The sequence below is a fragment of the Phyllostomus discolor genome, chromosome 2 (assembly GCF_004126475.2).
Source record: "Phyllostomus discolor isolate MPI-MPIP mPhyDis1 chromosome 2, mPhyDis1.pri.v3, whole genome shotgun sequence".
Classification (NCBI taxonomy): domain Eukaryota; kingdom Metazoa; phylum Chordata; class Mammalia; order Chiroptera; family Phyllostomidae; genus Phyllostomus; species Phyllostomus discolor.
In genome coordinates this window covers 132,991,386-133,135,564 of record NC_040904.2, presented here as the reverse complement: position 1 = coordinate 133,135,564, position 144,179 = coordinate 132,991,386, and the positions used below count along the sequence as shown (strand labels likewise).

The following is a 144,179-nucleotide window of genomic DNA, read 5'->3' as shown; positions in this document are numbered from 1 at the left end:
CAGATGTAGTTCAAAGAACTGGTGATCAGGATGCTCACAGAATTGGTCGAATTTGGTCACAAATTAGATGAAAAAATGAAGGCTACACTAAGTGAAATGAAGGAAAATGTACAGGGAACCAATAGTGATGGGAAGAAAACTGGGACTCAAATCAATGGAGTGGACCAGAAGGAAGAAAGAAACAACCAAACAGAAAAGAATGAAGAAATAAGAATTCAGAAAAATAAGGAGAGGCTTAGGAACCTCCGGAACATCTTTAAACATTTCAACATCCAAATTATAGGGGTACCAGAAGGAGAAAAGGAAGAGCAACAAGTGGAAAAGTTTTTTGAACAAATAACAAAGGAGAACTTCCCCTATCTGACAAAGGAAATTGACTTTCAGGAAGTCCAGGAAGCTCAGAGAGTCCCAAAGAAGTTGGACCCAAGGAGGAACACACCAAGGCACATCATAATTACATTAGCCAAGATAAAAATGGAGAGAATCCTAGAAGCAGCAAGAAGAGATAAAGAGACAGTAACCTACAAAGGAGTTCCCATCAGAGTGTCAGCTGATCTCTCAAAAGAGACCTTACAGGCAAGAAGGGGCTGGAAAGAAGCATCCAAGTCATGTAAGACAAGGACCTACATCCCAGATTGCTCTACCCAGCAAAGCCCTCACTTAGAATGGAAAGGCAGATCAAGTGCTCCTCAGATAAGGTCAAGTGACAGGAGCTCATCATCACCAAGCCCTTATTCTATGAAATGTTAAAGGACTTATGTAAGAAAAAGAAGATAAAAAACATGTATAGTAAAATGACATCAAAATCACAGTTATTAACAACCACACCTAAGACAAAAATAAAAACAAACTAAGTGAACAACTAGAACAGGAACAGAACCACAGAAATGGAGATCACATGGAGGGTTAGCAACAGAGCAATCAGAGGAGGAGAGAGGGGGAAAAGGTACAGAGAATAAGTACCATAGATGGTAGGTAGAAAATAGATAGGGGGAGGGCAAGAATAGTATGGGAAATGTAGAAGCTAAAGAACTTATGACACATGGTCATGAACTAAAGGGGGGGAATGTGGGTGGGAGAGGGTGTGCAGGGTGGAGGGGAATGAGGGGGAGGAATGGGACAGCTGTAATAGCATAATCAATAAAATATAATAAAGAAAAAAGAACACCAAGATTTTGTCAGTTGCATTACTATCTGACTAAAAGATTGCATTTTCCAATCTACTTTGTAGCTAGATATAGTTTTTATGTGATGTTTGGGCTGTAAGATACAAGTGAAAATTATATTACATTGTCAGTATGTATGCTTCAATAAAAATGGTTCACTTACCTTTTCCATTTAGTCAAGTTTCCTGGAATACAAATGTAATGACTAGAACTCCACCAGCTTTCTTGGCTATGGAGTGAATTTTTTTTGTTTGTTGTTGGTTTAGATTTTATTTATTTATTTCCAGAGAGAGGATAAGGGAGGGAGGAGGAGAGAGAGAGAAACATTGATGTGTGGTTGCCTTGTGTGCACTCCCAACTAGGGAGCTAGCCAGCAACCCAGGCATGTGCCCAGGTGTTTGACTGGGAATCAAACTGGCAATCCTTTGGTTCACAGGCAGCATTCAATCTACTAAGCCATACCAGCCAGGGCTGTGGACTGAGTTTTAACAAGTCACAAGATAGAAAGAGCCTGGCTCTATAACAATGTGAATCCTTCGTGTTTCCCTGGAAAGCCTACCCATGAATTTATTTTATAGGAATGAGAAACGCCTTCTGGATATGGGGCATGGATCCATGCATTTCAGCCAGTCTTCCCAAAATGATACTCTGAGTTGTGGACAACTTTGCCAGCTCACCCACAATCAACACAGCACTGGTCAGCAGCCTGTAAAGATCAGTGGAGTTGTGAAGGATTGCCAGACTCACTCAAAGGCAGCTGGAGGAATGATTTTTATGAACTCACCAAAGATCCATAAGCTCCATGAACTTCAAAATCACTGACACATGCATGTATTCTGGTACTCATTTATTTAATGCAAGTTCATACTGATCCACTTCGAATAAAACATTGTTGTTTTGTAGCACTCCTAATCATCAGCTGTTGTAGAATTCTGTGGTTAGAAGGGGATTAGAATTTATAGAGTTCAACAACTGGATTTTACATTTAAGGAAAATAAGTCTCAGAGAGCAAAAATGACTAATCAAGAGCCACCCACCTAAGCTCAGGTTAGATCTGAGAGCTCCTGGCTCTCAATCCATCATATTTTTTCTAAACTAAGCTTTTCCGAAAGGTCATATTATACACCCTTCCTCTACATGAACTTAATCCTAACACCAGAGCATCTATGCACTTAGCATGTAGCTGAGATCTTTTAGGCTGAATCCAAGTTTTGCATTTATTTTAGTCTTATCTCAATACCTCTGCATCATTTATAAAAAAAGGTGATCCTTTTCCTTTCTTGATATTTTTCTCCTGAATTCCTAAAGCAAGTGGCTTCATCAGTTATTTCCTTTTGTGTGTGTATCTATATGCTTTCCTGACCAGTACTCCCCTCCTGCTTATAAATATAGTAGGCCTTTCTTATCTTTAAGTAATTTACACCTTTTAATGTTTTAAATGGAATTTATTGGGCCACCTGAGGTTTCAAATTCTTCATTGTCTGGGCAGCTTTTTTTTCACAGATGTTTATTCCAGATCTTTATCACTTCATTACTTTCTCTTTATTTACATTATTTTTGTCATTCAACTCTCCCCTTGCCTCCTTATCCCATTTTCCTGTTGTTGATCTGACATATCCCTGAATCTCCAGTGACTGGCATAGTGTCTAACATATATGAAATAGTCTGTAAGATTTCTGATTAAAGAAATGAATAGAATAGTCAATAAGTGAATGGTTAAAAAAATAATAATAACCACTAGGAAATCTGACTGCTCATTAACTATCCTTAAATTGGAACCAGATTGTCAGTACAAACACACAAGTTAAAATGCCTACAAAGGAAGAGTTCAATTGCTTTTTATGCACTGACCATGACTCAGCCTCTGTTCTAAACACTGTACATGGTATTGCCTCATTTAATAATAATAATAATAATAAATACAGATAGTGCTCAGGATTTACCCTTTAATGTATTTTAATTTATTTATCCTTATAAAAATTCTATGAGATAGTCACTTTATTATCCTAACAAGACAGAAAAAATAGCTTCTGCATTCAAACAGCAGTTGAGTAGCAGAGTGTGAACTTGAACTTACATGTTCTGATTCCAGAGTCTATACTCATAGCTCTTCACACTACACTGCTTACCACCAAAGATTTCACAAGCGAAGTTGATGCCCCATACAGAAATGTACTCTATATTGTTACCCAAAACACAGTTCCAAAAACATCTTACCAGCTTGCATGGTAAGTAACTAAAATTCTTATTATTTGGTCATAATCTTTACAGAAGCCACCTTTGAAGAAATCTTAAAAAAAACCACAAATGTGTCTTATGGGATAAATGACATAAAGCTCAACCAACCATGAATACTTTTACTAAAATAGTGTATCAGGTAAACATAATTGAGACTTGACAGACTCTTGAGGAAACAGAACATGAGACAAGTTGAGCTTTAAGATGGTGGAGAGGATAGAGAGACATGCAATGTCAAAAGACTAGGAAAGAAAGACCAAGCAGCATGGTTACACTAAAGGCTCTTTGAGGAAAATGGGGAAAAGCAGGCTGGAAGTTTGGACAAATAAAAAGTTTGCATTTGCTCCCACCAAAGTATTTTATCTGCTTGACCATTTTCATCTCACCCAATAGTGCCCAGTTGGAATATAATTATTTTATTTTATATTCTATATCTCACCTTGAATCATATCATTGCAACTAAAAATTTCTCTAGCTCTGGCTGCATATTTTAAGAGGAATTATTCATAAATGTAATTTAGATAGCCTTCTCTTACCTGGAAGAATAATCTCTAATTTGTAGTATAAGTCTAATGCAAAACTGAATCTCATATACAGAATCTTGCATTAGCCATTGTTTTTATTAGCATCAAAGTTTCTGCAAATACTGAGGTGCTCCTGGAGGATCAGTGTGTTGCTTCAAGGTACAGCCTTTGAGCTAGGTATTTTGTGTGAAAGCTAACCTCTACTTTCATTTCTTATCTGCCAACCCTGTGCCATTTAAGCTTTTAATAAAGCATAATTAGTTTAAGCAATACTTTTAGTAATCCCGCATGTGCAGAACCTCATGCTACATGTTTTGTAAAGATATATGGCACTTTTGTTATCAATTTGATCTTATGAGCCCATTAATCAATAACTCCCTTTTTGTTTTCTCTGTCCAATGAGATTTCAATGTGCATTAGGCATGAATTATCTACTTTTGTTAGTAGTTCACTGGTTCTGAAAATTATAAATCTGGATGAAGAACTACTGAAAACATAAGCCTTCTTAATCTTGATGACATGTACACTGAAAAAGGAAAACTCTTAAGTGAATAATAGCTAATCCCATGTATTCAGAAGAGCAATGTTATCAAGAATTTCTCTAATCCATGGGATTTTAAAGCAATTCAAAGTTTTACAAGAGTTTACTTAGTTAAATTCAGACAGCAGAACTCTCTCAAGAAACCTCATTCAGGAAATAGTCTTGTGTTTCCTTTACTTTTAATAAAACTAATGGTAAGATTAGGCACTAGATGAATAGTTTATAAATGTGCACCCCTAGAGATGCTGGCAGTTACATTGATTTCAGATGAACTTTGACTTTCATTTTGCAAAGCACTATCAAAGGAATGGAGCTTTTGGAGAAGTGTAACAGGATATCAAAACATGGCTCTCCCTGTCTGGGAATTTAGGCCAAGGCCCCAAAGCTGAGAATAACAAATGCAAAGTACTCCCATGGTTAAAGATAGATAGACCTTTTATAAATGAAGTGGCAAAAAACAGTTCTATCAAAGAATAATTCAATAAGCAGTAGGTGATGGGAGAATAGGGGCTATTTAAAAAGAGAGCTGCTCATTCCTTGGCTTGAGTAAGCCTTCCCAAGAGAGGCAGACTTCAAGAGGGCCACTAAAGTGCTTGGCCTATGAGATCTGAAATCAGGAAAAGATAGAGACTAGAACCTGGCTTATCTCTGAAAAAGTTAAATAACTTGAATTCTGCAAAAGCCAAGGGAAGAGAGAAAATGTGAGATGGGGCAAGCATTGAAACAAAGGCATGTCTCTTCAATGAACCAGGGGTGGCCCATGTAGGTTGGTGGCTATGAGCCCACTTGACAAGTTTTCCCACTACAAAACCACCTGGAGTGCTAACTGCCAGCACAAAAGAATGAATTTTCAGAGGCCAGAGGCCTTCAAGCAATTCTCTCATTAACCAAGGAACAGCAATCAGACATCCCAGCAAGACAAACTCTAAGGGAACCACAGAACTATCCTATGAAAGAACCAGCTGGTCATCTGACACCTGGGAGGCACCAATACCTGATATGATCAAACAAATATAATAACTCGTCTACCCTTGGTGTCTTTTCCCTACCCACTTTCTAACCTGGGAGGGTCTGGAGTTAGGAGAAAGAATTGGAAGAGCAAAGTAGGGAAATATTGAAGAAGCTATAATTGTCCTCTCTGCATCCTGAGGTAAGACTGTGCAGGAAAAGGGATAAGCCTTACAATAGAAAACAATGAGAAATTTAAGTTTCAATGGTAGGTTGGACTCGACTTTTAATTGTGGGTTGGTAAAATAAGATAATGTTTTCACACCTGGTAGTGTCTTGAAGCTATGACATCTACTGGAGGTTTTATGCAGGAATGAAGATGAATGAGCCAACAGAAAAAGGTTAATAGAGGATGTTGGGAAACAATAAATTTGCCTTCAACTTGAACCCTACTTAGTATAACTCAATAAACTAGTTATAATCATAGAGATTTAAAGGGAAGAGAACTGGAAATGCTGTGGTTGTAAACAAAAATCAGTTTCTAAAACATTGCAATATTCCTTATCACTAAGATCCTCAAGATAAAATGAAGAAAATAAACATCAACTTATTTGAGTTTTAAAGCTCAAATAAACTATTCAGCCAGAACATTAGAGCTGAAAAGGGCCAGTAGAGATTGGGGAGATGATGTTATAAAGGATATTAACTATAAAAATAATTCATATCAAATAATAGTTCTCACTTTTTTATTTTTATTTTTTATCGTTGTTCAAGTATAGTTGTCTCCATTTTCACCTCACCACAACCCCCCACCCCACCCATCCCCACCTCCCACCCTCGAACCTACCTTCTTTGGCTTTGTCCACATCTCCTTCATACCTGTCCCTTCCTTGATGGCCCTTCCCCTATTTTACGTCATTAGCCCTCTCCCTGCTCCTTTTTTGGTTACTGTCAGTTCTTTTTTCAATGTCTCTGGTTGTATTTTCCTTGCTTGTTTGTTTTTTTGATTAGGTTCCACTTATAAGTGAGATCTTATGATATTTGTCTTTTACTTACCTGGCTTATTTCACTCAGCATAATGCTCTCCAGTTCCATCCATGCTGTTGCAAAGGATAGTTCTTTCTTTCTGCTATGTAGCATTCTGTTGTGTAAATTCACCATAGTTTTTTGATCCACTCGTTTGCTGATGGGCACTTAGGTTGCTTCCAGCACTTGGCTATTGTAAATTGTGCCGTTATGAACATTGGGGTGCATAGGTTCTTTTGAATTGGAGTTTCAGGATTCTTAGGGTATAATCCCAGCAGTGGAATTGCTGGGTCAAAAGGCAGTTCCATTTTTAGTTTTCTGAGGAAATTCCATACTGTTTTCCACAGTGTCTGTACCAGTCTGCATTCCCACCAACATTAAATATTTCGTGGAAACAGTCAAGAATGAAACTGAAAACATAGGTAATAGATTGTGTGCATTAGAATTTGTATTAGTGTCCTATCATGGCCATAATAAATTCAGTGGCTTAAGCAATACAAATTTGTTATCTCACAGTGGGTCAGACATCTGACAGGCTCATTCGATTCCTCTGCTCCAGTTTCACAAATCCAAAATCAAGGCGTTGGCAGAGTTGGTTTCCCCACTGGATGTTCTAGGAAGGAATTCAGTTCTTATTGTTATAAGACTGATTTATTTGCTTTCTTTCTGGCTGTTAGTGAGGGACATTCCCAGCTTCAAGAGGATGCCTCATTCCTTGGCTGGCCCTCTTCCTCTGTCTTCAAAATGAGAAATGGAAGGGCAAGTCCTTCTCATGCTTCAGACTCCTCCTGCATCTTCTATTGTCCTCTCTCTCACTACAGCCAGGAAAGGTTCTCTGCATTTAAGGAGTCAAGTGATTTGATTGGGCCTGAAGTAGTACAATCTCTTTATCTCAAGGTCTGTATTCTTACTTACATCTGCCCTCTTTTGGCAGATAAGGTAACATACTTGAAGTTTATAGGAATGAGAGCATGGGCACCTTTGCAGGGCTTTATACTACCACAGTGTTAATGTCTGGCAGCCTCTATTTTCAGGGTAAAGCTCTAGATTAGGTCATTAGTTGAGAGTGAGGTAGGCAGTGGCATCATTGAACTGAAGGAAGAAATAAGATTCAGAATAGCTATAGTGAGGAATAAGAATAAGAGTAAATTGGGAATTATTAAAAAGAAAACAAAACAAGACCTTGTGGTGGGATTAAGGGATTAAGGGAGGGTCAGACACCATTTGGCAGCAAGCCATGTATAACTAGGAGTCATGTAATTAATTATGCACTTGTTGGTCTGAGAAAGCATTGTTAATTTAAAATTGTATATACTTGTTTTTCTTAAGGAGCTCACCCATGTTTAAATAATTTGCCTCATGAATTCTTAACTTTTTTGATGCAGAGTGCAAACAAGACTGTATATGGCCTTGGCAGAGCAGCATCTGACTTAATAAGAAAGTGGCAGGATTAGACATCATGGATCCTAAGTAGCCAGACCCATTTGGATGTTCCTTGTTGATGTCATCCCATCACTTTTTGTTTCTCCAGCAGTTTTAATGGCAGGAGCTAGAACATCAGTGATAACATGGAAACGATGTCAGCGTTTCAGCATTGACATGGCACTGGTGGAAAGCTCATCTGAGAAAATCAAATAAATACATTTCTGATATAAAACTGCCAGAATTACAACAGTATGATTTATACTTTAATAGAGGTTTTAATGAATTAATACTCTTTATCTAAAAATCTTGGAACTAACCTAATTTCAGGATGAGAACCTGTATCTTCCAATGGTGATGGGATATTTTTCCTTTTTCTGATCTCATTATGGTATCCAAACAAATGAATTAATCTTTTAAAAAACTATAACTCTCATACTCATTGTTTTATTAATCTATAGCAAGCATGCTGAAGAACAGAAGCCATTTTATTTTTTCATCTGATAGAATATTAGTTTTCAGCAGGAGGAACAGCAGTGAGGGTTGAAGAGAATGTAAGGTGGGGTAGAAGTCTCTGAATCTCCAGGAGGCTTATGATGTTAGAAGAATTATATTTAATCTATAGCTCAGTTTTCTGTTTTGGAAAAGGGAAATTGCTTATAAATTTTATTACATGAAATATAGACTGAGAAAAAATCGAGCTACTTAAATTTATCCAAAAAGGGGTTTTTAAAATATTGAAGAACACTAGTTTAGAGTAGACCATCTAGCTTTCTTTAAATTTTATTTGGTCGGAAATAAGTGGGTCTCTGTGTTCAGTCTGGATCATCAGCCTGCATTCACCCTTTCCTAAAGTGATACGTGTGTGTGAGTGTTTTTTATTGCTTTTACTTTTTATTTTTTAAATTTCCCAAGGTCATAATCTTTATTCTGCCACAGGTCATAGTCAGGCCTGATTTATGATTGCCTTTGTTCACTTGTACAGCTTTCCCTAAATTCAGGTTGGCACAGTATACAGCTAAAACTGGAAGTTTCTTTGATCCTTTGGTCGGATGCAGTGATTGTGGTTTGGCCAACAGTGGCTGACCCTGGAATGGTGAACTGAAAGGGCTACAAAGTGAAAGCTCAAACACTGCAGTGGAGCACCTGAGCATGGTGCGTTTTCAGGTGCACCACCGAAAACTGGGCAGGGACTCGAGCCATGGGGCCTTATTTATGGCAACAGGAGAGTGAAAATGGTAGAGTTGTCTAAAACAGCAGTCCCACATGGTAGCCATAAGTAACAGCTTTATCAGACATTTGCTCTTATTATTCTCTATTAATATAAAAATAAAAGTTGTAAATGTGTTGAGAGCTAAAAAACATTACATTGCAATCATGGTAACAGAGTATAGACTCTGAGGTTACCCAAACACCCCTCATTTCCCAGATCAGTATTGGAAGAAAAGATTAAAATGATCAACTTTCAGTTTATTAGTCTTATCTCAGTATTATTCATTGAATTTGTGGTAATGTTTTTATCTTTAATGGAGAACTAAGCTCTCCTTCCTCTTTACTTCTCCTCCCCATTTCTCCCTTCTTGAAAAGTTCAGCTCTAAGGCTGTAAAATGGGGTCAATCAAGGTAGATGTCTGTGCCAGGGTGAGGGGAGCCGCAGTGTCCCAATATTGCTGAGTGCAAGCAGTTGAGGCGAGTTTCCTCAGAGAGGCTCAGCCTGATGCAAGGGGCCCCCATGGGATGAGGAGAGCATCACACAAGAGAGCAGCCCAGAGCATGAACAATTTGAGGAGGTGTCCCCATGGGGAGTGCTAGAGTGTGGAATGCCAGAGCCTAAGTGGGAGTATCAGACATGGTGCCAGTGGTCAGAGGCCAGGTGTGTTAGGAAAGGCATCCATGTGGTGGGACAACTCAACATAGGGGTGTCCACATATGGAGGCGACCTGGTACAGGTCATGGAGTCAGTTTTGAGTATGAAGGGTGCCTATATGCAGGGTGTGAGGGGCAGGCTGACCTGAGGTGTCAGGGCCCAAGCAGGGGGAGGGAGTGTCCTTGCAGGAAAATGTCCCATCCCAACAAGGTGAGTGGGGCCAGGTGAGGAAGCTGGGTGTCAGCACCCAGGCAGGTGAGTGGAGTATCCATACAGGGATACTCCACTCAAGATTCTCCACTCAAGATTCTTCACTTAATTATATTCACAAAGACCCTTTTTCCAAATGGAGTCACAGTCATGGATATCTTTTAAAGGTTCACTGTCCAAACCACTACAAACACTAAAGTATTTGGGAGTGATTAGGGCGTCACGCTGGCAACTTGTTCTCAAATGATTTAGAAAAAATGTGTTGTACTTCCAATTTTTAAAAATAAATTGCAGTTGTTTCAAAGTTAGAGTAGTTAGAAATAAAGTAAAGGAATAGTTCTGCTGGATTAGTTTAGTAGTAAATAGGACAGACTAGAGAGGTTGTCTCAGTTTGAGACCTACTACTTACCTTATTGTGTGAATTTGGTTAGTTCCCATTTCAACCTCAGTTTCTTTATCTATGAAATGAGCATAGTAGTACTCATTTCATAGATTTATGAGGATTAAATGAAGCAATGGCTGTAAGGAGTTTAGCAAAATGCTTACTACTTACTAAACAGTTAATGAAAGTTAATATTATTGTATTATCATCACTAACATCACCAATGTCATTAAAATGATCTAATTTTTACTCTTACACAACAACTGAAGGTCAGAGATATGCTTGTAGTCTGATGAAAAATTCCAGAATTTAACAGGCCAGTGCAACTTGTTCTTCCTACCCTAGTTTACCAAACCACATGTTCTTGCTTTCTTCTTGTAATTGCAATCATTTTGTCATACTTTTAAGCATTGAATTTGTAAGGTTTTGACTTTTAAATGACTTAATCTAGGAAGTCAGAGATCCGTAGATTCTCAGAGGACAGCTTACTATTATGGTTAGGCAAGTGTCTATTTTGGTTATGGTATCATTTAGGAATATATTCAGTGATACGAAACATAAAGCAAAACTAGAGTGGCTGAAACAAGTAGAGGTTCATTTGTCTCACACAAGAAGTCAAGTCAAGAAATAGGCAGTCCAAACTTGGTGAGGCAGTTCACTGATGTCAGCAAGGACCATCCTTGGCATGTTAACTTCTGTTCTCTATTGCCTATAGTCACAAGGTGGTTATGTTACACTGAAATTGTGTATCTACTCTACAGGCATGACAAGAGGTGCACAGACAACAGAGCCAGTCTGAGTCTGTCTTTTAATTTTTTTTTTTTAACCAAGAGAACCAAATTTCCCAGAAGCTTCTCTCCACCAGACCTTCTTTAAACCACCTTGGTCAGAACTTGATTTCCCATAGATGAATCATTGAGGGGTTGGAAAGAGGGAAAGAGGGCTAGCATTACTGCAGTTAATTTAGATGGTTTATGATTTATTGTCCAGAACTGGGATGGTGATCAACTTTCCCAATAGGACCATTCCTGGCATATTTCCCGAACATTTTGTTAGTAGGGAAGAATAGGAGTGGGATGCAAGTGTGTAGGCAATGGATGGTTTCTGTCATAATTAGCCATGACCATTTGCCAATCTTCAGAGGTGCAATCCCACCCTTTTAAAATGTAATATTTCCATTTATCACCAAATTCTTTTGGAAAAAAAAATCAACCTAAGATATGCTAGTAAATTGTGTTTCTAACTTTTTTACCAATTAAGCAATTGAGAAATGTAGGTTTTTCTCATTGTTAGTATATTTTTCAGATATGAATATAACATAGGAAAGCATTGAATCCTTTCTAATCAAAGATAGGATAAAACCTATTAAATTAGTCCCAGTTTGGGATTAAAAACTCTCAATGTTAGAAAGAAGGGAAAGTTTTCATTGTGGGAAGGAGATGAAATCCAATCTAAAGTCCTTAAGGAGAGGAGGAGACAATGTTTCTGTCTTCACAATCTGGAAAAAAATGGAAATAAACATAATATAAATCCAAAAACTATTCTTCAACATGACCTCAGAGAGATCATCTAGTCCTGCTTTGTCTTTGCAGATATGAAAGAAATGAGGCCCAGAGAGAGAAGATTAGGCAGGTCACCAACAGCTGTAAAATTGTTAGGGGAGGTTATCTGTAGCCCTCTAAGGCTGAAGTGGTCCAACAAGTGGGAGAAAGGGATTTGCAGTGAGTTGTCTTGATTCCTGTTGAGAAGAGGCAAGAAGCTAGGGAAATTTTTTAGAGTCCAACCTCTGGCTCAGAAAGGACCAGTGCTGAAGGAATCTTATAATAATGAACAGGGAGAGAAATAATATGGATACCAATGTTTGGTTTTACATAGCAAGCAAGCCTATCAAAATCCTAAACTTGTTTTCTTTCCCCTTCCTCACCCCATCTTCCCTCTCCCTTTCTAACATATATTTATTGAGCATCTCTTTTCTCTGTGACACAATAGGATATAAAGTGAAATCTTACCTTCTGTACAAACTAGGTTTTAAAATATGCTTCTAAATTGTACATATGATCACAAAGAATCAAAATTATAGTTGACAGTTTATTGATAATATCACCATAGTCCAAGGCAGCTTGTTTTTCCTCCAAAACTCAAATGGACATCTGGCTTCTCCGATGAGCACTACATGAAGCAGTTGGCTTTGGTTTAGGAGCCATGATTGTTAACAAATACTATTTTTGCACACTCAAAATCACACTCATTATTGTGAGACACTTGTACAGTGGGGCAGATAAAAATTGAGGCAGATATTCAGAGTTAAACAGCAGCATCCAATCTCCATTCTCAAATTTAGCCTGAGGCCTGTGTTTGTTGAGTAGAATGGAGAGCACAGTTAGCTACTCACACCTTTGAAATTTGCTATATTTTAGTCTTTTTTTAAAATTCTCTTAACTAAAATATACATTACTTAAATATGTATACATGCCACATTGCTAAAGATAAACTAGTGTGTATATGACTATGTAAATATAGAATTATAACTCAGTAACTTATACTTCACTCAAAGTAAATATCACTTTAGATCTGGAGCAGGAAAGGATAATAAGCAATTTGCAAACAAAGAATTGCTTGAAGTTCAGTGGTAAGAGATGATCATTCATTAGGAAAAGAGAATTAACTAGTGGGGAAAATCTCTTCCCCACCAAATATTTTACATATCTTTTGTTAAGCCCCATAAGAGTGACATGAAGTAAATTTTATTATCCCTAGTTAATGAAAACAAAACCAATTCAAGAACTTCTCCAAGATCATACAGTTGGTAAAAGGCAGAGCCAAGATTTGAACCCAGTTTTGTATGACTCTGAAATTTGTGTGCTTGAGGTAATAGCATCCTATTCCCCAACAAGACAGTACAATTCAAGATCCAATGCATGAAATTTGCTTCTTTATGTAGAGGCATGGGGGAAATCCCCTACCTGGTCTCCAACCAGGAGTCACTTAGTAAGGGCCTCCTGGGCAAATGGTATCTTTTAACTTGAGGGCACTCTGAGCATATCATTTTTTTTAATTTTTATTTTTTAACATGGTAACACACATCAGTGGTCTTCATTTTTATTTTTTACTGTCGATATTTTATATTAGTTTCAGGTGTACAACATAGTGGTTAGACAATCAAATACTTTACAAAATCTTCCCCCCAATATTTTCAGTACCCACATGGCACCATGTGTAGCAATATTTTAACTATATTACCTATGCTATAGTTTGCATAGCTGTGATTATTTTGCAACTACTAATTTGTACCCCTTAATCTCTTTACCTCTTTCAACCATTCAGTGAACCCTACTCCCCTATGGCAACCACAAGTTTGCTCTGTCTGTGAGTCTGTTTCAATTTTGTTTGTTTGTTTATTTTGTTCTTTTAGTTTCCATTTATAAGTAAAATCATATGGTATTTTATTTCTCTAACTTTCTTACTTTACTGAGTATAATACCCTTGAGGTCCATCTATACTGTTGCAAATGGTAAGATTTCTTTCTTCTTATGGTTGAATAATATTCCATTGCATATATGAGCATATCTTCTTATTCTAGCATTCCTCTTGTGATGCTTAGAGTCAGATTTGTAGCACATCTCTAACAAGGCTGAGAATCGGCTCTATTAAGTTTTGGTTCAAATCTTACTTTGCTTTCATGTTAACTTTTCTTCTGTGCTTTCTCCAAGTTTTGCATGAAAGTATTTTTTGTTAGGGTGTTTCCTTCCATTGTTATGAAGTCATTGTTTTAAGTTCTGCCTAGTACAAGGCATGATCTAAATAATGAAATAAAGATCCAAATATAAGATCATTCAGTCAAAACATGACTTTGAGAATGAAGGATTAACCTAAAAATAATAAACTCATAAATTATAGAACTATATATAACAACATAGTTATACTTACTATATTCTTCATTATTGTTGATAATAACCAAAGCACTTGCCTAGTTATTTGTAAGGAATGAGAGAACTACAAAGGAAGCCTCAGTCTGTTTTAGGAATACATATTCACTCCTTTTTCCACAACCAGTTATATGTGCTATGTGCTAGACATTATGCATCTTTTATGCAAAAAGATGAATAAGACATACTCTCTACCTTTAGTTACAGATAACTACCATAAAGATTAATTAGTGCTGCAACACACAGTTGTTGAAGACCTTCTGAAATTAATGCAGTAAAATGACTGAATGCTTAGCCTTTAAAGTCAGAGAGACCTAGATTTAAGATAGCTCTTTGGTATGTTATTTGCCTAGGGCAAATTACCATAACTGAGTGGCTTAAAAATTCATGTGTATTTTTCACAGATCTGGAGTCCAGAAATCTGAAATCAAACTGTCAACTGAGTTGGTTCACTTTGGAGGTTCTGAGGGAGAATCTACTTCATACCTCTCTCCTAGTTCCTGATGGCTCTGGCTATCTTTGATATTCCTTGGCTTGTAAACAATGTTTTACTCTGGTTTCTTCCTCTATTGTCATATGACTTTCTTCCCTGTATAGCTTTGTGTCTTCACATGACCTTCTTCCTTGGATATAGGACCCACCCTAAAATTATTTCTGCAGAAATCCTATTTACAACTAAGGGCATATTCTGAGATTCTGAGTGGACATGAAACATGGGAGAACACTATTCAACCCAGTATATTCACCTATTAGTTATATGAGTTTAAACAAAAAGTTAACTTCACTATTCCTCATCTGTAAAATGGAGATAATAATGGTAGACATAACCTAAATTGTTAGGATATTTAAATAAGACATCATACTATCTGGCACAAAATAATTGCTGAACAAAATGCCAGCTAGTAGTACTTTTGAGAACTCTTGAGTCCAGCTTTACCTTGTAGTGATAATATTTTGTCAACTAGACTTTGAGAAGTTACAGTTTTGCTTTCCAGATGATACCCATCTACCTTAGACAGTTCCTAAAACTTTTCCATGGACAACTGTTTGTGCATTAGCAAGAACTCTCTGAGGAGTAAGAGTGTGCCAAATATTGCACAGTCATACGGATCAGATATCTCAGAGTAATCTATCAAAAATGTTTGCATTGGGAAATAGGTCACTTAAATTTGATCTTTAGAAAGTGTACAACTATTTTCAGCTTTTCTAATGGACTTTCCTTAAGTAATAACTTTATCAGTAGGCATAGTAAGGTTAGAATGTCCTTCTAATCTCCAACATAAAATTTCTTATTAAATAAAAAATATATCCTTAATATTTTAGTCTGCTTTTTTGGTATTTTTAATAGCCTTTATTTTTATAGCAGATTAGGTTTTCAGCAATGTTGAGCAGAAAGTGCAGAGATTTCATATATATTCACTGCCCCCATATATGCAATATTCTTCATTATAAACATCCCCTACCAGAGTAGTACATTTGTTACAACTGAGGAACCAACATCAACATACCATTATCATCCAAATGCCATAGTTTACATTAGGGTTCACTCTTGGTGTTTTACATTCTGTGTGTTTAGACAGAATTATAATGATATATGTATGTAATTATAGCATCATACAGAGTGGCTGCATTGCCTTAAAAGTCTGTGCTTTGCCTAATCATCACTTTCTTCCTACTCATGGCAACCACTGGTCTTTTTACCATCTCCATAGTTTTTCCTTTTCTATAATATCATTTAGTTACAATCATGCAATACATAGCCTTTTAAGATTGGCTTCTTTCACTTAGTAATACATTTTTAACTCTTCTCCACAACTTTGCCTGTCTTGATAGCTTATGTTTTTAGTGCTGAATAATATTCTATCATCTGGATGTACCACAGTTTATCCATTCATCTACTGAGGTACATCTTGGTTGTTTCTAAAATTTGACAATTATGAATAAGCTTCTATAAATATCTATGTGTACGTTTTCATGTAGACATGCATTTTTAACCCCTTTGGATAGCTACCAAGGGGTGTGATTGCTATTATCCTATGGTAAAAGTTGTAAGAAACTGCCAAAATGTCTTCCAAGGTAGACGTACCATTTTGCATTCCCACCAGCAATGAATGAGAGTTCTTATTGCCTCACATTCTTTCAAGCATTTGGTATTGTTAGTGTTCTGAATGTTGGTCATTCTAATAGGTATTTAGTGCTGTCTCATTATAGTCTCTAATTTTCATTTACCAGGTGACAATGATTGGGATATCTTTCCATGTGTCTATTTGCCACCTAAACGTATTCCTTGGTGAAGTATCTCTTAATGTCTTGGCCCATTTTTATTGCATTGTCCCAAATTTCTGTTTAGTTTTTTTCCAAAATAAAAGACACATTTTTCACTTTTACCAAAAACTTAATTGATTTGGATATTTTGAGTATATTGGCCATCTCCTGCTGTTAGCTTCTAGTGGGTAGAGGCTGGGATGCTGCTAAACATGCTCCAATGCATAAGACAGCCCCACAGCAAGGAATTGTTTGGCCAAAATGTCAGTAGCACTAAGAAACTTTGCAAACCACTTTTGACATGTTTGATCAGTGACAGCATTTCTCCATACACTGCAGAAATCTTTTTTGCATTTTAGTTGCATTTTTACCTTTCTTGAAATAACAAAGCATAATATGCTGAAAAATATGTATTTTCTTCCACCTTCAGTATTAAAATGGCTGCACAAAAATTCACCAATTTTGGTAATTTTTCTTTTTTTGCAGGATGACATGACAGCTGTCACAATACAATCTAACAAAATTGTTTTGAATGCAGTTAAAGACAACTAAAGTCATACAGAATAAAAGTATCAGACTTTTTGGCTAAACCAATAAACCTTCATTTCTGAATTGTTGAATTTTAAGAGGTCTTTGTATATTTTGAATAATGGGCCTTTATCAGATGTGTCTTTTACACATATTTTCTCCAAGTCTGTGGATTGTCTTTTTGTTCTCTTGACATTGTCTTTCACATATCAGAAATTTTTAATTTTAACACTTTTTAAAAAGATTTTCATTTTTATTTATTTTTAGACAGAGAGTAAGGGGGGGACAAAGAAAGGAGGGAAACATCAGCGTGTGGTTGCCTCTCATACACCCTCAACCAAGGCTGAGCCTGCAACCCAGGCCTGTGCCCTGAATGAGAATCGAACCATTGACCCTTTGGTTCCAAGGCTGGTGGTGCTCAATCTGCTGAGCTACACCAGCCAAGGCTGATTTTAATAAATTTGATGTTATTAATTATTTTGTTCATGGATCATGTTTTTGGTATTGTATTTTAAAAATTATTGCAATATCCAAGATCACCTAGGTTAATATATGTCATCTTCTATGAATTTTTGAGTTTTGCATTTTATGTTTAGATCTGTGGTCCATTCTGAATTAACTTTTGTGGAGGGTGTAAGATCTACAAGGTTTGTCCAGAAAAAGTTCAGCCATTGTTAATATAATGAGAAAAGTTTGCATGATAGCAATGTAACTTGGCATCTAAGGTGAGTGGAGTAGAATGCGCATGTGTGAACAATGATGACATGACTGTACTAGTCAGTGATGGTGGGTAGATGCCATTGAGTGAACATGTGTATTGTGTGGCTATAACATTCAAAATGACTGAGTAGAGTGATGAATCTGTATCAAATTTTGCATTAAGCTTGAACATTCCTCCACAAAAACTATTCATATGATTCAGAAGGCCTCAACTGTGGCAGCGTCATCACAAGACACCCACTCATGCATCACATCTCATGCTGAGACTTTTAGCAAAACATCAAATCACCCACATGACTCAGTCCTGCTGCTGCCCAGATTTGGACCCCTGTGACTTCTGGCTTTTGCCAAATCTAAAATCACCTTTGAGAGAAAAGAATCTCACTGATGAGATTCAGGAAAATATAGTGGAGGAGATTATGGGAGTTGGGAGAACTATGTGAGGTCTCAAAGTGCCTACTTTGAAGGGGACTGAGGCATCATTGTCTTATGTTCAATAAATGTCTCTATTTTTCAAATTATGTGGCTGGATACCCTCTGTCTAGATTCATTTCTAGTATGTGAATGTTGAGTTGCTCTAGCACCATTTGTTATAAAACTATCTTTGGTCCATTGTATTGTGTTTGCTTCTCTGTCAAAGATCAATTAATTATATTTATTCAGGTCTATTTCTGGGTTTTTCATTCTGTTCTGTTTATCTATTTTTGTATACTTTCATTGATATCACATTATCTTTATTACTATATCTATATCAAGCCTCAAAGTCAGACACTGTCAGTGCTCCCACTTCATTGTTCTTCAAGTTGACTAATCTGGGTCTTTTATCTATTCATATAAACTTTATAATCAGTTTATCAATGTCTACAAAATTATTTTGGGGGATTTTGCTTGGGACTGCATTGAATCTATAGATATAGTTTGGAAGAACTGTCATATTGACAATATTGAGTCTCCCTGTGTCTGAACGTGGAATGTCTCTCCATTTACTTCTTTTATTTCTTTCTTCAGAATTTTCTAGTATTTCTTCATATAGATCTTGTGCATTTTTGATAGATTTATACCTAAATATTTAATTTGGGGGGGCACTAATGTAAATGTTACTGTGTTTTTATTGGTTTTTTAAAGATATTTTTTAAGGTTTTATTTATTTATATTTATAGAGAGGAGAAGGGAGGGAGAAAGAGAGGGAGAGAAACATCAATGTGTGGTTGCCTCACACAAGCCCCCTACTGGGGACCTGACCCACAACCCAGGCTTGTGCCTTGACTGGGAATTGAACTGGCGACCCCTTTGTTTCACAGCCTGCATTCAATCTACTGAGCTACACCTGCCAGGGCACTGTGTTTTTATTGTTTAACTCCACTTTTTCACTGCTGGTATATAGAAATGTGGTTGATTTATGTACAGTAACCTTGTGCTATAGACTGAATGTTTGTGTCCCTCAAAATTCCTATGTTGAAAGCTAACTCCCAATGTGATGGAATTAGAGGCATGGCCTTAGGGAGATGATTAGGTCATGAGGGCAGAGCTCTCATTTGTAAGATTAGTGTCCCTATAAAAGAAACCTCAGACAGCTCCCTTGCTCCTTTTGAGGATGAAAGGAGAAGACAGCCATCTATAAACCAGAAAGTGGGCCTTACCAGATGGTCAATCTGCTGGTGCTTTGTTCCTCGACTGCCCAGTCTCCAGAACTATGAGAAATAAATTTCTGTTGTACAATATATAAGCTGCTTAGTTTATGATATAAGCCCTAACAGACTAAAGTACCTGGTATCCTATAATTTTGCTATAATTATTAGTTCTAGAATATTAATTTTATTTTGTAAATCAATCTGATCTACCTAGGCCAATTAAAAAAAGAATCATAAATTAGAGCTAATGGTTACTACTGAGTGTCTGCTAAATGTATAGTGTTGTTCTAGGCACTAGCGAATAGATCAATAAAAATAGACAAATTCTCTACCCTCATGGTGTTTACCTTCTGCTGGAGACAATAGGTACATATAAATAAATCTATAATGTCTGGTAGTGAAAAGCATTATGAGAGGTAAAAAGAAGGAGAGGGAGGGAGTGAGGAATTGGGTATGCTCCTTTAGACAGGTTGATAAGGCTTTATGGAAAAAACATGACATTTCAGGAGAATCACAATTGATGTGAGGAAGCTGGACATCTAAGGAACTTCGAAAGAGCATTCCAGGAGAAGGGAAGAACAATATCAGATAGTCTGAGAGGGGATGGTATTTTCAGTATTCTAGAAACAGCAAGGGCTCCATTAATTGTCCTCAGTGAGATAGGAAATTCTTTTACTTATCCTTAGTCACTTATACATTCCTTTTAGTAACAGTTAAAACAAGTAACTAACCCCTCCCCCCCCAAAAAATCACCAGAAACTTCATGGTTCTTCTTAAGCTCCTGATTCACAAAAAGTGATAACCTAGTTTTTATGAAACTTACATTTGTATATTTTACAAAAACACCCTCATTTTCACTATTTATTCTTTCTTTCAATAATTTTCTCCCTTCTGTATCAACTAAAGTTTTTTTGGATAGCATGACACAAATGGATTCTCCTGGGGAGAAAATGAAATTTATTAGGAGGATAATGTGAGATCATAGTATCAAAGAGCCTGGAGACGTGGATTTGGAAATTTGTAGGAACCAAGGAAGCCACAGAAGAAGTTATAAACGTCTCTTTGATGATAAAAACAGCTTGGTGTTCCAAGCCTGGGATGAATCCAGTTGTTTCCTTGTCATTCAGCCCACTATTAGACCTTCAGGAAGACAGCATCCAAGCCACTTAGACTGGATTACAGAAACTGCCTCTTGGCTAAGTAGAAGCAGTGCTTCCAAATACACACCCATCAGACTCTAACCAATGGAGAAGCAGTACTTCCCCAGAGGGAGTTAGGGTGGTGTGAAGAAGGGAAAATTGATGGCATGGAATCAAGACACAACAAGACTCCACCGTATTTTCTGTCTCTGAGGAAGAATTGGCTCTACTTTTTTCTAATTCTTCCATGGGGTTCTTTATTCAGTCCCTTGTAGGATACTCCTAATCATGGGCCTTTTGTTTGCCAGCCCCCATAGAAAACTATTATACATGCCTTCAAATTATAGACCTCAGAGTCCTCTTTGTCTCTGTCCTCTTATTTACCACCACCACCTCATCATTAATTAATTTTGAAGTTTTATTGATATTATCTGAAAAACACCTCTCCAATTAAGTTTATTTCTCTTCACCTCACTTCAAACTGTGTTGCTGTCATGGACTATTACAATAACATATTAGATTAAATGTTTTTCTACAAATGTTTCTAACCTAGTCTTGATATTGTTTCTAGAATTGTTTTTCTAAAGTTGTCAAAATAGCAAAGGAAAAAAACAATAATCTTATCATGACACTTTCTTGCTTTCAAAAACTTCAGTGGATTTCTAGCAGCACCTTGATAAAGTCTAATTCTTGTTGTTTTGCAGGCTCCCAACTCCTCTGGCCTCAATATGCCCTTTCTAGCAGCAACCCCCTTCATTTTGCTTTAGCATCCTCTAAGGCTACATGCTGATCATCACAATATTTTAGTTTATACCTTCTATTTACTATGGATATTATCATGGTTTCCACAATAATTCTTTCACTCATTGGATAGTAATCATGGATTTGGAGGGGAAATAGCCCCACCCTCTAGATCCAAGGCTGGCCCTGGATATTTTTATTCAAACATGATAAAGCATTTCCACTTGCCACTGTGATTGATTCATATAAAACAGGCTTAAATCAATAGGTCTATGACCTATTCATGGCCAAAATAACTGATTTAAGAAAAGACTTGCAATATACATATAAAAAAAGGGTGCCCACTCCTTTGAGAATTGTCTCCTTTCCTCTAGATACTATAGTGTGAGAGTTTGAATCATGAAAACCCATACAGCTGCTTTGCTCTGATGATGGAAGCCAGCCTGAGAACAAGACCATGCCAGAGAGGAGGGACCATAGAGAGAACACCAGAGCAATGGGATGAAGACCATTGTGAGACCTGCCTGACTCAGGCAGGACCCCTGGTTATGTGAGTCAATGTGTCTTGTCATTGACTAAATCATTCTGGGTCAGATTTTCTATTACTAGATGTTCAAAGCATCCTGATACACTATTCTCCCTGATTACGATATCTACTTTTCTTTTAAAGACAGGCTAAATTGCACAGCCTTTATGAAGCTTTCTTTATCCCATTAACAACAATTGGGCAGGTTTTTATTCTTCCATTGCACTTTGTTTTCACTTCTAGGAATTATTCATTTTATATATATAAAAATATAAAATTAATTATATATAATTCACTATATATGTGTGTGTGTGTGTGTGTGTGTGTGTGTGTATATATACACATATATATATATATACAGAGAGAGAGAGCATTTCGTGTGTACCAGATTCTGTACTGGTAACAGAGAAATAAGCAAGTTAACAAAAGTCTCAGCCCTCACAGAGCTTAAATTCTATGGGGAAAGACAGAAACTCATCACCAACAAAATGGTAACATGTGGAAGAGTATAAAGTATTATAGAGATAAATAAATCTTGGAAAAGAATGTAGGAAGTGCTAGGGAGAGACTGAAATATATAATGGGGTGGTCAGGGAAAGTCTCACTAAAAAAGGAGAATTTGAGCAAAGACTTTTAAAAAATCTTTTTTAAAAAGTAGAGGGATATTTGAGGTGGGGCAGTAAGGCAGGAGAGTACATATGAGGTTCAATGTTAGCATATGAGGTCTGTCCAGAAATTATCCAGCCATGTACTATGAAAAACAGAGACATTTATTGAATAAGATACAAGATATAGGAAACATTGTACATAGGACAATGATGCCTCAGTCCCCTTCAAAGTAGGCCCCTTGGGGCCTTACACAGTTCTCCTAACCTTTCTTTCATTGTTCAAAACACTCTGTAAAATCCTTTGTTGGAATTGCTATCAACTGTTCCATCACATTTTCCTGAATCTCATCAATGGTCTCAATCTCTTCCCTTTTAAAGGTGATTTTAATTTTGGGAAAGGCCAGAAGGTACAGAGCACCAAATCTGGACTGTAGTGGGACTGAGCCACCTGGGTGATTTGATGTTTTACCAAATCTCTGCATGAGATGTGATGCATGAATGAGCATCTTGTCGTGATAAAGCTGCCAATTACCAGTTGTCCATAGCTGTGGTCTTCTGAATCATCTGAATAGTTTCTGTGGGGGAATATTCAAGTTTAGAGCAAAATTTGACATAGATTCATTGCTCCATTTGCTTAGTCATTTTGAATGTGACAAAGACACAGTGCACATGCTTACTCAATGGCATCTACTGCCCCCACTGACTAGTACAGTGAAGTTGTCCTTGTTCCCACATGCACATTCCAGTCCACAGTCCTTGGCTATCAGGATACATCACTGTCATGCAGACTACCCTCATTATATTAATAATGGCTGGACTTTTTCTGGACCAACTCATATAATTGAAGAACAAGTACTCCAGTGTCATAGGACAAAAGTGAAAGAGGGTGAGAGTAGTAGATTAGGAAGTAAAATTAAAGACTGGGGCCAGACCATTCAAGACCTTGAAAGCTATTGAATAAAGCTATGTGTATAAAGAATTGGGCAGAGAACTGATAGAATATGACTACTCTTCTTAAAGTTTCATTCTGGTTACTGGATTTCGAATAGACTTTAGGAAAACTTCTACCATATTATATGATTACTAGTTTTTTCACTTATCTCTGGCTTCTGTTTCTCCTTTGATTGCAAAAGCTACAACTTGTTTTTCTTAATATGTCTGTGTCGTAGAGGTATTTGAGAAGCTGAATGGACAATGGTATATTTTCTGAGGCAGTTCTATTTCTGTTTTCAGGTATAAGAGAAATGCACATGTCAAAAGACCCTGAGAAAATTACAATAAGCCTAATTTTCTAGAATAGAAACACTGAATTGATAACAGCAGTAGAATATAGAAAGGGAAAAAGAGAAAAAGTTAAACAAAATTACACATAGCTAATAAATATAGGGTACAGTTTTAAAATAAAGAAAAAGTTGTTCCTAGGTTTTTACGCAAATTAAGATCCAAGAGAGTACAAAATTCTAACTTAATCAAGTATATTAATTAAAATCTAAAATGACACCAACTATACTGTAATGCTGTATATCTCCATTAAAATTAAGGTGTTACTGAAGTATTGGAAAGTAAGTAATTTCCCAAATGGCTGTGTAACTGTAGTGTAGACAAATCATCAGACAAGTATCTTGAGTTAGATAAACTTGTCCCCTGAGTCTAAATCAAATTGTGTGTTTGAGGCATGTGTTACTTCAAAACACAAATTCACAGCTTCATTGAATTTTCAGACAACTCATAGGTTTCACTGAGCTTATTCTTTGCACCATCATTTGTCTGGCGTTTGAAAAGCTGTATTCACAAGTTTAGCTAGAAAATATTTACAAGCTCCATGGTGCCAGCCATTGGCAAATGTCCTCCCCTGACATGTTCTGAAGGAAACAAGCCACACAACTGCTCCACTCCCACATAATCCCTCTGGCTGATTGAAATTGGATGACCTTCCTGGGAACTCTTTACTGTGGCCTCTGTGGGTGCCAGAAGCCCAAGAATTCTTGCTGGGTTGTTCTCATTCAAATACTGAGCTTTCTGGGTTCTTATTCAGCCATCTTTAGACACACTTCCTTCTTGCTCAGTGAAACTGCTAATTGGCACAGGAAATATCACAGCTTTGTCCATTTTCTATAGAAGTTGAAAATGCTTCTTATCTGACTGTGCTGACAGAATTATATTTTCAATAGTATGAATGCCCCAGACCTTTCAATAATAACTTTGGGAATATAATAATACACATAATGCAGCTGGTGAGTCTTAAACAGCCTCATGCCACAGGATAAATGGTTACAAGCCTGAATCCCCTCAAATTGGGGGTTAAAAAATGGGTGCTTGAACTATAGTGATTTAAATTTGATAAAAGCTGTACATAGTGCCTTTCTATTTTTATGCTCTTTAATTTAATTGGTCCATTTGTACTATTATACATTTAATCTGTTTGCTACTAGTTATAAATAAGAGAAAATGTTGTGGTTGGTTTCCAAGGAATATTTTTCCATCAGCACAAGAAAGCATGTGACATTTGCCAAGAATGGAGAAAATTGTCTTCGTTTTTGTCATTGGCAAAGAGCCCAAGTTTTCCATATGTATGAAGGAAAAGAAAAACCTTTCTAGTTTTTATTTTTAGGTCTTGCCTGCTTCTAATGGACGTGTGTAGCATGACAGGCAAAGAGCACTTGGGCTGAGTGATGTAATTACTGAAACCTTTTAAAGCCAGTCTTAACATTTTGAAAATTTATGTCCAATTGCCAAAAGCTACCCTAAAATCTTCACATGTGTATGTGCATATGTGTCTTTTTTGAACAAAGTAGATGCATAAATGTTTTGTAAGTCTTGAGGGGATAATAAAATGCACTAGCTATGATGTTTCATGCATTACCTGGGATTATTCATATCAAATATATTGATATGAGCAGAGTCCCCTCAAAAATATTGTTATAAAAAATAAGAGATCATTAATATTTTGATTTGTGTTTCTAATTGCATATTGTGAGGTTTGAGACTATTCACTGAGAGCGAGATAGCAATTCGTGACATCACTGTCCTTGTGTTTAAAAGATCAGGACAGATAACTGACTAGGTTGCTGGTTGTATACAGAACATCCAGTCATTACTAGTCTTTACTGTACTTCATGTATAAGTTCATTCATGCTGCCCTGTTTCCAGTGTTAGAAGATATCTGAGTCACTAAAATTCTATGTGGCCACAGTCCGTCTGGAATTGTGACACATCATTGAATGGAGAAAGAAAAAGTCTCCTGGAGAACTTTTGTTTAGGTCCTCCTTGAATTGTGATTTCTAATTATTGTCAAGTTGTTTTGTTTGAAGTAAGTTTTAAATGATAGATTCAAAAGGTAGTATTTCATGCCTCCTTAAATTAAAGATCCATTAGTTTGTGAAACAAAACTAAGAACAATTTTCAAGATCACAGGAAGTGAAAAGTTTGGTACTTAAAAAGAAATAAAATGACAGACAAAGCAGAATGACAGTTGTAGAAATACAGCCAAAACACACATGGGCATTTGGTGTGTGGCAAAGCTGTTATTTCAAAGCAGTGGGGAAAGATAAATTATTTAATAGGCAGTGTTGAGACAACAGCTAGCCAATTGAATGATGATCAAGCTATATTTCTATCTTAGAGCACTAACAATTTTTTTGTAAAATAGTGATTAATAATAATAATAATAATAACAGCAGTAGACCTGGCTGGTGTGGCTCAGTGGATTGAGCACTGGCCTGCAAACCAAAGGGTTGCTGGTTCAATTCCCAGTCAGGGTACATGCCTGGGTTGTGGGCCAGATCCCTAGAAGGGAACATGCGAGAGGCAAACACACATTGGTGTTTCTCTCCCTCTCTTCCTCCCTGCCTTCCCCTCTGTCTAAAAATAAATAAATAAAATCTTAAAAATAATAATAATATAAGAGTTACCCTAATATATTAGAACAAATTTTGGATACACTTTTTCTTTATTTAGGGTCATAAAGTTGGCAAAGTCTGTGTAAACAAAATATTATTTATAGGCTATAAAGGAAAGGAAATGGCAGAACAACTACATAAAAGTTTAAACTATCTATGCAGCAAAAAGTAATATAAAAATGTCAAATGAAGAAAAATAAACTGGGAAAAATATGTGTTGAACATAAAGTGAGCAAAATGCTAATTTCCTAGATATGCAAGAAACATTCACAAACCAAATAAAGATAACATCTGAAAGGAAAATTGGCAAATATATAAACAGTTTAGAGAAAAGGAAAGATAAATGACCAATAATCATTTATGCCACAAATGTATGCTAAAAAAATATACATATGCCAGAATTATTTGAGGTACTTGGAATAAATCAGAGAACAAAATTGACAATTGGCCTGGGCTGGTATAGCTCAGTGGATTGAGCATGGACCTGCAAACCAAAGGGTTGCCAGTTCAATTCCCAGGCAGGGTACATGCCTGGGTTATAGGCCAGGTCCATGGTGGAAGGCTCATGGGAGGCAACCACACACTGATACTTCTCTCCCTCTCTCCCTCTTTCCCTTCCCCTTTCTAAAAATAAATAAATAAATAAATTCTTAAAAAAAAACTGACACAATTTCTGTGCCTGAGTACATTCTATCATGAGGGATGATGATGAAGAAGATAATAAATAGTATACCTAATTAATAATTATGTAATATGTTAGAGCTCTGTTTTCCAAACTATGTGTCAAGGCATCCTGAGATTCTGTAGCAAGATTATAGGAATGATATAATACTAGTTATCTAAACTTTCAAAGGAAACACAGCAATATCTATTAGACAATGTACAGATTACTAGCTGAGGTAGCTCCAAATTTCAACATTAGATCATGCTAAACTTTGATGACATCATACATTTTCAAAGCCAGCTTTTTGGTGGTTGCTATGTTCACAAGAAAATACTGTAAAAGTCAATATGCATCAGGAAATAAAGGTAGTGTTGTCCATTATAAGTCCCAGTGTTGACAAGCCATTCAAGGTCCAACAGGCAACACATCCCATTAGTAAGTAATTATGATTAAGAATGAAATATAAACGTTACTTTCCTTCACCTTACACGTATTGGTTTTTCAAATGGTTATTAAGTTGCTAGGACATAAATACAGCATGGGACAAAAGTAGGTTTACAATTGTGAGTATGCAAAACAGAATTTATTCTTGGTTATTATTTATTAATTATTGTATTATTTTTCATAAGAACAAAGGTAAACCTGCTTTTGTCCCACCCTGTACTTATTAGACTGTTAGGTCCTAATTATTTAATAAAGGGAAATGTTAGATTTTTCTTTTGGCCAGAGGTGCTGTGAAAATGTTACTGAGAGACTGAGACCACCATGAACTAAGTTTAAGAACTTTTGTGTTAGAGGGTGATAAGTACTATAAAAAGAATGCAAAACACACTAAACTGATCTAAGTGCTAGAGATAGAAGGGAGTGGGTTGTTATTTTCAATATTATGGATAGGATAGGCTTGGCTTCACTGAGGAAGTGGCATTTGAGCAAAGCCTTAACAAGGTGAGGGAGTGAGCCACATGGATGGGTACCTGCAGCATGAATGTTCCAAGCAGAGGGCACAGCCAGTGCAAAAGCTCAAGATGGGCATACATTTGGTCATCCAAGGAGTGCAATGCAACTAGGGCAGAGTGAGCCAAAAGGAAAGTTGTAGGGAGGTAAGGTCAAGTGAGGGTCAAGAAGATGAGTCCCAGAAGCCATTAAAGAAATTTGGCTTTTGCTTTGAGAGAAATACAGAGTCCTTGCATTTTAAAATAAGCTTTTGAACATATTTACATTACAAAATGAATGGTTTAACTTAAAAATTTAACTCTTCTGATATTTCAGTAAACTCTACATCAGGTAGAGTTGGGATATCTAAAGTTTGAACTATTATTATATATGTCTCAAAATGCATGTGTTTTTAAACATTTCTGTATCTACTTGTCTAAGAAAGCAACTTTCTATCTTTGAAGTGAATCATTTAATGACATATCGCTTAGAATGTACTGTTATCCTTCAAAGTATTGCAGGCTACATACAAACGCTTCATTCCCCACCCCATGTTCTCTCATAAAAGAAACCCTTCAGTAGTTATGGAGGGCAATGCTCACACTTAAAAACAAAGCAAAACAAAACAAAACAAAACAAAACAAAACAGAAAAACACAATTGTGCATGAAGAATAAAGAAAGATAATTTATTTCACAGTAATTTCTACTATCAACCATCCAAAGAATGACAAATAATGACTTCTTTTTAAGGTTACATTATTTTCTGAAAGTTTTTAGAGGGACTGTATATAAATACATTAAAATATTTAAATAAAAATATTTTACATTATATCAATATTATATGAATATGTTCAATTACATAATTTCCCTTTGTGTAAGATTAAAATCTTAGAATCTTTATGATCCTACATAAATATCGTACTTGAATGAATTTATTTTAGAATGGGAATTAAGGTATTTACAGACAAATAGGTATTAAAATCACTGTTTCTATAGAGAGAAAAGCAACATACTTTTGCATATACTGAACTCATAGCCAAAATATTATTTGTGTAAAATTTATGCTGTTGAAGAAATGATTTTTAAGTAGAACAAGCTTCAATTATTAGAAATATAAACCTAGGACATGATTTTTAATATGTTCAAGACTTCATTTTGATAATAGCAACAAAGAACTCCTTGTAAAAACATTGTTAAGTAGGGGTTTGTGCTTATGTTTTGTTTTGATTTTTTTTCTTTTCAATAAGATCAGAAGTTCAGTTTTGGATGTTAACTTTGAGATTACACTCAGATATACAAGAGGAGAGGGATTGGAGCCAGATTAATTATTTGGGTGTGTTTACTATATTTGTTTCATTTAAAGGAAGTACACTAAATGAGGTCACCAAGAAATGAGTGTATTTTATAAGAAGAGGGCCAACCACTGAGATGTGGAACACTCCAATATCAATCAGTCAGGAAAAAATGAGGAAGAAGGAGAATGAGAAGAAGCAACTAGTAAAGGAGACAAAAAAAGATGGAAGTGGAGAGCATTATGCTAAGTGAAATAAACCAGGTAGTGAAAGACAGATACCATATGATCTCATTTATAAGAGGAATATAATAAAAAAATAAACTAATGAGCAAAAGAGAACCAGAGACATTGAAATAAAGAACAAACTGACAGTAACCAGAGGGGAGGGAGGGAGGGCGATGATGGAGGAAAGAAGGGGAAGGGTCATCAAGGAACATGTATAAAGGACCCATGGACAAACCCAAAGCGGGGAAGGATTGAGGGTTAGAGGTGGGGGTGGGTGGGACAGGGTAAAGTGGTGGTGGGAAAATGGAGACAACTGTACTTGAACAAGAATAAAAGAATTGCAAAAAAAAAAAAAGATTGAAGTGTAGCACTGAATGTATAGCCAATGAGGATTCTGAATTGACTATTGGAATTCACTACATAAAAATCTTTAAAAGAGCAGTTTTGCTGGAATGATAGAAATTAAAACCTATTGGGTTTAACAAGGACTGCAAGAGGGAGAGGATTTCCACTCTAGTAAAGCCACAGGTAAACTAGATCAACTCTCCATATAAGGAAAACAAACTAAACAAAAGGATAAAAAAGAAAAAAAATTCTGGGGACACCTGTAATAGTGTAAATACTAAAGATACAGTTAAAAAATTCCAAGGTACTCTAAAACTAACAAAAAAACCCTCAGAGAAACATGAAAGGCATATCCCTTTTTCTTAGGAAATACCTGCTAATAATAAAACTGTCAGCTAAAGGTTAAGAAGCTGACTTGAACTTTCAATAAACTCTCAGGGCTGGTGAGTAAACAATGACCTCAGTGCTTGCCAAGGAGTTGATCCCTGGTTAAAAAAAATCCCAAGCATTAAGTTGGAACCCTGCAATTGAATAAAAAGAATGGACCCTCCCAGGGACCCAAATTTTATTTCAAGAAATCTCAATTCCGGATTAGATTAAGGCCATCAATGGGGAGGGGCTAATATTGCCCATCAGAGGATAGTTAGCCATATTTGAGACATTTTCTGTTATACTGAGGAAGGGGCTGCTGCTGCTATTTAGTGGGTGGAGAGAGACCAAGGATGCTGTTAAATAGCATCCTAAAATGCCTAGGGCAAACTCTACAACAGAAAATTGTTCATTTAGCAACGTCAGTAGTGCCAAAGTCCAGAAACCCTGGTTTAGGGTGTTTTAGAATTGTTAGGAGCCCCAAATGTCCCCAAAGGTAATAGAATGTTCTTAAAATAAAAATAATGCTATTCTTGATCCCCCACCATTCTCTGAGCCACGGCCAGTGCACTGTGTGTCCTACGCATCCATCCTCTCCATGCTGTTACAGGGTGCAGCCAAGAGGAGGGCCCCAAATAGGGATTTGAAATGGGGTCCAGAACTCAAGGAAATATTAGGATGTCCTCACCCCCCCCACACACAGGTGTGGGTTGGGGGAAGGGACAAATGGAGCAGGGCCATTGAAAGATGTTTTGCCACAGCTTTGCAGCTAATATCTGGCATGGTTATTTAACATATCTATAACCTTTAACTGGTTACATAGATATGCTAAATAGCTGTGGCCATGCTCTAAGCCAGAGGATGGAAGTAACTTCCCCACCAAGATGTAACTGGGGGGCAGGTCCCTCGAATTACAGCACCTGTGTGGGAGCTTGGAGGAGATTGGCTCCATGACATGGGGCCACTCCTGCCCAGACTGATGATGGCAGCCCAGTAAAGATAGAAGGACATGAGAGTGCTGGCAAGTGTAGCCAATTGTGGGAGGAGTCAGAAATGGGGCTGCAGAGGAAGACTGGAGCAGGAATTAAAACCCAGATGCAATAGCCATTGGAGGGAGAACCATGTGACTTTGCTAGACTGGGGACTCCTGCGGCCAGAGAGGACCTGTATAGAGAGGACCACTCAGCTGTGGCCATAGAAAGGAGAGCCACGCAGCTCTGGACATGTAAGAGAGCCGTGTGGCTTAGCCAGAGTGGGGACCCCCGCAACTTTAGAAGGGGGAACCACCATCCGGCTTTAGCAGAGATCCTAGCTACACAGCTGATGGTGCTGGGAACTGAGAGGGGCCTACCAGCTGAGCACAGATTACTGGGAAGAACTGGGGCCTGCCTGAGCCGTGGACTTCTATTTCTTTTCCTGAGATACAGTACCCCAGACTGGGCAAAGGGGGAAGGAAGGACTGTATGTTTGTGGGTGTTTTAAGGGACTTTGGGATTTTGATGAAGACACTAGGCCACTACTTTAAGTCTGTACAGCATTAAATAAACATTTCCTTTCCTTTTCACAAATTTCTGGCATTGAGAGACATCTTTCCTATAAGGTGGCAGACATAATGAACCTGGGGGGTTCCTTTCGGTAATAGTATATTGCCTTTGGCCCCCCTTCACCCCTTGTGTTCTATAACAGTGTGACCACAGACAAAAAAAAGGTTGAAGAAGAAGTCAATGAGATAGAAGCTGAGAGGGCTGTAGAAGAACTTCCACCTCAAGAGGAGAGGTGCTGGGGATAAAGCAGTGACCAAAAGAAGCACATTCCTGCCCTTACAAAGCATTACTACTACTGGATTTTTAGGACGAAGATGATGATGAGGTAAGAGGGAGCGGATTCCAATTCCTCCTACACATGGGAAAAAAACCTAGCCAATCTACTGAGGAACAAATAGCCAATGGTGCCACAGCATATATGAAAATAGGAGATCAAAAATTGTAGCAGACATTGAAAAACCAGATGATAAAGAGAGTGCTTCAGGACAATAAGGGCCCAGGGATCAGCGCGGGAACCAGGGACGCTGCAGCCCCAGACCCGGAGGTTGCCAGGTCTCCCACAGGGCCCTTGGGAGAGAGCTTGGTCAACTGTTCCCTCTCCGGCCAAACAATGTTTGAGTAGCACCAGGAGACACCTGGTCACTTGAAGTTGCAGAGAGAGGAATAAGGACTAAGGGGCAAACACACAGGGGCTGTGATCACCCACACATAGCCCTGGGAAAAGTGCGCACCTGAACCCTTAGGACCAGAGGCGGCCTAGCCTTGTGGCCACACCCACATCCTGGGGAGAGGTCGCTTTGTGGAAGACCTGGACCCCACACCCATAAACCCCAGGAGTGTGTGTATTCTGCAGGAGACCTGAAGCCCACACCCATAAGCCAGGGAGAACTCACACTTATGAAGACCGGATCCCACACCCAAGGCCCTGCAGAGAGGCACCAGACAAGCTCTCGGGAGAATTCGAGGCTAGCCCTGGGGAGAGTATGTGCGAGGCTGACTGAGTGCTGAATAGGAAGGGAGAAAAGTGAAACCAATAGCCCCTCAGGCTGCTGTTAGCAAGCAAGACCAAAAAAACTGGTTTGGCCAGTTGGAAACCAGCAGGAGGTTTTTTTGTTTGTCTGATTTTTTTAAGTATTTTTTTATTTTTTAATTCTTATTATTTTTATATCTCTCAATTCCTTTTGCTTCTCTTTCCTTCTGTCTTGTTTTATTCCTTCTTCCTTTTTTCCAATTTTATCTCTTCACCTTCTGCTGTTTTTTTAATTTTCTTCATTCTTTTTAAATATCCACAAGTGAGACAAAAACTCCAGAAAGACCAGAGTTGGACTCAAAGAGGGGGCATCCCAACAGCTGAGACAGAGAGATAAATTTCACTTTGCTATTACAGAGAAGCTGCAAATTACTGCATATTTGTATTATCATTTTTTCATTATTCTTACATCTTTCATTTTAATAGTGGTTTTGTATTCCTTTTCTTTCTGTTTAGTCTTCTTTGCTTGGCTGGTTATATTGTATCATTAGACAGGTTTCCCCAGTTATCTCATTCATAGTGTATTGCTAATTTACTGTCTTTGACTTCATGTGTGTTCCATTAGCACACTACTCAAGGTCCTATACTCTCTATTCTTGTTATCTAGATCTCATAGATTCTGTCATATGATTGTTGCTCTAATATTATTGTAAATAATAGCTGTGCTGTACAATTGTAAATACTACACAACACCCCTCCCAGATCATAGCCCACTTCATGGTTTCCTGAACTCTATTACTGTAGTGGTTAACTCTATTCTCTCACACACTACACCTATTTACTATCCTTTATTCTCATCTTACCTCAGAATCTGACCTCCCACAACCTCACTGCTTTCCAGATCCAACTCACAATACTCCCCTCCCCAACAAGAGGCTTATCTTCTTCCCACCCTTTCTAAAAAGTGGCTAATTGGGTGGAAGATAATGGCCAACACTATACATAGTCAAAGAATCTCCTATCTCTTCTCTACTGGCTGCTACTGTAAATATCATAGAGTACTCTCTTACTGTCTTAAGCCAATTTGCCTTCCCCCTCCAACTGATCACAAAAAAGAGTAGATGGAAGCGGCGAACACCAGGATAACCAAAGGAGCTGCACCACTGAATCTCATAGGTATTCTACCACAGAAGTTCACACCATAAACCTAAGGAAGCAGAACAGATCAATTTAAGAAACAGAGGCTAACAAGAAGAGTCTCGCAAACAATGGGAAGACAAAGAAACAATCCCCAAATGAAAGGAAAGGAGGAAGCCTCAGAGAGAATGCTAAATGAACTAGAGGCAACTCAACTATTAGATATTGAATTCAAAGCAATGGTTATCAGGAAGGTCAATGAGCTCACAATGAGCTACCAGAAACTACAGGGAAACTACAATGAACTCAAAGCAAACAATGTCAACATGAAAAAGGAAATACAAACTATCAACAAGGGCCAAGACAAAATTAAGAACACAATTTCTGAACTTAAGAACACAGTAGAAGGAATGAAAAGCAGGATTGATGAAGCAGAAGATTGGATCAGCAAGCTAAAGGGAAAACTAGGAAAAAAAAAAACAAACCAGAAAGCAAGAAAAGGAAAAGAGGCTCAGAAAGAATGAAGAAAGATTAAAAGAAATGCAAGACAATATGAAATGTAATAATATCCATATAATGGGAATACCAGAATAAGAATAAGAAGAAGACCAAGGGATAGAAAACCTATTTGAAAAAGTAATGATGGAAAACTTCCCTAATTTGATGAGAGAAAAAGTCACACAAATCCAGGAAACACAGAGAGTCCCAATCAAGAGGAACCCAAAAAGGCCCACCTCAAGACGCATTATAATTAAAATGGCAAAATTCCAAGACAAAGAGAGAATCTTAAAGGCAGCAAGGGAGAAACAGAAAGTAACATACAAGGGAGCCCAGATAAGGTTAGAAGCTTATTTCTCAATGGAAATACTCTAGATCAGAAGAGAATGGCAAGAAATATTCCAAGTACTGAGAACCAGAGGCCTGCAACCAAGGCTACTTTACCCAGCAAGGCTCTCAATCAAGATAGAAGGGCAAATAAGGAGCTTCCCAGACAAAAGAACTCTAAAAGAATACACCTCCACCAAACCAGCTCTGCAAGACATGCTGAAGGGACTGATTTAAGGAAAGGAAGGAAAAGAGAAAGAGAGAGAGGAACACAGGTATGAAAATGACAGTGAATAGGTACCCATTAATAATAACCTTAAATGTAAATGGATTAAATGCTCCAATCAAAAGACAGAATAGCTGAATGGATAAGAAAACATGCCCCACACATATGCTGCCTACAAGAGACCCACTGCAGGACAAAAGACCTACACAGACTGAAAGTGAAGGGCTGGAAACAAATTTTCCAAGTAAATGGACAGGAAAAAAAAGCCAGGGTAGCAATACTCATATCAGACAATATAGACTTCCAAAAAAGGGCCATAGAGACCCAGAAGGTCACTACATAATGCTCAAGAAAAGAATGCACCAAGAAGACATAAACATTGTGAATATATATTCACCCAACATACATAAAGAAAGTCTTAGAGGACTTCAAGAAAGACATTGACAGCAACACAATTATAGTAGGGGATTTGAACACCCCACTGTCAAAAATGGACAGCTCTTCCAAACAAAATATCAACAAAGATATTGTGGCATTGAACAATGCCCTAGATGAAATGGACTTAACTGATATATATAGGGCCCTTCATCCCAAAGAAGCTAAATACACATTCTTTTCAAATGCACATGGAACATTTTCAAAGATAGACCACATGATAGGACACAAAACAAGCCTCAACAAATTCAAGAAAATTGAAATCATACCAAGCATTTTCTCCTACTACAGGGGACTGAAACTAGAAACCAACCCCAAAGGAAAAAACCCAAAACACTCAAAATCATGGAGATTGACTAGCATGCTATTAAACAATGAATGGGTCAAGAATGAAATTAGGGAAGAAATCAAAAAGTTTCTGGAAACAAACGAAAATGTACTCACAATAACCCAAAACTTATGGGACACAGCAAAGGCAGTCCTGAGAGGGAAGTTCATACCGATACAAGCCTACCTAAAAAAGATAGAAACATTTCAAACAAACAACCTAACACTATGCCTACAAGAACTCAAGGAACAACAACAAAGACAACCTAGAGTAAGTAGCAGGAAAAAAATAACCAAGATCAGAGCAAAATTAAATGACATAGAGACTAAAAGCACAATTCTAAGGATCAATAAATCCAGGAGCTGGTTCTTTGAAAAGATAAACAAAATCAACACGCCTTTAAGCAGACTCATCAAGAAAAAAAGTGAGAGGACTCCAATAAACAATCAGAAATGAAAGAGGGGAGATTACAGCTGACACCACAGAAATACAAAGGATTGTAAGAAACTACTGTGAAGAACTGTATGCCAAGAAATTTGAAAACTTAGGTCAAATGGACAAATTTCTAGAAAAATATAATCTTCCATAACTGAATGAAGAAGGAACAGAAAGCCTGAACAGACCAATAACAGCAGATGCAATTGAAGCAGTAATCAAAAAACTCCTGACACACAAAATCCCTGGACCACATGGTTTCACAGGAAAATTCTACAATGCATTTAAGGAAGAGCTAACCCTTATCATTCGCAGAATATTTTAAAAAATTCAAAATGATGGAAGACTCCCAAACTTTTTATGAAGCCAACATCATCCTAATCCCAAAACCAGATAAAGACAAAACAAAGAAAGAAAACTTTAGGCCAATGTCGCTGACGAATATAGACACTAAAACCCTCACCAAAATACTGGCAAACCGCATCCAACAATACATTAAAGAGATCATACACCATGACCAAGTAAGTGGGATTCATCCCAGGGATGCAGGGATGGTTCAACATTTGCCAATCAGTAAATGTAGTACACCACATAAACAAAAGCAAAGACAAAAATCACATGATTATATCAAAAGATGCAGAAAAAGCATTTGATAAGGTACAGCACCCATTTATGATAAAAACACTCAGCAAAGTGGGGATAGAGGGAGCATTCCTCAATATAATAAAGGCCATATAGGAGAGACCTACAGCCAACATCATTCTCAATGTGCAAAAATTAAAACCTTTTCCACTAAGATCAGGAACAAGGTTGTCCAATTTTACCATTTCTGTTCAATATAGTATTGGAAGTTTTAGCCACAGCAATCAAACAAAAAAAAGAAATAAAAGGTATCCAAATTGGAAAGGAGAAAACAAAACTGTCATTGTTTGCAGATGACATGATAGTGTACATAGAACATCCTGTGGACTCCACCCAAAAACTGCTTGACCTAATAAATGAATTTGGCAAAACAGTGGGATACAAAGTCAATGTCCAGAAATCAAAGGCATTTTTGTATACCAATAATGAAACAGCAGAAGCAGAAATCAAGAAAAAATCCCATTCGATATACCAAAAGAAAAATAAAATATCCAGGAATAAACCTAACCATGGAGGTGAAAGACCTGTACTCAGAAAACTACACAACACTGAAGAAAGAAATCAAGGAAGACACAAACTAATGGAAACATATACCATGTTCATGGATTGGAAGAATTAACATCATCAAAATGTCCATACTACCCAAAGCAATTTACAGATTCGATGCAATACCTATTAAAGTACCAATGGCATATTTCACAGACATAGAATAAACATTTCAAAAATATGGAACCATTTTTGTATATGGAACCATAAACAACCCTGAATAGCTGCTGCAATTTTGAGAAAGAAGAGCAAAGTAAGAGGGATCGCAATACCTGACACCAAACTGTATTACAAGGCCACTGTAATCAAAATAGCCTGCTACTGGCATAAAAATAGGCATATGGACCAATGGAACAGAACAGAGAGCCCAGAAATAAACCCAAGTCTCTACGGTCAATTAATATTTTACAAAGGGGGCAGCAACATAAAATGGAGTAAAAATAGCCTCTTCAACAAATGGTGTTGGGAGAACTGGACAGCTAGGTGCAAAAAAATGAAACTCGAGCACCAACTTACACCATACACAAAAATAAATTCAAGGTGGATAAAAGACTTAAATATAAGCCATGACACCATTAAAGTCCTTGAGGAGAACATAGGCAGGAAAATCTCAAATATTTCATGCAGCAACATTTTCACTGATATATCCCCTAGAGCAAGGGACATAAAGAAAAGAATAAACAAATGGGATCTCATCAAAATAAAATGCTTCTACATGGCTAAAGAAAACAGTATTAAAATAAAAAGAAAACCAACCATATGGGAAAACATATTTGCCAGTGATGCCTCAGACAAGGGTTTAATCTCCAAAATATATAAAGAACTCACATGACTCCACTCTAAGAAGACAAGCAACCCAATTAAAAAATGGGCAGAGGACTTGAACAGACACTTCTCCAAGGAGGACATACAGAGGATCCAGAGACATATGAAAAGATACTCAGCATCACTAGCCATGAGAGAGATGAAAATTAAAACCACAATGAGATACCACTTCACACCAGTCAGAATGGCCATCATAAACAAAGCAACAAACAACAAGGGTTGGAGAAAAGGGAACCCTAGTGCACTGTTGGTGGGGATGCAGACTGGTACAACCACTACGGAAAACAGTATGGGATTTCCTCAGAAAACTAAAAATGGATCTGCCTTTTGACCCAGCAATTCCACTGCTAGGATTATATCCTAAGAACCCTGAAACACCAATCCAAAGAACCTATGCACCCTAATGTTCATAGTGGCACAATTTACAATGGCCAGGTGATAGAAGGAACCTAGGTGCCCATCAGTAAATGAACGGATCAAAAAACTATGGTACATTTACACAATGGAATTCTATGCAGCAGAAAGAATGAAGGAGCCCCTACCCTTTGGGACAGTATGGATGCAACTGGAAAGCATCATGCTAAGTGAGATAAGCCATGCAGTGAAAGACAAATACCATATCATCTCACCTTTAACAGGAACCTAAACAACAAAACAAACAAATAAGCAAAATATAGCCAAAGACACTGAAATAGAGAACAGGCTGACACTGACCAGAGGGGAGAGGTGAGGGAATTTCAGGGGAAAAGGGGAAGGGTTACAGGAATAAGTATAAAGGACACATGAACAAAAACTAGGGGGAGTGGAAATGGGAGGGAGGAGGGGAGGACTGGGTGGGTGGGCTTGGATGCGAGTATAAGAGAGAAAACTGTACTTGAACAATTAAAATAAAAAGTAGGGGTTTAAAGAAAAAAAAATAATGCTACTCTGGGACTCAACCCATGTCTACATTGGTTGTATGCAGTGTTTCATGAGAGGTGAAAAATAATCAGGTACATGATGTGGTAAGATAATGAGATCATTTGATAACATTTTCCTTGTATTTCAGCATATCTTTAAAAGATTAAAGAATCCTTTATTAAAAAATCTATGTTGTGCACTGAATGTTTATGTCCTCCCTCACCCCCACCCAAATTCTTATGCAGAAGCCCTTGCCACCAATTTGATGGTAGTTGAATGTGAGTGAGGCCTTTTGGAGGTATCCAGGGTTAGATGAGGTCATCAGGGTGGGGCCACCATGATGGGATTAGTATCCCTATAAGAAGAGACCCCAGAGAGCTGGTTCTTCTGGCCATGCACACACAGACAAAGAGGTTTGTGAGCATATGAAGAGATGGTAGCTGTCTACCAGGCAGGAACAGAGCCTTCTGTAAATCTGACCATGTGGCACCCTGACCTCAGACTTCAGCTTCCAAAAGTGTGAGAAAATAAATTCCTATTGTTCCATACATCTAGTCTGTGATATTTTGTTATGACAACCTGAGCTGAATAATCTAATATATAATAATCCCATTATCACTCCTTAAGAAAATAAACTTTATATATAATTCATTATCCAGTTAAAGTTTTAATTTCCTGAATTGCTCCACCAACTTTTCCTAGTTTGATTGTGAAAATCAGGACCCAAACATTGTTCCCAAGACAAATCTACAAACTAACTTACTCAGAGTTTAGCTTCTCACTTTTTCCTTCTATAGAAGTCATTTATGTCCTTCCCCCATAGGTAATTATTTCTTTTATGATTTAGCATTCTATATTATAAATGCAAGCAAAGGTAAACATAATTATCTTCATAATAATTTCCTACTTCTAAGATAATAGCATATTGATACTTGTTACTGCTTTTAATATGACACACTTCTTGTTACCGTTTGCTTCATGTCAGAGTACTTTAAATTTATTTCTTCAGTCATCTTTGACTTTGTTTTATCTCTATGTATTTTTTATTTAAATAGTTTCTGAGTTCTTTAGTAAGTAAATACAAAGATGCCAGAAAGGGATTTTTTGTATCTATTTTATATATACAAATCAGTAGTTTGTAAATTCTCAATAGTTTTTATTTATTTGTTTTTTCTTTAGTTTTTTTCTTTTTTATTTTTTGTTCAAGTAGTTTTCTGCCTTTTATTCCCATCCCAGCCAACCCTCCAGCCTTCCCCATCTCCCCCCCATTTCCACCCCCCTAGTTTTTATCCATGTGTCCTTTCTACTTGTTCCTGTAAACCCTTTCCTTTTCCCCCTGAAATTCCCTCCCTTCTCTCCTCTGGTCACTGTCAGCCTGTTCTCTATTTCAATGTCTTTGGTTGTATTTTGCGTATTTGTTTGTTTTGTTGTTTAGGTTCCTGTTAAAGGTGAGATCATATATCAATTGTTTTTATAAAAATTCTAAAACATTTTCCCAAACTGAAAATAAATACTATCTGGATTTTATCAACATTTTTCTTCTCATGTGTTTTGACTTTTGAGTCTTTTAAGTATATATGTTCAAAATCTTTAAAGTGTAAATTATGTTCAGTAGCTTTATAATGGGGAGACCACCTTGTTATACAGAAAAGTTCAAGTCTACATATGTTTATATTCCATCAACAAGAAGAAACTGAAAATAAAATCTATAGCAGTTGCAAAATATGAAAGTAATCAACAATTCCAGGTAGTATGGAAGCTGCTTTACTCAGATGATATTAAGAGAATAAATTGAGCCAGATACTCTGTACTCTTACATGTGTTTTTAAAAAATGCTTGCAGCTGCTCTGTGAAAAACTCTAAGGGAATGAAAAGGCTGGTGGAAAATATGTGCAAAATACAGAGGCCTTGTATGTAAAATATACAAAGAACTCTTAAAATTCAAAAATAAGAGAACCCAATTTATAAAAGGACAAAAGATTTGAACAGACACCTCAGGAAAGAAGATATACAGATGGCAAATAAGTATATGAAAAATGCCCAACATCCTTTGTCATTAGGAAACTGCAAATTGAAACACTAATGATATATTATTACCCACCTATTAAAATGGCCAAAATCCAAAATACTGATAATAATTGTTGGCAAGGATATGGAGCATAAAGCCATCTATTCAGAGCTGCTGGAAATGCAAAATGGTACATCCACTTTAGAAGACAGAGTGTCAGTATCTTATAAATCTTAGCATAGTCTAGTGCCCCTATATACTTACCCAAATTATATGAAAACTTATGTTCACAAAAAATTGTTTATAGCAGTTTTATTCATAATAGCCCCAAACTGGAAGCAACCAAGATGTCCTTAATAGATGAACGGATAAACAAACTGTGACATATCTATATGATAGAATATTATTCAGTAATAAAAAGAAATGAGCCATCAAGCCATAAGGATATAGATGAATCTTAAATCCATATTGCTAAGTGAAAGAAGCCAGCCTGAAAAGGCTATGCACCTGTAGGATTTAAATTATATGAAATTCTGGAAAAGATTAAAAAACTATAGAGACAATTTAAAAATCAGTGTTTTCCGGAGGTTCTGGGGGAGAGGAGGAATGTTGAATACATAGAACACAAGGGATTATTTGAGGACAATGAAACAATTCTGGATGATGCTCCAGGGTTGAATGTACAACACTATGCACTTGGCAAGCCCAGGACAGTGAGAACCCATAACGTATGTCCCCTTATACAGATTATTTTTGTTCTATAAACAACAATATTATTAAATTCTATTGTTTACTCAACATTAAGAGGAAATATGTTTGTTGATGAATGTATACTCTGCATTATTGAATATTTTCTGTTTTAGCCAGGCATTAGTGAAACCTGAGTCCTCCACTTGCAATTTTACCCACCAGGTGACTGTGATAACTTTAAGAATTTTCCACAAACTAGCTCTGGTTCCACTTATTTCAAACCTTGATTCTCCTCCATCGCCCACATTCTTCAGGTGCCAAGTCCATGGGACATGTGTGAATCATGGTATAGCCTGTAGCCAAGCACCTTTGGTCACAGTGTCATAGTGAATTGATACTGCGGTCAATGGGAGTATTGTTGGCAGGTATCTCCACACCTGCTAATGCCTTAAAGATAAATACAAAAATATATGACCATGTGAACATATTGCTATATACCCTCCTCGGACATACTAAGAACATCTCTAAGTGAGGGGTCCTGAGTTTTGGCTTCTTTAGCTTCATAGAAAATCAGCCTTTGGGAGCTAGGAGCCTTAGAAGTTCTCTTTCATTTTTTAAATTTTCAAGATGAAATAGCAATCAAGATTATCAGCTGTAGAGGAGGGGGTGGGTAGTTTGTGAGAAAAAATAATGTATAAATAGTTAGCTATGAGAATGGAAAAGTGAATAGATTCAGGAAATATAATTGTTTCCAGGATTTAGAGAGACATATATAAATACTGTACTTATAGATAAAATATTTTAGGCATTTGCCTTAAAGTAATACAGTAGAGGAAGTGGATAAAGAGTATTGAGAAGAGACAGGTAAAACAAGATCATTCAGGAATTGAGTAAGGTCAAAGCTAGGTATGGTCACACAGGGGTTCATTACACTACTCTGTCCACTTTGGTATATACAGTTGACCCTTGAATATTGCTGGGGCTAGGGGGACTGATACCCCTCACATTCAGCCCAAAATCTACATGTAACCTTGATTCCACAAAAAACTTAACTACAGCTGTCCCTCAGTATCCACAGGGGATTGGTTCTAGGAATCCTGGCAGACAGCAGAATCTGCGGAGGCTACAGGCCTTTATAAATAATGGCATAGAACAATGCATACAATTAGCCCTTGTCATCCACTGATCCCCAACTGTGGATTGAAAATACAGTTTTCAATCCATGTTTTGCTTGGATTCATGGATAGAAAACCTGGGGATATGTGCCTACTGTGCATTTATTGAAAAAAAAATGCATGTATATGTGGACCTGTGTTGTTTAAGGGTCAACCATAATTCAAAGAGTCCACAATAAAAAGTTGCAATAGATAATATATATTCAGATCAAATTTTATCTCAATTCTATACCTTATTATTTGTACTAAATTTGGGAATGCAGTAGTATAAGTATTCTTGATTCTAGTCCTCATGTTATTTATAACTTACATGGAAAAACAATTTAGCAATCCCCCAACATATTATGAAATGGATCAAGGAGGGAGGGCCTTGGAAGCCATGTTGATGAGTTTGGGTTTTATTCTGAAAATTATGAGAAACCAATTAAGTATTTTAACCAGAGAAAAATATCAGTTGCCACTATTCACTCTGTATAGTCATTCTAATGTGAGGAACTGATTGAGAAAGGGCTAAATAGTGGAGGCACATGATTAGTTAGGAGGCTATTGTAATTGTCTGCTTACCCTGGTGGGAGTTTAATACAAAGGGTGAGCAGAGGAGGGAGAACCAGTACAGAAATTCTTTTAAAAACAGTGAGTGAATTAAGTGCAGTGTTATAAAGCTGGGGGACTTGGTCTCAAGAGTCAAATAGCAACCAGGGGATAAACAGGATGATTATTTATTGCCTAAACCACATAGGCCATGGTGTTTGAACTTGCCATTCCTCCTAGAAACATACAATGTCTTCCATGGCCCTTAAGAAAAATGCCTGCCCTCCTCACTGTGACTTAAAAGGCTCAGGTCTCATTGCTCTATATATTTTATTATGCATTACATGCTCAGGATACACTGGTTTGATTTGAGGGAATAAGCTGAGGAATTTTATAACTTCCTATGCCCAGCAACACTGCTCAGACTGGGCATAATTACCCTTCTCTATCACAATTTGTTAAATCCTTGTGTTAGCCTAGACACCAGCTTCTCTATGATCTTTCCCCATTTGTACCATTCCTCTTTCCTGCATGCCCAAAGCACATTAACTGGATCTCGGTTTTGCACTTAGGTAGTTACTTCAGTGTGGCTTTATGAGGAAGGGCCCCAAAACCCCAGAATTATCTTCTGGAGGGTGGGCCCCTTGTAATACAGGCTTCCCCTGCTAGGTGAGTGTTCTAGGAACCCATCTGCATGAGTCTACTAGCTGGCCTTATTGTGAGAGGCTGCTGTCAGCTTTAGTGAATTTTGGGGGGAGACTCTTTCAGTACTGTTTCCCATTTCATGATGGGTGATTTATGAGCACACCTACCACTGTGCTGGGTGTTCAGCAGTTTTTGACCAAAAACCCTGTGCCCCACCCTTCCTATTCACTTGATCTCGCCCTGAATGATGTATTTTTGTTCCCTTGGATGAAACAAAAGTTCCTCAAAGGGAAATGTTTTGCAGATGTGGAAGAGGTGAAACAAAAAATAGCAGAGGCACTAAAAGGCATCAAAATCAACAAGTTGAGCAGTGGAAAAAGTGTCTTGATAGGTGTATTGCATTAAATGGAGAGTATTTCAAAGGTGACTAAAGTTTAAACATGTAAGAATAGCCCTGGCTACTGTGGCTTAATGAAATGAGTGGTGGTCTGAGAACCAAAGGGTTGCTGGTTTAATTCCCAGTCAGGGCACATGCCTGGGTTGCAGGACAGGTCCACAGTAGGGGGCACATGGGAAGCAACCACATTGGGTTGCAGGTTTGGTCCCTGGTCAGCACTTGTACAAGAGGCAACCGATCAATGCTTCTCTCTCACATCAATGTTTCTCTCCCTCTCTTTCTCCCTCCCTTCTCCTCTTTCTAAAAATAAATTAAAAAATAAAATCTTTAAAATAAAATTAAATAAACATGTAAGAATAAATATATAATGTTTTGTAAATAAATTCTGGGTGTTTTGGGTCCCCCCATGTATACCTACAGTGGTTTTCCTGTCTTCTCCCCAATGGTTAGAAACCTCTTGAGTTCAAACACTGTGTTAATTCAACTTTATCTTTTAGCTATTTTAGTGACCAATAAATATTTATCTAATTAAAATGATTATTACAACAAAATCTTATCTTCTTCTGTCCATATTACAACAAAATCTAGATTAATATCAAAGTTTCCATAGAAAAATTTGATTTTAGCTTAAATGCCAAGCCATGCTGTAAACATGTGCAGTAACCTTAAAATATCAAAAAGCAGGGCAAATTTATGAGAGTGCATAAAATTCTTTATTTAGAACAATAAAGTATATGTATATATAATGTAATTTCAAATTCAAACCTGTATAAAAAAGGTCAGAACATATACCTATTTTAAAAAGTACACATACAGTATATACACATACACATCACATTTTACAACATTTTTATTTAATTAAACTTCAGTCATAATAAAACTATTTAGAATAGTGTTGACATACATTTACATTACAATATGCAAACTCCAATCTGATTGAACTAGCAATGTATCTGTGCATTCATCTAAATGTCTGAATACTTTCCATGTCCATTGATTTAAAAAAACTTTGGCAAGTGGGACACTAAAATCACACATTAATCTTTAGAACATAGGAGAACAGGATATTTTGTTAGAAAATGTTATTTAGTGAGTCTGACGCTCAGAGATCAAGTAACTGAAAATACTATGGTTTTTAGTTTAAATAGTTATTTTCAAAAACATCATAAGGATATAGTTGGAAATGGCAGTTATTAGTTTAAAATGCTTAGCAAACATTTTAGGATCATGAATAGCCATTTTAATATGGATTATTTCTAAAACAATAGCTTGTTAGGAAATGAAAGCACTATTATTTTCTTTACAAACACAAGCATTTCCAGACTTGTTCATGGAAAGCAGCAACACCATACACTGTGTGACCTGATACCACAAATAAACTAGTCAGAAGTTCAGTCTGAATGTTTATATTTTAATGACAATTTCAAAATAATGTTTCAAAGACAAGCTAGCTTATTTTAAAATTTTTATCCCATTTTCCAATTGAAAATGAAATTTATGAATTACGTCTTTCCAAATAGATTCTAAATTATCTTTTGGCATTCTAGAAAACTTGATGAGCATCTTAACATTTTCTGCTCTTAGCTTTCAAGAAAATGAGATTTAAATGCTTACATCTGGTACATTTCCAAATGTTACACGCATCTTATATCTCTTCCTGATTAAAATGACTAAAATATAGTAGTGCTTTTCATTCTTCAGAGGTGATCCAAAATGTTTATTTAAGCAAAGGAAAAGCCATCTCTATGTAAATGGTTATCCAATGCACCCCACATAAGACTGAACTTCACTTTTACTAATGGACTCTATTTACATTACAAACAAGAACAGAAATGACTTTTTTTTTAACTTAAAAAACAGAGAAAAGGTGGGAGGGAAGGAGGGGGGAGGGGGGGCAGAGAGAGAGAGAGAGAGAGAGAGAAAGAGACATCGATTTCTTGTTCCACTTATTGATATATTCATTGGTTGATTCTTGTCCACGCCCCTGAACAGGGATTGAACCCACAACCTTGGGGCATCAGGATGACACTCTGACCGAAGGAGCGATGTGGCCAGGGCAGCAATGACTTTTTATGTTCAAATTGCTTATTCACTAAGATCAGAGTTGGGTATTTTGCATGGGGTGGTTATTTTGTTTTCATTGTCAGTCACATATCAATAGGGCTCCCATTTAACATGTGACCTCTGAGTCTGTCATATAGATAAATACAAAACTGAGAGAGGGGTGGTGATTTACCAAAATCAATTAATAGCAAAGTGGAGAATTCTTACAAGTTTTCTCAATATTTACTCCATTATGCTAAACATAGCTTTTGGAAAAATAACTTTTAGTTGAAGAAGCATAGATTTGGAAGGGCTAAATCTCTATATTGGAATTACATTTTGAAACCAAAACCTAGCTGCAGAAGACCAATAAATAATATTCATGAATTCTAAAGAGTGTTTTTTGTTCATTTAACTTTAATCAGAGTTACAAAATATGCCAAATTTTCTCCAAAGCAATTTAATGCTCAATGAAGTGTATTTCTTACTAAAAAACAAATACTGTTATGGACACATGCTTTTTCATACATTTTCATTTTCACATACTTAATCCTTTTTGAAGAGGATAGGTTACTTATTCTATTACTATATTTTAAAACAACCAATTTGTCTCTGAGTCATTAAAAAGTGGCAGTGTGGTAAGCACATTAGATTATAATACAAATTCCAGGAACACCTGGATATCACTGGGCAGGAACAGCTTGTTACAGAGCTAGTTCCTTTATAAACTTGGGTTCTACCAAAGAGTTACAAAGCTTCCAGTATAATTTAGAATTTGCAGACTTCTAAGATCAGTTTAAAAGGCAATTTTGAAAGACTGACTTATTAAAAAGACTGTCAGAACACGTATCAGATAAAACACATGTCAGATAATATATATACACACACATATGTGTATATATGTATATAGATATGTATATACATATGTGTGTGTGTGTATATATATATATCTTAAAGCAGGTATGACACAGTTAATGCCCAAGCAGCTAGCATCCAAAACAATGTTCAGCATTTCTCTATTGTTCATGCATTTTATGGAACTTCAGTGTTTTAAAAATTGGTGATGCATGTAACTCTCAATGAACCAATACATTTAATTAGGCAGAATATATCTCCCCTCACCTACCATGCCAGGTTTCATAATTTTCTCAATTTGTTTATTTCACTCTATTGGTTAGGATCCTGTCTTTGCATGTTAAAAACCAGATACTAGTTGAGAAAACAAAGTACATTTATTGTACTCTCAAAAGCTCATTAAACAAAATTGTTACATGCCTAAGAAAATCACAACCATTGGTGAAACAAGTCAAACTAATAAGCATCAATCTTCTCAATCTAGTTGTGACCTACTCACATAACTCATATTAATCTATGTCTATTTTCCTCCAAACAATCAATGTCACATGCCTGAGACACATCCTTTCAGCAATTAAACTGACTTCTGGTTCTATTACTAATTGATTATACCATGGGATATCTGAGGGCTTAAATAAGTTAATGCAGCTTCCCAAAACACTAGGGTGTATCTTAGAAAAATGACTAGTGTTTGAAGAACCATAGCACTTTAGAGAAGAAAAGGATTGTAGAAATCATTTGGGCTCTTTGGTACAAAAAAGAGCAAAGGCCACGTGTTGAAGTTGTATTTGGATTAGATTTGAATGTAAGCTAAAATCCAACTACACTAGAAATTCTTATAATTCTAGAAATCAAAGAAAAGCTAGCAGTTAGTTTTTCAGGCCCTTTTGTTTCACTACATTGAAAATGGTGGTTTATGGTGGTAGTATATGGCAATAATATTGTTATAAGGAATAAGTTATAATGGAAAGCGTTGGCTTCCTCTGTGTGTATGTTCATGATATTGTAAAAGAACCTTCATCAGAATAAGCCATGGGAATTCATTCTTTGACTTTAGTCAGATGTTCCTTTGACCTTTAAAAAAATGGCAAGGGAAATTCACATCTTACAATTTCTAGTTTAAAAGCACAATGTCCATCTTGGGAATTCCTGCCAAATTTACTCTCAATATGACAAACGCTGTCATACATTTTAAATAGCAAACTGACATGCATAACTACATAAAGCTCTCTTTTTATTTTTAATTCATAAACCTTAATGGATATAGAGTGCCTGATTTTAAATAAATGGATCCTTTAAAGAGATAATGGTGATTATACTATAAATAAGTAGAGTTTCCTGATTTCTTGCATTCTTATAAAAGCCAAGTAACCTAGTTTCAACTCCAGCATGTGGGTATGGTTTTCTAACCTTAGATACTAAATGTCATAATTTATTTTTACTCTCTCCCATGGTGGCAATTGAAAACGGGACCTTCATACATTCAGCGATTTCCCCTAAGTCCCTTTGCATAACTCTGTAATAGTTTTAGAATATAAACATTTTGTAATATATTTTGCAAGCATGATTTATACACTTTACAGTGGTCAAGGGGAAAGACCGACTTCAGCAGGGATGACAAACGTCCTTCTTGGCGACCGTTCAGTGTTCATAGCTTCTCTGTGCGATGATTCTTTTGGGGAGTCTCCCCTCTGCAGAGGCATCACTGTTCTAATTCAGTACTGGCTCCCCTGCATGGACAGATCCAGCCAACCATGTCCATCTGTTTAGTGGGATATGGGTGAGCATGGTTTATATCAGGAAGAGAACGAGATCAGGCCCATATCATTAATCAGTAGCTACGAGGCTGACATGACACCTATTCCAATCACTTTTCCTCCACTGCTTCTCATAGGTACAGTGGCTGATGCTATCAAGACTTTTTGTCTTTAAAATCCCTCCAGATCCCTTTGAGAAAAATCACTACCCTGACTCTCCAGGCTGAACTCCACTTGAGGGGACTAAGATAACTACAAACTGCAGGTTGTAACTGAAAATAAAACTATGTGGCTTTTCAGCAATTAGACATTTCTGGAGGCATGCAAAATGGGCACGCAGTCTGGGACACATGCTTTTCTCTCCCAACATCAGTTGCGGGTTCTAAATGAGACTACAAGTTCCCCAGGTCATTAGAGTCCTGCGCCATGCAAGTTCTTCTTTACAGATGATTAATTCAGTGCCAGTTTCACAGTAAAACACTTTGTTCCAATTTCTGAATCATCCATTTGAGTCATGGGTAGCAAGAACAGGTAAAGTTGTGGTCTGTCACTCCAGACAGAATATGAATTTTTTTAAAGCTGCTTCATTTATGAAGCAAACATGAACTGTTACCCGCCTAGTGGAAAAAGACAAAAAAAGAGATTAGGGTGTATCTGTTTTCTGCCTTTTTTTCATTCTTAAGAGCTGAATTCATATGATTACAGAATTAGTAACAGACTTACAATGTATGCATTATCTGAAATGATCTTATTGTTTGTGGTCTGTCTGCTTCTATTGAATGTAAGCTCCATGAGGACACAGAGCTTTTGTCTATCATTTTTACTTACGAGAGTACTCCAATACACGAACAGTGCCTTGGCACAACACAATACTCAGTAGCTATTTCTTGCACGTAAGAACAGATGAATGACTATCCTGTGGCTTTCATACCCCCAAGCATACCACAGGTTTTCTGTTTGTGGTAAGAGGGTTATCAACCTATGTATTCTTGATTTTCTCCTATGAGGCTATGAAAAGGTAGCAGACAGGTGGTGAAGGGGAAGGGTTTGAATGATAAAGGCTATGTTTAGAGAAAGGTGAAGTGGAAGAGGGGGAGTAGCATGAAAGAGATATATGGGAAAGGTCGAAAAGCTGGTCAGAGGCAGCAGGCAAGTGGTGGTCTCCCAGGCACTGAGCAGCACCAGTGTCTGGACTGCCTGGCTAGGCCCTAGCAATGGCTTCTCTCAGCAGAGGAAATAGCAGAGCAAGATCTCTGTCAAACAGAAAACAGAAAGACAGAAATCCTGGTACCACATCCTGACAAAGCCTCTGGGGGTTTCATTTGGCCTCAGCACAGTTTATTGTACTTGTTGAAGCATGCAAGCCAGACTTTGTTTTAGTTCCTCTGTACTAGTGTTAAACCACTGGGCTTTGGACTCAGCTTTCAGATTTTGCAACTTTCAAGTAAAATATTTGTACTTCCTTATCTATTTTTTTAAATTATTGACAGTATCTTTGATGGGAGAACTCAAGGGTTAAGATTTTTTAGCTGTAGTTACAGTTAATAGGCTTAGTGATTAATGCAGGTAAAAGGCTGTTGATCCAGAAACTGGAATGTGTGACTGGCCCTACCTTGACTCCAAGGGGACTTGCAAGAAATTCAACCTTTGTGGCCCAGGAAGACTGCAAGTGACCAAGATGGTATCTAAGCCATTGTGCTCTAGGGAGGGAATGTCTGCCAACCAGGATGCAGATGAAGAGCAGCTAGTCAGCAGATGAAGGGATGCTAGGATAATCACTGGACTACAGCTTTTATCTCATTAAACTTTTTCTCTGAATTCTAAACCCCTTTACCTATTCTTTTCCTGAATTCTAAACTCATTTCCTACCCTTCTTATCAAAAGGTTGGCTTGAGATGAGATATTAAGACAGTTTTTAGGGTACATAACCCACAATCTTCTCAGATTGCTGGTACCCATAATGACCCATCCTTGTCTCTACTTGTTGGTTCTGGTAGTGACATGCAGCATGAATGCTGTCTTTTCTGGTTTCATCTTCATGCAACCTCTAGACAAATGTTCAGTTTTTGCATTTCTTTTCTTCTTATTCACTACTTTCCCACTGTCTTTGTCCTTATTTATCAATCCCAGAATCACAGATCACTAGTATTAAAATATTTGAAATCATTTACACAGGTTACGTATAAAATTCCATAGTATGAGTGACAAGAAGTACAGTATTTTTCTCCAGTCTTTCTAAATGCAGTATACTAAAAACTGTATTACATGATAATTTACCAGAGAACTCTAGGAACTATGGAACCTATATTTAGAGAAGCATAATTAAATCCTGAAGGAAAAATAAGAGGTGTTAAGAGAAAACTTCAGAAATCCAAAATATACAACCAATATTTCAAAATTAAGCTTAGTTAGAAAAGCAAAGGGAAATCACAGAAAAGCAATGAATAATTTAAGATTCTAAATTTAAATGTAGAAAAGCAAGATTAGCAATCTCTTTCTGTCCCACCCCCCAGCACCTGCATTCCCTGGATCTTATAGCAAAGAAAATAATCTTGAAAGCTGAACTACAATTTTTTCAACAACCACATGAAATAAGCAGGAAAAGTATTATTATTGCTCCATTATGTCTGAAAAACCAAGGCTTAAAAGACAATTGACTCATTCAGGAACCCATGGCTACTTAAATTTGCAGAGCCAAGGCTTGAATCTAAATCTAATCCCTTCTAATCTCCTGCGTCAGAATGTGTCTGTAGAAGGAGATCTCAGAAACAAAAATCTCAAAACTCCTGAAATTCTTAGGAAATACCTGGTAAAGAGTCACATTCTTGCTGCTTGGTAACCAGTCATTGCCATATTTTGCGCACTAAATGACCACACTTGACTCGTGCTCGTCTGTATTCTAATTCTAGGATCTATTATGTTCTGTCTTAGGTCTACAGGACACTTCCATGTTGTGTTTCTTTCAGAAAAATCTCTCTACCAGCCTCATAATGAGAACTATCTTCCACTTTTGCCATGCTGGGATAAGTCAATACGCAATGCTAACTGCGTATCAACAGACTCATGCTGTTTCCTATGAAACAAACCAGGCTTTCTGGGTGACTATGCAGTCCTTCTACCAAAGTCTCAATTAACATTCTTTGTAGATGACTCCCAAGTCCCAGATCTATTATTTGAAGCCCTGACTGTTCTCTGAATTCTAGTCTAACATATTTGGCCACTGGTCAGTATTTACTAACAGCTCTTTCTGTTTTCTTTTAGCAGTACCGCCATCTGGTTAGTCCCAGAGGTTCCAAATAACCCTTAAGTATTCCCTGTAATGTTGAGCCTAACATTCCATCAGTAACTATGATGTGTTGATTCCTTTACTGAAATGTCTCCAAATTGTTCCATGCTTTCCTGTTTCTTTGGCCCTGACCCTAGTTCAGGTCATCACGCTCTCACATCTATTCAGCAAATTGGCCTCCTAAATGGACTCCCTGATTCCAGCTCACCATTCCCCTTAACCCAGCCTCACTAACGTTTGATTATCTACCTAAAACTCTGTTTTGACTGTATCACTTACATCTTTTCTCAACCCTCCAACAGTTCCCTATATTGCTAAATACAGTTTAAGTCCCATACTTGGAATATTTCAAACTGATCCCTACATTTTCTTCTCAGCACTTGTACTCTTTATGTGTGACCTCCACTGGCATCCAGCTGAACAAACTGACTCTGGAACACAGGTTGTACTTTTGGCTTCTCAAACTTAGTTAATACCATTTGCAGTACCCAGATCACCCCATCCCTATGCTAAGAAAAGTTTACCAATCATTTAGCATCTAGCTCACTACTAACATCAACTCCATTACCTATACAACAAAGTCTTTCTCTTATTGCTAGGGATTTCTCTCCCCCTTCAAATAAAGCAACTGCATGTGGGTGTGCATGGTACGATTCTAAGGGATGCTCCCCAGACCAGTATCTAGAGCTGTGTTGCAGGCACTTCCTATACAACCATATGCAGTGCCCTTGTCTCGAATTTCTTATTGCATTTTCCTTGTAAGCTCCTTTAGTTACTTCTTAAACTTTGTCAACTTCTAGTTTCCTTTTCAAAACAGGTTATTATGTATATGTCCTATTTCCTTTTGTAGTCTATTAGCAACTGGAGGATACAACTAGGTTTTATTAAGCTTTGCATCCAACAATGCACCTTCTAGAGTTTGCAGGAAGAATGAAGAACAACATTTTCCCATAATATATTCTTTTTTATTTCTTTCTCTTAAACTGTGCCATACACAACTGAACCAATGAAAAATTTCTGGCATCAGCTAATTGACCAAGGGAATTTTTAACTTTTCTTATGGATTTTTCATGTTTGATATCAAATAGATATAGCCTTAGTGTATTTTTCTCTTAGACGTGACTTCTTTAGTTTCTAGTTCATTATCTTACATTTCTTCTATGTTCTTTTCTTCTACTTAAAATATCAAAATATCCTCTTTGCTTTCCATTTATAGGTTATTTCCTTTAGAGAACTAACTATTCCATCATTTTATATTCTAGTGTTTCTGTATGTGTCCTGATTTAATTTGTTCTAATTAGTGAGGCTTCCATCTCAGGAAATCCTTGCCATAAATGAGTTATTCACCCTGGATTTTCCCTTTTCTTGTTAACCAAGAAAATGAACATAATCCAAATTATGTCTTATTTTGAAAATATCCAATTACAACTCTCCATTTCATTTCTATCTTGGTACTTTTTACTTCTGTTATTCTGTTTTCAACAGATTTCTTCTACCTTTTCTTCCACCACATCCCTTTTCCCAAATTATACTCAACATTCCTTGGAAGTTTTAAACTTGCATTGTTATGGGGTCAAGCAAAAAGCTTTACTCTACACAATGGGCACTCAATAAGTGATTACAAATAATGCCCATTTTGACTTTGGAGTCTGTAGATTCATGATAATGAGCTGCCTGTTTTCTTCCTTTATCCTGTTTTCAACATTTGACATACTAACTTTTGCATACACAAGTCTATTTTTATTTCCATAAACGTTATTTTCACATTTCGTAGTATGTGATACTCTGAGATACTTATTCATCTCTTCATGCATTACCGAACAAATGTTTATTCATCACTTACCCACACAAAGCATAAGCTCTATGGTTTGGTGGGATGCCAAAATGAAACTCAGAAACAAACCTGCTTTCTAAGAGCTTATCATTTGGAAGAGGACACAAAACATCCTCCTAATATATCAGTATTATATATCATAGGGAATGTAATACAAAGCACATAAAGAAAGATTACTTATATTAGGGTAGTTAGCTTTTTGGAGATTTTGGTATCTAAGTTGAGTGTTGAGAGAGCTTTGCAGAGATGATGGGTGGGGTACTTTATGAAGGAGAATGCTCATTTTATATTGACTAATCAATATATCATAAATTTATTTCTGAAAAAATTCAGGGCATCTTTTTGAACATGTCTACTTTGATTTGTTTTATACATGGACAATATTTTATATTTTAGGAAAAAGAAATTAGTGATTTCCCATCTGAGTATCTTCTCCTCTTGCTGTGCATGCTTTACTGCTCTATAGACCAAATTAAACACACTCATGTACACAAGATAAAAATAAATTCTATTTCACTTTTAAAAAGATTAATTTTTTTATTTTATTGAGGAAAGAACAATGAGATCTACTCTCAACACACTTTTATATATACAATATAACACTGTAAACTATAGTCATAATAATATTGTGCAGCAGAGCTAACTATCTTCTTGGTAAACTTTCATTTAGGGTTTATTCATTCACTAAATCATTCATTCAACAAACATTTATTGAGAGCCTGCAACGCACAGGCATAGTGAAGACATACAGCATGAACCAGACAGACTCAGTTCCTGTCCTTGAATATTCCCTGACTGATAGACGTACGCATAATTTGCTTTAAAATGCCGTCACTTTTTTCCTCTTAAACAACTGCCCTGGGTTTTCTCATTCTGAGCCACTCTTCAAATGTCACAGGACAAATGCTACAATTAAAAACCACATGATTGAAGACCTGTATGCCCAAACAGGATCTCAGCTATGCAATCCAAAACCAAACAACAGAGGACATTACTTGAGCCTTTAAGACTCAACCATTTAATGTATGATTTGTGGATGTCTGGCTTGGGGAACTGAAATGGCAGATAGCAAAGATATAGTGAGGCATGTGTTGGGGTTGAGGGGCAGAGAAATAGGTCTCTAAGAAAAGCACTGATTTCACCTTGGGGAATATGACTCCAGAAAATGAAGAGTGGAGCTAAGGGTGTATTCCCTTACTTTATTTGGCAAAAAAAAAAAAAAAAAAAAAAAAATGAGCCTGGAGAGAAGCTAGGATTCATGCTGCTAATCAAGGGCATGATTAAGGGCATGACTAAAATGAATTCTGTGCAGGAGCAGGGTTAAAGTGTTAGAGAAATATGTGACATCCTGGTTCTTGTATCATGTTATTTTGAGTTGTTGAAAATGATATTCTATAATTCTAAAAGTGAGTGTTCCTGGAAGAGGTGAAAGGCTCTACGGCCCAGTTTTTCCTGGTGAAGTTTCAATCTAGAGATAAATGTCATAATCTGAGACAGAAGTACAAGTTGAAAGGACGGTGCTCTATAAAGGAAAGACCAGGCTCACCACTGACTGCATCTATACAGTCCAGGAGAGGAAGCAATGCTCCTCTGACCATGAGAGAATATGGGGAAGAACTAAAGAGCTGGAGCGCACCCTCATGCCCCACTGTAATAAACACACTCAGGATTCCTTGGGCATGACAAAACTAAGAGACAGTTGGCAGAAGTGAAAGTGAGAAGAGCATGAATCAGTGCTGGACCAGATCTGTGCCATTTAGGGTGCTCCCCCAAGAGTATCTGGAGCTGGGGAGCTGGGAGGGGAGATGTGAATATCAGTACCTTCTGGAAATGTTTTTTCTCTCTCTCCTTTCCCCCACAAGCCCTCGGCAGACCCACACAGCAGGACAGGTACCTCCCCACTGGTTTATATTCAATGCACCCTGGGCTCTGTACTATGACAAAGCACAATGTTTACCAGTCATGAGGCAGGTGGCACTTTACCTTGACAATTTCCCTGTCCTGATTGTTAAGATATTTTGACCTTTTCTCCCTTTTCCTTAGAATGGCAGGGACATGGTTTTTGTTTTTGCTCATTTCAGCATCTAACACACGAAACACTTTTTCTCTCAAATCATGTTACAGTAGTTATCCCTAATTGAAATTGATTTTATTTATTCTTCTACTAGTAGTACTTTATTTTAGTCCTAATTTACTTTATTTCCCTGCAAAATTTATTTTCTGGCTTCAAAAACAGTAAAACTTAACTGTTAATTTTTTATATATAATCCACTCACCAGGACTAGCATTGCTTTGCCTTTCAAATAGCAATGGGTTTGAAATGCACAGTTCAATTATGTGACAGCTTTTCAGTTAACATACCAGACATCAGCTTAATAGAAGATAATTCATTTTGCTTCTAAATTTGGGCCTGTAAGATGCTGTATAGTTCTAATTAAATCGTTCAGCTTGAATTCTAAAAACTTACCAATGTACGAAAGTAACAGTGTTGATACAAGCCACAATTATGCTTCTTGAAATTCTCTCCCTTTTTCTTGCAACATACTGAAAAACAATTAAGAAAAATGCTTATTTGCTTTTAGACAGAGATTCTGAAGTATACCATGATCTGAGCATTATAAAAGGCAGTATGTTTTTTCCTGCAAATATAGTAACAAAAGGTTGCAAAGTTGATTAGGAAGCTTACCTTCGTAAGTAAAACTGTAAGGCTGAGGGAAGACTTTATATCCCTCAACATACTCTCCCTGAGTAGTTTTTAAATTCTCTATGCATATGCATATGCCCATACTAAAAATGCTTACATGCACTTAACGTGAATATGCATATGCATAGGAGTGATCTGACAGAAAGTAACATGACAAATGAAAATTATAACTGAATATAAAATAAAAATATCAGTACTGGGGTGATATGGCATGAGGTAAAAAAGTGATCATGGTCAGGTACAGTAAATGGAAAGGTAACTTAAAACAATTTTTATATTTTATATTTGGCTTTGGAGAAAATACTGAATACACTGGGTAAAGGTAAAGACTAAAACTAGAGTGAAGTCAAATGTATTACAAATGTGAGAGAAAAATCACAAAGTATCTTGACTAGGAAGTGATGTTATGAACTAAAGTTTAAGGAAGAATAAGACAAGGTAGTGTTTAGAGGGGCTAAGAAAAAAGAAAAATTATGTGGCAGTAATTCATAATAAAGATATGGTTGAAGATAATCATATTGCCAAAGAAGGAGTAAGCTAATAAGAGACTTGAGACAGAAATCCGTATGCCTGGGTAACAGTGTGGAAAAGAAGAACATGCAAACCTGGCTGCCGAGCCTGACGACCAGGAGTGTGAGCAAGGTTCTGCTTACAGAAATAAAGTAGAGAGGATCACTTCTGATACCCTAAGGAAGTTTGTGAAAGTATTCTACAGGTAAATGGACATGTAGACTTGCAGAGAGTGTGAGAGGTTAGGAATATGAGCAAAGACTTAGAAAACACCAGTTGGGAGCTGCTGTTGTAAGAGTGAGCAACTTCTTAACAGATGTTATGACAATGTGCATGGTATGTGAAATGACAATGTCAAGCTTACTTGCGTACACATTTAACAAACCAAAATACCTTATCTCATTATCCTCTTCAGTAATCTGTATATTTTCAACTGCCCTTGTAAGATTTGGTTGTTTTTTCTGGAAAAAGAACAATGATACATATCACAAAAATATCAATAAGAAGTGTAATACTGAAGAGGTGAGTTGTGTCTACTTTTTTCTTTTATGGCAATGACTCCAGTAAGTTTTCTTTAGCAGATAGCATGCAAAATATTCTTCCAATAAGGAACTATAAAAATGCATAGTATTATCGACTCAACAGTTTTAGAATGTTGGAGGCAAAAATGTAATAAAGAAACTGAAAGATTTAATTAGTAATCAAATTCAAAAGGCATTTCAAAAAGCTGAGTCACAATGATTTCGCACATTTTAAAATTTTAGACAGGCTTCAACAAGAAGAGAACAGAAGGCAGAAATCCAAACAAGCAGATAATACAAATCGCATTTCTGTTTGGCTTAAGCACGTCATAGATTTTAGCATATTTTATCCTATTTTATATTTAGTTGAAGCTACCAAAACCAGTTGCCATTTCTTATGTGTGCATTCTTAGCCAGAGGAGTTGTCTCCAAAGCATAACAAGAAATGGGGAGAAAAACTTTTCTAAGATTTAAATTTTGTTAAGGTTGAAATTCACCTATTTTATCATTTTCTTGGTGAGATCCTTTCTCAGAAAAGGGCATTTGTTTGTTCATCATTTATGTAAATATAATAAGAACAAATAAACATATAAAGTTCAGAAAGTTATGAATCAAAAAGCAACACTTACCTTCCAGTATAAGGCTCCAATTCCAAAGCCAATCATAAGAGAAACGAGCGCTGGCAGTACTATGGCTGCCCATTGCACGTGGGAGGCTCCGATGGAATGAGAGGCCTTCCCTGTAATTTCAACAGCACAGAGGTGAGCGCAGCATGTCCCTGCTAGAGGTTTGGCTCTTATCGCTCTGGTGGTTCCCAACTGTTTCTGTAATGTGCTCTTGACCTATTTCTGTTCAAAATATTTAAACCACTGAATTTTCTGCAGAGTATTGCTTTGGAATGACAATATAAATCAATATAGTCTCCAAAAGGTAAATAAATTGAAAAAAGAAACAAGCCCACAGACAAAAGGAGATTAGATTTGGTTAATACTGATGTGTAGGGCGTGCAGACGCTGTATTCCTGGGCGGCGGGGGAGGGGAGGGGAATGATTATACTGTCAAGCAAATCCATCTTCTATGACTTTATCTTCTAATATCTTTCACTTTCTCATTCTTGACATCTAGCCAAGCAATTTCAAAGCTGACGTGTTATGACCCAGATCAAGGTCTGCATGTCATTCTGGCCAGTTGCATATACTGTCATCCTATGTCCCTTGAGGGCAGACCACTGGTAGGTGCCTCACACTTAGAGTCATGCTGTTTCCTCCTCATACCTTCCACATGCAGTTACTGCATGCCAGGCAGTGACAGGCACCGGGCTGTAAAGTAAAGGTTTGGTTTCTCAGACTTTTTATTTTGGAAAGCCTGAGAATATTAAACATTACAAAATGGCTGAAAGCACCAGTGTCTCCCCACTGGTTACTTTAAATAAGTAACTTAGTGAGAGAGAAGACATTTATTAGCTTGGAACACGTTCCTTGTTACCGTTTGGCTCTTCCCTGAGAAGCGGGGTGACTCACAATTTTAAAAAATCACATCTCCCACCAGAGTCTCTGCCTCCCAACACAAAATTTAACATTTTGACAGATTTTTCACTGTTTCCTGACAGGGAACATGTTTGTGGTTTGGAAACACCGACACGTGCCATTCTGGATGTTAAAATCTCAGCTGTCTTTGGAAGATGCGATAAATTTAGAAATTATACATTTCCAATAATTATATAATCAAATGTAAACTAATCCAAGATAAAGTGACTGCTTTGGGCTATGATATTTTACCATGATACTCAAATTTCTGTCAGCCTACAGTCACCTACTTAACATATAAAGTTCCTAAATATAGTAACATAATATAAAAGAACTGAATCGCTGTATGTGTATCAACATTAACCAGGAAAAAATAAACCCATAGATTTAAAATGGGAGGCCAGAAAAAAATCTTACTTACTCTAGTGAGAACAGGAATTGACTATTTTCCCATCATTTGTAAGGTGGAAGTAGAAAATTCACTAATTTTATGATTCCTATGTTTCCAAAGAGGCTCTAATAATAGGGCACATGTCAGCACTGAGGGGTCGTGAGTGGAGGGTGTGTGTGTAAGGGACTAGGGGCCCGGGTAGGGCAGTAGGGTCTTCCATTCACATGCCAATGAATCACTTCCTCAAGACTTGACTCACAGTTTTTCTGGCCCACCCCACATCCTGCAGGCCCATGGGAAATACAGTTTAGGCATCTCAAATTGGAGCTCAATGAGAATTCTCTCACCAAAATACGTCTGCATTATAAAATAGTATTTGATATAACCAAAGTGTTCCTATTATTACAATACTGTTACTTTAAGGGTTATGTGCACTAGTCTGGGATTTAACCATTTATAAAAGTGTTTTCTGTAAGAAAGTAGATTCAGAACTATAAGCAATTCCTACTATTTTAGGAATTTTAACTTTACTATCTACAAATAAACTGCTTGTGTTTATACCCCAGTCACATGTTTGAATTTTTCTTAACAGCCAACTGCTCTGGCTCACTTTCGATACCAGGAATGCTGGTGTGCAATTTTGACAGATTTGACCATGGACCCCCCTTGAGGAGTCCTAACCAATATCAACAGAGGGAACAAATGGGGCTATGAATATTTTGTCCCCCAGTACCATGGAAAATGAATGAGCTAGGACAGTGCTATGGAGAACTCTGTGACTAGAGGCCTGGGCGGGAATCAAGGCAGCCAAACACTCTGTTCTCCCTATTTTACCCAAAGGTCAAATCTTGAACTGCACCATTCAAGACAGAGACCACAGCAAAAAACATAACAAAACAAAACAGAAGGGGCTTACTAGAGAGTGAGGTATTCTGGGATCTCCCACTCAAAATTTTTCTTAGGTAAGACAAGCCCCTAAGGGAGATACTGCAAACAAAGGCTGCTGGAGAAACCTAACTAAGGAAAGCTCCTCTCACTCTGAGTAGTGTGACTTTTTAACAGCTTTGAAAGTTCCACCCCTGACTGTGGCCCCAGGCAAAGTCCTGGAAACTGACTAGCCTCCAGCAGGAGAGGCCTGATAAACACTGGGAAGGGTACAATGGGACCAAGGGAACTGCCTCCTATCAAGGTCAAGGTTTCCTCAATTATTTCTTCTATTAATTCAAGTGGCTTAATAATGATATTGCCATCCCTCTTGCAGGGAGGCAAAAAAAAAAATGTTATCAGAAAAGGCTTGCTTGCCCCCCTAGGGCCTGACTCCCAACACTTGTTGCTGCTATCTACCAAGGATCAATGAGATTTGAATCCGCTGCCTCCAGGCCCAAGTGAAGGGTATTTGGGGCCAAAGCCCAAGCAGTAATAAAGCTTTTCTTTTATGTAAAGACTGCCCAAAAAAACCCTGTAGAGTAAGGGAGCTCATCTGGATAGGATTTGAGTAATCCTAAATTCCAGAGGATGGGTTGTTAACATATTAATTTTATATCAGAATGACAAAAACTTTCCACTGTCAAAAATTCCTGGGAACTGACTTGTTCTGTTTAACTACTAATGCCCAACATCTGTACAAATATAGGACACAAAAACTGTGCTACAAATTTGCTGAACTCTTTTTTAGAGTGAGTCTGTTTTCAAGTATTGTGCTGTGAACATGGATGTCTCGGTGCTTAGGAAACAAGCTACTTGGTGCTGCTTCTTAACTCAGATCCAAAGGTCACCACAGGCTTGTCATTCACTGACCCACAGCCTCAGTGCATCCAACTGTTCTAATAATTGATGATGATCACATACTATATACATCGGGCACAGCTCCGGGTTCACGTGTGCTGATGTTTAAAACTCACAGAAACCCCATGAAGGCGGTATCATCCTTCATTTGACTGAGATCAAGCAACTGACCCAAGGTCAAACAGCCGGGCATGGGCTGGGAGACAGCACCAAGGCAATCTGACTCAAGACTATGTTTCTAGAAGATGTATAAGGTAATGCCAAAGTAAGGATTTCCTTCTATATCATTTGAACACTCTTTGCAAGGATCTCAAAATAAGCATTTTTAAAACATCTTTAGCTTGGTACAAAATATGTTACTGTTACTTTGAAAATACAACTCCCTTTGGGTAACTCGGATTCCCTTTTATAAGCTACAAAGAGGACACACATTTTTAGACTCCTTCAAAGGGCCCAGTCTTCTGGTGAGCACGGCCACTTTTTGGTTGTTATCCCTGAAAACTAGCATGCTTTCTTCATGTATCCCTGACCCTATTCCCAAAATAATCATTTATGTACATCTATTATTATACATACTATAATAAAAAGTTGATCCTTGAATGCAGGGGCTAGGGGCACCAACCTGCCCCTTCCTACATGCAGTTGAAAATCCATGTATAACTTTCAACTCCCTCAAAACTTAACTGTCCTTGGTATCTGATGGGTATTGGTGTGGGGGTGGGGGTGGGAGGAGTTGGTTACAGTACCCCTGTGGATATAAAAGTCCCCAATGTAAGTGTCATAGATCATTTCATACAGTTTAGCCTTCACACCATGAACTCCCAATTGCAGATCAAAAATGGTCCATATAAGTATTTATTGAAAAGAAACCCATATATATGTGGATCTGCATAGTTCAAACCTATATTGTCCAAGAGCCAACTGTGTATTACATTTACATTATATACAGTATAAATATAACAAAATCCTGAGTATTTTATTTATGTCTGATTCCTCTTATGAGAACACAAGCTCCACAGGAGCTGGTTCTGTGCTTTGGTATCTATGCACCATGTTCGTGAGCGATACCACCTGGTCAAAAGCTGCTTATTGTGCAAGACCCATACCTTTTACAAAAGGAAGAAAGAAAACAAAGCAAAACAAACAGAAACAGAAGATTGGCTGTTCATTTTGTGATTTGAAAAGTACCTTCAGATTCAGAGGCACAGCCTGAATAGATGTTTTGCATTCAATTTGTCTTTTAAAGTAAGTGGAAAAGAAGTCTGCCTCCAATCATGATGGTAAAGGCTCAGCAGATGAGCCTTTCCAACCTAGATATTTATTATACTAGCCAAATTATCTGAGGCAGTTGTTTTCAGACACATTAGCCAACTGGCAGCACCAGAGTAAAATTCCTGAGAGAGAGGAAACACTCATGGTGAGTGAGGCCCATGACTGCCCTGGTGTTCTGGCTGGGAGGCACCCTCAGAGGCATGGAAGATAGAACCCAACTAGGGCTCAGTATTCTGACACAGGAAATCAGACTGAAGTTCAGGGTGGCTGACATGGCTGGAGTTTGTGGAAAGATACCGAGCAGAGAAGGAGCCTCAAAAATCTCCTGAAGGGTCTCATTAAGCCACTCGTCAAATAATAGGCTCTACGTGTGGTGTGCTGGGTGAAGCTTCACAAAACCTGGCACTAAACAAAACAATGCCTGGGCAGGTAGGACTTTATCAGTGCCTGTAATAGTCATTCAGAGATGAAGGAGTTCTGACAGCAAGAATGGAGAGATTTTCTGGCTACTTAGTGACTTAACAGGCAGGTGTTGTATACAGAATGGATATTCGGTACAAAGGGATGATTCACTTCCCAGTGGGATAGAGCAGGACAGAGAGAGATTTTATAATGCTACTCAGAACACAGCACAATTTAAAGCCTATGAACTGTTTATTTCTGGAATTTTCCATTTAATATATTCATAGCACATTTGACTGTGGGTAACTGAAACCACAGAAAGCATACACCACAGATACTGGGGGACTGCTGTAGTTGAATTACCCACTGGAACAAAACTCAAGTCTCTAAAGGAGCGCAACACAATCCGGAGGCACAGTAACGTAGTATCCACCAGTCTGGCATGTGTTTTAAAATTACAAGCCATCTAAAGGGGAATGTGACTCGTACTTAGGGAGGAAAAAAATATCAATCAATAGAAAACAACCCTGAGATAACCTGCATGTGGAAATTAGGGAAAAGAACTTTAAAGCAGCTATTATAACTATATCCAAGGGCCATAAAAGAAAATATCATTGTAATGAATATATGGAAGGAAATCTCAGCAGGAAAATATAAAACATAATCAAATGGAAATTCTATAACACAAAGTTAGAAATGAAAAATTATATTGGATACAAGCCCACAGAATATAAAATACTAAGAAGTCAATCCCGCGTAAACTACAGATTTTGGGTGCTAATAATGTGTCCATAAAGATTCGTCATTTGTAACGAATGAACTGCTATGGCTGGGATATTGATAATGGCTGTCTATGCATGTATGGAGGCCAGGGGTGTATGAAAAATCTCTGTACTTTCCCTTCAATTTTACTGTGAGCCTTAAACTGCTCTAAAAATTAAATTCTAAATTTATTGAGCAAAAGGAAAAAGGAGCTTGTGGACATGGACAACAGCGTGGTGATTTCTGGGGGAGAGGGTATAAGGGGACTAAATGGTAATGGAAATATACAATAAAGTTTAAATAAAAAATTTAAAATGGCAACAAAATGTACTGGATGAAAAAAATAGCAGATTTTTGATGGCAGAAGAGTCAGGGAACTTGAAAAAAGATAAGTAGAAATTATTCATTTTGAAGAATAAAGAGAAGAGAGGTTGAAAAAAAAACCTGAACAAGATCTGCATGATCTGTGAGACAATATTAAACTGCCCCTTATATGTGATCTGTGTCTCAGAAAGAGAGGTGAAAGAATAAAAAAGAAAAAGAAAATGTTATGCCAAAAATTTCCCCAAATTTGGGACAAATTAACTTATGCAACCAAGAAACTTGACAAACAACAAGAAAGATAAACACAGAGAACACACACCTTGGCTTAAACTGCTAAACAGAAGAAACTTTTGAAAGAAGGCAGAGGAAAAAATGGCTCAGCACGTAAAAGGAAAAAATAATACAGATGTTGGCAGCCTTGTGAGTAACAACAGATACAGAAAAACAGAATAACATTTTTAAAGGACTGAACTAAAAAAAATCTGTTAACCTAGAATTTCATGTCTAGTAAATAATACTTGTAATACTAAAGACAAAAATACATATTTCACTTAAAAGAAACAAACTGTGGCCAGCAGATGTACACTAACGAGAAATGGCAAAGGAAGTTCTTCAGCCTGAAAGGAGTTAACACTGGATGAAAACTTGGATTTCTAAGAGGGAATGGAGAGTACAGGAAATAATAACTACGTGGGTAAATATAAAAGATGATGGTTCAAATCATAAATTTAATACTGTGTTGTAGAGTTTATGACTATATGTATATATATACATATCAATCAACACAGCACAAAATATGGTTGTGGGTAAGTGGCACTATCCTGTTTCAAGGTTCTTACATATTTTTTAAGTGCCATGGTATTAACTCTAAGTAGGATATTACAAGTTAAGATGTCTGTTGTAATTCCTAAAACAACCACAAGATAATGCCAAGATGTGCTGCTGAAAATCCAACTGAGTAATCAAAATAGAACACGCACATGCAGAGGTGTGCGTGCACACACACATGCACACACACACACTTTGACCCAAAAGATGGCTGGAAGGGAGGAAGGGAGAATCAATAAACAAATGGGGCAAACAGGGAACAAGTTACAAAATGGTAAACCCATACCCAACTCTACCAATAATCATATTAAATATAAATGAATGAAATGCTCTAATTAAAAATCAGAAAAACTAGATAAAATAACAAGGCCCACCTATATCCTATGTACCAGAGATATGCTTTAAAAAAGAGAAGTGGCCAAATCCACAATGTAAAGATTTTTAATTTCCCTCTCTCAGTAACTGATAAAAAATTCAACAAAAAATTTAATAAGGATATAGAAGATCTGAAGGACACTAGCAACCACTTTAATCAAATTTGAGAATGCTCCACCTGGTATCTGAATAATACACATAAAATAAGTGTCAAATTTCAAAAGATTATAATGTATATTCTCCAAATAATAGAGTTAATTTACAAAGCAGTAACAATAAAACATTTAGGGAAAACACATTTTCAGACTTCAAACTACCCATGAATCAAAGCAGAAATCACAAGGAGAATTTTAAAATATTAAAAAAAATAATAGTGAAAACACAACATATCAAAATGTGTGGGATGTAATAAATGGTAATGGAAATAATAAAATAAAAATAAATTTAAATGTGCAGGATGCAGCTAGAGCTGCTCACAAGGAAATTTATACATTTAAGTTGCTCATATTAGAGAAGAAGAATGATTTAAAAATCAGTGATCTGACTTCTCCACCTTGAGACCTTAAGAGGCTAGAATAAATTGAGCACATTAAGCCACAGCAGAATGAAAGAAGTAATAAAGATCAGAAATCAATGAAATATAAACAAATAGAATTTAAGAAGTAAAAGTTGCTTCTTTGAAAAAAATTAATAAAATCCATAATTAGTAAAAAAGACTTTAATTGACTAGTACACATATAGTTCCTTTACAAAACTTTTCAGATTTGAAGTATTGCATAATTCAAAATTTTAGATTTTATAAGGTTCTGTTTTGCATATATTGTATATTATATAATGTCCTCAGTAAGGTCAGGGTAGCAACCTGCAATCAAATACATTGATATTTTTATAGATAAATGTATAAATATTCATTTTTAGAAGGATAGAGCTATAAAAAGCCTCATCTCAATTCAGGTCAGGTTTTGTTGGCAAAAATTGAAATGAATGGGATATTAGAGATTCTTTTTTAAAATTTCTACAATGCAGAATTGCTACTATGGATTTATAATAAATCAATCACTTCTTTTTATAGATAGGTCTTTATGTCCCTAACGATACGACAATGTCCTATTACTCAGACTTCAGGGATGACTTCCTTAGCTTAAGATCACAAAATGAACTTTTTCCTCTCACAGCTTTCATGAGCCTAGAGGGTCAGAATATTTAGTAAATCCAATGACCTTTGCCTAGATTTGAAAAGAGGACATTAGACTTGCAGAAAATTGGGCTCTTGGCCAAAGACGACAGCAATTTCAGGGAAGAAGCAAACTCTCTTCCAACATATAATTTTATAATCAAATAACATAATCATTCAATTTCCAAACACACAATAGTACATAGTGAAATATATATATATATATATATATATATATATATATATATATAACTAAAAATATCCTTGGAATTCCATACACCTAGCATTTGTACTTTCCATTTTAAAATTCCATTTTTGTTAGGCAAATTGTACATGGGATGTATGTTAAGTCAACAATGAAAAAAGCTTAAATCGTATTTCCAAAAGTAATTTCATGTCTTCTTTAAAATAATCTTAGCTGAAAATTTATCAGCCCAATTCTCTAATAATTATCTCAAACTGTAGGGAAACGCGCTTCTACAAACCTCACATTTGATTCTCCAGAAGACCATAACAGGAAGAACGGTAATGGAACAGTATTAACAGTAGTAAGTGTAGAGATTTCCTTTAAAGCCCATGCAATACTCCTATCGATGCTAACTGGAGCCATGCATGCATTAAATCAGATGTATGTACTTACTATTACTGCTACTGCTGTCATTCCTAAGGGAGTTGGCTGCAACAGGGGGTAACATAAATGGTTTTGTGACACTGACTCTGGAATCTAAATAGAAAGCAATAATGTGTCAGTGTTGCATGGTGATTTCCAGAAATTACAGAGTCCCCAGAAGGCTGTGTGCAATACCAGAGCACTTATAAGGTCCACTTCCCAAATCTAGATTATTCCAATCCTATTTATTTCATACTAGGTCTTACTGTTCTATTTTTAGTAAGAAATTCACCAGTCACCTTACGGAACAAAGATTCACTGCCTATACAGGCTAATAAATGTAAAAAATATGAATTGTTCATACTTGGTCATTTAAAAAAAAGGCAATGTCATTAAGATTTTGTATTATAGGGACTCTAGGGAAGGGGGTTAGGGAGACAGAGTCTCAATACAGTATAACTAGTGAAGATCAGAATTCACAACTCAAATGCTTTGGGAAAAGATTTTAGAAAGGGACATTAAGAAGATGGGAGGTAAATAATAACATAATTTGTACATTATTGGCAAATATCACATAAGAAAAATATGAGTGACTATTTGTTTACTGTTGACTCACACACAATTCTTTAATTTGAAAATTATGAGTAGCTTTTTGACTAGGAAAACAAATCTATAACCATTAATTAATAATTTGCTTTTTTATTGGATATAATGCATACATCTTTCTCTAATTACATATTGACTAATTGACTAAGAGGTAGGTTCTTAAGTATACATATGAGGTTCAAGTTTGATTTTTACATTTAAATTAGAAATGCTTAGATGTCTTACCTTCTCCAGGACTTAATGTAGAAGTAACCACACATTCACTAGTTTTAGGTGACACCATCTCCAAGTGCTTGAAGGCATCGATGGATCTATTAAAAATTCTGAAGAATTCTTCAGGAGTAAACAGCTTGGGTTCTAAGCTCTTAGATGATTTTTTTACATTCTAGAAAAAGAAAAAACAGAATTATATTTTTCAGAGTCTACAGAGAAGACTGTTTTGACATACATCATCACTGGTTCAGCGGGACAGTGATCCCACTCAGTTCAGTCTGAGGCTCAACCCCAGCTAAAAGGAACAGTATGGGCAGTAGGGATGAGTAAGGTGACTTCAACACCATAACAATGAAATAATCCTAACAACAAATTAGAAGCACTGCTCTTTAAAGATGCTCATTATAATCATTATTCCATACTTAAAAAAAATAAACCTCTAATACACATCCTCCAAATAACCAAAAATTAAAAAGTCTGTTGATGCTAAATATTGGCAAGAATATGGATGGGGCTAAGGGGACTCTTATACACTGATGGAATGATGTAAGTTGGCACTTTTGATACTATCTAGTAAAGTTTGACATGTGCCCCTCTTGTGACCCAGAAACTCCACTCCTAGGTAAACAGCCTAGTGAAGCTTTTGGATTTATGCACCATGAGACAAATACAACAGTTCTTACCAGCAGTGTATATAAATGTTTGTATCAATCAGCAGGAGAGTCGTTTAATCAATAGTGTTATGTTGAATCAATGGAATACTATATAAGCAGTGAAAAATTAACCACAGCTATATGCATCAAAGTGCATAAATCTTATCAACATAATGCTGAGTGGAAGAAGTCACAAAAGAATAAACAGTATGATTAATTTTTAAAGTCCCCAAAGGCATTATTTCAAAGCTATATTTCAGGAATTGATAAATGTTTGATTATCTATAAAGAAAGTCTGGCAATAATAAGAGTTAACACTTGATTAACAAACAAGCAAGCAAAATACAACCAGATACATTGAAATAAAGAACAAACTGATAGTAACCAAAGGATAATAGGAGAAAAGGGGGAAGGGTTGTCAGGAACATGTATAAAGGACACATGGACAAAGCCAAAGGGGTGGGGGTAGGTAGGATCAAGGGTGGGAGGTGGGGATGGGTGGGGTGGAGGAGAGTTGTGGTGGGGAGAAATGGAGATAACTGTACTTGAACAACAATAAAAAAAAGAGTTAGCACTTAAATAGCACTTACTATGTATCTCTTTAAGTGCTTCATATGTATTTACTCAATATCCAAAACAACTGAGAAATAACACCTGGTATGAATCTGCTGGGTTTCAGCCAAAGTGTCATGACCACTAAATGCAAGTTCTTTGGGGTTCAGAATGCTCTTCCTGGCATCCCCATTCACTGAACACCTACTTTATCTTTCCAGCTCCAAAGCATAATATTTCCTTCATGACACTTCATCTGATAGACACTACTTTTTGTGACCTCTGCTTCTTATCGGTGCCATCAGCACCCTATTTATACTGACATGATATAAAAAGACATGTTAACTCTAAGACATCATTGAGTGTAAGATACAATCTGACTCAGAAAGTGGAAGTGAATAAATATGGTGATTAGCGTATTGGCCTAATAAGAATTCTGAGATCGGAGAACACAAGTGGGACCAATGTTGGGTCTTAAATGGCAACTGGAATTTTGATGAAGAGGAAGTATTTGAGTGTTATAGCACAGAATCATTGTTTAAAACTTAGGTTTAGGCCCTGGCTGGTGTAGCTCAGTGGATTGAGCGCGGGCTGGGGACCAAAGTGTCCCAGGTTCGATTCCCAGCCAGGGTACATGCCTGGGTTGCAGGCCATAACCGCCAGCAACCACACATTGATGTTTCTCTCTCTCTCTCTCTCTCTCTCCCTCCCTTCCCTCTCTAAAATAAATAAATAAAATCATAAAAAAAAGAAAAAAGAAAACTTAGGTTTAAACTTCTGAAGGGCCTGTAGACTAAACCTTGGCTTGTGAACTCTCTGCCGAAGCAAGTTTCCCAAAACCTATTCTATTATAGAAACAATGTTATAAAGTCATCATAATAAAAATATCTATTAACATTTCTTTTGCCAGACACAAGGCTAAAGCACTATCACAAATCATCTAATGTCAACTCTATGAGATGGATCATTGTCCCATTTTAGGCATAAAGAACACGAGCCCAGAGGGGTGAAGTTCACCAGGCTAATCAGTGATGGCATCAGGGTCTGAATTCCAACACCCTGTTCTGTACCTAATCTCCAGTGGTATACTGCCTCTTCAATATGCTTAGAAGCCAAATCATTGTCATGCCCACATTCTGAAGTTGGTAACAACTAGTCATAAAATGACTTGGAGATACTAAAATGTGCTTCTTTGTTATGACATAATTACTGTGGATAAGAGGTCAAGTTTAACTGTTCATTATACACAATTTTTAAGGTAAATAAACACTCATAACCTAGTAGGAAAGTTATAAGAATTTCATTCACATATGAAATAAAGTTAGGGCTATTTTATATTATCATGTAAATCAATTTTTACATTAAATGGCAACTTTGAAGTCAATGTACATTTCAACATTGTGGCATAACTACAAACATCTAATCTCTATGCTCATCTTTCAAAATATTTTAAAATTACAAATCTATACATTAAAAATCACACAAATAAAGATGCCCATCTACTACCACAATCCATATAGATTTTAGAGAAGAGTAGTAAAAAACAATCCCAGTGAATACCAGATTACCTCAAATGGGTGTCCTTCCATGCACTCCACAAGGTCATCCACTATTTTCACAAGTTTGTCTATGATAGAATAGTTACTCAAGCCTTCAGAAATATTTGAAAACTTGTCCAGAAGATCAGTCAAGCTGACTGACAGTTGTTCGACCATTTCACTTATCCAACAATGACTAGGCTGCAAGAAATTAAAAGAAAGGATGATAAAGCATTCTTTTTTATTATTTTTTCTTACTGAGGTCATTTTTCCATTGCTTTTTAGACATAGAGGAAGAGAGAGAGAGAGAGAGAGAGAAACATCATTGTGAAAGAGAAACATTAATTGGTTGCCTCTCATATGCATCAGGACCAGGGATTGGGGATCAAACATGCAACCTAGGTAAGTGCCTGGACCAGGAATCGACCCTCAACCTCTTTGTTATGGAACAAAACTCCAACCACCTGAGCCACACCAGCCAGGGGAAAGCATGCATTTTAAATGCAGTAAACTCTGAGCATACTTCAAAGATGTCAATGTTGCAGTCATTGACTGCGGACAAAGGATTTCCTTATATCAGAGCAGGTCAGTTCTTCTGTTCTGTTTAACTCAGATCTAACATCTGTTTCAGAATTTACAAATGCACATAGATTAGAGGAAAATATTGCTGGTTAAGATTTTGCTGTTTCCTGGAAGTAAATTAAGATGAGACAGAGCCAACTGTTACCCTTGACAAAGTTCAGATATTAATGGAATTTAATGCCATGGGAAAATATTCATTCTGTATTCAGTGTGAATAACTTAAAAATATTATCATGAGAGACCTAGCCCTCAAGGAACTTTTAGTCTTTTGGTAAATTGGAATATTAAATAATAATAGCTGATTTTTCTAAAGTGTTTGATAGACTTCAAACCCTCTTCCTAGATACATTTATGTGGCGTTAAAACAAAAAGAAAAAAGAAAAACAGCTAGGCAGAAATGCAGTCTAAGAAGAAGTACTTGTGCCTTAGTGGAAGGACTAATTACATAATTTTGGGGGCCAAGGCAAAATTTAATGTATTTATTGTTCAAAAACTTGTTCAAATAATTATTAAAAATTTCAAGATGGTGACAGAATAACATTAAACCAAACACAGAGCCCTGCCCACTGGTCAGAAGCTCACTCAAGCCTTACAGTCAGGTATAATTTGGTTCAATTCAGCTGAGAAACTCCAGGTAAGCTGCCTAAATTCTCTCAACCTCAATTTGCCTGTTTATAGAATGGGAATAATGGAAGAAGGTAGTTGTGAGGTGATAATGTATATAATTTGAATATAGCTTTCATGAGGGCAGAATTTTTATAAAATCTTGTTTCCCATGGTGTCCCTAGGGCCTACAACAGTGCCTGGTATATGGAAGTTGCTCAAAAAGTATTTGCTGAACTGATGTATGAGTAAATAAAAAAAATAAATGAGAAAAAATACAACAGGGAGCCACAAATTTGGTAAAGGACCAGATGGTACATATTTTAGGCTTTGCACACCAAGAGGCAAAAATTAAGGCTGTTATGCAGGTAGGTTTACACAATAGAAAACAAATTTCCACCATGAAACATTTATCACAAAAGTAAAAATTTAATAACTGACTACGATTTCTTTTGCATAACTGAATTTAATTTCTTTTATAATTCAGATGTACCAAAAAGAAGAAAGGAATTCTTTATTTTGGGTCAACATTTGGCTTAGTTGGGGTTCAAAGTTAGCAGTCTCTATCATTGTTTAGACTACAGATGTTCTTCTATAATAACCACTATGAAAACCAATCTCAGCCACCCAGCCATACACAATCAAGCAGCAGACTGGGTCTGGCCTAAGGGGTATAGCTGCTGACGCCTCCTATAAATGGCTGTAGATCAATAAAGGCTTAGATTATTAGAAAAAACTTCTTAGTATATTAAAAATAATTTTAAAAATTAATATACTTAAAATTAATAACTGGTCATGAATTCATGTATTTCATGTATTTTAAGATTATCTTTTCTGTAAATAGAGTCTCTGATTTCTTTTTTAAACTCTGCTCAAATATTACAGTGAGAAAAATAAGACACTTATTAGAGATAGCTAAAATTGAGTTGGCTAATTAAAATCCTAAATAATTTAATATACCTTCTACTGTACTGGAATCATAAAGAGTAACTAATGCCATGTAAAATGAATCAAACCACTGCACTTTATTTTTCTGCTTACCAGCAAAGTATCTCTTTGGAGGGAAAGTCAAGTAATTTGTTTATTCTAAATTACACAAGGGGGCCATTGTAGAGTCATTTAATAGAACAGTTTTAATTAATATAATAGAACCAAAAAAGAAACTGGCTTATCTACAGACAGGTAAGCTTCAGTACCTGGAAGCATTAAATGTCGTTCAAAACTTTTATGATTGGGATTGGGTGTTTGTGTTGGAGGGTGAAGGGATTGAGCAAAAAATAGAGAAAAAAAGATTAAAAACTCATGGACAAGGTGAACAGAGTCTTGATTGCTGGGGCGGGGTGGGCAGTGGAGCAGGGTGTATGGCAGGGACTAAAGGGCGATGGAAGGAGACTTGACCTGGGGTGGTGAACATATACTGCAGTGTACAGATGATGTGTGGTAGCATCGGTCACCTGAAACCTGTATGATTTTGTTAATCAGTGTCACCCCAATAAACTCAAGAAAAACGAAAAAAAAAAACAAAAACAAAAGAACAAAGGCATCTCTTTTGACTGTCCCAACTCAGTCTGATTGCAGTCAGTCTACAAAGCCTGGTAATTCTACCCCTTCAATGTCTCTCTGATCTGTGCCTTATTCTTCCTGTTTTAGGGCTAGATCACAACCCCCTTTCCTTTCTCACTCCCATTGCAAAACAAAAAACAAATAAGTAAAAACAAAACCCCCCAAACACTCAGGATTGTTGGCTCTGGCTTCATTTAAGTAGAATAAACAAACACTCAGTGTGAATTAATTCAATTAGGCTGGTTCATTCAACTCATCAACCAATTTCTTAATGCTATGTGTTTCCAAAATAAGTTTAGAATGGATCATTTGTTTCATTAAATCAATGCTTATTTCAAGCACCTGCAAGTTCATATTTACATCATTTACAAGTCTCTTTCCAAGCTTGTCTTTCCTTTGGGACTGAATTGCTCTCCAAGTTTCTCTCCATTTAGGCTGTAACAATTGCTTTTATATAGTAAGTCCTATCAGCCAGGGGCGGATTTCCTAGAATATGGAATATAGCACACACATACTACAAATACAGTTTGAACAGTATTTACATGGTAGAACATACTTTATCAATTAGTTCAGTCCTTTGAACTGTGCAACTTTTTCTGTGGCAAGCAGAATCTACATATAAATCTCTTCAAACCTTTTTCCTGCTCCACCTTCTGAATATGCTTGTCTGTCCTTCTCTTGGACTTACTGACATATAGGAACCAAAATTAAATTCCCTTGTTTTGAAATCAAAATAAGGGAAGACTCCCAAACTCTTTTTATGAAACCAGCATCATCCTAATCCAAAAATCAGATAAAGACACAACAAAGAAAAAAAACTTCAGGCCAATATCGCTGATGAACATAGATGCTAAAATCCTCAACAAAATATTAGCAAACCACATCCAATATTACATTAATAAGATCATACACCATGAACAAGTGGGATTCATCCCAGGGATGCAAGGATGGTAAAATATTTGCAAATCAATAAATGTAATACATCACATAAACAAAAGCAAAAACAAAAATCACATGATCATATCAATAGATGCAGAAAAAGCATGTGATAAGGTACAGCACCAGTTTATGATAAAAACACTCAGCAAAGTGGGAATAGAGAGCATTCCTCAACATAATAAAGGCCATGTATGAGAGACCTACTGTCAACATCATCCTCAATGGGCAGAAACTAAAACCTTTTCCACTAAGATCAGGAACAAGACAAGGTTGTCCACTTTCACCACTTCTATTCAACATAGTATTGGAAGTTTTAGCCACAGGGATCAGACAAGAAAAGGAAATAAAAGGAATCCAAAGTGGAAAGGAGGAAACAAAACTGTCATTGTTTGCAGATGACATGATAGTGTACATGGAAAATCCTGTAGACCACCCAAAAACTGCTCAACCTAATAAATGAATTTGGCAACTCAGTGGGATACAAAGTCAATGTCCAGAAATCAAAGGCATTTTTGTATACCAATAATGAAACAGAAGAAGCAGAAATAAAGAAAAAAAATCCCATTTGATATGGCAAAAAGAAAAATAAAATACCTAGGAATAAACCTAACCAAGGAGGTAAAAGACCTATACTCAGAAAACTACACAACACTGAAGAAAGAAATCAAGGAAGACACAAACTAATGGAAACATATACCATGTTCATGGATTGGAAGAATTAACATCATCAAAATGTCCATACTACCCAAAGCAATTTACAGATTCGATGCAATACCTATTAAAGTACCAATGGCGTATTTCACAGACATGGAACAAACACTTCAAAAATTTATATGGAACCATAAACAACCCTGAATAGCTGCTGCAATTTTGAGAAAGAAGAGTAAAGTAGGAGGGATCACAATACCTGACACCAAACTGTATTACAAGGCCACTGTAATCAAAACAGACTGCTACTGGCATAAAAACAGGCACATGAACCAATGGAACAGAACAGAGAGCCCAGAAATAAACCCAAGTCTCTATGATCAATTAATATTTGGCAAAGGGGGCAGCAACATTAAATGGAGTAACAATAGCCTCTTCAACAAATGGTGTTGGGAGAACTGGACAGCTACGTGCAAAAAAATAAATGAAACTAGAGCACCAACTTACACCACACACAAAAACATATTCAAGGTGGATAAAAGATTTAAATATAAGCTGTGACACCATTTAAAGTCTTGGAGGAGAACATAGGCAGGAAAATCTCAGATATTTCATCTGAGATTTTGAAAATCTTCAGATATTTTCAAGTACAGAAAACTGTACTTGAACAACATAACAATTTTCACTGATATGTCCCCTAAAGGAAGGGATATAAAGGAAAGAATAAACAAATGGGATCTCATCAAAATAAAACGCTTCTACATGGCTAAAGAAAACAGTATTAAAATAAAAAGAGAACCAACCATATGGGAAAACATTCGCCAATGATACCTCAGACAAGGGTTTAATATCCAAAATATATTAAGAACTCACATGACTCTACTCTAAGAAGACAAGCAACCCAATTAAAAAATGGGCAGAGGACTTGAACAGACACTTCTCCAAGGAGGACATACAGAGGATCCAAAGACATATGAAAAGATGCTCAGTATCGCTAGCCATCAGAGAGATGCAAATTAAAACCACAATGAGATACCACTTCACACCAGTCAGAATGGCCATCATAAACAAAGCAACAAATAAGTGTTGGAGAGGTTGTGGAGAAAAGGGAACCCTAATGCACTGCTGGTGGGATTGCAGACTGGTACAACCACTATGGAAAACAGTATGGGATTTCCTCAGAAAACAAAAAAATGGATCTGCCTTTTGACCCAGCAATTCCACTGCTAGAATTATATCCTAAGAACCCTGAAACACCAATCCAAAAGAACCTATGTACCCTAATGTTCATAGCAGCACATCTTACAGTAGCCAAGTGTTGGAAGCAACATAGGTGCCCATCAGTAAATGAATGGATCAAAAAAACTATGGTACATTTATACAATGGAATCCTATGCAGCAGAAAGAAGAAACTCCTACCCCTTGCAACAACGTGAATAGAACTGGAAAGCATTATGCTAAGGGAAATATGCCTGGCAGTGAAAGACAAATACCACAGGATCTCACCTTTAACAGGAACCTAATTAACAAAACAAACAAACAAGCAAAAAATAACCAAAGACACTGAAATTGAGAACAGTCTGCCAGTGCCCAGAGAGGAGAGGAGAGGGAATTTCAGGGGAAGGGAGGAAGGGTTTGAAGAAACTAGTATAAAGGACACATGAACAATAACAAGGGTGGGGTGGAGATGGGAGGGAGGGTGGAGGGAGGTGGAATGGGTAGGGAGGGCCTGGGATGGGGGTAAAGGGAAGAAAACTGTACTTGAACAACAATTAAAATAAAACAAAAATAAATAAATAAATATGTGCTAAGTGAAAAAACAAAAAATCTTGTGTCTAAAACTAAAAAAAAAAAAAATCCCTTGTTTTGAATTGAACCAAGGTACTCCTTTTGTTACTGTGGTCTTTGCCTTAAATGAACAGGTTCCTTTTTTCTCTTGTGGTTAAAATAAAAAAGATTTTGTTTATATGTTATCTTATTTTTAAACTGGGGAATATCAGTGCCCACTTACGCTTCTGTTTATTTTCAGCAGAACTGCATGTTTTCATGCTATATTCAAGTTCTTATTTAGCTGTCACTGCATCCTCACTGCCACCCACCCTCCCACTTTCAGATACCTAAGCAACAGTGCAAGCAGTCAACTTTTTCTAGTAAAGTTTCAACCATAAAACTGCAGTTTCTTACAGTTAAATAATGGAATTCCTATGATCTAACCCTACCCCAATATCTGTCCTTTTAAAGTAATGAACAATTCCTTGATAGCTGTTAAGATATGAACTTCTGGACTACATTGCTGAAAAATATATTTCTAAAACTCTTATATTTCATTTATTATTCCTTCTTGCCATAATTTCCTTGGAAAAGAGTGTGTAATAAATGCAAAACTGTATCTTTTCATTAATTTATTTAAATAGTTATACTAGCTTTTTAAGACTCTTGGATTTATTCATGATAAAACTGAAGTAAACAAATAATATTGAATATCAGCCAGTTTCAACCTGTCTGCCTGCAAGAGAGGTAACCAGTTTTGACTAGAATGTCAAGCAGTCCTGTATTTTCTTTTTAATTAAATATAGTAAATCATTTGCAAAGAGAACAAAACACGGTGAACTAAATATTTCATTTCTGAGATGACAGGAGGTCTTTCTGTTTTTCAGCTCTTCCAAGACTGTGATTAGAAAATGGAGATTAAAGGTTATTTAGTTCACAAATGTAAACTTTCTTTGCCTTAATAACATGCATTATGGTCACTATTACTTATATTTCAGAGACCATTTTATACTTAAATAGTTCTGTATAAATAAGAATTCACAACACTAAAAGAATGTAAGATATAAATAACGTTCTAGTAGAGAAATGTGAAGGATTAGGAAAGTTGATAAAGCCACACAGGATGTCAAAGCAGTAATGGAAAGAGTATGGTTCAAATTCCTGAGATGTGTATACTTAATTTTATTCACCCACATACATAAAAAAAGAAATGTAGTCCTTGCTTTGAAAAGGAAACTTTGTCTGGATTTTCCTTAACTCCATAGTCTCAATTACTTACCTTCTTTCTTGGTAGCTTCTGTTTTATATTTTCTGGATTAATTACAACAGTTCTAGCCAAGACTACCAAGACAACATATATTCCCATGTATTTGCAGCATGTGTCATTCCAGAATGCTGACTGAATCAATGATGAGAATCAATATATCTGACCTGCTAACATGCCCCTACAACTGAAGATTTGGTTAAAAACTCTGAACTTTCTAAGGGATTTTAAAGTACCATGAACACCAAATTTATTATTTAACTAAATGATTTTTTTAAATATATAAAACTACTATAATTAAAAGCATTCTAAGCATAACTAGACATACGACTGCTTCCAGAGTCCAACAATGAAAATATGGATGCACATTCTAAAACTACACATAAGGTTAGAATAGATAATATATGAATTTCATAAGATATGTGGTATTAACACTTCTGCAGTCTCAGAACTAGTACATTTAAGACCCAGGTTGAAATAAAGAGCGTGCTTTGAAAACATTGTGGGGACTTGCTAATTCTGGCATGCTTTCTTTTTTCCATCTTTCTGCTTCATTCAAGAAACTGCTCTGGTTTTTTAGTTGAAAGAATTTGACATATTATTCTACCAGGCTTAGATGCAGAGGACAGTCTCTAAGAGCAGTCACCATAAGCTTTATGGAAGTAGAAGCTGAAAGTGGACAAGACATATTAACAGTAAGTCCTCAACACTGTCAGTAGGTTCGGAAACTTGGAGCAAAATGACATACAATGAAACCAATTTTACTATAGGCTAATTGATTTACATTACACACACACACACACACACAGATTAATTTGAGAGAGGGAGAAATAGAAACATCAGTTTGTTGTTTCACTTTTTTATGCATTCAGTGGTTCATCCCTGTATGTGCCCTGACCAGGGTCAACCCCACCACCTTAGGGCATCAGGATGATGCTCTAACCGACTGAGCTACCTAGCCAAGGCTACATTTATATTTAACAAAAACAAAGATCCTATGGCACCCTGTCAACATTATAATAACAAAATGACATTGAATAAAATGACCTTATTCAATACCTGCTCTACAACATTTCCTCATGGATGCACCTGGCACTACTTTCCATGTGGTAGCTAATCCTAGAGATACCTGTGTGCTTCCTTAGTGGGCCTAAGGAAGTGTACACCATGAGAGAGTTCTCTACCAAGGATGGAGGTAAAATATCCATTAGAGATACTGGATATTAGAGATACTGGAGAAAAGTCCTGGCTCATAAACTGTGAGGCCTCTGAGAAATATCACAATGAGTATTTACCCAGTCTTCCAATCCAACTAATCTAATACCAGAATTACTGCCCAGTTTGAGTGTTTTTGTTTTCTTTAATATGTGTCAGATCTCAGTCTTGCTAGATTTAGAAGTATGAATGCCCAGGGCACAAAGCATTCCCTTTCTTTCCTCTTATGCTTTCAATGTTTACCTCGTAGCTGTGCAACCAAAAGAATCTAGAGCCATACCACCAGAACCACAACAACTGAGATCTGGAAGGAAACTGAAGACCATGTGGTTCAGTCACTCCAATATCATAAATGAGAAAACCAAGGCCTAGAGCAATGATGCGGTTTGTCCAAGGTTATACAACAAATTTAAGCAGAAATATGAGAAACCAAGACTCTAGAGTACTTGCCTAGTTCTTTCATTAGTGGATACAGTCAACGCACAAAAAATTATTTTTTCTGCTGGGTCCATTGTGGCTCTTGTGGTCACATATCTGGAGCAAGGGCACCAGTACTTAGGCTCAATTAAGAGATTTCTGGGTAATGGAATGGCTCATTCTGTCCCATTTCAATGAATCCAGAGTCAAGCTGATGAAAGCAAATTTCCCTGAGCAGTTGTCACAACCAAAGAACAAATGTCAATTGCCATGAGTACACTCTCTTTCCTTTCCTTTTGGTTTTTACACTTAGGGCTAGAAGCTCACAATCCCTTGCCATTCTCAAACATTCCACGGGCAGGCAAATTTCAAACAGTCCTAAAAAGCACTTTGCAAAATATTGTGTGCTCCCATTACTAGTGTAGGGTCTCTAAAATCTTAATCCCCTTTTGGATGGGCCAGGTTTTGTCCTGATTTATTTTAGTCCTTTCCCTAAACAATGAATTTGGGTCTTCAGTGTTCACTTTATGCACTCTAACTTTGCATTTTCTTGTTGGAATTAAAGTGATGTAGAAACCTCAATTTGATTAAGATGGTAATCAGCCCAAACACTATAAATATGTGTTTTTCCCTGGAGAGGTCTATAAATGGCCCCTGAGCCAGACACAAAATAGCACAGTGAGGAAGGAACAGCATGGGGAGGGGAGGGCAGCGAAGCTGATCCAGAAGCTTAGTTTACAGTCCCAGCTCTGCTAACGCACTTTGTGATTTTAGACAAGTCACTGAATCTGCTCAGGGCATAAATTTGTCCATCTGTGAAATAAAGGGGTCTGTGCAATCTGTGCCAGCTAAAATGGGGGCCATTACTTGAAATGTGACTAGTATAACTACCTAAATTTTAAGTTTTCCTAGCTTTAATTTGTTTAAATTTAAAATCAGTACTTGATTTGGTGACTGGAAAACTTTTGAGTGTGTTTGGAAAAGCGAGGTATATAAATCTATGTTTTCATGAAATTCTAAAAATGGGAGTAAATATTTCTGATGAAAATTTAGTCTCCGAACTAGAATGTGCTGTAGAAGTGAAATACACAGCAGATTTTGAATAATATAAAACAATGTAAAATATTCCATTAATAATTTTATATATCAAAAGGTAAAATGATAATATTTTGGATACTTTAGACTACATAAAATTTATTATACTTAATTTTACCTGTTCCTTGTAACATTTTTTAAATATAGCTACTAGACAATTTAAGATTGCATATATGGCTTCTATTATATTTCTTATCATACAGTAATGGTATAGATATTCTGAAAAGTGCCTTAGTATAATCACTCATTTATTAAGATGTACCCTGTAGTTTAAATACACATAAGAACCATTTAAAAATACTATTTAACATCATATTTTATTCATTTAACATTTTATACTTACTCCTTTTTTAAAAATAAATACTTATTATATGAGAGGTAGAAGTAGATAATTATAGTATCTACTTAGCTGACTTCTGTTTCTATAGTAAGTACTCTAAATCAGAGGGGTCAATCCTCAGGATCTGAATTTACAATTAGTGAACTTACTCTGTGGTCACAGCTAATTGGACCATGGTGGACCCCTGAGCTAGATGCGCCAATCAGAAAGTCCCTCCCTAAAACTAACAGTGGTGGTAAGAAATACCAATGAGGTTCTCTTCAGGGTGGAAACTATAACATAAAAATTGGGGAGTGCTGGGGAAGTAACAATCTACCAGTGACTGGAACAGAGGAGACTAATTCTGCACAGACAGAACAGAATGAGGCAGAGGTGCAGAAGTGGGGAAAGGAAAATCCAGTGGCTTTTCAGTCTTAGATGGAATCCCTTCATGAAGCCTGGCTGCATCTTTGCCCTTGACTGGAATACGTCAGTATTCTTATATAGTGGGGCTTTTTGTTGTCATTAAACCCGAGTTCATTACTGTTAGTGAGAACCAAAGGATTCTCAACAGAAAAGATGGGCTCTTTCAAGATTTGGAAAATAGCATCTAACTGATAAGTAGTTTTTGAGTGTCTATGACCTGTATGAATGGTGAGGAAGTACAAAGAACTAAAAGATTTAATCCCTAATCTTTAGATAAATAAAATACAGTAAAAAGAGAAAACATAACACAATAATAATGACAACACCTGACACTTACTGTATGTATACTATACCTCAGAATTTTCATATCTTAATGCTTTGTCATAATAATACTTTGAGAAAAATACATAACAAATGTAATTTTTAAACAATTGTATAAGCAATAGATGATGAGATATCCAAAATGATTAGTTTCAGGACAAATTCTATAGAAATTCAAAAATAATAAGCTAAAAAGTAAGGCACACAGAGCAGAGACCATGCCGGTATTATTGAGAAGTGCCAAGCAGAGCACAGAGTAGGTGTGATGTCAATCTTTACTGGCCAAATGATACAGGAAACAGAGCGTGGTCTAAATAATAGGAAATGACAGTGCGAGAAAGAATGATCTTAAGCTGACCTTGGAGGAAATCACCATTAAGATGCTTTTGGCCCCAGGATATTTCATGATTCTATGGGTAGAATATGGATGAGGAGACAACAAGGAGAAGGCATCCCTGGTGTAGGGAAATTGCACTAAACAGTTTTGGAGTTAAGAATAAGCATGGTGACTTTAGAGGACTGGGACTCATCTGGCTGGGGTGGCAAGTTTGTGTTGAGGAACAATGGGTATTAAGATAAGGTGGTTAGGGTGGTGTAAAGTTGTGGAGAGTCATGAGCACCAGATTTAGAAATCTGACTTTCAGCCTTCAGCCATTGGGAACAATGAAAAAGTTCTCAAATACGGAAATGATGCAATAGTAAGTAGTGTGACAGAAGGCTCAAGGAAACCACAGTTCCTCAAAATTGCATAAGACAACTCTTACATCTAAGATCTTTACAAAATGAATACCTATCTTAAAGCAGAAGATAATATATTGAGGTGCAGATATTATGTAATGGTGCAGCTATTATGAGGCATTCAACTCATCTCACCCTACTAATCTTGCAGATGCTATTCAGGTCAAATTTGTACCTCAGGGAAATTACAAGTGATCACATGTTGGAGAACTTTCCTCCTTTCTTCTGTCTTTACTTTTTTCTGGCAGATATTCACTAAGGGCCTATCATCCATTAGGCAGTGAGGATATAAGAGAGCAAAAACATACAATTCATACCGTCATGAAGTTTACAAGGGGATGATTTTATCAATTAAGTAAATCTACTAGTAAGTGAAAAACTGCTACTCTGAGGAATGCTAAGCAACTAGGAGGATTTGGTTTCATTCAAGGAGGAGAGGGAAGGTTTCCATAGAGAAGTACAGTTGACATGGAAAGAATCATGAGTTACCCAAACGGGAGGCCAGTCCTGCATTCCAGGTACAGAGGAAGCTGTGGGCAGAGGAACTGTGGCAGCAGGAACATGTGTAGATGAGGGACTGAGCAGGTTATGGAAAGGTGCCAGGTCAAACAGCTGTTGGAATCCTTGTTTAAGGAGCTCCTTTTCCTGTTTCCCAAGAACAATGAGCAGCCATTCAAATTATATGAAGAAAAGGAGAAATAACGATCAGTTGGAGGTTTTTTAAAAAATCTCCTGTCTATTCAAAAAATTGAAACCTCCAATGATGAATTCTGGAATGGCTAGGGAGATGGGAAGGGCCCAAAAGCATCAGGGTCAGGTAAAAGAAGGTGAGAGAGTAGTTGAGAAGTGAAATCATGCATACCTGAGGAAAGGTGTTGCACAGGGAAAGTGGCTGGGAGACATATGGTTAGGGTAACATTACATATTGCCAGTGACTTGTTTAACCCTGCTTAATTTAACTTAAGTAAAACTTATTTAATTAAAATTGATGTGACAGTGAAGACTGGTTCAGGTAAGAATCATCAATAGATGCTAAATCTAGGGGAGGAATTTTGATGAGGAATTTGTACAGTTGTACATGGTCTGTAAGTATCTCCCCAAAGACTGCTTATTAGTCGCTAATGAGTAAACACACTGAAACAGCAGAATACTTTAACCAGGTGATCAAAACAAACAGCACCAGAAGGTGGAGAGGGTCATTTGTGTGCCTCAAGATGTGATAACCTGATTACATATCATCACTTAGGACTCATAGAGGTTTGGAAGGCATAATCCAACTATAACCATTCAGAAACACCAGATATTTCAAAGAGAAACACTGTATTTACAAGAGAAGGCTGTATTACTAAAAAAATTCACTCTTAAATACAAAGAAAAGCTCAGGGACTCTTAAAGGAGACTAAGGAGAAATGATATATTAGTTCCTATGAACTTAGCAGGCTTAAAACAGCACAAATTTATTATTTTACACACATAGTCCTCAAGGTCAGGAGTCCAAAATAGGTCTTAGTAGGTACAAATCAAAGTGTTTGACAGGGCTGTATTTCTTGTAGAGGCTCTACAGGAGAAACCCTTCCCTTGCATTTTTCCAGCTCTGAGGGGTCGTCTGCATTCCTCAGCTCATGGCCCCTTCTTCTGTGTTCAAAGCCAACAGTGTAATATGTTCAAATAACTCTCTGGCTCTGACACTCCTGTCTCCCTCTTATAATGATTCAAATGATTAGACTGAGTCCCCCTGGATAATCCAGGATACTGTCCCCATTTAGAAATCCTTAACTTAATTACATTTGCAAAGTCCCTTTTGCCTTGTCAGGTAATATATTCACAGCAAGAGACATGTTTGGGGAGCCATTATTTGGCCTATCACACTTGAAATAAAAATGCAAATCACTATCCTAGATTGGTTCTCATACTAGAAGAAAATAAATGTCAACAAAGCTGAAAAAACTGAAATACAACCAGTATATTGAAGTATTGCAGTTATTCCTAAACTTTTTGAAGCTGACAACTGCACTGTGGTTATGTAAGAGAAAATCATTTACTTAGGAAATACACATTGAAGTACTTAGGGGTAAACAGATATAATGAATACAACTTACTCAACAGCTTTAGAAAATAATAAAACACACATGTGTGCAAAGAAAGCAAGCATTTAGGAAAACAAACAAGGCAAAGTGTTAAAAATAGATGAATTGGGATTACAGAGTATATAGGTATTCTTTGAATTGTCTTACAAACTTTCTGTAAATTTGAAATTATTTTCAAATAAAAAGTTAAAAGAAAACTGATAAGTATGGAATTTACTTTAATTAAAAACTGATTAATAATTTTTACTCAAGTACCACAAGCAACTCATAGTGCATGTCATTTTATGGACTTAAAAGGACTGAAGACACACATTCAGCAAATTAATTAGAGTTCTTTCTACAGTAACATTACTAGCATGTGTAAATGGAAAGGCTCAGAAGTGTTTAAGACTTTTAAGGTTAGGGACTGAAAGGAAATCTTAAGTCTGGCAATATTACAGCTTTAGGAAAGTTTAAAATAGAATTAGTAATTATCCTTAGATTTAAATATCAACTGGTTGATCACACCCTGCTATTTGTGAGAGTAAATCTGCTAGGTAATTTTCCAGGAATGCCCTTAGGAAAGTAAGGTCTGTTTTTCAGGTGTATTTATCTGATTTTTAAGACAAAACCAAAAAAATATATAGTGTACTCTATTTTAGAGCTTTCTCCTGCCTAGTGCCTCATGCAGAATTTTATTGCTTTGACCCAGAGAATTTTTCTAGTACAAATTTTGATTCCCACTCTACCCTTTAATGTTTGAAGACAGAAGAGAAGGCAGCAGGCACTCTGACCACTGCCAAATCATTAGGGGCCTGTCCACTGGGAAATTCCTCCGGTCTTGGCAGAAACCACTGTTTTAAAATGAAGGTAAAAGAAAGCTTAAGACCCATTTCTGCCCAAAGACCTATGTGCGGGCTTATTTTCCTTGTCAATTGTGGTGGCCAAGAACAGAGTTATTCCAGTTATGCCAGGATGACGTGCTAAGATCAAATAATACAGGACTTTTCTCAATTAAACAAGAAGAAAACATGTGGCATTGAGTTAGATTTACTTTTACAAATTTGGCTCTTGCTATTACTAGCCAATACCAAAATCTGTGATTTAGCACAATCTATGATTATACTGGTACAGAGTACTCTACTTTGATATTTTCAATTTAACTTGTTTTTCAAAGAGTTGCATGATTTCTTTGAGTGAGTTTGGCAATCAGAAGCCTAAAGTCTTTCTCCAGTCCAGAGCAGGGTGCATCCTTTTTAAGACAGAATAGGGAATATATAAGTTGTTCCCAACTCAAAAAGAAATACAAATTTTTAAGAAACACAAGATAAACAACTATCTTTTAAAAGTGTATTTATATTTTAAAGAGATTAAAGAGAAGGGATGAGAGGGAGAAAGACAGGGAGAGAAACATCAATGTGAGAGAAATATCAATTGGTTGCCTCTCATATGCACCCTGACTGGGGAGTGAAGCTGCAACCCAGGCATGTGCCCTGTCTGGGAATCAAAGGGGTGACCCCTTGCTTTGCAGAGCAATGCCCAACCAACTGAGTCACACTGGTCAGGGCAAACAATTATCTTTTACTGAGCTTATTCATGGAGCTTAAAGAAGGGAAAAAAAAAACAAGACTACATGCATCCCGTGTACATGCCTTAGATAGAATATGCCAAAACACAAGGACCATTCTGTCCTTCACGCTAACCTGAACTCTGACAAACAAGACCAGGGTGCACCTGTGGGAAGAAGATAACAACGACCATTCATCAGCACCCCACAGCCACAGAAAGTCGTGCCAAAATGGAAGAGCCTGCCCCCACCCTCTCACCCCAATAAAAAGCCTGAACACACACATGTAGGCATGACTCTTTGGTTCTGATCCCCAGAGTTTCCACCTTCCACAGAACTGAAATAAATCTTACTTTTGTTATCAGCATCCCTGATCTAAATTGTTTTATTTCAGGAGAAAAGCACCCAAAGGTGTTCCAGTTGAGTTCAGTAAGATTTGGCAACCTAGATGGGACTACAGTTTGCTACAGGTAAGTGGGTCTGAGGAACTGAAGATGGAGACCAGGGTCCTGGGGTTGGCATGGACCTAGGAGTCACAAAGAGATTTCTCTTCAGGTCCTTCCAAGATTCTGGTTGACACTTTCTCCTGATCCCCCAGTACCCTTTTGCCCATTTAAAATTCATTTCTTATTTTTAATCAGGAAGTTCTCTCTTATCCTCTCTTTTGGCTTCTGATTATTCTTGTGGTGTGTGGGATGATGCTCCAAACAACGGAGCCACCCGGCCTATTCTGATTATTCTTTAGATGAAATTTATAATTTTAGACCATTGGAAAATGTGCAATTGTGTCCTACTTTTAGGTTGGAATTACATCAATCACTGTTAACTTTTGTTCTTATTTTGGTGGCCACCATGGTAGCTTCTGCCACTCTGAAGACCTAGATCTTTGACTTAGTTATTGGGGAGCCCTTGTGGGTTCCAGTTTGTCTTTATTGTCTCCTTCCCTCTTTTTGTCACTTCTCTCTGACTTTTTTCTCTCCTCTATTCATTCTTTCATTCTTGGGTCCTCTCTGTGAGCCATAAAACCTGTCCTTTCTGTTGTTTTTGTGACTGGACATACTTCCTTGACCCCCTCTTAAATCCACATTCCTTCTTTGACACTCTGTCCTGTTTTCACCATCATCTCTCAGAACTGCTCTGTCCTCCTCTCTCTTTCATTGTTTATGAGAATCAGTCTAAACTCCAGGACCATTTAGACTTCTTTTCCAACTGGATACAAACTCTCCTCAGTGGCTCCAGATTCTTTCCTCCTTTGGGAGCCACCTCCAGGCCTAACTATGGGGTCCAGTTAGAGCTCTGTCTCCCTGAAGACCTATAGGGTGCCTCCTAAATAACTGGGCCCCTTTCCAGCTCAATGACCTTAAAAAAAAAGAAACTTATTAAATACTGTACAGAAGGTTGGTCTACCTATCTCTTAAGGGATCAGGAAAAATGGCCTCCCTCTAGTTCTCTTTCCTGTAATACCATTCTTCAATTCAGCCACTTTTGCTGCTGGGGAAAGGAAATGGGATGAAATCCCCTATGTACAAGTCTTATGTCTCTCTGCCATCATAAGGAACTGTAAAAGAAATGCTAACCCCAAAACCCTGACTCCTGCCTCTTCAAAGTTGCCCTTGCCTGCTCCTCAGACAATGATGACCCCTTGGATGTTCTATTGATTTCCCCTAACCAGCCACCCTATTGCCTGAACCCTCTTTTCCTCCTCCTGCTATTCCCTCAGCCCCTCCACCCTATGATCTATTGTCCCATTCCAAACCCCAACCTTTTCCCTCTCCATGAGCCACTGTTTGGCCCAGAAAATCCAACCAAACTTTCAGTGTCCTTTATCGGAGGTCCCAAATGGGAAAGAAGGAACTATTCAGTTCCATGTTCCTTTCTCCTTCCAAGACTTAGCTCAATGCCAGGAGAATCTTGGTTCATTCTCTGAGGACTCCCAAAAATTTAAGGATGAATTTCTCAAACTAACCATCAACTTCTCCCTTACTTAGAGAGATATTATGATTATCTTAACCAGATGCTGTAATGAGGATGAGAAGAGTAGATTCTTAGAGCTGCCAGGGAAGTAGCAGATGAGGAAAATGCAACAAATGCAGACAGACTCCCATGGGATGACCAATAACATCAGGAAACCTGTCAACTTTAACAAAATTAGAGAAATCACACAAGAACCACATGGGAATCACACTATTTTCCTTGGCAGACTTACTGAGGCCCTTCATAAATGTACAAATACATTGACTCTCTGGAAGGGCAAGTCATTTTAGCTCATATCTTTATCATTCAGGCTGCAGCAGATATAAGAAGAAAACTACAAGAATTAGAGGCAGGAGCTGAAATTCCCTTTACCAAACTTGTGGAAGACACCACCAAAATTTGTAATAATAGAAACTTAGAGGAAGAGGCAAACAGGGAGAAAGAGAAACCAGGAAGGATAAGAGAATAAAGAGGCAGGCTCATATTCTTTTAGCTGAACAGGCTAAGCTCTTCAAGGGACTTACCTCTCAACCTCCAAAATCAAACAAGGGAAGGAACTTTTTCCCTCAGACTCATCCAGCAGCTGGAGGAGCTGGATCCAAGATAGGGGCTAACCAATGTGCTTATTACAAGGAAGAAGACCACTGAAAGGGGAGTATGTCTCTTTTCTTGAAAATAAAAAAAAGACAAGAGAAACCCCAAGAAAGCGGAACCAACTTCCTAGTGACCCCCTTGAACTGATGGTACCCAACAGGTCTGTGAGCCCCTGCTCACGATGAAATAATCATCACTTGCATTAATTCTTGGGTGCAAATGAAAGTTGAGGGTAAGAGTCATTCACTTCTTCTCAGTACAGGGGGTGCCTTCCCAGTCCTTCTTTTCAAGGTTGGTAACTTACCCTCTAAAACTTGCTCTATTATTGGTGTTAGTTTTCCTAAGGTAAGCTATTTCACCCAGCTTCTACGTTGTAATTTTGAATCATAGAAAGGAATATACTCTTTTTACATATTTCAGAATGTCCTGTTCATTATTAAGCAGAGACACCATCCACCAGCTAGGGACAAGGATTCTTCTAACCCCTACAACACAACCAAGACTAGAGAACAACTCATACAGCTCCCCTTCCTAATTAGTGTGTGAGAGCAATACCTCCTCCCTCTTTACCTTCTTTGGGCAATTAGATCCAAAGGTATGGAACACTACTCAGGCAGGTCTTGCTTTTCATGTTTCCCCCACTGAAGTTCCTCTAAAACCAGGACCAAATTATTCCTAAATATAACAATACTCACTGCAAAGAGAGGCCCTAGAAGGATTAAGACCAATTGTACAAAATCTCCTAGATGCCAAGGTTATCATCCCCTGCCAGTCTCCATGCAATACTCTCATTTCACCTGTATGAAAGCCCGGTGGTACCTACAGCTTTGCCTGGGACCTCAGAGCTATGAACAATGATGTTGTCCCAGTCCATCCAATTGTGCCTAATCCTTACACTCTCCTTACACAAGTACCAGGAGAGGCCTCTTTCTTTTCTGTTTTTGGATTAAAAAGATGCCTCTTTTGTATTCCTCTCGACCCCTCATGCCAATCTTTTTGCGTTCAAATGGAAAGATGAGAGAAATAAACAGAACTCTCAACTTTGCTAGGCCAGACTACCCCAGGGGTTTATAAATAGCCCACATGTATTTGGGAGGGCCCTAGAAAGAGAACTTAGGGAACTCCAGTTCACCAACAGCACACTTCTACAGCACATATATTATTTACTAACTGCTAGCTCTTATGAAACCTCAAAGCAAACACTCTTAAAACCTTAGCATTCCTAGAACAGCATGGATATTGTGTCTCTCCACAGAAAACACAAATGTCACAAACCATTATTAAATATTTAGGTTTCCAAATAACCACAGGAAAGAGAATGATTGACCCCAAGAGAAAGGAAGCCATCACTAATATTATTAGGCCAGCTACAAAGAGGCACTTAGGAGAATTTTTGTCCTAACTGGATTGCCACGTTTAGATTCCTAATTATGGCATAATAGCTCCAGGAGTTTTAGGACTAAGGTTAGGACCTACTTTTCAAAGCAACTTGATGCAGTTGCTAGAGGCTGGCCAGCCTGCCTTAGGGCAGTGGCAGCACCCCCCCCCCTCCCGCCCCCATAAGTAGAAGAAGCCTAAGCTAACTCCAGGCCAACCTACTGAGGTCCTTATGTCGCATCAGACTCTGGTGGTATTAGAAACAAAGGGAGATAAATGGATCACCAGAGGAAGAATCCTACAATAGGAGGCTCTCCTGCTAGACACTTGTGAAATTACCATTAATATTTATGATATCCTGAACCCAGTTACCCTAATTCCTCTACTAGAGACAACTATATCCCTTACACATAACTGTACTGATGTTATCAATGAGATATTTTTCTGTAGATCTGATCTACAAGATAATCCTCTACAGGACCCTGACCATACCTACTTTACTGATGGTAGTAGGTTCATAGATCTAGGGATCAGAAAACCAGGATATGCCATTATCTCCTTATATGAGATTATTTAGGCCCAATCACTACCACCTAGTACTTCTGCCCAGAAGGCCAAACTAATTGCTTTAATTGAGCCCTGCAGCTAGAGGAAAAAGAAGAGGATAAATATTTACACTGACTCTAAGTATGCTTTCCTCATCTTACATGCTCATGCTGCAATCTGGGAGGAATGAAGTTTACTAACAGCTAAACATTCTACCATTAAACATAGAGACCTGATCATTCATCTCTTAGAGGCAGTTAACAGGCCTAAAGAAATAACCATTCTTCATTGCAAGACACATCCAAGAAATTACAGCAATATAGCCATAGGAAATTCTAAGGCTGATAAAGAAGCTAAAATAGCAGCCCAATGACCCTTAACATCCCTGCCTACCCTACAACTGCCTCCGTTTCCAGAAATATCCACCTCCCTTTACTGTTCAGATTCTGATCAAAAGTAGAACAAGAGCTACATTTAGAATTAAATCCCTCAGGATGGTATGTCTCAAACCAGGGCAAGATTCTAATCCCAAAGGGAGAATTATTAATGTCTCCCATCAAAGCACCCACTATGGTCAAGAGGCCCTCCATATTTTATTACAACCACCTTTTCTAAATACTAACCTCCTTAACACCATTACGCAGGTAACCTGGTCCTGCAAGTTATACTTCAGGAACAATCCTAAAATGTGTCAACCACCCCCATGACTACCTGCCATCCAACATCAAGGAACTTACCCTGGGCTCTGGGGAGGGCTGGCAGGTGGATTTCACCACCATGGCCCCTTGCCAACCATTCAAATTTTTATTAGTCTTTTGGATACATTTACAGGCTGAATTGACACCTACAGAAAGAGCCTCTGAGGTTTACAAACTGCTCCTAAAGAGAATAATTCCTAGATTTGGCCTACCCAGATCCCTTCAAAGTGACAATGGGCCCCCTTTTACTACTCAAGTCACTCAAGCCCTCACTTCAGACTTAGATATTAAATACAGACTCCATTCCTTTTGGAGACCCCAAGTCTCTGGAAAAGTCGAATGAGCAAACCAATCTCTCAAAAGAACACTTGCTAAATTTTGCCAGGAAATAAGTTCTAAATGGTTGACATTACTACTCATTGCCCTGATGAGACTACAAGCCACCCTGAGAACTACATTAAATATCAGCCGCTTTAAAATGGCTTATGGTCATCCTTTCCTCACTGCTGACCTACTCTTCAACTCTGACCCACAACAGCTCAAACATAGTATTAATTTAAACAAATTCCAACAAGTCCTGCAGGAGTGGGGGACTAAGCATACCCTGCCCCATTAAAGAAATAGTCTCACTATTCAACCTGGTGCTCCGGTTTTCATTAAACACTGGCAATAAGAAGGAACAAATAATCAATTAACTGAAAAGTGGAAAGGACCTTTCCAAGTCACTTTAGCCTCTCCACCTGCTATTAAGGTATGAGAATATAACTTTTGAATTCATATTTCCAGGGTAAAGCTTCTTTCAATTACAGAGAACCCCCCTTCTGAAAAAGAAGACAACACCCAATACTCCTGTGAACCTCTCAAAGATATAGAGCTTCTCTTCAGAAAACAGATGAGTAACATGCTCTTCTTACTTATCCTATTTTCACTTTTTAGACAGACCTAGGGAGAAAATACTATAACAATATGACCAAAAAGGGAGCCATGGAAAGACAACTCTCTAATAAGACTACCAAGGGCAATAGCTGAGGGGACAAATAGACAACTAAACAATGGCTGGGTAAGCTAAAGACATCCACAAGACAAGAAACCTCTCCCCTTAGCCTATGCTGAGACTAGAATGGCAAATAACTCATCTTTTGGTAGCCTCCCATCTTTTACTCTTAAAGAACACTATATAGCCACACCTTTCATACTGGTACAACCACCCCCTCTAAATTTAACCACTTGTTTTTATACAGCCTCTTCCAAGCACGAACTCTTTAATCCCAGTGCTTTTATCTTGGCTTACTCCACATAGGCCATGCCAAAGGCCACCACCTTACTCACACTCCGGCAATTAACTTTAGATAATGGTTCCTTTCCAACTCTTCCTTCTGCACTGATATTGAACCTTATGTAGGACACATCCACCACCACCTGTGCCCCTGAAGGCTGAGCTTTCTTATGTCATATTCCTCCAAGATCTGTAAGAGCTCTGTCTGCCCTATAGCCACCAGATACTTGGCAACTCAATGTCTAAGCCCCTATCTTATTTATGGACAAAGCACCCTAGGCTGTATCATTCCCAGATTAACTCTCTACAATCATACCAAACACATGTTCAAACTCGAAGAGGTTTATTAGACAGAATCCTCTCCTGGGGCAGAAAGAAATTTACCTCTTTCATCCTTTGGGCAAGTTACATTGAACATGAATTCATTGTGTCCAACCTTACTGCCCCAGGAGTAGGAGGAGCTAGAAAGGAAATGCAAATACCTTTAAACTTGATAGAAAATGTTGTCATATAATAGAACAGCCCTTGATTATCTCTTAGCCTCAGAAGGCAGTGTTTGTACAATCATTAACATCATCTATTGCACTTACATAAACAACTCAGTTAAGGTTGGAACTTATGTAACTGAATTCCTAACCATGCCTCTTAGTTAAAACCCCTCTGAGAAACCCAATTACTTACAGGACTGGTAAATAACTCCTTAGATGAAACACGGAGACAATGGTTATGGTCTCTCTTCTTGCTCATTTTAACTCTCCTTATTATAGGGCTCTGTATCCTAATTTTTGGCCCTAGCCTCCTACAATATCTAAAAAGTTTCAGTGACTCCAGGATTATGGCCGTCTAGGAAAAAAGCATGATCACACATGATTGGTGACAGCTTCCTACTTTGAACTAATCCACTGGACTAGAAAGGGAAGAAAGAAATTTCTACTCAGTAAGGCATGCCTAAGACCCTTCCTAGCAGTAAGGAACTACAGAAGAAGAGACCACTGCCCCTTAACCCCATAAAGATTTATGAGTATGAAATCTCTTTGGGGGAAATGAGATAGAAAGGGAAAATAAATTGCTGCCAACTCAAAAAGATATAGGAATTTTGTTAAGAAATGCAAAATAAACAACTATCTTTTATTGAGCTTAGAGACAGAAAAAGGAAAATAAATTGCTGCCAACTCAAAAATATATAGGAATTTTGTTAAGAAACACAAGATAAACAACTACCTTTTATTGAATTTAGTCACAGGGCTTAAAGGAGAAAAAGCAAGACTGCAGGCACACTGTGTGTGTAACTTGAAGAGTATATGCCAAAACACAAGGACCATTCTGCCCTTCATGCTAACTTGAACTCTGACAAACAAGACCAGGGTGTACCTGCAGGGAGAAGACAACAACTACCATTTCTCAGCACTCCATGGTCATAGAAACCTGAGCCAAAATGGAAGAGCCTACCCCTACCCTCTCACCTCAATAAAAAGCCTGAACATTCACATGCAGGCATGATTCTCTGGTTCTGGTCCCCAGAGCTTCCACCCTCTGAAGAGCTGAAATGAACCTTACTTTCATTATTGGTACCCCTGATCTATGTTCTTTATTTTGGGAGACAAGAACCCAAAGTATTTCCTGTTTGGTTCAGTAACACTTAACATTAGATGCTCCACTTAGTACACTCTCCCCCATTAGTGTAATTATTTAGATAACCAAATTCTGTAACCCAGGGTTAAGTCACATGGCCTGAAGTTTCTTTTTAAGTTGGTCACTCTCTAGATGTATAACTTTTGGTAAAATACTTCTGGGTTGTGAACCACAGTGTGTCATTTGTAAAATGGGAGTCAGCTCAGCTATCCTGAATCCTTCACAGGGCTTTTCTAATCATCCAAAGAGACAAATAGGTGAAATCATTTTGAAAGTGACCAGATAATTTCTCTGCAATTATTATTAATTGCAGATTTTGAACATAAGGCTAAATTGATATATATCTGCTTCCTAAAGTATCTAGTGAAGTGTGTGTCCATAGTTTTTCCTAAATAAATTCTGCCTGCGTGGCTGAATGACCAGAATGAGTTACTTTCAGGATGCTCTGGTTTTACAGTCTCATCTCCAGAGAACTGCCCCTAATTCAACAGGACAGACATGACCTACACTTGAAGATAACTGGTTCGACACAAAGATACTTGTTCAAAGGAGTTCTAAGGAACTTAATGCTAAAAGTATTACTTTACTAGTGAAAAGAAATATGCCTTTGGCACTCTCTTGAATTACTAACCTCGTAGTCTTTGAAAAATGTTTTAAGCACGAGCAGTTAGTAATGTGCTAACACACTTAAATTTGTAATAATTTTAATTGACTTACCCACAGAGAATTGACTCAAAGCCTAAGACAACTTGCACAAGTGGATGTGTAATAAATACTTAATAAATTAAGGAAAGGTGTCTACTTGCAGAGTAGAGTAACCCAAATGGTTTTAAGTTAACACAATATAGTAATTAACATGAATCCATATAAAACAACACTATTTATATCTCAAAGGCATGCTACAACATAAGCAACTCGCAAAGTGGAATACACAGTATAATGATAGTAAAATATGAAAATATGCAAAAATAATATCTGATGTGTGGATGCATAGTTTGCAGTAAAACTGTGAGAGCATGAGAGCTACTGTGTCCTGTCCTGCCTCATCCAACTCCAGGGGAAGCTGCACTCACACCAAGTCCTAACAACATGCCTTAGAATAAAATATTCCAGCTCAGAATCCTTGTGCCTAAGAGACAAATTGTCAGTAAGAAACAAAGTGGAAGCTAGTGGACATAGAAAAGGGTAATACAGGGAATTTAGTTATACTTATAATGTTTCATTATTTAAAAATATATTTGAAGCAAATATCACACTTGGTCAGGTTTGATAAACTATGTGATGGCTATACCGGCATTTCAATTCCTATGCTTAAAATATCTCTTCTTAAATGAGTTCTGATACTATATAATGAAAAATAACTATAATTTCTTGGTTACAATAAGAAAGGGGTATTTATAATCATAACCTCATATTTTTATGGTAAAGTTCTATGAGTCTATCACATTGTTAATAAATTCAGAGATAAACTATTTTGTGTTCTCAAATTAAGAGAAAAAAGACTTATATAGGATCTTTTTAATTTCTTTTTTATTGTATTTATTGGGGTGACGTTGGTTTGCAAACAATACAGGTATCAAGTGTACAACTCAACAAAACATCACCTGCACACTGCATCATGTGCCCATCGCCCCAAGCAAAGTCTCTCCATCTCCATTTTCAGCCCCCTTTGCCCACCTCCACCTACCCCACATCTCCCTTCCCTCTGGCCATCACCACACTATTGTCTGTGTCTATGTGTTATGTATATATGTTTTTTGGCTAATCCCTTCACCTTCCTGCATCCAGTTCCCCCTCCCTTCTCAGACCTTTTCAAGTATAAAGAGGCTTTACATAATTTTATACTCAAGTCTCTTTGCAGAAAGGCTAAAGAAAAAAGAGAAATTTGTGGCTAGCTCCCAGGAAGATGATCTTATTCACTTTGGAGACAATTTGGAGACAGGGTTAGGAGACAATTATCAAACTTCTAAATGTCAGATAATTTCCTATATCAATAAGATGATCCCATCTCTTTTATCAGCTACTAAATGAAACTCAGAAATGTATAGTTTACATACCAAAATGTCCATCCCGGGGACATACTTGAGGGTTATTTTATAGTCTTTTGGAAGATTTGCCACCTACAGAGACCAAAAAAAAAAAAAAAAAGAAAAAAAACTGTAAGACAAGCCATACATATCAATTAATATGTTGTTTTACACAGCATTTTTCCAAATTTATATATATAATGATTCTTCATTCTTGATTTCCCTTTGTAATCAAAGGAATCTCCAAAAATAAAGTGGTAATACAAATCTTTTGGACTCCAAATTCAGTTACAGAAGTTTTAGAAACATGATCTGAATTGCAATTTCCATCTGTGTTCTTGGAATTCCCTTCCCGTACTATTTTCCCACATATAATTAGGAATATAATATATATATTTTTATCAGTGGTTCTCAAAGTAATATGTCAACATTACCAGGGAACCTATTTGAAATGTCAATTCTCAGTCACACCGACATATAGATTCTGACTCTACAACTCCCCAGATCACTCTGACAAGTGCTCTAGTTTGAGAAGTGCTGCTTTACTTCTGGTCAGGATGGCGGTGTAGGCAGACATGGCTCGCCTCTTCACACAACCGCACCAAAACTACAGCTAAAATATAAAACACCTATTACTCAGAAGTGTCAGAAATCAGGTTGGATGGAAGTCTGACAACTATGGAATTAAAGAAACCATTTCTGTCCAGACTGGTAGGAGGGGTACAGATGCAGAATAGGCTGGTCCCTCACCCACGTGTGGTAGATAAAAATTCAGGAGGGATATCTCAGGGGTAAGAAGTCCCAGCCCTGCACCAGGCCACTCAGCCCAGAGTTCCAGTTCCAGGAAGATAAGTACCCATAATTTCTGGCTGCAAAAACTAGCAGGGATTGAGTCAGTGTAACAAACTTCTGCAGCCCCAAGCAGTTCCTCTTAATGAATCCACACACAGACTCAGGGACTCGAACTCAGACTCAGACTCACTCATTCTGAGCTCCAGCACTGGGGTAGCAGCTTGAAAGGCACCAGTAGCATACAGGGAGAAACTGAAGTGAGTATCAAGGTGAGCAGAGGCCACTGTCCTTTTCTAAACCCTACCCTCACAGAGCTTGCAAGCTGGTGCCATATCAAAGACTCCATCAACCTGGTAACACTGTTTGACCTTCCTTGGAGATCTCCAGAAATTCTGCCAACTCTACTTATGGACCAAGCTGCTTTTCCATACAAATCACTGGTCTTGGCTCATGCTTTACAACTCCTAAATCCTCTCAAACAAGCAATAGCTGGCCTCAGTGAGCCCTAGGCCTGGTACTAGCAGCAGCCAGACTAGATTCACAGCTTGGCTTTGCCTAGGAATCCCTAAGCCCAGCACAAGTAGCAGACATCTCAGACTGCTCTATAGCTCATGCAGGGTGACCTCAGGCAGAACACAGGCCGAAGTTGACCTTGGCTTGCATCATCTGGGAAACCCCAGAGCCTGCATACCCAGTGGACAACTACAGACCAAGATGGAGCACAACCACCGTGCTCCTACACCGCTGAGCCTCCATGGAAGGTGGAGGTTGGTGGTCAATAGTCACAGCCAGTTCTTGCAGCTGACTGGCCTGGGTAAAACTGTCTCATTTACCTGACAACAGCTACCAAGACTCAACTACAATGGGAGGGTATACTCAACCCACATGAAGGGCACACCTCAAGTACTCAGCTTGGGTGATAGGGGTGGCTGTGCCACTAGATCCTACAGGATACATATGACATTCTGCCACACTACCAAGACACAGAGTCAAAGCAGCTCTACCTAATACACAGAAACAAACACAGGGAGGCTGCTAAAATGGGGAGAAAAAGAAACATGGCCCAAATGAAAGAACAGATCAAAACTCCAGAAAAAAAACTAAACAAAATGGAGATAAGCAATCTATCAGATGCAGAGTTCAAAACACTGGTTATAAGGATGCTCAAGGAACTCAGTGAGGATGTCAACAGTGTAAAAAAGATCTAGTTAGAAATGAAGGATACACTAATTGAAATAAAGAACAATTTATAGGGAAATGACAGTAGAGTGGATGAGGGAGAGAAGAAACAAATTAATGATTTGTAACATAAGGAAGCAAAAAACAACCAGTCAGAACAACAAGAAGTAAACAGAATAAAAAAAATTAAGGATAGTGTTAGGAGTCTTTGGGACAACTGCAAGCATTCCAACATTCATATCATGGGGTGCCCAAAGGAGAAGAGAATGAAATTGGAAATCTCTTTGAAAAAAATAATTGAAAGAAAATTGAATTTTGGTGAAGGAAATAGATGTGCAAATCCAGGAAGCACAGAGAGTCCTAAACAATATGGATTCGAAGAGGCCCACTCCAAGACACATCATCATTAAAATGCCAAAAGTTAAAGATAAAGAGAGAATCTTAAAAGCAGCAAGAGAAAAGCAGGTAGTTACCTGCAGGAGAAATTCCCATAAGACTGTCAGCAGATTTCTCTAAAGAGAAACTTTGCTAGAAGGGACTAGTAAGAAATATTCAAAGTAATGATAAGCAGGGACCTACAGCCAAGATTGCCCTACCATGGGGATGTAAAGTACAATACAGGAAATGGAGTAGCCAAAGAACTTATATGCATGACCAATGGGCATGAACAATGGTATTGAGGTTGCTGGAAGGAGTGGGGATTGCTGGATGGAGGGGGACAAAAGGGGAAAAATTGGGACAACTGTAATATCATACTCAATAAAATATAATTTTAAAAAGAGAAGTACTAGTCTACATTGTTCTTAGAAAAAAATGTCAGCAAAACTTCAAAAGAATGCTACTTATGGGATGAAGATGCTTTATAACTTAAATATTTTAGAAAAATTTCATTCTGTGATATAACTTAATCCACTTACCTAGGGCTGAACATTGGAGATGCCTCAAATATTTACCTAGTTTCCTTTAAAGGCTTTAAAAATATATCTAATATATTTTCATCACTCATTGTAGCATAAATTGAACAATCACCTGATTTGGAACCAGGGAATTTGAAACAGATCTAAACTCTTTACTTTGATGTCTCCCATCTGTGAATCAGAGATTAAAATACCCATGTTATCAATAGTCTGGAACTGAGCTAAGGGAATGTGTCAAACACAAAATAAACACTCAATCTGTATGGAGAGGTATACTGGCAACTGACTTCCAAGCACACAGATTTCTAGGTTCTCTCATATCCTTTCCTACACATAGCACCAGTTCTGCCATCCCATTCTTCTAGCACCATTAAAATTTCCACCTGAATAACATAGCCAACAATTGATATAGCTCATTGGGTCTTAAAATAATATGCAATGTAAAAAATTGGTTTTGCACTGTTACATCTTTAATGGATCTACTCTGCTTTTGCAGACTTACTTTCCCTCACCTTGTCTCTAAAAACCTTACTGTTTCCCACAGTCAGCTGGGATCTTGTACATGTTTACTGCACTAGGTCATCTCTGATAAGTCTCCCATAACACAATCCAGGTTTCTTTTTGGCCTTGCCAATAGCTTCTGGAATCTGAGAACAATTTTGGTGAGAAAAGAATACAGGCAAATGCATAGGTATAGTGGGCAGTTGAACAACTCAGGGGTTAGGGGTATCAGTCACCATTAGGTTGAAAATTCATGTTTAAGTACTAGTCAGCCCTCCAAATACACACATTGCCAACATATACAGAGGAAGGGGAGCCAAGGTAGTAACTGAGTCCACTGTACTCACTACCATTCTACTTCCAGTGGTACCAGCTCACACACCCATCTCAGCCAGAACCAGATATTTACAAAGTGTCAGGCACTATGCTCATTAAGGGCATACGCTGCATGATTGCATCCAGTCCTCAGATCTCTGTGACTTATTATCTGTATTCCACAAATGAACAAACAACTGGAGGCTCAGAGAAGTGAAGGAACTTGACTAAGGTCACACAGCTACTGTGTGTTAAGTCTGCACTAGAATGCATGCCTCTGAAAGAAACCCTCCCTAGCTCTACTACATATTTTCATCTACTTTCTGCAAATGTCCTGGGCATTTTTCACTCACAGGGCCCCCCAATGTAATAGATGCCTTGTTGCTTACAGAAAACATGTCTGGGCTTCCATAGAAGGTGATTTTTTTTTTTAAGATTTTATTTATTTATTTTTAGAGAGGGAAGGGAGGGAGGGAGAGAGACAGACAGACAGACAGACGCAGACATCAATGTGCGGTTGCTGGGGATTATGGCCTGCAACCCAGGAATGTACCCTGGCTGGGAATCGAACCTGGGACACTTTGGTTCCCAGCCCGCGCTCAGTCCACTGAACTACGCCAGCCAGGGCTAGAAGGTGATATTTTTAATTTAGGAGTTACACTCTTGCTTTTTACACTTAATTTTCTTCCTCTCCCACCATGCATTCACACTTTCTTTGGTCTTTTGAATTTTCACCACCATCTTTATATTTAGAAAGTAAAATGACTTAGTTATGATATGTAAGTCCCGGTGGCAAATATACAGCTGACACCTTTTCAGGTATAAAAGCAGCAATATTTTTTCACTATGAATTGACAATGTAAATTAAAGTCATTTCAGATGAAGAAACATGGCAATAAGTGGCAAATGTTCTGAACAACCTAGCCCTTTTTCTATGCAGAACTTACATAATCAAAAAATATACAATTGATCAAATTAGTATTCAGAAAACTCAGGATCTGAGTTTAAAGACCTAAAGAGCAGAAAAAATGTAGGGGATATTCTGGCCAATTCCATTTTATTAGTAACATATTAAAAAATGGTCCAAAGAAGTTAGGAAGCCTTACAAAATATTATCTGCCAACCCACATTGGAATCTCCACACCTTACCACTCGGAGGGTGTATAATAATAAAGTAATTTCTGCATTAAAATGATTTAATGATGTTTAATTGCTGATAGGACTGAAAGTAACAGTACTTATTTAAAAATTATTTATTTATTTTATTTTTTTTATTGTTCAATTACATTGTCTGCATTTCCTCCCCTTCACTCCCCTCCAACCCAGCCAAACCCACCTCCCTCCCTGGCTTCCACCCTCCTCCTTGGTTTTGCCCATGTGTCCATGTGTTCCTGAAAGCCCTTCCCCCAACAGTGCCCTCCCCCTCCCCTCTGGCTATTGTTAGATTGTTCTTAATTTCATTGTCTCTGGTTTTTTTTTTTTTTTGCTTTTTTCTTTTATTGATTATGTTCCAGTTAAAGGTGAGATCATATGGTGTTTGTACATATGGTATTTGAACATATGGTATAGTATATGGAAAAGTAAGAGTACTTTTGAAAAATGTTTTACAATTAATATAAAGTTTTCAGTCTTGACTGCAACCCTGTGAGACATACACCATTAAGCCTACTAGACAGAGGTAGACCTGGAGGCTCAGAGAGCTTAACTGGCATCTCACCATCAAAGGCACCAGGAGTTCCTGGGAGAGGCAAGATGTAAATCCTGGCTCTGCATGCCGGTCCCAGCACAGTTACCTCTCCTTGTACTTACCAGCACAGTTCATTACTTCCTTGGCTTGCGTTGGCTTCTTTCCAGTGACATTTGAGAGAGAATTTAGGAAGTCAAGTTGTAGATTTTTATGTTCAGTTCGTGAATGTTATTATTACTCTCTAAGCATTATGGTATGTTGAATAGCATTCAGAAAGCACAGATAATCCTATGATAAATTCAGCTTCTCTGACGGATACTGATGATTGCAGAAAGTTTGTTAGGGCAGAGGGAGCCTTTGGCCTGGAACCTGGAAGGCATTCCTTTGAAGCAGTCAGTTTGTTGCAGGAGTCACAGCACTGACTCTGGGGAACATGGCTCAAGTTGGGTCCAGGCCCTGCCATATGCTAACTCGGACATCTCGGGCAAGGACCTTAATCTACTTTAGGTTTGATTTCCACATGTGTTAGGGGAAATCATAACAGAATCTAACTAGTGGATTTATAAAGACTAAATGAGATTTAAATGCCACATTTAAATACTGAGTGCTTCTGCATGGCTGGGGTAGCCACCTGCCTCAAAGTATTTTGAGAAAGACAAATAATGACTCAATAGATATTTAAAGATAAAAAGGTTTTTTAAAAATCAGCAAAGTCACATTAATTAAATTCCCCCAGATGAAAGAAAAACATCATCACAAATGGGGGCAACAGAAGGAAGAAGTAAAATGGAAACTAACGTGAATAACCTCAGTATTTGGATTCCTCCTTACATTAACACAGCCATGAAAAGCTGCAGCCTCACTGTTCTCTAGATACAAGTTTCTAAAGTTTGACTTGTCCTCTTCCTGATCCTTGACCCTTTCCTTAGGTAGGTCCTTCGTTTGCCATCTAAAACAAGCCTTGCCGCATTTTTTTAGAAACAAATCAAAACATTCTGTAAATAGATGAACTGTTGTGCTGAGCAAACATGCCAGAAGGATTTCAAATGAAAACCATGGGGACCATGAGAGTAGAACAAAATGTCCAAGAGGAAATTTTTAAAAATATGACAGTAAAGTCCTAAGTCATGTGCTTCTGTGACACGAGAGCCACCACAAGCAAACAAACTTAAGGTTTGTGGGCAGAGCACAAGTTGCCACCTAATGCAAAGGAGGAACTGGCAGAGACTGCAAAGGAACAATTCGAGTTGAAGAAAAATTACTGTGGGCACAAGGCAAAAATGTACTATCAACCCACTTTCTTTCCCGCAAATAACAGTTACCAAGATTTGGCTTGCAAAGTAAATTTCTCTCATTCTACAGAACCTCTTTTAGTGAAGGCATCCCTGAATTACTCCAAAAGATGCAACCTGAGGAAGTACCGAATGGAGTAAAAGAACTTCTGAGCTAAAGAGGGCCTCCAGAGTTATCTAGTTTAGTAGTTCTTGTCTTTTTCAAGGGGTCAGAAGCTTCTCTGGGAAGCAGAAGAAAGCTAGACAACCTCTTCTCAGAAATTCATGTAAGGCACACAAAGGTATAATTTGGAGTTCCATCTTGCAAAGGTTTGAAGTTTAAAATCCTAGATTAAGAACTATTGATCATGCCCTCACTCCTCACTGTAAAAGCCAGAAATTGAAAAATTCAGGGATTTATGTGTCCAAGGTCACATAGCTAGGTTTATAGCTGAACTGGCGGTATTCAAATAGTTCCATGGGCTTGAGGTCAAGATGCTTTGTCCCACTGTTCTTTGGAGAGAGTGATTCTCTATACTCTTAAAACTTAAAAGTCACTCATATTGCTGTTGGAATTAGTAAAATTAATGAATTTTAGTTTAAGGATGGGAATACAGATTCTTTTCAAACAAGAAACAATCCAACATAAGAATTAATATGTCTGAAGCAGTCCTGGGATGTCTATGCAAATCACTACCACCTGGGATGCCAGTTGGAAACATTAAGGTTGCTCCACCCCATATCCACAAGCTAAGATTCAGTATTTTGAGGTGGGGCCCTGACAGCTACACTTTTAATAGATACCCTAAGAGACTGTATGGAGCTGTACTTTTAGTAAATACCTTGAGAGAAAGGCCTCAAATCATACCCCACATGCACTGGTTTAAAGCAGTCATTTTCAAACATTTTTCATGTTTGGCTCTGTTTTCTCATTTCCCAACCCAGACACGTAGGTAGAAGCAGAGTGACTGGGTGGGCCCCAGGAGCCCCTTTGAGAACCACTGTGCTAGAAGACACAGCTCTGCAAATAGCACCAGGAGCTCATCTTCGCTATGCTCCCAGTACCATTCTATTAACTTACTTAATTCTTGCAATCCCTCTGTGAGGTAAAGCACTATTAAATTGATTATACTGATGAGGAAACCAAGGCACAAAAAAGTTATGTGATAATAACTGGGGTAAAAATTATATATGCATTCTCTTATTTAATCTAACCCCCAAAACTGGCAACTAGGAACTGCAATTTAGAAAGGTAGTTACTTATTGAAGGTCAAAGAACTCAGATTTAAAACTCAGGTCAGCTCGATTCTGAAATCCATTCTCTTGGTTAACCAAGAGAATGGATTTCAATTATTATACCATGAAGTCTTTTGAATGGCATCTATTTATGTGTTGTTTCTGTGGTGTTAGTGATATGCATTCATATGTTCATAGAGACAGCTTCCCTCCCACTTTGAGATCCGAAATTATTTTATGTGTTTCTGTTTCCTGTTCTATGAATACAGGCTGTGCATTATGTAGGTCTTTATTTAGTTAGAAGTGATCTTCTGAGTTCTATATTTTATTAACTTAACTTTTTTCAATAGCCTGAAGCAAATATGTTAATTTCACTAGATCAGCTCTTGAAATAAAAAAATTTTCCCTGAGTTAGCTGCTAGAAAGGAGATAAACCCCTTTTCAGTGTAATGATTTCACTGTTGTCCTTGGGGCAAGGAATTCTATTTTAGTGTCAATATTAATAAGCATCCCTTTCTGGGCACTTTTCTCTTTAGTGCTTCTTGCCATTTTCCATTGTGTCCATGGACTGGTAACAGAATGAAAACAAGTGGATGGTTAAAAACAAGGATGGAAAATCTTGGAAGGTACTTATAATCCCTATGTATGCCACTTGAAAATACTGATAGGAATTTCCACAGGAAGTGGTGATCATTAAGCAGTCCCCCTCAAACACTTAGCAAAAAATAATTTTTCTTAAATACCATTTTACTTTTGGTATGCTCAGCCTGTGGTCAGATACACCATCATCTTCTAACTCTGATTCATCGTCCACATAATTGGAATTGCTCCCCAGGACCACGGTGGATCGCTCCAGCCTGTTCTCAGCCCCACAAGTGTTCCAGGGGCCCCATGAGAGCTCAGTTACCAAGTCGTGACCAAGTTAAGATATGTTGGAGATTCATGTTAATCTGACATTCATTCAAATCTATATAACATAGATAATACTAATCATAACAAAAACTGAGATTAAATCAAAGGTAAGACAATTTGGTCTCTAAGGTTTGAGAGAAGAGACTCTCTACAGCAGTTCTTAAATTTCCTTTCAGAAATGTCTCAAAAACACAGATGCCTGAAGCCCTTCCTCAGCCCTATGGCATCAGCAGGCCCCGGCGCCTGTAATTTTAATAAACACCACGGGTGATTATAATTCTCCCCACAGTGAGGCACATCCTTACTTCCTTCATCAGACAAACATTTAATGAGTGCCTTCTACCAATATGAAATTTAGAATATGACCATATATTTTCTTTTTTAATATAATTTATTGGGTCACAAACTAATAAGCAACTTGAAGGAAAGGACAACAATCTATTTTTTTTTAAATCCTTCCCCCTCTACACCCCCCATCATTACACTGAATACTAGCTGGGCATATAGTAGGCAAATGTTGCACTGCTTGGGTCACCAGCCCCTCAAATAAAACACGTTACTACATATTCAGGTGCTACATCAAAGAACACTTTTAAACCTACACCCTCTGGGTGTCCTTCTAAGAAATCTGCATAAATTGTGTGTGTGTGTATCTGTGTATGTGGGTGTGTGTTCCGCGTTTTGCACTGAGGCTAAGCTAGCAGGACTCTGACCATAGCATTGAACTTCTGTGTTGAAGTTCAGCTGTGAACCCAATGTGAAACATATAAACCAGGAAATGTATATCAAGAGTACAAAAGATAAATATCTCAACTGTTACTTTTCTCCCTTTTCTACATGTTATAGGAACCCTCATTTCTTTCTTAGCCTCATATCACCTCTGTTCTCTAAACAACATTCAGATAACTAAGTGCCCTTGGCTATTTTGAACCAGGAACTTACAAAATTCTTGTCAAATGTTGTTCATCCAGAAACCACACTCCGTAACTCAAATGAGCACATAAAATCTCCCTGAGAACGTCACAGTTGGGAACAGTGCATTCCATTCCAGATGTGGCATTGTGCCCTCTGCGCCTGTGGTCTGCACTTCAAGAGAAGCATGGCATGAAGCCACAATGCCTAGGGGCACCAGTGAGCTAAGGCTTTTGCTGAGAGGAGAGTTCCAATGTGATGAATGGGGGAGATGAGGCTGGTCAACATTTCAGCAACAAATCACTCTTTCTGCTACGTTCAGTGAGGCAGCAAACGTGCACCCACGTGTGACAGGGTCTTCCAGCTGCTGGAAAGGGGAGAATGGCCATCTCAGATCTCCTTTGGTTAGGCTTGTTGGAGAAAGGCAGGAAGGCACTTAGAGGGGAAATAACATACTCTGTGGAACCCACTAAAGAGCTAATGCGGAACAAGCTAGTGCGGGCACATCAGCACACAGGGAACTCTCCAGTGTCCTTCACTGCCTGTTAGATGAAAAGAGCAGCAAAGAAACAAAGACAATGCAGCCATGTGCCATGGGCCACCTTTACCAGCAAGTTCTCTACGACCTTCAGTATCTTCCTACCTGCTCTCTCTGTAAGCCCTTTACCTAACTCAATGATTTCTTTCCTTGTCTTAGAAAAACGCCAATTTGGAGTAAGAAGAAACGAAATCTTTCTGAAAAGGCTTAAGAAAAAGAGTCACTGCTGTGGAAAGCATTCCTTACTTACCAGTTTCGTAACGTCCTTCACATCATCAGTGACACGGTTCATGCAGATCCCGGTAGTTCTGACGGGAGGATTAAAGAGGAGCAGTTGAAGATAAATGCAAGTGATAATCCAAGTCTAAATGGAAAGAGAAAAACTCCTGATGACTATCAGTTTACATCTGTGATTGCTTAAACTATTAACATCTTATGTGTTAAAGAGGAAAAACGCAATTTACCAAATTTTTAAAATGTTATTGGCTTTCATACAATTAAATGCTGATCATTTAACTGTGCTGATCAATGTTTTAAGAAATTCTCAGTTAAATATGGTTTGGATTTTTCACTTCAATGACATTATTGTTAACTTTTGTCAAAAGTTTTCTACAGCCAACTTCTAAGAGCAACTGGAAATAATTTGTAGCCACATGTGAAGGATTCATCACTTAAAGTGTTTTCTAAAAATTAGGGAATGGATTAAATTCATACCTGAAGGTAGAAAATGAAACTGTCTCTACTTTAAAGGTGGACTGTTTGGCAAACAGCAGCATAGCCCTGAGCTGTGTTTTAATCCAATAGTACACAAGTTCAAGTGAGGTAGAGAGATGCACTTTTAGATCTAGGATAGAACTGAAACTAATTTGTGAGAAATCAAAAGAATCATAGTTTTGAATCAAAGCTTTCTAGCTATTTAATAAGGAAAAAATATTTCCCTAGTCCACAAGAAGACATTCTTGAGCCTAGGCATGAAGTAATCTCTCTCTCACACATACTGGCACACGTCTCTTTGAAAAGAACACTTCAAACCATGTATTTCAGTTACTTTTATGCATGACTTATCTTTTCCTATTATACTATAAGTTTGTAAGAAATTGGGCATCTGATTTTTTTCAGTACCTTTACAACATATGACATAGCACCTTGCATCTATCTAGACAGCTCTTAATAAAATAAATATTTTGCTGGATAAAACAGTGATCAATGTAAAAATAGTCTAATGCTTCAACCGGAATACTTATGTATTATATTGAACACATATGAGACAGGGACTGTACCAGTCATAGAGAAACAAAGGTGATGGAGCTGCCCTTGAAACTCAGAGGCAGGTAAATAAATAACACACACCCCATGTGATCAATGCTTTGGGAACACAAGGGAGGAAAGAATTAATCAATTACTCTTAAGGGGGAGAACCTGGGGCAGGAAGACAGTGCCAAGAAAAGCCAGAGAGAAAATGTGACTCTGGCTGGATTTTGAAGGACAAGGAGGAGTTTGCGAGAGTTGACAAGAAAAGGAGGACAATTCCAGGACAAACGGACAGCATGAACAAAACATGGAGATGTGAGGATACTTCAAAATGTAAGAGATCCTTTATGAGTTACATCTGTCTATGGTGACTTAAAATTACAAAAGCTTACCCGCACATGGATAGAAATCTTTCCTACTTTATGTAGCTAGCCATGTGTTAAAGGGAACAAGATCACCCTGGCTGGTGTAGCTCAGTGGGTTGAGAGCGGGCTGCGAACCAAAGTGCCACAGGTTCGATTCCCAGTCAGGGTACATGCCTGGGTTGCAGGCCATGACCCCCAGCAACCGCACATTGATGTTTTTCTCTCTTTCTCCCTCCCTTCCCTTTCTAAAAATAAAAAAATAAAAAGAAATCTTTAAAAAAGGAACAAGATTATTGTTTTAATTAATATATGCAAGATAACTAGATATTATGCTGTTACACTGTACCAAATGATAATAATCATTTAGTAAAATTTCCAAGACTACAATGCTACTGACATAGATAATAGTGACTTGTAAACAAAATTAAAACCCTTTTATTGTTTTACTACTGTGATCTTTTAGCAGTAATTCTGCTTAGTTTTGTTTAAGGCTATTTTGAGCACTGTGGAGTCACACTTTTCATACTACCATCTCCTTCGGACCACAATGAAGACTAAATTGTGCGAGAAGTTTCTGTTTTGGGGGTTCTTCTTATTGGGCAATGGCAACATAAAAATCACCTCTAATCACTTAGTCTTCCTTCATATATGTAAATATAATTGATTAAACTCAAGCTTTCTTTTACATTAGAGTTGTTAAGGCCTACCCCCCACACCCTTTGAAATAACATTTCTCCAAGACTCTCTTTTGGGATATGACTTGGGAGTCCTCCCGAAGGATCTCAGGAAATGGCCAGTCTCACTAGTGACCATATTAATATTCTAGGTGCTAAGAAATATAAAGACAGAAATATTGTTACTTCTCTTCACCATGCCCTATTCCTGGCACTGAAGAAACACAAAACAAATATCTGCCCACTCACTCATTCATTCTGAAAATATTTATTGAGCATCTAGTGTGCGCCAGGTGCTGTTTTAGATGCTTGGGACATATTAGCAGAAAAAGAAGGTGAAGGGTCTTATCTTCTAGTGAGGTAAGGTAGTCCATACCAATAGACAGTAAGTAACTAGATTATTCAGAAGGTCAAAAGATGTTTAGTGCCATGGAAAAAGAAAAATTAGATCAAGGTAAAGGAAAGTGGGATTAAAGTGTCTACTCTGCTGTACTAGCAGTAGTGTGGTCTTAGGTTCAAGTTGACAATCATACTCACGAAGTGTCAGAGGCTTCCTTCAGCATCAAGTGTAGTGCTGAGCTTTAAAACAGGACACAGGACAGGAAACAAAAAAGCCACCCAGCAGCAGCAGAGCAGTGGTCTCATGACTCTTGGCATGGCCGCTTATCAATGAACATTTGTGACGCATGTGGCAATGCTAGATGATATTGGGTGGGCAGACCACTTTTTGGGCTTAGACCTTACTAACTGAATAGCCCCTTCAAGAGCATGTGAAGAGCTTCCATTCAGTCTCCATCACAGCTACCTCCCACTAGTAACAGTCTCAACAATAAAGTAATGCAGATACTCGTGCTGCTACCTAGAAATGCAGCAGGATTCTCTTGTAGGATGAGTGCACTCCTATACATAGCTTGAGTTCTCATTGCAAGGGGGATTATAGAAAGGGCCACATTCCCAGGCACCCCTGAGTCTAGAGAAAAGGCCTCCAGAATTGTTACCCCTTTCTTCCCAGGACTGCATGCAGTATATGGGGATACAGTTTGAAATTTTAAGCAGGGTGGTGTCTGGTGGTGCCTTGTTGAGAAGGCAATATTTTATCAAAGCTTGAAAGGAGTTGAGGGAGTGATCTATGTAGGTGTCTGTGGGAAGAGTAGTGCAGAGAGAGAAGCTAGTCAAAGACCATAAGGTCTATTAAAGGAATCCACTTTGCTTAAGGAGCAGCGAGAGTAAACGGGGGCCAATGATAACGTCAGACAGAATGGAGAAGCAGATCATGTAGTGTCTTGTTCCCCATTGTTTAGACTTTTGACTTTTGCTATGAATGAAACAGGTTCATTGCAGGATTCTGAGTAGAGGAGAGATATGAATATATTTTAAATTTTTTTGAACCTCAAAAAATGTCTTGAAAGAATATTTACTTGCTTTTCATCTTCAATTTCATCTGGAAGCTAATTAAAATCCCCTACCAGTACCAAATAAAGGTGTCCCACTGAGAAAGAGGTGCCCCTTGTGACTCTGGCATGTAAAATAAAGTGTAAACCCTGGTCTGGTCTCGCTTCCGTCTTTTCCTGCAACCCTCCCATCTTGAGTAAACCTCTGTGCAAAATAAAAGCTAACCCTCTCTGTCATGTTAAAAAAAAATACTGGTTTGGCAGTTTCTTACAAAACTAAACATATTGATACCAGATGATCCAATAATCATGCTCCTTGGTCTCTACCCCAAGATGCTGAAAACTTGTGTCCAACAAAAACCTGCACACTGATATTTTTACCAGCTTATTCATAGTTGCCAAAACTTGTAAGTAACCATGATGTCCTTCAGTAGGTGAGTGGATAAATAAAGCATAGTACATCCAGACTAGGAACATTATTCAGTGCTAAAGAGATGAGATATCAAGGCATTAAAACACAGAGGAAATGTAAACACATATGACTAAGTAAGAAATGCCCATCTGAAAAAGCCTCATACTTGTGATTCCAACCACAATGAAAAGGCAAAAGTATGAAGACAGTAAAATCATCAGAGGTTGCCACAGGCTGGATGTGGGGATGAAGAGCAGAACACAAAGGACTTTCAGGGCAGTAAAAATGTACGATACTGTGACAGTAGATACATGTCTTTATGCATTTGTCCAAAAGCACATAATATACACCAAGAGTAAACTCTAATGTAAACTATGGACTTTGGATGACTAAGGTATGAAATTATAGGTTCCTGAATTGTAGCAAATGCATCATTTTGGTGGGGAACATTGAAAACAGGGGAGTCTTCACTCTAAAAAAATAAAGCCTTAAAAAAGATTACTTTGACTATTGTGGTGAGAACAGCCTTTAGGTTAACAATAAGTGGAAACAAAGAAGATGGTTAGGGGCTATTGCTCTAATCCAAGCAAGAAAGGACTGTAGCAGTGCACTGACTAGAAGTGGTTAGATTCTGGATGTCCCCTCAAGGCTGAACCAATAGGCTGAGCCAATCACATTTCAACAGTTGAAATGTGATTTGAAAGAGTCACAGGTGACCCCAATGGCTCTGGCCTGAGCAACAGCAAGAGTGGTGCTGCCATCAGCTGATACAGAGAAGGTTGAGGGTACAAAAGGTTTGGAGTACACATCGGAAGCTGAGTATTGAAATGTCTTTGAGATATCCTATTGATGATACCATGTCAGGACATTTCAATCTGGATTAGGGAGGGAAGTTTGGGCTGGATATACCCATATGATAGCCTTGGATATACAAATGGAATTCTAAGCAAAAGAGAGGATGAGCTCATCAAGTGATTGAATACAAATAGAGAAAAGAGCACCGGGCTGATCCAGGGTGCTCTAACCTTAAGAGGGCTGGCAAAAGTTGGAGAACTCACAAAAGAGCCTGACAGGGAAGCCAAAAAGGAGCAGCAGGCCAAGATTTTTTTTTAAGTACCTTAAGTCAAACGATGTCAAATACTCACAATAGGTCAAGTAAGATGAGGACTGAGAATGGACCACTGGACTTAAGGAACAGATATCACTGGTGACATTAACAAGAACATTTTTATTGAAGCAGTTCTGGGAAAAAGCCAGTCTGGAGTAGATTTAAGAGAACAAGAGAGAAGAGTAATTACAAATGTGAATATAGACGGGTCACTTAAAGGGCTGTCCTTCAAAGTGGAGCAAACAAACAAAAAAAAGTGGGGAGACAGTTGGTGAGGAATTGGGGCATTATTTGTGAGAGATAGAAGTACCCGGCTGTCCATATGCTGTGGGGTTGATCCAGGAGGCGGCTGCAGTGGGCAGTGTGGGTTGGATGTGGGGGGACTGCTTGTGCACTGTCCTTAAGAAGGCAAGAAGGGGCGAGACCTGGATCTCAAGCAGAGGTCAGCATCAATTTTATTTTTGCATCAGTTGTATACAAATATCTGTAAAAATAGGGTTCTGCTCATTGTATATGTATCTATTTGGTCAGGGCTGAAGTTAAATCTGTTAATACACTCAAATATTCCAGACGAACCTAGTATTTCCTGAAGCACTTTATTTTAAAGCTATTCAATAAACTCATTGAGTAATTTTATTTTGTATATACTTTGCTACTGGTAAGAAATATTTGCCTTCATAAAATTCAACAGCTCACTTGGCATAAGTAAATGTTAGGAAGGAAAAACAGTCAGGGCAGAGGTGTTCTGAGAACTCTGCAGAGCAGCAGCAGTAGCGCTTTTGTCAGCATTCTGGGGAGAGGGCAGAAACTCGGAGCTTCCTTCTTTACGCGGAAAGGTAATTTTCTAGTCGTAATTATTCTATACAGAAGTCTTTCTAATAGATAGTACACACAATTCCCTGATTTCTAAAGCCATGGGTGCAAGTATTAAACTTTGCTTTCCTTTGATGAGTCAAGTTCATCCTGTAAAGGGAAGATTAAGTGAAATAAGGCAGACAAGGAAAGACAAATAATTGCGTGATCTCACTTATGTGTGGAATCTATAAAACCTGAGCTCACGGTAACAGGCAGTAGAACAGAAGGGTGGTTACCAGAAGCTGGGAGGCTGGGGAAAAGGGAAGATGATGATCAAATTGTACAAACTTTCAGTTTTAAGATGAGTAAGTTCTGGAGAACTAATGCACAGCATGGTGACTATAATGATACTGTATTATATAGTTGACATTTGCTAAGAGAGTAGACTTCAAGCATTCTGAACACACACACAAACACACACACACGATAACTGTGAGGTGATAGATATGATATGTTAGTTAAATTATGGTCATCATGTCACGATATATGCATATATGAAAACATTATGCTGTCCAGGGTTGTGCAATGTTTTGGCATCTCTGGGCCACAGTGGAAGAAGAAGAGTTGTCTTGGGCCACACATTAAGTACATTGTGACATGTAATTACAAAAAAAATCTCATGTTTTAAGTAACTTTACAATTCTGTGTCGGGCCCCATTCACAGCCATCCTGGGCTGCCCGAGGCCCGCAGGCCACAGGTTGGACACCCCTGAGAGTGTACACCTTAAGTGTTTATGATTTCTACTTGTCGATCATACCTCAGTAAAGCTGGGGGGGAACTATCTCGGTGACATAGGTGAACCTGTCATCCTCCAAGTAGCTCCAAATTACTGTGCTTGTTTAAGTAACTGTTTTTAAATTTTATTTTAGTTTTTGTCAGTTTGCTTCTCAGTTTACCTGTTAACATGCTTACTGCTAGCCTCCACAGTCTTGATGGCAAATACAGCACGTAGCCCACCATGGGTGCTTACGGTAGACAGAATCGCAGCAGAATGGTGGCCCCATCCTAATTCTGGCAACTTATAGGCAAAATGGGCTTTGCAGATGTGATTAAGTTAAGGGCCTTGAGACAGAGAAATTATCCTGAGTTCCTTAAGCTCAATCTAATCAACCAGGTCCTTATAAACAGGGAACCTTTCCCAGCTCTGGTCAGAGAGATTAAATGATGAAAGAAGGGTAGGAAAGATGTGACATGAAGACTTGATCAGAGACTTCAGTGCTATTGCTGGCGCTGAAGAGAAAGGACAGGGTCCAGGAGCCAAGGAATACAAGTGGCTTCTGGAGGCTGAGAAAGGGCAAGTTACCTACCAGCCTCCTTTAGAGCCTTCAGGGAGGAACACAGTCCTACCGACACCTTAATTTTAGCTCATAAACCCCATTTTGGACTTCTGAATCTCTAAAGCTGTAATAAAATTAACTTGTATTGTTGTAAGTCACTAAATTTGTGATAATTTCTTACAGCAGCAATAGAAAAATAAACTCACTTTCTGAATGAATGAATGAATGAATGAATGCGGTAATTGCAGGATACTCGAGCTGTTGCTGGTAAGAAAAATAAACTGCCCTGTCAGTATTTTGGACCTCTAACCCCTGCTTCAAGCTAAGCAGCTCAGCTCTTTTTTTCTCTTTTATTTGTTCACACCTCTGGGTAAGATTTTGTTTGAGCAAAGGTTTCCAAGGGCAAGAATGGAGGGGAAAAAATGCTTTTGAAAACTGGTGGTGTGATGGCAGAGTACAGAACATGTATCCAGAAAACCTCTGAGCCCTTTAATGTGGTATGTCAAACAAGTCAGTTAATCCCTCTGAGTAGCTGTTTACTGTCAAATGAGAATAATTGTAACTTTTCCTTCACTCACTTCACAGAGTGCTGATGACAATCAAATTAAAACTTCTCATACTATAGAGGCCATGGTTTATGGATTTTGAATTGCTAGGAAACCAGGGAAATGAGTGCTTCAAAACTGTTTGAAAAAACCGTCAGAGAAATAACTTTATAAGTCAACCCTCCATGAACAAAGAGTATGACCTTTACTAAGTGGGTATTTTGACTCTTTTTGGGTTCAGACACATTTTCCAATGTATTTCTTAGTTCTGCGTGTAGCGTAGCTTCAGTCTAGAGACCACTGATTTCCAATTAAGTGAGGAGTTCCAATGTATCAACAAATGTTTATCTGTGTTTTCTTTCTCTTCCTCTACTTCTGGAAACCCCAACAAGGGTTTACGGGTGTCTGAAGGTGTGGGCGTGTGCGCACACACATACGCACTGGAGATAAAAGGATGAAACAAAATGTCCCTGTTTATGACTTCTCTAAAATGTATCTTTTCAGTTTGCGTAATCATCTCACCATTTTTTCTGTTACATTCTCTGCTTGTGCACACGAATCTTCCTTTGGCTACTTTGTTTTAGCGCAGTGCAACTTTTCTCTTTAGGTCACACTCATTGCCTCATAACCTTTCATTTAGTGATAACCTTTCCTTGCACAGACATATTAAACTAATCTTATTGTAGATAGTTCTAGATTTTATTTTTATTTACAGATTATTTATTGTGTCCCCAATGTAATCCCCACAACACACACAATTTCAACAACCTTTTCATCTCTAACATTTGCCTTCAGATTATTTATTTGCATGATGAAAAACCAGTGAGAAATCTGTACGCACTGTTAGAGCTGTGCAACAGAAAGTCTTAGTAGAAGGAAGTAATAGTGACTGACATTCATACTCACTTGTGAATGACAGGTATAGCAGGTCTTTCTTTGGGTGGGGGGGGCGGTAAGCAGGTTTTAACAGTGGCAGATAGTACTGGAAAGGTTCTCTAAAGGAGGAGATGGGGGGAAAGTTACAGGAAGATGAGGCTGGAGATTCAGAAGGCAAAGGTATTACCTAAATCTCATTTTCGTGAGAATCAATCCCAGCACACCCCAGGGGAATATTCATCCATTCATCAGTTCTTCCTGAACATAAGAACCTTCCTTACAGTAAAAGCCATGTGCCAGGAAAAGGAGCTGCTACGCCCCTAAAGCAAAGTGTTTACTTGATCTCAACATGTGTTATAACACAGAAGTGACTTTGCAGACTTCTTTCCTTTGGTAGAAATGAATATGTGTGCAGCCCAAGAACACCAGGGGAATATATGCTGTCCAAGAAACCAACAGATTCCAATCTTCTGAGATTGGAAGAAAATCAAATTTTCCTATAAGTGTGAGAAGCGACTTTAAAATGTGCATTGCTAGGGTCCACATTACAGACTCCTCAAAGTTGAAAAGGTAATGAATTGTCTGTGTAGCTCATTTTCTTTATGCACAGATCCACAAGACGCTATTAAGACTGGCCAAACAGAAAAAAAGCAGCTGCTGCCAAAAACAACATCCACCTTCTCTTTAATCTTGAATGCCAGTTAAGAGAAGCAGGCCTTGTGTGCCTTGTAGGCCAAGTGTGCTTTGGAAGAGAGTCAAGAGCCAGGAAAGCAAGTTACCAAGACACAGGTGCAGTGCTCAGTCCTGAGTTCAGCTCTTCTGTGTTCATATGAACCACAGACTTCAAAAATAATCTTGAAGAAAACCCACAACAGATTCTTGTTCAGTAAATAACCATTTAATTCTATATAACCTCATCCTTCAGGTATTTTGGTTTTAAAAAATTTACCCTTAAGCACTAAGAGAAAACATCCGATCATCCTACGCAGACTCTTCTCTAGTGATGATCTGGTAATCTCAAAGGGACAAAGGAACATTTGGCAGATTTTTTTTTGTTTTTTAAACTTTACTGCTCTCAGGAAAGCAGATGCTAACAGTATACCTAAGTGAGACTCAAGCCAGCTTGAAATCTAAATTGTTACCTTAAAATCTTGTAGATAGTATTCAACCTCCTTCCATGTAGATGCTTTTGTAAAGAAGTTAAAGAAAATATTTTCAAATATGAATAATCACTAGAATATGAAATGAATATAATCTCTGAACAAAAACTGAACACCCCAGAAAGAAATTGCTTAACATAAAAAGGTAGATGATGGCTTTCATGCAGAAGAAGAAATTAAGGACTTTGTTAGTCCATCTATGGGAAAATCACCCTATGATAGTCAGTACTTATTCTAAATGTAAATACTAAAGAGGAAATCACTCACATATATCGACTCTGACTAAAGGCCATACATAGGATGAACAGTTTGCAGATACTATTTCATATAGCCTTCCCATCACCCACGTGGATATTATTACCCCATTTTGCTGGTGAGTAAAACAGGATTCAGTGACATTAAGTAACTTGCTCATTGCCACTCTGCTAGTAAATTCTCAGGCTGAGTTTAATAAAAGAACTACACAATTTCTGAAATAAAACTATTGGGCCAGTCATAAACAAAACTGATTTCATTTCTGTTTAATGAACTGCTTAATTTTTTAAAAATGCTTATACATTGGAAGGCCTATAGTTCCCTTTATCTAAACCAGCTTCTAATTGAAACCACAATGCCAAGTTATTACTAGGTTGGGTAAACAAATAGTGTAGGCAAATCAAGTTACACTTTGCTGCAGCTAAAAGAAAATCACATAGCTATCCCTGGCTGGTGTGGCTTAGTGTATTGATTGCTCGCCTGTGAACCAAAGGGTTGCTGGTTTGATTCTCAGTCAGGACACATGCCTGGGTTACTGGCCAGGTCCCCAGTAGGGGGCATGCAAGAGGCAATCACACACTGATGTTTCTCTCCTTCTCTTTCTTTCTCCCATCCCCTCTTTCTAAAATAAATAAATAAAATCTTTTAAAAAATGAGGGGTAGAAAATCACATAGCTAGAGAAAGGGGAAGACCCCAAAAAATAAAGTGAAAAGTTGTTCCTTCTGGTAAAAATAAAATGATTGCTTTCAGACTTTTAAGAAGAGCTACTTATTCATTCAATAAACATGTACCTGATAAATACATAAGGTAAAGACATAGAAGATACGATCTTTGGCTTCTGGAAGTGCAGGGACCACAACAGGCCAATAGAGTGTGAGAGGTATAGGACACAGGAGGGGCAGATAAACCTGACTTTGGGGGCTGGGGAAGGAAATTGAGGGAGGGGCTCAGAGACAGCTCTATGGAAGACGTGACATCTTCTTCAAAGGTAAGAAGTGCTAGATGAAAAGCAGCTGGGTGAAGACCCCTAACAGAGGAAGCAGTGGGTATCTACAGAAGAGAAGGCACATTTTCACAGAACTTCAGGTTTATGATACCATTGGAAAATAAGTTTCAAGGAAAAAGCAATAATAGATGAGGCTAGGGAAATGTTCAGAGGCCCTCCCAATTTTACTAACTGACCTTTTAATTTTAAAAGCACTAGGGAGCTGCTGAAGGACTTCAAGCAGGGGAGTATCAACATCTGACTTATTTTTGAAAGGTTGATCTGGTGTCAGAATAAAGGATAGAATGCAGGGCAGGAGGCCAGTAAGGAGGTCACTGAAATCATCCAGAGCTGAAGCAAAGAGGGCCCCAACTATGGCAGTGGCAGCGGGAATGGAGAGAAAGACACAAATTCAACAGGACATGGAAGCAGAATGGAAGGGCTTGGGTGACGCCCAGAGTGAGGGAGGTTAAATGTGGAGGAGTCTCGAACAACTGCCAGGTTCCAGTTTAGGTGACAGGAAAAAGTGGTGCTTTTCATTGAGCCAGGATATGAGGAGAGGGAGCAGCTGGAGACTGGAATTTATCACCCAAACCCTAAAGAATTGCACCATATAAGGAGGAGAAAGAACTGTCTGTACAGGAGATGAGAGAAGGAGAAGCCAAATACATGAAAGACAAAGCAGTTGATTGTGGGGTACTATGGCCAATGGAAAAGAATATACAAAATGCAGAGAACGATCAATAAAACAAGCACTATAAGATGTCAACCTGATGCTTGTTGTGGGGTACCCAATGTGGTTGACCTTGATGAAGACAGTTTCCGATGGCCCACGGCAGTGAAGAGCCTCATGAGCTCAGAGGCTTTGCCACTGTGTGAGAATCCCTACAAATGACCTCTACCTCAGGCTAGAATCTAGGGCCCAGGTGTTCAAATTTGCTATTATTTTTGATAGGGACATACATGATAGAATGACCATTTATGCCAGCAGTAGAGATTATTTCATTAGAAACGATGGCAATATATAGATCATTAGTTATTCATAAATACAGGTATTTAGGAGTTAAATAAAAGTAGAGGGGAAAAAAAATCCCCCTAGACAGTATAATCCACCGTATTTTAGAAAGATGCTAGTTGATGACTAATCCTAATCAGCTTTATGAGGGCGATGACATGCAACAAATGAAATAAGTCTAGAAAATTTGTGGGTGCTAGCTCAATGTTGAACCCAGATGTACATATCTGTTGCCAAGTCTTTTTGCTCTATTTATTTTCAAAGAAATAAGAGAGACATGCCCCCAGCATTGGCTAAAGTATAGGAATATAGCAAAGAAAAAAATACAAAGCATTTCTAAAACCCACGGACAAGTTTCAGCACTCCACGGGCACCCATTCTTCTGGGATGACATTGTCTCCTATCGTGTCACATAGTTGCTCATGACACTGAGCCACCCTGATAAGCTTTCCAAAAACAGCTACAAAAACATAAATCATAATTCACAGTCTTCCAACTATGTGACTTACTTCTGAATGGAACGCTACTTGGCCGTAAAAAAAGAAGAAAATTTTACCTTTTGCGACAGCATGGATGGGCCGGGAGAACATGATGCTAAGTGAAATAAGCCAGTCAGAGAAAGACAAATACCATATGATCTCACTCATGTGTGGAATCTAATGAACAAACTGAACTAACGAGCAAAATAGAGACAGATTCATAGATGGAGGGCAGCAGGCTGATGGTTCAGGGTGGGAGCGGTTGAGGGATCAAGTGAAAAAAAAAGAGAGAGCTCACGGACAGGGACAACAGTGTGGTGATTGGGGAACAGGGGCAGGTAAGGATATGGGGGGTAAATGGTAATGGAAAACATACAGTAATAAACAAACAAACGCCTTAGAACCAGTTCTTATATCTCCCTCTAACAAAATGTTAAGCAAATATTTGCTAAATGAAATAAGAATATCACTCTCATTAACTTTAAAAAAATCCTGCAATTCTTCAAAATCTATACCATCTTTTGATCTTCAAACAATTGAGAGTTGGAAAATAAGTGTAGGGCTCCAGCTGCTCTCTGATTGCCTGTTCTGATTTGGACTGAATGCCTGAACTTCCTAGAACTTCTCACATATTTTCCCATACAGGTGTAATTAAATATGTTCAGATGTCTTGTCAGATTACCTACTGGGAGTCCAACAAGTTTGGTCCCGTAGGACCTTTAAATGTGAAGAAAAGTTACTCTCAGAACACAGCTCAGGAAATCTCCAATGAAGTTTTTTTTCTGCACTTGGGCTTCTGACTGCATTAAAATAAATTAAATCACTGCACTCTGCTTTAACTGCCTCCAAATAACATCAAAACCACAATTTCAATCATGTTCTTTGTCACATTAGATGACAAGTTCAATTTGCAAAGGTCACAGCAGGAGCTTTTGCAAGGTATGCTGGACACACCAACGGCCTTTGCTTGAACTGAATAAGCTGCTGAAATGCTCCCCCCTTTCATGGAAGGTACTCTGACTGCAACAAGGGGAGCTGACAACTTTATGTTTAGATCAAACTGTGAGGTATCCAATTTTCTGAAGGTGTATCTCAGGAATGTGCACTTTTAACAAGACCTTCATGTGATTCTTAGGTACTCTTTTAAAGCCTGAGACAGGCTACTTAGGCAGTACTTGTTCATGGGGGTTTCATTACGGAAAACAAATAAACAAAAAGGTCTTAGATACATATATTCAAGGTGGTATTTGGCTCAAGGGCTACATATCAGATGCTCCTGATTTAGAGCAACCTGAAAAAAAGAAAAATTACTGTAAATGTAATGAGTGTGGTGGATACTGTGGATTGGCTCTTGCAGTTCCCAGTCCAGCTCTCTCCTAGCATATCTCTCTGAACTATAGTGGCTGCAAAACTAAAATCTGTGTTTCTTGGACTCCTTTGCATTTAGCTACAGCTGCAGATGGAATTAAGTTTCACCAATCAGGCTCCATCCTGCAAAAATCCTTAACATGAGAAGTTGGAGGCAACCTGCCTCCAACATGCATTTTGCCAGCTTGGTTGGTGTTGGAGGCAATGAGACCATGCAATCAGTAGTAGTAACAGCTTCCTAAACCAGCTGCAGTAGCTTTAGAGACAGCCGTGGGCTTAACTGGGATCTAGGTGCTAGAGTGTTCTGGAAGCTCACCCTGCTCTCCTAGCCCCCCAATGGTTTTTATAAAGCATCAAATACATTTCCATATATCCCTTTTTGTTTAACTAGAGTGGATTATACTGTAAGTTAATAAGCACTTACTCTTGATAAAGTTTAGTCTAAACTTACTTTTGGAATTGTCCATTGGTATTTCAAAATTCAAATTGTAAAATAGGAATCATATTAAAATTTTTTTAGAACAGCAGTTTTTGACTGGCAACCCATAAGAATGTTAATGCAATTCTACCACTTTAGGCACAGCAAAGCATTTACCTCTGACACACCCAGGACATGTTCCTATGGATATCTATCCACCACCTGAAGCACAGTAAATTGCAAGCTCATTGCTTATGAAAGAGATGGTGTCTAGGATAGAACAACATCAGCAAAAGTGAGACCTAGATGCAAATCTGCAAATCACAGTTCTATCACTTGCATGCTGTTACTGAAACAAACTATGGAAATTCTCCTAGCCTCAGTTTTCTTGCAGTGATCATATATGAGTTTTGAAAGATGAAATAAGACAGTTATGTAAAGCACCCACAACAGGAATGGCACATCACAGATCAAGACATGACTTGTTAATGCTATAGTTATTATTTTATCATTCACACTAATGCTTCCAATGTTGACTTCATGTTCTGCTTCCCCATAGATTAAAGATCAGCACAGGAAGGTGATAAAAAGAGGTTGTGAAACTGCCCCCTGAGCTTGGATTGGATCAGCTCCCCCAAAGCAGGCAGGCTCCTCTCCACCTGGTGCAAAAGTGAGGCCCAATTGTTTGGGCAATGGGTGAATGTTAACCTAAATTGCAGAGTTTCAAAAGTCAACTTTAGCTTCAGCAATAAATCCAAAACAGCCTTAGAAAACAGTGTGTTTAACCCATGCACAGAGAAAGAGCAGAGAGTGTGGGACTGGGAGGCAGTGATTCTAGAAACAAGCTGCCCATGTTTTAATTTCATTTCTGCCACTGACTAGCCTTGTGGCCTTTGCACAGTTATTTCATCTTCCTGTGCTTTAGTTCCCTCACCTGTGGCATGTGCATAATACAGAACTCACCTTACAGCCTCACTGAGGACTAAATGAAGTTATGTGTGCTAATGGTACATAGTACCTGAAAATAGCACACCTTCATAGATGCCCACCACAGTTATTATCATTGATGTCTTTTCAACCACACCTAGAATAAGCATCCCCAATAATGTCACTTCCAAACTGGAAGCACGGTGCTTCAAGCCAAAAACCAGGGAACTTCATCTTTGATTCTTTCTATTACTGTTTCCACATCCAATCTGTCAAATCCTATCAGTTTTATCAGCAAAATGTATCTTCAGACATTCCCTTCTCTCCATCATGCCTGCCTGAAAGCCTGAAAGCACCCTCTAAATAGCCTTCTTTGCTTTTCTGTTTTTACTTACAATAGTGTGGTCCTTTGCGAATAAAAAACATCACCATCTGCTTAATGTCTCTGAATGCCTTTCCATCACACTTACAATGACGAGTGAACTGACCAAGGCCTACGGGTGGTAAGTAGCAGAGACTTGCCCACCTCCACGCTCATATCCCACCAGGCCCTCTCTCCCCACCATACTCCAGCCACACTCGCCTTCTTTTATGTTCCTCAAACACCCAAAATATTCCTGCTTTAAGCCCTTTGCACTGGGTGCTGCAAGCTCTTCCCTCTTGGGCTCTGCAAAAGGCAAGTCCTTCTCTTCACTCAGGATTCAGTTCAAATGTCACCTTCTCAGAAAAACCTTCCCAGGTAACCTAAGTAGCTTCAATAGTCATATCACTGTTTTATTTCAACTGAAATAAAATTTTCATCAGAAATTATCTTCATATCTCAGTTGGCTTACTCTTTTATCACTTACCCCTTCTGACAAGAATGTAAACGGTGTGAGGGTGAGGATTCCACTCTTTTTTTCTTTTTTACTGAACTTATTGGCAAGGATTCTATTAGTCTTGTTCATCATTCTTGGCTCTAGCACCTTCAACTGCTACTTACTCATCTGTGGATTGCATGCATTGCAAACTGCTACTAAAGTACCCACAAAAAATGCTCCTATGAACAATTTCTCTTTTATATAGGGTGGTAACAAGCTCTAAACTGTTTAAGAGAATATACTCAGTATATGAAATTGGGCGGAGATGAAGTCTGGATAATGCAGGATTCAGTCCTCAGCAGATGGTGTCCATATTCACATAATGGCATTGCAACATCACCCACTAGTTTTGCTTATTATCTGTCTCCGGCACTTGAGTTTGAGCACCATAAGGCAGGTTCTTTCAGTTCCTCACTGTTTTGTTTAAATGGCAGTGCTGAGCACAGAAGCCTCTCAAAAATATTTTTAAATGAGTGAATGAAGGATAAACATAAGGGTTTTGTCATCAGTTGGGCTTAAACCATAGTCTTACTTCTCTCCTGGGTCCCATAACTGCAAAATCCTAATGATGACAAGTATAATGTTACAATATTCCCTTAATAACCCAAAATGTGACATTAGCTAAATGCTTCTCAGATTGAACTTTTAACCATTTTCTTTGTACTTTTAAATACTTCTCCAGCTCCATGAAAATGGAAAATTAGGACATAAAGTGAGGGGTAGACTGTGAACTCCATGAGGAGCAGGAACAATATAACTGTGTTGCATACAATTGTATCTCCAGCCTCTTGGCAGTGCTTTGCTGAGTAAAGGATCAACAAATAATTTTTAACACACAAACAACCAGTGGAAAATGTCTTTCCTGGTAGATGTGGCAGGAAAGTGTAATCATAAGCCAAAACGCTGACCTGCCTTTACAGAGCTCCCTTCTAACGGAAGTAGGTAAATATAATGTGGGGTTACTTTCCTTTGTTGACCCAACAGGGGCATTTTTTTTAAATGTATACACTTTCCTACAGTAAGTTCAATGGAAATCACTGAGAAGTCTAAAATTCTGTAGTTTATTTAGAATTCAGTGCAAAACTATAAATTTCTCCCCGTTTCCCCAATGAGCTGCAATCTGTCAAAATTTCTAAAGCAGCCATTCATTAAAAAATTACTCATGGTGGTTTAGTGCTGGAAACACACAAAGAATAGGGTTTTACTTGAGATCAGACATGTTCAGAAGTGATGACACTGATTAAGCTTTTAAATGCGAATCTTATAGCTCCCAAAGCACTGGTTGATTGTTATCTATCATTCCTACTACAGCAGGCAAAATAATAACAATAATAATAAATTAAAAAATAATAATAAAATCTCATAGAGCCAAATCCTTTATGTCATCCACACCCGTTCCTAGTTTGGCTAAAGAATGAAATCATTGACCTTTTTTCTTCAGAGTAACATGGACATAAGATTGCCGCTCTCCCCTCAGAGGCTTGTTTTCTTTTATTCTGACTTTCCCCCTGATATCCAAGAAGTTATGCTTAGCATTCTCCATAAAAGAGTATGTAGGAGAAGACTTCAAATTCAGCAGGGAAAAGAAGATATACAACAGAAATAAAAGGAGAGGACTTTTTACAATCTATCAGATGTGAGTACTATCATCACACTATCTATTAATTTTTAAAAAAGGTTTTGAAATGACAATCTTCAAAGTAAATGTAAACTATGTTGCATCATGATTCTTCCCTGAAGAAGAACCAAGACCACTATCAATTAAGCTTCCTAGTTTAAAAATTAAAAGAAGAATATGTAGACTATATTTTTAACCCTGAAAACCTTCCTCTCAATAATGCTGTGGGGGGGGGACTTTCCTCTCGGGGCAGAAAAAAGGGTTGAGTAGATAATAATCATCACTGTCCTGTGGCTCCTTTTCAAAGCAGCTGCTCATCTGAGGACTCAAATGGAAGTGGAGGAAGAAATGTAAACAGGGAGACTGCTTGCAGAGCAAAGAGATTCTCCCACCATATGGGAGACAATGGGGACTAACTTACCAGGAAATAAAGAGAGGACCTTGTGAGCAGTGGATCCAGCTCAATGAAATTTAAAAGATAGGTTGCAGCTGCTGTAAGATTTAAGAGCCAAATCTGCACAAACCATTTTGCACATTTACTTCATGGCTTAATTTTGGAATGATATCTCCTCTTCTCATTTATGGTACTCTTTGGATATTCTTCAAAACTTGAAAAGCTCTGTGGGTGCCATAGAAATATTAACCTCCCAGGTCTACACCCAAACCCAAGAAGCTTACCTGGCCAACGACAACAACATAAAGGCCATGCTACAAGGTTGTATAACTTTAAAAATGTCAGGACTTTGAAAACTTGGCATCAAGAATAGCCCACAAGTGATTTTTTTAAGGATGTAAAATCTCGGCAATGTTACATTGGAGCACTGTATAATAAAGCAGCACTATTATTGCCTTGGTAGCTTCTGATCATAGATTAAATCTGTGTCCCCTAATCACAAGTGAATTTGAAAACATTTCTTGTTAATCCTCTAACTTCCTTCCTCCACACTTAAATATATCTTTGAACTTAAATACTGAAACATATAGTCTAAATTGCTTAATCACATATGTCTTAAATCCATAAATGTCATTCAGATTGGACCATCTAAAAATTCTTATCTTGTCATATTTCTGTCTTTCATCACTTGCTAGACAGAGATTATACATATCAGTATCCAAAACTACACAACATACTGACTGCCTTGTCCACTGCACTGGCTAACTATTAACCAGCACAAACTGTGGAAAGAAAATATGAAAGAAAGCATCTTGAAGAGGGGTGACCTGGGGGGAAGAATCCATTCACTGTATTTATCAGTCTTATAATTATACATCAAAAAACGCATCTAGGCAAATGGAGGAAGATGACAGTAGCACCAACACAAAGCAAGGGATTGGGAGGAGCACACAGCTCAGCTTTAATGTGAACTAACTGTGAGGTGCTGAGCAACTTGCTCAACCTCTCTAAGCCCATCTTCTCCTTCCATAAAATTGAATCATCACAGACCACCCTCTCAGGTGGAGAGAATTAAGAGATAGAGCACAGAACAAACACACTTAGGTGGGAAACTGGCACATCAAATGAGCATCAGAATCAACATTTTCTTCATCATTATCAACAGTACTATGCCCTAAAATCTTTTCTGTCTTATAAATCCTTCACACATCTTACATGAGCAAGCACCAACTAGTACTTGCCATTCAACCACTGTGTCATGTCCTTAAAGACAGCAAGCAACTTGTTCTACCCACATCTCTTTTAAGTCTACCCTCTTCCAAAACCCAGGTGGCCCATTTATGATTTCTCTCTCTGAACAGAGTAATATTGGAATGATTGGGTTCATATGGAGCAGCGGTGCATGTGTAGTTATATTTGTTTCCTACTGTCATCAGTGCATAACAGTAATGTCCTCCTACCTTCCACGTCACCCTCTTTGCTATCAAGCATGTGTCAACAAAGTCAGCAAACATAAACTTGTGAAATACCTAAATCCATGCTACTAATGCTAAGGGATGTTCAGAATGCTGATTGACAGTAAAAGATTCTGCCAAAAATATACCTGGCATGATCCATTAACTCCTAGTTTGGTTCAGAAAGTCTTTACCAAGATTTGAGTGCTGAGGCACCAGCTGGGGGTACCAACATGAGGCAATTTAGCCAGATAGGTAAGTAAAAAGATAATTTCAAGATGTTTTAAGCACACATTTTTTTTTAATGCTATAGGAGCATGGGGTGGGGTCACTACACACAGTGTGGGTGGGGACAGGGAAGAAGGGCAAACGGACTTCAGGAAGGGCTTCTGACAGGAGGACCCACCTCAGCCAGATAACTGGAGAGGCTCTCAGGGCCTTCGAGGCTGAGGGCAGTGTGGTGGGCATCTCACTGTACCACTGTTCCTAGTCAGGTGATGCTGGAATGAAATTTACCACTCAGGGGGTGGTAGAGATCAGCACCAGCCAAGTCATAAACAACCTGTACAACTGCTTGAGGGTTTGGACTTTACCCTGCAGGTAATGCAGTCACTAGGAATTTTAACCAAGGTAGGTACATTGTCAGACTTCCATTATAACTCTAGACTGTACACATTAGAGAGAATCTTTAAAATTACAGAATTCACCATTCATTTTGTTGGATAATAAAATGAATGGCCCCAGAGGGACTAAACCATCAACACCACATAGCTGAATTCAGAACAGGGATCTCCCGTGCTGTCAGCAAGGTCTTCCGACCTCCCTACATCACCCTTCAAATGTCAGGGCACACATTTTCAGGGGAACATGCAAAATTAAGCCCCTCTGTAACCCAGCTCTTCTAACCAATTTATAAAAATAATACATGCCAATGAATCTGTGTCATTCTCCCTTGGGTCTTAAAAGAATGAACTTTAAGCATTTTTTTCTGGTTCTCATTTAAAAGAGATTTCACTTCTTAATTTTACAGTCTCGGTTCAAGTTTCTGTGTTAGATCCTACTCCATACAGAAACCAAAATTACTTCACACATTTGCACCTTCTTGGGTTGGTAACTTCATTGTTGAGGTAGCACTAGTCAAAGATTCAGTCAAGGAACCTGCAGAAACAGCCCTTAAATGATACAATGTCAGAAAACAGCTTCTGTTTTCACAAGTGCTTCAACAACTCCACACTCCATCAAAAGGAACGTAACAGTTGAATGTTTTGTCAAAGAGCAGAACGCTTGTTTACCTGAAGTAATGGACTGATCAAAGGACCTTGCGTCTCTCTTGATGGATAGGAAACTCACTCAAAGACTGACCTGGATAATCAATCAATCCCTTAAACTCTAAACACAGTCACTCATAAGAAAATAAACCCTGAATTCATAATGAAGACAACCCCTATCTGTTGACCATACATACTTACCTAGTTCAACACGTGTCTCTCCCCTCTCCCCCAAAAAGACTGTAAGTGTGCAATGAATTTTCCAGCAGCTAACATTTAACTAGGGTTTCTGGGTGTCTGGAATGGTGCTCGCCCTTCTCATGTACTGGCTCCTTTAATCCTCACAACTACCTAAGGAGTTAGACATTATTATAAACCTCATTTTACAAATGAAAAAATCAAAATGTTAGAAAAATTAAGTCACTCAAAGTCATCCAATTTGAAGAGGTAACTCCAGATCTGAGTCTGCAAAGCTGTTAAGACATACTATATATGAAGTAGTTTTAGGCTTATTTTGGAAGACATTAATAAACACAGTTTTCATGAATTTATAAAGTTTGGATTTTTCACCACTCAAAGCTCAGAATGATATGACTCTAGGCCTCCGAATGAAACAGCCTGGTCTCCAGAGAACTGCTCTATCAATTACCTCTGTCTCTCACCACTTTTGAGACAGCCAAGACGTGTGTCAGCATCCTTAGTTCAAAGGCCCACACTACCCGCGAGCCAGACCCTGCACTAATCTCAGTTCACGGTTACACAATCCTGTTTCCCATAAGCGCCCTTAATCTCTCAGGGCTTTTCAATGACCGCAGGTTTTAAATTATTATAGCCATCCCACAAAAGCAGCAAAGGGACAGATTAGACAGTCTGACATGTGTTGATCCGTCTGCTGGCATAATCCAGTCTCTAAACACTAGCGACACCACTTACTGAACATCAGTTCTGGGTCAATTTCCATACATTATCTCGTATAATAATTCTTCTGACTACACACTAGGGCCCCTTTATACACATGAGGACATCAGGGCCCAGAGCAAGAAAGTAAATAACGTGAGCCTGGTCTTGGTGACTAATGGAGCTGGGACTTAGGCCACATCTGGCTCACTTCAAAGCCCATACTGCTTCAGGTGTCTGTGAGGTCATTGGGTCAAACATTTTGCACAGACATGTTAGGTCTGAAAAATGCTTTTCTATAATAGTAAAAATCTGTGAGTGACAGCCACAAAGCAAGTAAACAGTACATCTATGTTTAAAACGTGAAAAAGGGAAGAAACCAAAAAAGGAGGGAGGGGGTGAAGGAAGCAGAGGACAGTGGGGGAAGGAGGGAGAGAGGAAAGCTGCGAAGTCTTATTAGCCCATTTTACAGAAGAGGAAATTCAGTTAAGAAAAGGTGAAGCGAAGTTAAACAATTTGCCTGAGATCTCTTAGCAAGCTAGAGTCAAGCCAGAGGTAAAACCAATGTCCTTTTGACAGAAAAGCTATGCTCCTTCCATTCTCCCTTGACAAGAGGCTATATTTCTGTCAAAGCTAAAAATGACTTCTCCTCCCAGATAAGGCAAAGCAGGAAATTACTCACCAATTCATGGGGAAGACTCATATTTGGGGCCTCTCAATTTTTATACCAGAATTAGAAAGTTTAGCAATGCAGGCTCACGGTCCAGACTGCCGGCCTGGTTCAGAAGCCAGCTCCTGCACATATTAGCTCTGCGACCTTGGGCACGTTGATAGGAAGAAGTAACTTCGCTCTAGGTAAACTATCTTGAGATTATAATTATACACATTTAGCTCTTTTTCAGTTTCTGTTATAGTAGGGAATGAAAGCTATCAAATTATTCAAGACTAAAGCAAATTGAAAGCCTGAGTTATTTGGATAAATGGCTTCACCTTTCCCTTCCATTCAGACAGTGGAGACTTCTAATTAAAGTCACTTTCTTTAAGAAAGAAGACATCACGATTGATAAGCTTGCCATTTGTTTAATGCTAATAATAATAGTAAACATTTATTTAGTATTTCCTGTGTGTCAAACACTGGGCCACGGGCTTTTTTTGTGGACAATTTCATTTAGTCTTCATAACCACCTTTGAGGAGGGTCCTATCACTGTCCATATTTTGAAAGATGTAAAAACTGATGCTCCGAGATTTTGCGCCACACCAGCCAAAGCAGGCTGTTTGGTTCATCACACCTCTGCTGTGTTGTCTCCTTCATCTGCATTCAGATGCTGCCAGGACCTTTTAGCTGACACTTTCATTTCCATTAAACTGATGAGTAAGTCACATAGCGATGCGGCCGACAAGAGTGTTCCAATAGTCATTTGTTTAAAAAATCATAATGTCAAAGCAGACAATAAATTACAAAGCAAAGGTCATAACTTAAGTGGCTGGGAGTTTTAAAAACCAGACATAAGTGTAATTTTCCAATATGCTTACTGTCACTTAAAGTTGTCTTTGAAAACAGCATGAAAATAAGGTTAGAACCAATTGATTAAAATGGTCCTTGAAGCGTCTTTTATTTAAAAAATTTATTTTTAAACATAATTTTTAAATACTTTAAAACCTGCCCTATGCCAACAAAAATATAATTGTATTTGAAAGACGCCAACTTTCAGCAGTAATTCTTAATTCCATAACGCAAAATGTCATTTTCCAGTTTATTAGGGGCCTCCTTTGCAAGAAAGCGTAGAGACAGGGCAGTTATTCGACAGCTAAGGAGACTGAGGTGGCAGAAGCTGGTGACAGGCCCAGGGGCCCTGCCTTGGGTACGTGTGGGACTTAGGAGCTGGCTCAGAAGCTACCTGTCACTCACCCAGAAACTCAGCTTCCTGTCTCAGTCTTCCCAGATAAAACTAAAAGCTATTGTCTCCACACACAATTTTTAAAGCTCGCACCATACAGATTGTATGTACATGTATGCACACCTAAACATAGGTGCATGTTACTGAAGTGGTTACGCTGAATCTAGTGTTTAGAATTCAACAGCCTTTTCTCCAAAGCTAAGATCTTCCGCTTAATTGCTTTTTTTTTTCCTTCTAATCTTGGGCAAGTTTTCTTAATCTCTGTGAACTTTACATTCCTTATTTGTTTTAAAATATGGTATCAATCATAGCATATACTTCATAACACTTTTTGTGCTAGAATCAAATGAGATATACCTGTGCAGTGTGTGGCCCAGTACCTTATCGTGGTGAGTAATCACAAATACCTATTAACTTATTACCTACTCTTATTATTTCCTTATTCAATAAGTTGCTTTCTCTTTTTAAGCTGCTTGTCTTTGGTCTATCTTGTATAACTGTTTCCTTTCACAGTAAGGAGAGAAAGGTAAAGGAGATAAAATAGGAAGAAAAATTTGTTTAATTTACTAAGAGTACTCATGAGTGTTAAAGAGGTAGATAACATAAATAAGAAAGTTAAAAGTATTAATCTCTGAGGATTATTTTAATACATTTATTCATGCAAAGGCAGAAATTGCTAACAGTGAATTTATTTCTTACAGCATATGATTTGCTGTAATATTTCATGAGTCATTATTCTAGTAGAGAAGGAAATGATTATTTATTAAGTGCTAGTCCCTGTGCCCTTATACTGTCTGTCTCAATCAACACTACTAATAGGTAGTTATCTCTGCACTCATTTTGAAGACTGGGGAAATAGAGTTTGGAGAGAAACACCTACTGAAGGTCACACAGCTAGTCCGTGGCAACACCAGTACTACAACTGAACCATAACTCAATCCAGTGCTTTCTGTTTCCTCACATAGCCTCCAGTTTCCCTTAGTAAATGATATTGCATATTTGGGGAAAATAATGCTGTAAACAGTGAACAAAGTAGCCTTTCAATCATCACAAAAGAGCCAGCACAGTAGTTAAAAATTTGCCCTGTTTTAAAAAAAGAAAGAAAAAAAAGCTTCAAAAAATGCATCAGCACATAACAACCTGAATCGCTTATTTATTCCTTCCACAACACATTATCTAATATAAGCCACTTTGCCAAGCAACTGGAATCATGAAACTTTTTTTGTCCAAATTCTAAAACTGGCAGCTGCTTTTAATATCTGAATTTTATTTGTTTTTGATTCAATGTTCCTGTAAACAGAGTCTGAATAGTTGAGGTAGTGAATAAGCCACACTAATGCGCTGTGGCTGTTCCAGATTAATCTATTGGGTGTTAATCTTGGCAATGAACACTTGGAGTTGGCAGGGGCAAGACCTTATCTGAGTTTCCTCATCTCTGAAATGGGATTTAAAAACATCGTACCTACCTCCCAGAAGAAAAGTTCTACCAATTAATTAATCTTGAAAATGTTTTCTACTGAGTGCCACTATGGTATGATCTTACTATCAGGGTGATTTTATTTTATAAAACATTGATGGAAAGCCCTGGCTGGCATAGCTCAGTGGATTGAGCGCGGGCTGTGAACCAAAGTGTCACAGGTTTGATTCCCAGTCAGGGTACATGCCTGGGTTGCAGGCCATAATCCCCAGCAACCCCACATTGATGTTTCTCTCTCTCTCTCTCTCTTTCTCCCTCCCTTCCTTCTCTAAAAATAAATAAATAAAAACTTAAAAAAAACATTGATGGAAACTCTTTAAAATGGCTGTACATTTAAATGTCAAAATCTAACACAAAAAACAGTAAATTCCATTTCTTCACGCTGAATGATTTACATGTGACACTTGTACAGAAGCGGAACAATAAATGGTCAAGTCCTTTTTGGATCTAAAAGCCTATTTCAATTGTCTAAGAATAAAAAAAGATTCAAGTTTCAAATAGGACAAAAGGAAGTCCACTATTTTCTAGGTATTGTTAATATGTCATGGCATATCATAAAAATACCTGTACTAAAGTTTTAAAAATGCTTTCCTGGGAAGAGGTTAAGAATATTTTTTAATGTTATAATTTGTTGCAAAAACAATGAAAGAATGATATAAACCCTATTTTGTAGTGCTTTTATAGATAGAATTAATTTTATCCAATATTAAAAACAGGCTACTAACCCCTCTTTCATTTTTTCATGAGTATTTTCTAACTCCATTACCACTGCATTTTAGTGCCCATTTTGAACCACCTGGAGGCAGAAAGGACAAGCCAGGCACCCCATCTAACAAGCAAAAATACGTGTTCGGGTCAATCCTTCACAGAACACGTCAGAGATCTCTGGGTAGGGCTGGCTGAACAGAGCAGCTTTCTAAATTGCAAGAGATCCAAACTAAAATGATCACAGAGGGTTTAGTTGGTCATCGAAAATGGGAATCCTTAATGTGTTGACTATTTCAGAAGCATTAAATTACAGGTTTACAAAGAACCATAAACAATGGTGTGTGACTGCTGAGGTTTGTATTGCCATCCTTGGGTTCTCTACATCATATTAGAAATCATTTTATATGAAACACGTCTACCCTTTCTCTCTCCCCTTCATCTAAGTTTCAGCAGTTAACATAAATTGTAACAGTCATCCATATGGATGACACATGGCAGGAAAGGAGCAAGGACTTTTTACAACACAACCCACTTTGTCTCCTTGGAAATCAAGGAACCCATGTGTTTTCACAAGGCACTTGTCTTGAAAAGTGTTGAGAAAGGGACTCGCAGTAAGCAGTGGGAAAACTCAGCACAAGGGAATCCCTCACCATAGACAGCCACTATTAAATTGGAATTTTTAGAGGTAATCTGGTTTATTCAAATACCCTTTAAGGCCACATTCTAATCCAGTTATGAGACGCACTTAAATGGAAAAGTTGTTGGCTTCAGAGATTTTATGTTAAGTTGAAAGAGAGACAAAAGTTCTAAATACCCACAGTGCTTTTGTCCAGGTGAACTTCTGCTAGTGAAAGGGCAACAGACTGTGTGTAAACAAGGCAAACACAAAGCTCCCCACCCGCACTGCTGTTCTCTGTCCTCCCAGATCTGCAGCCTGGCACATTATGCAGTGCAGGTGCCCTTTCTGCAAAAAGGAAAGAGGCTGGGGCTTTCTTTTTCAAGTGAACGCTGACTTTGCTCTTGCTCTTTTCTTTTGTGCCCTTTTGCATTATCACCCTAGAGAGTAAAGGCATACTTTGCAAGGAAACTGCCCAATTTTTGAACTGCTGTATGTGCACCCAGAAAACAGAAAAGGCACCCTAACTGCACCCTTGAAGACCACGTTTTAATCAGAAGCACTCTAAGCCCCAAGTCAACAGCTACACCTGCAAAGCCAAGTGCTGAATTCCTGCACACAGATAACCGAACTCTTTTTGATAGTCTGGGTCAATGCCTCAGTTCTGAACTTTGTATCGGTGGATAGCTCTCTAGACTCTGCCTGCAATTAGAGGAGAACAGTGTTATTGTCATTGTCACTGCTCAATTTTCTGAGGAATTCATGGTCTCTCGGCTGGAGTGCAGCCGATCTTTCAATAGTGTTGTGTCAACAATGAGATAAGGACTCTCTGTGGCTTCTGGCTGCTAAGGAAAACCTGCTGCTGATGACTGGGCTTGCCCCAACTTTCAGCTGATTTCAGCTCTAGAGTGAAGCTAAGGAAAGGAGGTAGGTGAGAGGTGTTCCTGAGAAGGTACTGGACCTGCAAAAGTCCTCAGCAATGTGTCCTCCACTGGAACTGTCTCTCTCTGAGACAGAGAAGAGCTGTTCCCTCCTTTTCCAGCCCATGTTTTCAGCTGTGGACCCCTCCTCTTGACTGTCTTCTGAGAACTAATGCTAGGGCGTGATCCAGAATGCTACTAAAATTCAGTGACTTGCCCAAGACTTGCCTAAGACTCAGTGACTGTGGCCACTGGAGCAAGTGCCAAATGCAGGACCCATTCATTCCTCTGATTCTCCCCACTAATGCTCTGTCTACTGCATGATCAGATTCTCTCCATTTCTGCTGCATGTGCACCAATACTGGAGACTGCAAGAACAGAAAAGACAAGTAAACACAGGGAGGCATTCATTACCTTTCGTTAGCCTATCTCCTCTGGCTGTCTGACTTTACCCTGTGACCCCTTCTCACTTAGAGAAATTGAAGATCAGAGGAAAGAAAGTAAAGATCCTCTTCAACAATGGATATTGCTGAAATAGGAAAGTATAAATATCATTTTTGTTAGAAATATCAAGTAACAGGTGAAATGACTAAAAGGAGAACAGTCTAAATTTAAACCTCCTTTCTTCTCATTGGCTGGTTCATAATCATAAAACAATGGTTGTAATTTGTATTCACACCAAAGCAATGGCTACATAAAATTCAAAACCAAAAAAGGCTTAAATGCCATGTGATTCAAACCTCTATTTTACTAGTATCTTTGAAATAGAAAATTTTAGAACTTGAAGGCACTTAGAAATCACCTAGTCCTACTTCTCATTTTACAGTTGAGGAAACTGAGGTTTGGAGAGATTCCAACTTCTTCCCAAAGCCATAAACCTCTCCAAGTCAATGTGGTAGCCTAGAAAAACAGTGAAATGCAGCCAAAAGACAAAGAGACCAACATAAAGAATAGTCTTCCTTTAGATGACATATATTGAGATCTTAATAACAGAATCATGAGACCTAATTACATGAAAAACATAGCCCACCCCTGCCCGCCACCCTCCACCCCCCGCACAGGGGGGCCATCACCTCTGTTTGTTTGTTTGTTTGTTTGTGATAATAACAATTTTCTCAAACTCCCAGCCCCTGTAAATGGTTTTTCCTGTGCCCATAATTAAGTAAAAAGGCAAAAGCATTTTGCTGCATCTATAAATAAGTAAGAATACAGCCAATGGTTTCTATGAGACAAAGTCTATACAAAGTAACCTTGAAAACAGCATATATTATAAAAGCCTCCTGGTGTTGCTTCACTTTGTTTCATAAATTGTTCTGACTATGCAGGTGACACACCCAAAAACAGTTCCCTGCAGCTGCTCATTCAAGAACTAAGAAAAAAAGATAAGAGATCACTCCTAATAGATTTACATGCAAGTTCCTTCCCCTAATTTACAAAAGGGAACATAAGGTAATCGAGAAAAGAAAAAAAAAATCTCTCAAACCTGCATAATGGATAAAAAATGTCACTGCTTGTTGCCTGGGAAAGACAATAAAGACACCCTGCAGAAATGAATGCATGGCCTCACTCAGAAGAGCAAGTGCAAGAACGGAAGGGATAGAAGCTAAGTCTCTGGCCTAAAATAAAATTAACCCTCAGCATCATACAAGGGGAAAAAAGAAAGCAAGAGTGTGGAAATATGGAAGTGAATCAGAGGTGGCAATAATATTTCCATTTTCTGTTTCTGTTTTCAATTCTACTTCATTCGTTTTCATTTATAAAGAAACACTCTAAAGAATTTAACATCCCTCATGTCACACATAGCCTTTGTTTTCATACATTCCTAGTTTGATGTGTACTAACTTATCTATAAACAGATATCAGCCTATAATGGGTGGCATTGAACACACACATTCAGATTTATGAAAGCTTGGTCTCTGATCTTTGCTGGTTAAACATCCTCCACCTGCAATAGCTAGTTTTTGTTTGGGCTGTAAGTTAGCCAGCAGGCAATTTTCTTCTCAGGAACAATAAATTCAGAGTATAACTACAGTAAGCCACTGTGCTGAGATAAAGATGTATAAAAAATTGTGTTTAATCCTTACAACCACTCTGTGACAAAACTCTTTATTACTATTTTATAACCACTGTACAGATTACAAAATGGAATTTCCAACAAATTTAACCATTTTCCCAAGGTCATTTGTCTCACCAGTAATAAAAGAAGAATTAGAATCTAACTCTTTAAAAGCTAGAGCCTAGGATCTTTCCACTACATCTGAGGTGCTCCCTAGACATGAATGGGGAAGGGCACAGGGGGAGTGGGGTTCAACAGAACATACCTAAAACCTCCAATATTCAGGGATTTGGGCAGAGATTTTTTTATATTATTTCTAGTGATGGAAAGATTTCAATCACAAAGTATTAAAGAACAAATGTGACTCAATTTGCTATGTTCAAATCAGCAGTTAGACATAAATAAAATTTAGCAATTTTAATTGGTTGGCTCAGACCTTCAGATTTCCATATGGTTATTTTCCTTGTTTTATGTTAAATGTAATTGACTTAGCACTTGAGTTTTAAAATCTTGCCAGAATGTGTCAATTAAAAACTACACAAAATAGAATTATTCAAAGCACACATTCCAAATTGAGTGATTTTAAGGATAAGGTGAAAAAAATGCTCTTTTCATAAATGTGGGTTTTCCCCCCTACAAACTTGCATTATCACCCAGATGGCAAAGTTCATACAGACAAAAGAGACATATTTTCTTGGAACAATAAAGCTAACAAGCATTCTATTTGCTTCTCTGAGAACTAACGTATACCTAAAACGACCTCTTCTACACTGATTGCAAGATGAATTTTTTCTTAATATTTTTAAAACTGACAGCAATAAGGAAAACTCCCATAAACCATCTCAAAACTAAAATGTAAGTACATCAATACATATGGTGCCAGGCCTATTAAATTGATTGTATTTTTTAAAACAGTCTTTAAAAAATATTCTGCCCAACTGCTATTTAATATACTACCATATCAGAATATTACATTGAAATAACCAATTATACATTGAAATAGATGTTCTCTCTGAACCTAGGTCACAATTCCCTTCAAACTGTAAAATCACACAAAATGAATAAAATGCCATCAGAAATCTTAAAAAGGCAAAATGCATTCATTTCTGTACACTTATTATGGTTAAGTTTATTGTTGTAAATGATCCTCATAGCTATTATTTATGTAATTATTTTCTTAATGCTAAGGTCCATTACACGTGCTAAATATGTAAAAGAATCATTTATTGAACCCCAATTAATTGCTAATGGAATTTTCACACTTATTTAGCTTGACTGAAAGGCCATAATGTTTGGTGTACCCATGATTCTTGGAGAACTGCATAATTAAATTAAAGTTTACTATTATTATTACTATTATTAAATCCTAATTTTATGTCTTGGGTAATGGGAGAGCACAAAACTGTTTGCCTAAAAGTAGAACTCTCCTATTGAGGCCATCTTTATAAATGACCATTTAAACTACCGATATAATAGGTATTCCTCACTGGCAAGGATATCATTAAATTCTGTAGAACAATTCATCTTCTTAGTGCCTGATTTCCTTATGCCACTCTCCATTCATACAGAGTTGCATAGAAAATTTCTTGTAACTTTTGGATTGGAAAAACATAGTAATATGAATGAGGATCTAATCTACCTCCCCATTTCCACAGATTATTTTATTGACTTCATGCTATTTCTAGTGTCCTCTTTTCAGTGGCATGAATGTAGAATTGCTAGAAGTACCCTTAAAGGAAACTCTGAAGGTCATTAGATCCCAGGCAATGAATGGCTTCATTTAACAAGGGCACTGCCCTCCTATGCCTGCAAGTCCTTTAACATCAGCAAGTTCCCCCAAAGGGCTTGCACTTTAACTTGGTCTGAGCAGGTCACATTTCTAAAATACTTAGCTGTCTCAAAAGTCCCTGGTCGGCAGCGCTGTTACTAATGCCATAGCGTTTGGGGCTAGACTGACCTCTTTCTAGTGTTCAGTGGAATGATTCCATGTAATCAGATTTACACAGCCGTATAATCAAAGTGAGAAAGGAGATTACAGAGCTCACATTTGTTTTGAAAAGCTAAGGTGCAAGGATCATCTATCCTACTAACTCTCAAAGTGACATGATAGTAGTCGCCCCCCTTTGGAGTGTTGGTCATTAACCTGATCTGTCTCCAGTGCTCTTGTTTAAATAGGAAGGTTTAGGCTTTTTTCCTGAACTAGTAGATAGAGAATTCTCCACCCAGATCTCACCACTACCATTCATGTGAGCAGATGCTACTGTATATTAAGAAATTGGTTCTGTGCCCTAGCTTATTATTCCTACAAAGCAGGAACCTTGTACAAATCAAGTAATTACAGTGAAACTTCTCTTTAGTTGCCAGTCTTTTTGCACTTGCCTTTCAACAGTACACTGTGGTGCTCCCAGGTGTGGCCTTCAATGCCCTGACTATAATCCAACCTGCTTTCAAGAGAGGAATGTGCACTCTCTTCCTCTCCTCTTTGGCTGCTGCCCTGGAAACTACACAAACCTTTCTGCCAGACAATGTCCCTTCCCCCTGCCCTTTGCTACACCAATGCATTGGGCTTCATAATAAATGTGTACATTTCCCAAGCCTAGATGTCTATTTTAAATACGAAACGGGTCATTTAATACAGCATTTTGCGCACATTGACGCCTTCATTCTGAACTGACGATTTGTACAGATCCCCGATTTCCCTTTTCCCCCAACACTTCTACCCCTTCGACACATTTCAGGAATTGCAATCTTCGATAGAACCTCTGGGGGATGCAAGGGCAGCCTCACCCAATCCAGGCAGATACACACAGTTCCAAAGAGGAGACGTGAAAAGGAGTAAGAACTGCAGTAGTGAAAAGAACTGTGGATAGGAGTACCGTGGGGGCCCTTCCTAAGTCACAAGACACTTATCTGCTTCAAGAGGAAAAAATCTAATTGTAACCCTGGGCGGTGCTTTACCCAGTGGTTAAGTGCATAGTAAAACATTTAGCAGCACTAAAATTACCTCAATAACTATTATTAGAGATGCCTATTTAAAAAAAGAAAAAGAACGAAACTTTCTCTTCTGTATTAGAAAAAGGTAGGTGCTGTGTGAAGGTATTAACCTATCTAGAGCTCTCTGGGGAGCTCCCCCAGAGCTGCAAAACCGGCAAATGCTGCAGGAGGCCAAGTTTCCCCCGAGGACTGAGCAGGTTCTTTGCCCCTTGGAGCGCTGCTGCTAAGGAACTCGGGGTTGGCTTCGCTCAGGCGGTAGCACCGGCGTTCCCACGAACCCCGCGCCCACCTCGAGGCTGCACAGAAATCTGGGTGCCAGAGCCAGCAAGCGAGTGAGCGTGACGTACGGGGAGCTGTTTTGTAATCTCCCGGAATCCAAGGGAAAATGTCTCCCGTGCAAAGACCTGCCTTTCCGTGATAGCAAACTCTCCGATCAAAGAGCAAATCCTTCCTCCTTACAGGAACTGCTGTTCCCAACTGACAGCTCCAAACTTAACGGCTGCGGCAGCAAACTTGGCACAAGCTCCCTCTCATCACCTCCACTCCTCTCTCCGGCTCACACGGCCGGGATGGCTCGGCCTCACACGCTACACCCGCCTCCACCGCACTTCCTTGGCTGGAAGGGTGGGCTCAGATCCGCACACCCAGGCATCCGGGGCAAGGACGCGCTGGCCTCCGGGTGCGATTTTCTTGGAGAGCTAGCTAGCTAGCTCTCGGGCGTGCCCTACTCACTTGTGTCTTCTTCATAAGGAAAGGCAGTGCTGTGATCCAGCCCAGGCAGCGGTGTGGCGACTCCGTTTAGCTGTTCTGGAGCTCCAGCATATTGCACGAGCAGCGGCTGCAGATAGTCCACGCATTGGATAGCCCGGAGCGCAGCGCTCTTTCCGTGGCCCGTGCTTCGCCCGGCACACCCAGTCTGGCGCGAAGCAGCGAATGAAACTCAGTCCAGCGCTCGGCCAGCACTTTTATATAGCTCCCTCCCGCCTGCTCTGGACACGCCTCCTTCCCTTCCGGAGCCCGGGGTAAGCGAGTCCCGGCGCTGGGAGAAGACTCCGGAGGGGTGTCAGAGCACTGTGAGCACCCCACAAGTTGGACAGATCAAGCCAAGAGCATCCTCTTTCCATGGGGCCCCGGATGGGCACCGCCGGGAGGTCACCAGGGCTCAGGGGCACCGAAGGCAAAGCTTAACAAACTGCAGCCACAGCATGGGCTGCGGGCGCAGTGAGTCCCAGAACGGCTTCTCGGCCGTGTTCGGGGACTCACCTGGTGCCGCCCAGACGAAATACCATGAGTGTTGGCAAAGGCAGTGAGCTCCCTCTTTTAAGCAGAAGTGATTCAGAAGAGGAGTCCACTAGAAGCCGAGCAAATAATTCACCTCGTTCCCTTCAGAAAAATTGTTAAGGGACTTAATTAGCTTGGTCTTACCCTTCTTAATTTTTTTTAACAATTACTTTGGTGAGTGAATATTTAACAATTAAAGGAATTGTTGACTCTGTTAAGTATTACTAAGGGAAATTTTATTTTCCGAAGAACTCACTCTCTGTTTCTGTAGACATTAAGATCGAAAGAGAAGTGATAAATTATTAACTGTTCAGGTTCCCACACAGCCAGTTTTCTGAAAGCTGTACTTTTTGTTAGAGAAGGTTTTGAAATCAAAAAGATTATGTAACAATAAAAATAGCGTACATCATTATGTGATGCAATTAATCACACACTAAGTGCCATGCTAAGGACATCACATAGATTCTCATTAAACCTTTTCCCCAAACCTATTGTATAGGTCCTGTCATCTTTATTTCTATTTTAAAGGTTTAGAGAGGTCAGTTTTCCCAAACCACAGCTAGTAAATGACCAAGCTTATTTTGAATCTAGTGCCCTGGCTATACAGCCTTTTAAAAATTCTTAAAACCTATATGGATTCTCCAAAACCCTTTTATACTTTTCTTATAAATGGAAATCATTTAAAAAGCATTTTTATTATTTTTAAAAGAAAATGTTAACTAGACATTAACATCAATAATCTTTTTAACAAGAATGATGTGTAAATTTAGGAGTCAGGTATTTTAATAGGAAAGCAGGATTCCAAGTTTACCTTCCCCCCAACTCCCAAATACAATCAAAAGTTTATTTAGAAAAGTCACAAAAGTAGAAGTGTGGTAGGCAGTTAGACTGACAGGAGCAGAGCAAGGAGGATGGGCCAGGTACTGAAGGTCACCAGGGGGAAAGACCCAGGTGCTTAGCAATGGGCAAGACTGGGAAACCAAGGACCTCATCACCACCACCACCACCGCCACCCCGCCCACCAGGGTGACCTTTTCTCACTTGGCATATTGCTGGTCATACAGTTTAGACCCTCTGACCTTTCAAATCACTGATCATGTGGTTCTGGTCCTCCCCTGACCCTTTCCTTCTCTGGCATGTTGCTAGTCATGCAGCTTAGACCCCTTTGGTAGGGAGCAAACAAGGAAGCCAGAGAATTGCCTTAAGCATAAAGCCCCCAGGACAATGAGGTTCTTGCCAGTATAAAATAAATCTAGGCCTCAGTTATGTTTCAGCTGCAGGCCTAGAAAAGCAACAAAAGCAGCAAAACAAGTGACACAGACACCACAACTGACTTCGGAACCAACTGCACTGACTAATGACCCCCTGGCCTAGTGCCAACCAGTCATTCCAGACCACAGACCCTGAAAGGACACACCTGGGAAGCTCATGAATATTGAAATCCTCCCCTGGGCCCTCAGCTAATACCCCCACTCTTAAAAGGCCTTAGAATGGAGGACCCAGCACTCCTCTCCAGCAGTACACCATTGCTTTTTCTATCTCCTTCTTCTTCCCCTCAGGCATATAACCTTTACCCTTCTCTCTCCTAAACTCCAAGGGCCCTTTTTCTTTTTGCCTCTGTAACTTATTCCCTAAGCCCATTTCTTCTATGGAAGACTTCTTCCACCTCTATGATATTCTAAATATATTTTCTCCTATAGTTTGAGTCTTGACTCTGAGTTCTTTCTTAGCCAGCACTCCAGAACTAAGGTCCCACAGGTTTAACACCTGGTGCTGTTCTACCACTGCTAACGGAAGTGAGCCATGGAAGAGGTGGGTTCACAGAACAGGTTATAGAGACAAAAGAAGGGCCTTGGAGCCTAGGAGAAAGAAAGGTAAAGCTAACGTGCTTGGGGGAGTAAGAAAAGTATGGGAAAGATGCTGGCGTGCTTCTGAGAGGGAGAGCACTCCAACTTTGCCATAATTAGTTGTATATGACTTTGTTAAAAATGAATGAGCTAGGCCCTGGTCAGTTAGCTTAGTTGGTTGGAGCATCCTCCAGATATGTCACGGTTCCAGGTTCTATCCCTGCTCAGGGCACATACAGGAATCAACCAATGAAAGCATGAATAAGTGGAACAGCAAATTGAAGTTTCTCTCTCTTTCCTCTCTCTCTATCTTTCTCTCTCAAATCAATCAATTTAAAAAAAAATGAATGAGCCAAACCTATGACCATGAGAGAACAAGAAGCTAGGCAAAATTTGAAGCTCCCTGTTAGTTTTCTATTGCTGCTGTAACAAATAACCATAATCTTAATGGCTTAACACAATACAAGTTTATTATCTTACAGTTTGGAGGCTAGAAGCCCAAGATGAATCTCACTGGGCTACAGTTTGGGAGGGCTATATTCCTTGTAGAAGCCCTAGGAGAAAATTCCTTTTATTGTCTTTTCTGGCTTCTAGAAGCTGTCCTCTTCTTTGGCTCATAGCCTCCAGCAACACATTAAAAAGATCACACACCATGAACAGGTGGGATTTATTCTGGGGATGCAAGGTTGGTACAATACCCATAAATCAATAAACATGCTGCACCATATAAATTACTTCAAAAATAATTATTTCATTACTTCAAAAATAATAAAATACCTAGGAACAAATTTAAGAAAGGATATAAAAGACCTGTATTCAGTGTATAATACACTGAAGGAAGAAATTGAAGAAAATACAAATAAGGGGAAGCATATACCCTGTTTATGAATAGGAAGAATTAGCATCATTAAAATGTCCATACTACCCAAAGGAATGTACAGATTCAATACAATCCCTATCAAGATACCAATAGCATATATTTCACAGAACTAGAATAAATACTCCAAAAATTTATATGGAACCACAAAAAACTGTGAATAGCTACAATAATCTTGTGAAAGAAGAACAAAATAGGAGGAATCATACTATCTGATATAAAACTAGATGACAAGGCCATAGATATCCAAAGAGCACAGTTCTTACACAAAAACATATTGATCTATGGAACAGAAAGAGGGTCCAGAAATGAACCCATGTCTTTTTCATCAATTTATATTTGACAAAAGAGGCAAGAACATACAACAAAGACAGCCTATTCAATAAGTAGTGTCAGGAAATGGGACAGATGTATGCAAAAATATGAAATTAAATCACCTTCTTACACCATACACAAAAATAAACTCAAAATGGATTAAAGATTTAAATGTTAGACTCAAAACCATAAAAACCCTAGAAGATAATATAGGCAGTAAATCTTGGTCAGTTCTCTCAGCAATATTTTTTTCTGATATATTTTCTCAGGAAAGGTAAACAAAAGAAAAGGTAAACAAATGGGACCACATCAAACTAAAAAGTTTTTGCACAGCAAAGAACACAAACCATCAACAAAATGAAAAGACAACCTACTGAGGGAGAATATATCTGCCAGTATATCTGATAAGGAATTAATATCCAAAATTTATAAAGAACTTATAAATCTCAGTGCCAGAAAGACAAACAACCCAATTAAAAAATAGTAAAAAGATCTGAATAG

At 38.0% G+C, this 144,179-nt stretch overlaps 1 protein-coding gene across 3 annotated transcripts; it reads right to left on the bottom strand.

Moving 5' to 3' along the window:
- Positions 1 to 45,231: 45,231 nt before the first annotated feature.
- KITLG (KIT ligand) lies at positions 45,232 to 140,521 on the bottom strand. Of its 3 annotated transcripts, XM_028532073.2 has the most exons (10): positions 140,091 to 140,501; positions 107,085 to 107,198; positions 96,605 to 96,667; positions 70,948 to 71,118; positions 68,187 to 68,346; positions 67,386 to 67,469; positions 58,536 to 58,645; positions 57,779 to 57,846; positions 56,639 to 56,715; positions 45,232 to 49,668 (listed from the first exon to the last, which is right to left on the bottom strand). In XM_028532073.2, the coding sequence occupies exons 1-9, from the start codon at positions 140,103 to 140,105 to the stop codon at positions 56,676 to 56,678; spliced, it is 825 nt and encodes a 274-aa protein (XP_028387874.1). In that variant the 5' UTR covers positions 140,106 to 140,501; the 3' UTR covers positions 45,232 to 49,668; positions 56,639 to 56,675. The 3 variants fall into 3 exon arrangements, with proteins under 3 accessions (XP_028387874.1, XP_035874488.1, XP_035874489.1); XM_036018595.1 differs by lacking the exon at positions 96,605 to 96,667 and having other exon boundaries at positions 140,091 to 140,521; XM_036018596.1 differs by lacking the exon at positions 67,386 to 67,469 and having other exon boundaries at positions 140,091 to 140,504.
- Positions 140,522 to 144,179: the final 3,658 nt, after the last annotated feature.

Coding starts and splice junctions, on each gene's coding strand:
- KITLG (XM_028532073.2), bottom strand. Junction 71,119..96,604: donor TCCCCGGGATGGACATTTTG/GTATGTAAACTA, acceptor AATTTCTTGCAG/CCTAGTCATTGTTGGATAAG. Junction 68,347..70,947: donor TGGAAGGACACCCATTTGAG/GTAATCTGGTAT, acceptor TTCTTTTTCTAG/AATGTAAAAAAATCATCTAA.